We start from the raw sequence: 144,179 nt of genomic DNA on the forward strand, positions 1-144,179 counted from the left end.
AGCATCCTTAGAAGTCCTGCAGGAGCGAATATGTGGGATAATGGTACGTTTGACAGACAGCGCAATCAAGGCATGAGCCTGCGCATCTCTACCATCCCAACGAATCTGCTCTGCTGAAAGTGGTGGTTCTCGAACAGCTGCTACAGCACTTGTGCCTGCACCATCATCAACAGTACCTGTTTCTGATGTGTTTGCAGCATTCCCAGCCACAATAGGACGTGCATCAATACCCTGCACAATGTTCCATAACCCCTTTGCTACCAATACATGTCGCATCATATATGCCCACAATGGATAGTTGGTGCCATCCAACTTATCCTCAGCAGCCAACATGCGGAATACATCATTGTTGTCAGCCATGGCCAATGACTGTACTAATAGATGTAAATGCTGTCTGTAAGAGGTAAACCTGTATAAAATCGACCTGTGCTATGTAGCACAGCCCAAAACAGACGAATGGGCACCTGTCCTGCAGATTTTAATCTTGACAGAAAATCTGCACAGTAGGACGATTTTGCCTGCGCAGTACTTGGAATGCAAAAACGGAGGGCGAAATGACTTCAGATCAAAATTCTGAAACGAACAAGCCCTATGGGCTCTCCCACGGCATATACTAACCTGCAGACGCTCGTGAAACCTCGTTGCAATCGGAGGAGATGAAGCGGCAGGTGCCGGTGATGCTGCCCGGGAGGAGGAAGCCTGCTCTGATACCAATTGTTGGAATTAGGGTTGCAGGAATGCACACACAACTTCAAGAAGATGAGGAAGCTTGAGCACAACACAGTAGTGTATTATGAGTGCCAAAAATGAAAGATAACAAGCCCTAGAAGATAATGGGCGTATATACAATGCACGGGGGAAAAACCTCCTAGTGAGGGAAAAAGTGCCCCGGCGGTCCTAAGTGTGTTCACACACATCACTACTATAATATGGTAACAACCACATGGAGGAGAGGTTTGGGGAGTTGTCTTCAAGGACACTTTTAGTACAAGTCCTACTACATAGAGGAGAGTTTTGGGGGAGTTGTCTTTAAGGACGCTTCTAATATACGTCCTACCACATGGAATAGAGGTTTGGGGAGCTGTCTTCAAGAGCACTTCTAATACAACTCCTACCACATGGAGTAGAGGTTTGGGGAGGAGGTGTCTCCAAGGAAACTTTGAGTAATATTAAGAAAACTCAATAGACTATGATAGTTAACACCACCAATCCATACCAGCGCTTCACAATCAAGGCCATTTGCTCCTCATATACACTCCCAAACAATCACGACATTGAGCTAACCATTTTGTTTGTTTAAGTGCCTATGCTTACTGTGGGCACACACATAGACATAGGTGTGCACTTACACACATGGCTTGTTTACATGCCATGTGTAATATACTTTTCTTGAGTTGTACTAGTTGACCATATCCCATCTAATTCCATGAGAGGACATAAAATAATCTATCTCTCACGCATGCACGTGTGCACGCATATACACACACACAAAAGACCTACCGATTCTATTCACTACTGAGGTTGAGAGCACTATCTTTTCAGATGCCCAATGTACTACAAGATACGAGGGAGGTTTTATTGGAGGGGTTTGAGGTAGTGTCTTAGGTCATTAATTTTCGAGACGAGCGATGTGGCTGGGACCCTATTTGATTGAGCTGCATCGCTAGAGAGATCCCCTATTTGATTGAGCTGCATCGCTAGAGAGATCCCCTATGCAGAGAGGTAGACTCCAAATACCTCGCAGCCCACCATCATGAGTTTCTTTCATCTAAATAAGGATGGAGGCCCTTGTCGATGATCACAAGATAGCCTTGACCCGAATTCCCCCACTCAATTGACCAAGCAATGCACTAGTAACACACGTGCCACCCCACCTCCAAGGCATGTCCCTAGATAGAGCGGTCCAGGAGTAGCAAGTGACACGCCCCAAGATCAACTAGGGTGGTCCAAGGAGACGCTCCACCTAATAGCTTTAGATCTAAGAGATCCTCTAGAGATACTTTTTTACAGGAGTGCCCCCCCCCACATGCAGTGGATGTGGGACTCCTATATCTCTGGAGGATCTCTACACATCCACATGCAGTGGATGTGGAGAGCCTCTATATACAGTCATAGATGTTGAGGACCCACTTTGTTCAAGGATCCTATCATATTGTATCATTGTAGTGTTGTACCATTGGCACTTACATGGATGTTGTTTCTTTCTCTTAGCTCTAGCTGGGTTAAAAAATAAAAAATAAAAATATAATGTTTTTTTCACTTCGTCGACACATTGCAACACTTTTGGTCACATAGACCCTTTGGTCTTTTGTAGACGTTAATAGAAATCTCGCTCTCTCTCCCTGTGTAATTGTAGGTGATTCTGTATCAAGCTTAATGTAAATTTGTGATGTTTCATGAAAAATTCGAGGTGTCCCTCTCAAACTCAACATGTGTGCCTTTTAAAACACCATAAGTCTTTCAAGCACGTCAATTGGGTGCGATTGGTGGGTATTGAACCTGGTCTGTTTCCTATTGATGCAAAATTGTCTACCACCAGGCTACAATGCCTAAATGGGGGGCGTACAAAATTGTGAGGATAGGAAAAATCTCTCAAAAAAAGCACATGGCAGGTCCTTTTTTCTCTCGTCATACAAAAATTACAATGCCATGGCCATATCCACGATGGGCATGGGTTGAAAATTAGAACCCAACGTCTCCGGGGAGGGCACTACAACTAACTTACACTTTGCTCTTGCCGTATGTAATGGTTGGGTTCCAGACAACTTGATAATTATTTCTCATGGTCCTACGTATGAAGTTACACCTCTTGTGCAACTGGTTTCTTTCATCTCTGAGTCAGGTCCACCCACATTTTGGTTCTGGCTCACCCAATAACTTCCCCCCTTCTTTCGCATCGGGTGTTGCCCAGTACACAGTAGTTCTCCGTCTCCCAGCCCTATTCGCCTCTCCATTGCTCTCAGCTTCTTCTCAACTCCAACTCGCACAGATCCGTGTTTTCTCGCTTCTTCGACTAATCTGGTAAGAGCCTTTGGCTATATCCCATATATGGGTCTCTCTGGCTTCTTCGACCAATCTCGTAAGAGCTTTTGGCTATATCCCATATAATATGAGTCTGGTCTGAGGGTGTTGCACTGGCAATTATATCAGTAATGTGACTGTTCGAATTTTGTCATTTAGAAACCCATTTGAGCACACGGCATGACCAGATCTTAACCCAGGTTTTATAACCTATTCAAGCACATTCAGATCTCTGTTGCTAGCAGGTTATGAATTCTTAGCTGCCTTCGATCCAATGCGCCTCATTCTGGGGGGATCCTCAAAACGGATTAATTATGACATAGGCTTAATGTGTTTTATGCAATGCTAAGATTTAGTGGGGGCTAGAAGTAGAACATTGGAGGTCCACTCAACTGAGTGACTAGCCAGCAGTGTGTGGGTATGTAACCAGTCTTACTTGTAGCCCGTGGGGACTCGTGTGATGTGCTTCGGTCGTGCGAGGTGGTTGATGGTATGGAGGTTTTGTGTTCAAGTGTAATATCCAACTTCACTTTCCTATGTTTGGGATGGTCTTGGGTGTTCCGAAGCTGTTGGGCCTATGGTTGGGTTTTTGAGTTTGTCAACCACAAGCTCTCTGTTTCTTCCAGCTTTTTCACATTCCCACATCTTTTAACCCACATCGCACATCGGAGAGGCTCCAGGATTTTGACCTAACATACAGCATTGTGCTGTACCTGATGCCAGGTCGAAGGAATGCTGACATATCTGACTTGCAGTTGCAGCTATTCTACATGTATGGGTCACCAACATCAGGCAGTTTTGTACTGAGCAATAACTGAGATGGGTAGATTAGGATTTGTCTCACAGGAGTCGGGAGGGGATTTGTCTCCTCTCATTTCAGTTTGTCACATCTCTCACTCATTCTTTACTAATCTCATCACCATGTATCCATTTAGGTCTCCATAGCAACCTCCTTGCTAACCCTAACTAAGGTCAGAGCTGCCACCAACCCTACTTCACTACTACTCTGCACCTACTAAGTCCTTTTGCTCTCCACCTTTGCCTTGCAAAAGCTTGCACCACCATGGCACTACCAACATCTGCAGAACCTTCACTTGTCGAGAGATTCTCAGGAAGTGGATTTTCCACATGGCAAACAAAGATGCGATTGTTCCTTATGCGAGGAGCGCCCAAGAGCGGGTCGTTTGCAGGGACCGACGAGTGCAGATCATTTGGAGTAACCCGCTCCAGTCTTCAGCAATTAGCGCTACTTATCGCCGTCTTTCAGTACTCCGTCCGGATCGAGCAACTACCTGCAAGCCACTAGAAGAGATCATGTACCGCAGACACGGGCGAGTGATAAGCTTGCCTTCATGTTGCAGATGTAAGCAACACAACCAGAGAGCCATTGCGATTACAAGCCTCAGGCCTATAGACTCGTTGATATATCATGTTGATTTCAAGTCCCCAACAAAGGAGTTTTGGGAATAGTCGGAAGGTATTTTTGGCAATAAAATTACAAACTCAACAATATTTCTTAAGCTTGAATTTTATGATCTCAAGACGAATGATAATGAAGAATTTAGTGACTACCTTGCCAAGTTTTACTCACTAGTCTGACGACTCACTAGTCTAAAGTGTGAGCTGGATGATGAAGACAAAATGGCATTATTCACAAAGAGCATGTAGGATGTTACTCGGTTTCAACATTCACTTGAAGTCTTGTGTTTAGCTTCAACAACATTTGAAGACATGGTGGCTTTGGTGATCGAAAAAGATTGGAGGATTAAAGAAAGAGAGCCGGCCCACATGTATTGTGGGGAGATTTGAGCATAGGTCTTGACATTGACTCCTCCATCCTTCTGGAGTGGTTGGCCCCGATCGTGGACCCTCCTCCCCCGCAGTGGCGGGGAGTGTTCACCGAGCATGATATACCCTTGGTAGTTCATGGTGCGGATACGAGCTCCGCCTTACTCACCTTCTCCATTGGACCTCATGACAGAGCCCCCCTGAGGATTTCAAGGGATACACCTTGCAGAGGGTGAGGTTGATTGGTTTCCATGCACATGAGTGGCACATCGATCCTCCACCAGCCCAGGTGCCCAGAGAGAGGCTCTGGTGACATTGACCCTTCCATCCCTTTGGAGTGGTTGGCCCCGATCTCGGACCCTCCTCCCCCATAGTGGCGGTGAGTGTTCACCAAGCATGATATACCCTTGGTAGTTCATGGCATGGATACGAGCTCGACCTTACTCACCTTCTCTATTGGGCCTCATGGCAGAGCTCTCCTTGGAGGATTTCAAGGGATACACCTTGCAGAGGGTGAGGGTGATTGGTTTTTCCAAAGGTGGTTCCTTGCACGTTTCTCGATGATGTGTGTACTAGCTGGCTAGTGTGATAGTGTGCCTGTGAAAGCCCCGTGTGCTCCTTGGTGTCCTTGGGCCTTGTGGAGGTCTATTTGAGGGGTAATTTTTTTGTACTTTGTAGAGCTCACAGAGAAGCATGCTTTTAAGTTTTTACACCGTGCTCAATATTTCTTGCATATCTCTCTCCCCTTGCTCTATTGAGGCCTAAGGCTACCTGCCTTGAGCAATACAAAGTGAATTTGGAGCGTTTTTACAAGGGTAGCTTGACTGGGTGAGCCATGTATTTTCAGTTGCATCTAGCATGGTGAACTTTGTGTGGTCTCTTATAAGTTATGTCATAGGGCCAAATACATATTTTTTTGCATATTCCAAGTTAAAAATATGCATATGTTTTTTATTTTGTTTGAAATCTTTTTGGACCCATTTCTTACCTTTTAGGAAACGTTTCAAAATGTACAAAATTCGTTTCATGCATGCCGTTTTAGAACCGCCTGGCAACATTGAGGCTGTCATGGCATATGAGGAGTGTGGGGGACTAGTTCTTTAGGTCTCTCACCTTCGTATTTCTGTAGTGCCAATCCTGTTCTTGCCAGAGATGGGAGATTTGTAGCAGTATTGCCGCATGGCGCATTTGGAGAGCTTGATGTAGTGAATCCATCAAAGGCACCCTCACTCTGCCCGTGGAGTCCATCAGGAGCATCTAGCTCAATATCATTCATAGCCTCGGTGATTGCATGTGGAAGTGCTAGAAGGCCTCTTCCTGAGGATCTGGCGTCAGGGTCCTTTCTCACTGACAGTGGTGTTGATCCCACTGGCACTGTAGACCGACCTTTTTCCCCCTCCCCCCATTGTATGAGATAGTCTTCTCTTCCTAGAGCGGCCAGGTGGAGGAGAAGAGCATCCTCCCTCCTTTTTTTCGAGGTAATTAATAGAAGGATCTTTTCCTAGGAAAAAAAATGCTCCATGTTATCTTTCATCCCTGATAGGAGCCAGGGGGTGACAAAGTGCTGGCCTTCCTACACTTGGGTCTTATCCTGATAAGAGAGACTTTGTGACCATGGCACGGGAGGAGCAGATGGCAAGTCTAGCTCTTAGGCAATGTGGATGGGTTTGGTAGTAGTGTCTTTTTCATGTGTAAAGGTCTCATTACCTTCGCTCTGAAGGGGGGATTGTTGGGTATTTGGAGCCTCTATTTGTGTACATGCCTATGTCCATGTGTGAACAATTCTATATGTGTGTGTGCAAACACTCACTTATGTGAGTATGTTTGTAAGTGCATGTGAACCATCTCTTGTAGCCACTTATGTGTGTATGTGGTAAGCAGTGATGTCATGGGCACGTGCCATGTGTCATCTTGGGACTAAGGCCACACGGAAAAAACAGAGTTACTGTATCATGTAAGCATGGTTTCTATGTTGCTGATGCTCCTAGAGGCCTTGTATATGCACCTTCACACAATGGCTTGTTTCTTGTCGATTGTCAACATTGACATGTATGATGAAGCTTTCAATTATTGTTTTGATTCAGGGTACACTTCTAGTTTCTTCCTTTTCAAATGTTGTCATGCTAGTTTCTGTCTCCACCTGCAGAAGCTTTTGATAATGGGGCATTGTTTTGAATCCCTTTCAGTGACGAGGTAGGCTGTGTGGATCGTAATTGATGGGTGGAGATGTCTTATTCCAATCACAGGCAGTATCGGGAGGAGCTGGAGAGTTGTTCTTCTTTATCAAGCTCTGCTGCTTAAAAGGAAACCGTCTTTAAACTCGTCCCTAGGATCTTGCAAAAAAGGCAGCTTTTGAGCAGGCTCAGTTAAAGGGCTCTTCTGTTTCTGTACCTCAAAAACAACAGAAGAAATGGGGGATGGGAGTTTGGCTGCCCAGGAGGTTGGGTCTATGCCGGAGGATTTTCACAAGCAAGGCAATAGGTTAGCTCTTCTTGCTGATGAAGAGACAGATGTAGTGGCTATGGTATCTCTTGATGATGAAGGAAACTTTGGAGAAGGTCTGACAGAAGGTGAAGAACTTGCTGATCCAGAGGAACCCCATCCAGACGATTCACAAGAATCATCATTTCAGCCTTTTTGTAATCAAGAAGACATCTGCACAAACTCTTTGAAGCTTGAAGGGAAGGTTACGTCAAATGAAGACCAAGAAGCAGATTCTGAAGGAGAGGATTCGTTAGTGAGCAATCAATCAAACCAGAAGAACCATCGAAAGACAGATGCGAAGGTAAAGTTAGATGCAATCGTAGTGATTTCTTTAAACTATGTCACAAGCTTGATTCAGGTGGTTGGCCTCCTAAAGGTTAGCTGTGCGAAATTTCTGCTCGACACAGGCTTTACTGGCACCTGTGCAAAGGAAGGTTGGTGGGCGTAGCTTGGTTAACTCCGGGGTTGTTCCTGTTCGGAAATCTTCAGAGCTAGCCTCTGGTTTTTCCAAAGTCCGAATTTCCAATGGAATCACGAAGACTACCTTAGGAACTCTAGGAAAGGGTGTTTCAAAAGAAAACAAAGGGGTGGACAGTACGGTGGAGGCCAAAGCACCAAATTCTGGCTCATCAGTCAGCAGGCAGCCACGGAGTGTGCGAAGCTCTCACTCAAATTTCACAGTTCCACAGCCTTTTGCACTTGCAACGGACAAAAGGGCCTCTTTGGGAGGGCAAGTGATGGCAGTCCAGCCTCTTGGGAGATCAAAGAGCTTTCAGGTTGGTTTTTCTCTTACACGGGTCTGTTTTCTATCTTTTGGTCTTGCCGAGTGCCAGGATAGAGGCAACAGCAGGCAGCACATGCATGAGAGGGTGCTTATCAAGTAACAATTTCACCATGTCTGCAGGGTTCAAGGAAAGACGAGAAGAGAACTCTAGGGGAGAAAGGGGAGAGTCTGAAGTAAGTCATGATAACTGTCTTGTTTTTTTAAATCCTGCTTTTGATGAAGGTGTTTTAAACCTATCTAGATGTTGATATTGCACTTCTTTTGTGCTAGCCCTGGTAAAACATGCATTTTTTTGACCCCTTTATCGCATGAAATGTTCTTGAAAAATAAAAAATGTATGAAACGTTTCTGAAACCTGTTTTGTAGGGGGCGTTTCTGAAATGCCTTGCAAACACTGAGAGCAGTGTAGATTATGAATCCAAATTGAGACTTTTTGCTCTTTTCAAGAGAACCTTTTTGAACTTTTTGGGAGAACTTTTGAAAGCCTTTTTGTAGTTTGATTCTGCCATTCAATGAATTCTAAAGAAATGTCACATGCAGAAGTATGTGTCTCATGCTACTCGGGACCCTTAAGCCTATGGTTTAGCAGAGTGCTGGCTGTTTGTGAATCATATTCTAGAAAGAGACAGAGGTCCTGAGGCAATTGTCCTAAGGGATTCACAGGGTGGGAACACAAGGACCAACCATTGGACAGAGAAAAGGAGACTCAGCATGGACACCATGAACAGGAAAGTGAGCAGTTTGGACTGTTTTTGGGCAGACTTTTGCCACCCAAGCAGCTCCGGTCAGGCAGCCAAGGCCTGGGGCTGGTAATTTGAACAGCCCCTAAAGAGGGGGCAAATATGTGAAGAAGTTGCAGCAGCAAATTGGCCTCACCATTATGCTTGCAGAATTCAACAAACAAGCACAAGTAAATAGGTCATGGGGTTGGCAAGGTTGTGGAGCATTCAGTCATCCTCTTTAAAACAGGTGCTGCAAAAAGAACACAAAAGGCAAGAACAGAGACAAGATCATCCCAGGCAAGGAGAAGTATTAGCTTTCTATCCAAGGCATAGTTGCATTCTGTAATCGTACTCAGCCTTGTGATCTGCACAGTACTTTGTGTACTGCACAGCACATGTTTACCGAACGCTGTACAAAATGTACAAGCTTCTCTATCAATTTTGAAGTTCTTGTTTGTCCTAGATGTTATTAGGCGGCCCCTATTCCTCATCCATGCATCCCATATGCTTTTTACATGGCAGGTGCACATTATTTTATAATTCAATGCTCTTTTTTGTAAAAGTGGCTTGTTCTAGCTTAGAGTAGGGTTTGTTGTTTTAACTTAGAGTAGGCCTTGTTTAGTCTTTTTGTAATTCTTTCTCGCTCTTGCTTAATATAGACTTAGTTTGGTTCTTTCCTATGTTTTGTGATTCTTTGTTGTTATACCTTAAAGCAGACTTTGAGTGCTAGTCGGCCCATCACCTCCGGAGAGTGATAGAAACTCAGTTCGCTAGTTTTATAAAGCATGTTCTTTTGGACTAACCTTATACAAACTTGCACCTACTCTTGGGCTCTGATGACGTGAGTAAGGATGTCATAGCTTATTGTCCACGCTATGCATGATAGAGTTGATGAACCTACACTTCATGCTCGGACAGACATTGGAGTTAATGGTTGCACGTTTGAGTCAAAGTCTTTTTTAAAGTTTAGTGTAATGTTTGGTTCTGGCTCTTAAGTGCTTTAGGTCTAGAGTTTACAGTTCTCTGTTTCGCTATTTTGTGTTGTTGTTTAGTATCTTAGCTCAAAAGGTTTAAGTTCTTATTAAAATGAAGTGTGTGTATGCTTTTGTATGTGTGTTTCTTATTTTTAATTTTTTAAAGTTTCTTTCATTCATGTAATTGTTTTGTTTTGTTTTCTTGTTTCTTGTTTTTTTTGTTTGTTTGTTTGTTTTGTTTTGTTTTGTTTGTTTTCTTGTTTCTTGTTTTTTTTGTTTGTTTGTTTGTTTTGTTTTGTTTTGTTTGTTTGTTTTTTGTTTTTTTGTTAATGTCTTAATTAAAAGTCTTCGTTCCGAGATTATCTTTTGATTTCGTCTCCTTAGTAGCTAGGTTTGTTAGTTTATTTATTTTTGATCTTTCAAATGCTTTGTTTTTGTCTTTGTCCTTCTTCACTATAATTTCTTTCTCAAATCTCTCAATTAGTAAGACCTTATGAAGGTATATATATATATTATTTTATATTTGATACTATTCAAATTAGAAAAAAAATTGGCGTACTTATTGTACCTTATTTTACAAGTATACGTATCGAACTGTATGTATCGTACCTAAGGTTTCTAACCACCTCGATCCAAGGAAGCGATGGATCGCCACTTCTAGGAATATTGATATCAAGTGCCATGTGGTGGGCCACTCCAGCAAGAAATGCCATCAGTTTGAAAAAGGGTAAGCTGACTGAGCAGAGACTCTTCTAGTACTTGGGTAGCACCAGTTTGTTCTTGAGAGTTGGAGACAAGCGTGAGGCAAGGAAAGGATACCTAAGAAGCCAAAAGGAGTTTTTTTTGTGAAGTTGATGGTCATGTGCTATGGGATGGTAACTACGAAGGGCGGTGGTACTCTTTGATCTAAGCATCATAGAGGATCCCATCCTGGTAAACATTGTTGAAAAGGACAAGGTTGAAGCTCTCTCCATTTTAGGCTTATAGTTTAGTAGGTACTTTCCAAGGAAGTGGTCATAAATCTAGGTAGCCTTTCAAAGGAGGTATTGTCATAAATCTAGGTAGCCTAAGGGGGCTCATGTTAGAAGTCATCTCCTGTCTATTTTTATACACCAGGGCCTCTGTTGTGGGTATGTCCGCCCTGTATAGGTGTTTTATCATTTTTCCACACTCCCCGTATTTTTTCCCTATTTTTCTCCATTTTTCGGTGGTGTGGATGGATGCCAGATGTTGGCAGGAGCCTCTGGTGGCTGGCCGACTGTCCATTTAGCAGTCGTGTGGCTGGCCGACTGCCTATTCAGCAAGCGTGGAGTTTTTCTACTGGCCGACTTGCTTTATGCAGTCGTGGAGGCCCATCATGCGCTGGCCGACTGCTTTATGCAGTCGTGGAGAGCCTCTAGCGCAGGCCGACCCCATCCATGGGGCATATAAATATGCCCCATGCTCCCCACCACTTTCTCATTCAGTTTTCTGCGGGATCTTGTGTATAGAGAAGAGTTTACACGCCTATTTCTCTGTGTCTCTTGTGCTGTCTATTTTCTGCACTCTACTTGCTCTTGTCAACCCAAGTTTGGTTATCATTTTCGCTGCATATTCTGACATGGTATCAGAGCCCTAGGCTCGTGATAGATCTTGGGAGTTTTCTGAGCAAGAGGGGGATAGTTAGGTTGCTGATTGGTGGACTGTTTTGGAGTGTTTGGGACGAGAAGGTGCAAGAGGAAGGCGGGCTAAGGTGCTGGACAGCCACTTGCAGGTTTTAGAGATTTTTTTTTTCCTACCCACCCACCCTTTTCAGTTTAATCCTCGCGATGGCAGATTTACTAGAGATGGCTGAGAAGCACGTGAAGATCCCGACTCTCCCCACGTTCCCAGTGGACCGTTCGTTGGACGGGAACAATTACGGCATCTGGAAGGTCATGATGGAGTCTGTGTTGGAGTCATATGACCTTGTTGATTTCATCATCATCGGGGTTCCACAGCCGGAAGCAGAGGAAGGAGAGTTACTGTCGATGAAGAAGGACCGAGAGGCACAGGCACACGTGGGATCGTGTCAACGCCAGGGTTCGATCATTTATTTTCCTCAACTGCACACCACAAGTGATCAATCATGTAAAGCACATTGTTGGGTTAAAGGCTAAATGCCTCCCTTGTATTTGTATATAGCCTTTTATAAGGCTCAATGTATACTTTTAAAGTCTTGGCCAAGTTCACATTGAACTTGGCCTAGGACTATTTTTAAAGGCCCAAAGGCCACAACAATAAAAAAGGGTAAGTGGGCTTCTAAAGCACACAAGCATTACCCCAACTCCAAGAATCGTACGTTTTCTCTCTCTCTCTGATTTTCGAATCTCCACGCTCACCCTCATAGAGGCTCACGCTCCATTTCTCTTGCTCAAGGCTTCAAGCCATTGCATCCGGCCTTCATCTCGTGCACTCTTTCACCCCTACAACTGGTATCAGAGCCTCTAGGGTTTCCCAAATTTCTAAACAGGTGGCTGGACAGCAAGTAAAAAGGGTTTCTATCGCGACAAAATTGCTTTCCATCGCGAAGCCCCTTGTTTTCCGGGTCCCTACGGGTGCCGGCATTGACAAAACAGCCCAAAACAGGCTGTTTTTAGGTCAAAAACAGGTTATTACAGCGAAGTGCAGGTTTTATCTTGATGTATTAAGTTGTGGGAACACTTGTACATGGTCCCTGCTACCCTACATCGGCCAAATTTGCTGAAAAACAGGTCAAAAACAGGGTTTTTACAGCAAATTACAGATTTGCGCAGGTTTATGCAAATGTACATGTGATGTATTTCGATTGGGGAATGTATTAATTGATGTAATTTGCGAGCATTAAGCAAGTTTTGGATGCGAAATGCCTATTTCGAGTCAATTTGCTGCACATTTATGCTAAAAATTGGGGCTTTTGCCTACATATGCTCCCAAAGGCTGTGCTTTTGCATTATGTACGCTTTGTGAGGTAGAAAACAACAATTTTTGTTGTTTTTGGACAAAAATCAGCTTGCTGAATTTTCTGCGCAGAAAATTCAGAATTGATTATTCTTGCCTAAACTTGCATATTTTGGCTCGATTTGCTCCTGTGACCCTTTGGAGTTGCTGCGCACATTGCGGTGAGGCTACAGTTTGGTTTTGGTGCAGTTTGCCCAAAAATTTCAGCACTTAAGCCCTCTCGTTTGTGCAACTATGGCATCGACTTCCTCTGACGTCAAGAATCTCTTTGAGATCAAGCAGTTTGAGGGAACAGGTTTTGATCTTTGGAAGGATAGGATTCAAGGAATCCTCTTCCTTAAAGATTGTGACAGGGCACTTGAAGCAGAGAAGCAAGAAGATATGTCAGATGCAGCATGGCTTACATTGAACAAGAAAGCCATTACCTACATTAAAATGGCCGTCTCTGACGAGATCTTGGTAGACCTCAAGGGTCTTGTCAATGCGTTTGAGTTGTGGGAGAAATTGAAGGCAACGTATGAGAATACGACCCCAGTTAATCAGGTGCATTTGATGCAGAAACTTGTTGGCATGCAGTTAGATGAATCCAAGAGCGCTGCAGAGCACTTGTCGTTGTTTACAAGTACTTTATCTCAATTACAGGACTCAGGTTTGCCCCCTTTTGAAGATAAGCTCAAGGCTATCTTCTTGCTGATGACTCTACCTGATTCTTGGGAGACTTTGGTGGTCTCATTGTCAAACAATCCCAATTTGACCTTTGATGGTGTTAGGGGTTCTATATTGAACGAAGAAATCAGGAGGAAAGCAAGTGGAGAGGGTGGCAGTTCAGCCAACATGGTTAGAGGCAGGACAGAAAAGAAGACTGATTATGCACAAAGGAGTAAGAGTAAGAGTAGAGAAAGGGGAAATGCCAGCAAAGGCAAGAGTGATGTGACATGCTATCAATGTGGCAGGAAAGGTCACAAGAAACCTGACTGCAGGTACTATAAGGCAGAGTTGGAAAGGAAGAAGAGTGGTGGAGACAAAAAGAAAGAGAAGAAGGAGATCAAGACAGATGCACAGGACAGCCCAAAGAACAAGGAGAAGGCCAATGTGGCCTCTAGTGTTGTTATTGAGGAGCTGTCAGATGTAGAAGACATCTTATGTGCCACTTTGTCAGCCGATGATGCTCATGAGCTTGATGCCTCTCTCAATGTTCATACACAGGATATGCAGATCACCAAGTGTGATCTAATTGATGCTTTATTGACTGTTAATGATGCATTATCCCAGACTTGGATAGTCGATTCCGGTGCTTCATTTCATGTGACTCCTATCAAGGAGTGTTTTTCTACTTTTGTTGCAGGCAGCCATGGCCATGTATACCTGGGAAACAATCATGCATGTTCCATTGAGGGTATTGGCACTGTGCATCTTTCCACAGATGGCACAAATGAGCTTGTCTTACATGATGTTAGATATGTGCCAGGAATCAAGAAGAGTCTGCTTTCTGTTGGACAGATGGATATGCATGGTTACAGCATTTTGTTTGAGAGAGGATCATGGAAAATGACTAAAGGCTCAAGGCTGATTGTGAAAGGTACAAAGAAAGGGACACTTTACTGCTTGCATGGAAAGGCCTTGTCGGGCAAATTTATTGCTTTGGCTGAAATTAACTCACATATGGAGTTGTGGCATAAGAGGCTTGGCCATATGAGCCACAAAGGCCTTACTAAGCTTTGTAATTTGAATAAGCTTGATGCTAAAGGCACAAAGCTTGACTTTTGTAATGAATGTCAATATGGCAAGCAAGTGAAGAGTTCTTATTACTCCGGTGTCTCTTGCAAATCTAATGTGCTTGATCTTGTACATTCTGATGTTTGTAGCATGCCTGCCAAATCTATGGGGGGTGCACACTACTTTGTTTCCTTTGTTGATGATCATTCTAGAAAAATTTGGGTTCATTTGCTCAGATCTAAGGATGAAGCCTTTGCTGCGTTTAAGAAGTTTCATGCATTTGTGACCACCCAAACAGGTAGAAAGCTGAAATGCTTGCGTACGGATAATGGGGGTGAGTTCACAAGTGGTGAATTTAATAAATTTTGTGAAAATTTGGGCATTAAGAGGGAGCTTACTGTTCCATACAGCCCCTCTTCTAATGGTGTGGCTGAAAGATATAATAGGACTCTATGTGAGAGGGTGAGATGCATGCTGTCCACAGCTAATCTCCCTCATGGATTTTGGGGAGAAGCTCTAAAAACTGCAGTGCATATATGTAATCGATCCCCTCACATGTCTTTGAAAGGTGACATCCCTGAGGAGGTTTGGTCTGGCAAACCTGCTTCATATGATCACTTACGCGTCTTTGGTTGCGAAGCGTTTGTGCATATAAGACCTGAGTTGAGGAGTAAGTTGGATACAAAGTCCATTAAAGGCCTCTTCATGGGATATGGTGAAGAAGGTGAAATGGGCTACAGGATTTGGTTACCTCAACTCAAAAAGGTTGTGCGCAGCCGGGATGTTGTTTTTAATGAGGCAAAGCTGCTTAAAAACAATTGTGCCTCTAAGGATGACCATAAAAAGGTCAAATTTCAGCATGTACAGCCACCTATTAGGCCTGATTTTGACCCTCAGGATGCACCACATATGACTGAAAATGTTGATGAACCAGTGGTGTTTGAGCCAGATGATGTTGGACAGCAAAATGAGGCTCCTGAAGGGCATGTGCAGCCACATAACAATGCTGAAAATGGGGCTGAAAATGATGTACAACAGCCCTTTGCTGATGATATTGTTGTGCCACCTGATGTAGACCCATTACCAGATAATGTGGATCATTGGGTGAGACGATCTACTCGTCCTAGGCGGAATGTGAGTAGATACGATCCCTCTTTGCATTACATTATGTTGACAGATGAGGGGGAGCCTCTTACTTACAAGGAGGCAAAGACATGTGAGCACAGCAACAAGTGGGAGCTTGCTATGCAGGAAGAGGTTAAAGCTTTGCATGCTAATGATACTTGGGACTTGGTTGAATTGCCCAAAGGTAGGAAGGCCATTCCTAACAAATGGGTGTATAAAATCAAGACAGTTGATGCAAAACCCAAGTATAAAGCAAGGCTGGTTGCAAAGGGATATGCGCAAACAAAAGGCATAGACTTTCAGGAAGTGTTCTCTCCTGTTGTGAAGATGACCACTTTGCGTGTCTTGTTTGCCATAGCGGCTGTTCTTGATTTGGAATTAGACCAAATGGATGTACATACAGCTTTTTTGCATGGTGATGTTGAGGAAGAGCTTTATATGAAACAGCCCGAGGGTTTTGTGATTCCCGGAAAGGAACACATGGTATGTAAGCTCAATAGAAGCTTATACGGGCTGAAGCAAGCTTCTAGACAGTGGTACAAAAAGTTTGATGCGTTTATGCTCAAACATGGTTACAAAAGAAGCCATGCAGATCACTGTTTGTATACAAAACTTGATGAGGATGGCAGCCCTATCATTCTTGTGCTCTATGTCGATGATATGCTGATTGCTGGTAAGAAAAGAGGCACTGTTGATGCTCTTAAGCAACAGCTGAAATCTGCGTTTTCTATGAAAGACCTTGGGGCAGCAGAGCATGTTCTTGGAGTGAGAATTAGAAGGCAAAGAGACCAGCGCATATTGTATTTGTCGCAAGAAAAATACATTGAAAAGGTGCTGGACAGGTTTAACATGGCTGATGCAAAGCCACTTAGTGTGCCATTACAACCACATGTGAAATTCTCCAAGGAAGATTGTCCCAAGTCTGACACGGCAACCAATGAGATGCAAAGTGTTCCTTATGCATCAGCTTGTGGTTCACTTATGTATGCTATGGTTGCTACTAGGCCTGACATAGCCCATGCAGTGGGAGTTGTGAGCCGTTTTATGGCTAATCCAGGCAAATTGCATTGGGATGCAATAAAGTCCATTATGAGGTACTTGAAAGGGACTAAAAACAAATGCCTCTGTTATGGTAATGGTCCTTTGGAGTTGAAGGGATTTTGTGACTCTGACATGGCAGGTGATGTGGATACACGCAAATCCACAAGTGGTTATGTGTTTACTCTTGCAGGAGGTGCCGTCTCATGGTGCTCTAGACTACAAAAAATAGTTGCACTGTCTACTACAGAGGCTGAATATATTTCAGCCACTGAGGCTTCCAAGGAAGCCATATGGTTGGCACGTTTATGCAGGGAGTTTGGTTTGCCTGACAAGGCACCTATGCTTGGTTGTGATAGCCAGAGTGCCATATGTCTGGCAAAGAATGCCATGTTTCATGCGCGCACAAAGCATATTGATGTGCGTTATCACTTCATTCGAGAGGTGCTTGAGGATGGACTTCTCACTATGGTTAAAGTCCATACGTCACAAAACCCTGCAGATGCTCTCACTAAGTGCTTACCCAAAGCACAACATCAGCTATGCATACAGATGGTGGGAGTTACATAGCTGAAAGGCGCCATTTATGCCTTTAAGTGGGAGGTTGTTGGGTTAAAGGCTAAATGCCTCCCTTGTATTTGTATATAGCCTTTTATAAGGCTCAATGTATACTTTTAAAGTCTTGGCCAAGTTCACATTGAACTTGGCCTAGGACTATTTTTAAAGACCCAAAGGCCACAACAATAAAAAAGGGTAAGTGGGCTTCTAAAGCACACAAGCATTACCCCAACTCCAAGAATCGTACGTTTTCTCTCTCTCTCTGATTTTCGAATCTCCACGCTCACCCTCATAGAGGCTCACGCTCCATTTCTCTTGCTCAAGGCTTCAAGCCATTGCATCCGGCCTTCATCTCGTGCACTCTTTCACCCCTACACACATGACGCTGGCGAGAGGCATATGGGAGCACTTGGCTTCTCTTTATAACAGGGTATCACCCATGAAAAGGATCTCCTTGGAAGTGCAGATGCGGGTTATGAACCCTACAAAGTTCTCGAGGATGCGGGAACACATTAACAAGCTGCAGGCCCTTCAGCAGGAAGTCCTCCAAGCTGGGAAGGAGATATCATTTGAAGACATGGCCATCACTTTTCTGTCCCACTTGCCTGCTCAGTATTTTGCTTTCTACTCCTCGTTGATTACGAGTAGCAGGCTCAGCACCATTCTTGGGAGGAGCTTGTGCCAATGGTCTTGGACCAGGAGGAACGTTTCACGAACCCTCCTCACAGCGGCGGTTCGGAGGCCTTAACTGGCCAACGGTCGAAAGGCCGGAATAACAACAAGGGCAAAGGGAAGGCTTCACCGGAGAAGTCTTTTGAGAAGAAGCTTGACCTAGAACGAGAGAAGCCGAAGGCCGAAAGATACGTGGGTCTACTTTCTTTCCCAGAAGGACCAAGCTTTTGCACGGTTCAAGGATTGGCACGTGATGGTGGAGAAAGAGTCTGGATTTTAGGTAAAGACTCTCAGGGCTGATAAAGGAGGTGAATTCTCCTCGATTGTATTTCTCAGATTTTGTGCAGATCATGGCATCAAAAGGGAATTGGCCAATACAGGATCGCCTTCGGAGAATGGAGTTGTAGAACGCAAGAACAGGACTGTGGTGGAGATGGCGAGGACCATGTTGGAGCATCGTGATCTTCCTCGTCCACTTTGGGGAGAGGCTGTGGCAACGACTGTCCATACCCTCAACTGATCTCCGACGACTTCAATTCCCCATATGACTCCATTTGAGGCATACTTTGGTAGGAAACTTGATGTCTTGCACTTCCGTGTTTTTGGGAGTGACGCGTATGTACATATTTCGAAGAAGCAGAGGGGGAAGCTTGACTCCAAGTCCCGCAAGCTTGTATTTGTGGGGTATAATTCTCTTTCCAAGGGATATAGATTGTATGATCCAGACAGGAACGAGATTGTTGTCAGCCGGGATGTGGTCTTTGACGAGCATGTTCGAGTATCTCCACTGTCGAGGAGCCGCCACTTCTTTGAGATATAGAGGAGTCTGATGATGATTCCCAAACCATTATTCCAGTTGATCAACCTCAGTCAGTACAGGAGGTTGAGCCCGCAGTTAGAGTAGAGCCCCCGCGATCTCAGGAGGCTCCCCGATCTGTTCGAGTACCTAGGTGGTTGTTAGACACCCTTCGGGAGTCAAGTGTCACGGAGTTACCCTCCGAGTGGACCACAGAGGACGACCCTCGAAGATCACACAGAGTCCGAGATAAAAGCAATACAGCGGAGCTTCTTCAGGTGAACTATGCTTTGATGTCTCGTGTTATGCGGGACAAAGAGCCCACTTTCGTAAAGGAAGCCTCTTCACAGGGTACTTGGAGGAAAGCCATGCATGTGGAACTTGATGCCATCGAGAAGAACAACACTTGGGAGTTGGTTCCAAGGCCGTCGAAGCGGTCAATCATTGGTGTCAAATGGGTCTTTAAGACCAAATATGCGTTTGATGGGTTGGTGGACAAACACAAAGCCAGACTTGTGGCTAAAGGTTATGCTCAGCGGCCAGGCATCGACTACGAGGATACCTTTGCACCAACCGCACGGATGTCCACGATTCGGACCGTTCTTGCCCTTGCTTCTTCTCAGAGGTGGCCTGTGTATCAAATGGATGTAAAATCTGCGTTCCTTAATGGTGACATGCAGGAGGAGGTGTATGTCGAGCAGCCTCCAGGCTTTATTGTTCCAGGATCAAAAGGGATGGTTTACATGTTACGTAAGGCCTTGTATGGTCTTAAGTAGGCTCCTAGGGCTAGGAATCAGAAGATTGATTCCTTCTTTGTTCGGACTGGATTTCAGAGATCGGTTGCAGATCCAAACCTGTATCTCTTTCGGGAACGCGGCATGGTCACGATTATCATCTTTTATGTGGATGATCTCATTCTCACTGGCAATCATGTGGAGCACATTGGAGTGACGAAGGCTGCCTTGTCAAAGGAGTTTGAGATGACCGACTTAGGCTTACTCCACTTCTTTTTGGGATTGGAGATCTGGCAGACCCAGAGGGGGTTTTTCGTCTCTCAGCAGCGGTATGTTCATGAGTTGCTTTAGGCCTTTGGGATGGAGAACTGCAAGCCTATCACTTCGCCGATGGACCCGAACACAAAGTTAACCGTTACTGATCCTTGTGAGCCCGTTGATGCCTCGCAGTACCGGAAGTTGGTTGGTTCATTGATCTGGTTATTGAACACCAGATTGGACTTGAGCTTCTCCGTGGGGCTGTTGAGCTGTGTATTCAAAGAAAGGGATGTCGGGGGCATCCTCAAGGGTGAAGAGATAGGGCCACTGCCATTCACCAAGGTCCCACTGTAGACACATCAGTGGCTGACCCTCCCATAACCATAATCTCCAAGATCTCTCTCTAGCCACTTTGGCGAAAGGTGGGTCGACATGCCATCTATAGTCATGAAACCCAATCACTCTCACCCTCTGTAAAGTGCAACTGTTGAGGTTCTGTGGCCCTATAGAGAAAGTCACTAGGGTTCCTCCATCTACACCATGGACTGCCATTGGGATATCATGTCTAGTAAAAATCCCTACTTACACAGGGGAAGGCGGATCTTGGATCGGTATGGGGTGCCACTGCCGAATCTCCAAACAATCACCACCCTCGAGATCACCCACCCACCTTCCCTCAAGTCGGGTTTGGTGAAAGTCGCACTTTGGGTTCTTTCTGGTGTATTGGCGCACCTATTATCCCACCCGCCCTCCCTCGGGTCGGGTTTGAAAAAAGTCACTATTTGGATTCTTTCTAGTGTATTAGTGGCCCCCTTATCCCACCCACCCTTCCTCAGGTCAGGCTTGGGAAAATTGTCTGCCCCTTGGAAGGATATACCAATGGGTGTCTTCACGGTGCACAGATTTTTTGCAGATTGAACACCTACAACAACCAATGTCTTTGCTTTAGTGTATCAGCGGATGTATTACTTGGAGCATGTTCCCCAAGATGGTGGTCTAGACATATAGGAGCCGAGCTATCACGTGCACAAGATAGTGCCATGGCTAATCCCTGATCATACCCCTCATTAGGCAACATTAGTAGGTGCATTTAGGGCATCTTCATCAGCATGCATCAGGTTGGCAGCACATATATCAGGTCGACAACAGTAGAATATAAGTCGACAGCATTGTGTGAGAGTCGATGGTGAAAAAAATAGCATTTTATGCTACATATTTTATGTCAGAGGACATCATCTAGCCAACAGCATTTGAAGCTGGCCGCCCAACATATCAGCATCATAAATAAGAACATAGCATGTTAGCTCATTTCTCATCTTTCTCCCTTTTGGAGATTGGTCATTAGTAGTCAGTAGCTCTTTTGGGAAGACCAATGGCCAAGCATACATGTAACCTCTTTCCTATGTACATAATACATATACTGGAAAACATGTCTATCTCTCTCCCCTCTCATGCGTTTTGCGTTAATGTTCCTTTAGGGTAATTAATGGCTGTGATTAACCGCATCAAGGCTTCTGCTATGTCACCTTGGTATCAGAGCATCAAGTGCAGCCACATCACCAAGTGCTGCAGGTCCCATAACTTCATATCAGAATATGTAAAGTTCCCATACCAAGACTAGTAGTCCTGCAAGGACTAGTAAGCCACACCCACCCAACCTTCATCGCACGAGGACCTACCTCCACCCCAAGGGTGTCATACTTGCACCATAAGGGCATTGTCGCAGTTCTCAAGGGCATTGTCTTAAGGGGTGTACAAGTCCAAGCAAGGTAAATGCATGCAGTTAAGAAGCATCAGGAAGGTCAAGCATGCATTAGGTGATTTACCCCATGGAAGTTAGGTCCTCAAAGGAGTACCCCTGTGGCTTCCCAGGAACAAGAGGAGCAACCTTAGTTAAGTGCCTTGATCAACCTCAATCATCAATCATAAGTCAGTGCGTGGTATGCATGCAAAGGGACAGCACTGGAACACATGTACAGTCATGGAGTGGAATTTAAGGCTAAACAAGAGGTTCAGTTAAGTTACCAAGAAAGAAGTATGACAAAGTTGGAATCCCGGAGCAGTCAAGGGATGATAGCAATCATCCAAAGTCAAAGACAAAAAAAGTTGGATTCCCGTCATCAAGCTCAGCAAGAGGGGATGTCACATATACAAGACAGTGCCATGGATAATCCCTTGTCATATCCCTCATTAGGCAACATTATTAGGTGCATTTAGGGCATCTTCATCAGCATGCATCACATCGGCAGCAGTTCAGCACACATATATCACGTAGGCAGCAGTAGAATATCAATCGGCAACATTGTGTGAGAGTCGACAGCATTTCTCAATATTTATGATGAAAAAGTTAGCATTTTATGCTACATATTTTATGCCAGAGGACAAATCATCTAGCCAACAGCGCTTACCAACATATCGGCATCATATATATGAACATAGCATGTTAGCTCATTTCTCATCTTTCTCCCTTTGGAGATTGGTCATAATTAGTTAGTAGCCCTTTTGGGAAGGCCTATGGCCAAGCATACATGTCACCTTTTTCCTATGTACATAATACATGTACAAGAAAACATGTTTATCTCTCTCTCTTCTCTCATCATATGTTTTGTGTTAATGTTCCTACACGCGGCTCTGCTGAACTGCATCAAGGCTTTCGCTATGTCACACGAGCAATAGGGATGGATACAAATTTAGTGCGGCTCTTCTAGGGAGTTTTACTCTTGGTTTTGCTTTCTTCCTTTTGGTTTCATTGGAGTTGATGCAAGCAGATTTTGTGATCCATCTAAGTCGATGCTTTAGTGGCTAGAGTGTGGATAGCAAAGCTTTGTCATGCCCTTTTCTGGAGTCTTCTTTCGATGCGTTGCCTGTGAGGGCCAAAGGACGAAAGGACCAAATGTGCAAGAGATCAGAGCAAATCAACATAGCATAAAATGGATGAATGAGTGTATGTATAATGATGAATGTATCCAATACAAGAGGCCCTCTGATGTGAGGTGACTCTAAGTAGTAGAGCGGCGAAGAAGCAAAGACGAGGTCGAAGCTAAAGCACGGTCGGTGACGAAGGCTCACGTCGAGGACAACGGTGGCACTCCGTGCAGATGTTGATGTCGATGTCGAAGAAGATACAGGGTGCTGCTAAATGCAGGACTGCACAAGATCAGTGTGCAGAGCAGGGCGGGAGACTGAATGGTGTGGATGATGAAGCAGCATTGCGCAGAGCAGGTACGGCAGATGTAATGCTGAAGATAGAAGATGAACTGCAGGAGGTTGCCGGGCTGCTGCTGCATGCACGGTGTAGAGCCGATAGCAGAATGGTGTGAGCAGAAACGCAGATGCTGCTGGAAGCGTTGATGAAGGTGTAGCTGTATGTAGCCAAGCTGCTGCTGTGTGCAGGGGGTGGAGCCGATGGCTGCTGCTGATGATAAAGGATGTGTTGATGATTCAGGCAGCTGCTGTAGAGGTAGCGCCGGCTGCAGAAGTTGGTGGTTGTTGATTTATTTTGTTGTGTTTTTCCTGAATTATGGAGCGATGTTTATATATGTGGTTGGGCTGCTGGTCGGCCCAGAGAAGGGCTGTCGGCCAGCAGCACAAGACAAAAATGTCAAATAAAATGCCCTTTTTGGGCTGGTTAAATGCCTTTTTGGGCAGGTTTTCACACCCCCTCTCAGGCCAATAGGGGACCATGAAAGAAGATGAGGAAGATGGTGAGTGGGTGAAGAGGAACATGAAGAAGTATGTGGGGTTTGGTTGTTGCGGGTGTAGATCATGTGCTCTTCATTTTTTGTAGAGTCTTTTGAATTTGAGATGTACTGGATCAATGCCACAATGCAAGAGGTTTTCACATGCATGGATGCCCTTTTGGGTTTTCATTCATACGTGTGCCCAAACACAAAAAACAGAATGCTATGCAGTGGGTATGCAAGATGGTAAATGCTATGCAATGGGTTTTCACATGAGAAGTGTCCTCGTGGGGTTTTCACTGACTCATGCACCCTTTACAACAATGATAAATAATTTGAATGGTGAGGATAGTCCCCCTCTCAAGACACTGACGGTGATGGTGGAGAACCGATGTCGATCTGCTTGCGAAGATGCTAGAGGACGGGCCGGTTGACGGACTTTGTAAGAATGTTGACATGGTTGTCCGTCGTGGGAATGTACTGGAGGCTGATGGTACCAAGCTCAACATGTTCCCTAGTAAAGTGAAAATGAACACCAAAATGCTTGGTACAATTAGAACAAATAGGATTGCCAGCGAGGGAAATTGCACTTTGACTGTCGACGAAGATGGTAGAAGCGGTGTCCATGGGAATGCGCATCTCCTCAAGAAGCTAACAAAGATAAATAGCCTCGATGGTGGCATCATAAAGGGCCCGGTACTCAGCCCCAATTGAAGAACCTGCAATGGTATATTGCTTCTTGCTAGACCAAGAGAAAGGGCCAGATCCAAGTGAGTACAAATAACCACCATGAGAATGTCGGGAATCAATATCATCGGCCCAATTGGAGTCCGTATAACCACGCAAGGTGATCCCACGACTGTAGTAAAGTCAAAACATATAGGTACTCGCTAGAGAGCGAACACCCTCATCGCGCTGAACTCCAATTTGGCTTCTTTGGAGCATTGAAATACTAACTTAAGATGGATGTGCAATAGAAAATGTCACAATTAAAATGGGTGAGCCATATGAGTTTCCCAACCACTTGGCGGTAGGCTCGCTCTTCATGTGGTGGTGAGTCCTCTTTCTTTGAAAGTTTGATGGTTGGATCCAATGGGGTAGCCACAAGGATAGCACCATCAAGAAAATAGGAAGTAATGAGTTGAAGACAGGTAGGCTCGCTCTTCATGTGGTGGTGAGTCATCTTTCTTTGAAAGTTTGATGGTTGGATCCAATGGGGTAGCCACAGGGATAGCACCATCAAGAAAATAGGAAGTAATGAGTTGAAGATAGGTACTGTTGTTGTGAGTCGTGACACAAAGATACCATTAGGATGTTGGAGCACCTCCATGCCAAGGAAATATGAGAGAAGATCGAGATCAGTCATCTCAAACGTTTGTCTCAACTGTGCCATGATATGAGCCACTTTGACTTGATTTGAACCAGAGAGGATTAGATCATCGACATACAACACTAGGTAGCAAACCATCCCCTAATCTGTGTGGATGTAGATATTGGGATCACAGTGAGATGGTTGAAAATCTTGACTACGTAAAAATCTATCGATGAGATGGCACCATGCTCGGGAGGCTTGCTTAAGCCCGTAGAGAGCTTTATGCAAGCAGAAGACTTTGTCCTCATGCCTGGGGAGCGGGAAGCCCGGAGGTAGGTCAACATAGACTTCCTCCTCAAGAATGCCATTTAGGAAGGCACTCTTGGCCCATCTAGTAGGCTGGCCATATGTGGTGTGCGGCCAGATTGAGTAAGAGACGGATTGTCATCATTCGAACTGTAGGTGTGAAGGTCTCATCAAAGTCAATGCCTTCTTTCTGGCAAAAGCCTTGCACTACAAATCGGGCTTTGTACTTGTCCAAGGTACCATCGGCTTTAGATTTGGTGCAAAAGATCCATTTGGTTCCAATGACCTTCTTATGACAAGGGCGATCGACAAGGGACCACGTGCCATTACGGTTAGTGCTTTCAGTTCTTGTTCCATAGCGTGTTTCGAGACTAGCTGTTTGATTGCCTCTTTCCATGATGTTCGCTCATCATGTACCACAAAGTCTGCTGAAAACACAAAGGCAAACGAGGCACGAGTGAGCTTGGTGGACCGACGAGGACCATCCAAGGGGGTATCGATGGAAAGCATGCCTGAATCCCGCATGGTTTGTTGGTACCAGTGGGGTAAAGGGTCCCTGGGTGGTTGTTAGCCTGAGGAAGACTCCTCAGGGGCTGGAGTAATAGTCGATTGATTGGGTTCATGTGACACAATCGGAGAATCTTGATTGGGTGATATGGGTAGCAGAAGGCGAAGTAAGTCCCGCTCATCAAAGACAATGTCTTGACGAACGAAGACTTTGTTCGATCTTGGATCAAAGACTTTGTAAGCCTTTGATTCAGAAGAGTAGCCCCCTTGGCTCAAGCTTGCCCCTTGTGGCATTCGGAGTGTGTGTGTAAGCACGACACCCAAAGACATGGAGATGGAAAACAATCAGTTTTTCGCCATAAAATTCCTCAAACGGGGTCCTGTGAAGGACAGCACCCGTGGGGTAACGGTTCAGAAGGTAGACCGCAGTGTTGACCAATTCTGACTAAAGGCATTCAGGTAGCTCTGCTACAAAGAGCATGGAGCATGCCATATCCATAGTAGGTTCGGTTCTTGCGCTCGACCACTCCATTTTGTGAGGGGGAGTTGGTGGAGGTGAGCTAGTGTTGAATGCCCTGCTCTTGCAAGAACTCGGCAAATTGATGGGAGATAAACTCACCACCATTGTCATTGCGAGCAATCCCAATCGAGACGCCCATTCGGTTAGTCACTAACTGAACCCACATGCTAAAGTATTAGAAGACATTTGATTTATGCTTCAGGAAAAGCACCCACATGTACCTCAAATAGTAATCTACAATAAGCATGTAGTAGAAGTGAATCAACTTAAGGATACCCTAAGCACGATGAGTAGCATGATGTGGGAACGGTGTACGATGCTGCTTACCCATTTGACATGGCTAGCAAACATCCTTGGTCAATTTGAGGCGGGGTATACTTGCAACCAACTAGTCCCTAGACAACTCATAGAGCATGTCATAAGGCAAGTGACCATAGCGATAGTGCCATAGTCGTTCAATGTCAGAAGGAGCTCTTGTCACATAGGCACGAACCCAATGAAACTCAAAACCCTCAAAAGATGGCCCAAATCAAAAAGTAGACATCCGGTGTAAGCCATCCTTGTGTGCTTGACCTTGAGCAACAACGAGACTGGTACTCTCATCAATCACCTTGTTGAAGTAAACTCCATGATCGAGTTGGGTTAGCTAGGATACAGAAAGTAAGTTGAGGCCCAAGTTAGGAACAAGATAGACATTGTCCAAGGTTGCCTGGTTGGAGCCTGTGTGTGTGTCAAATAAGACGATGCCAAGAGATTTGATGGGCATCAATGTGTTGTTGCCACATCGAACTTCACCCTTAGCAGGACGCTCTGAGATGAAAATGTCGGCATTGCGTGCCATATGGTGTGTAGCTCCACTATCAACTACCCAAGTGACTAGATGGCCATAGGGAAGAGTTGGATGGGCTTCAATGATGGACATAGGTGGATCATCAGGTAACTGTCAGATCTGAACGAGAGTAGAAGCTTCCACACGCTGACTGCCTCGTCTAGCCCATTGTTTCTTCTTCCTTTCAGAAGAGTGGACAAAGTCTAACTCAGTTGGTGCTTGAGCGATATTGGCCGTGGGGCCGAGATGTGGTGTAAGTGATGACCAATCAGACATTCCTTCTGGTGTTGTGGAGGATATTGATAGGGGGGGGGGGGGGGGACCTTGAGCAACCTGACCAATGGTGAACCACTAAGAAGATCTAGGCCAATTCGTACCAATGCCTTGCTGGTGGTTCCTTGGTGGGGGACCCTGCAGAGTAGGTGCTAGAACTCATCATCAACATGTCTTGATATTTGGCAAGGAAATATTCTGCTAGTAGGAAGGGGGTATCGAGGCAGGGTTTTTGGGAATATTCTGCTTGTAGGAAGGGGGTATCGAGGGAGGGTTTTGGGATCATTGTTGTTGCCTTGGGGTTTGCCTTGATTACCTGGGTTGTTGTTCCCCTTCCCTTGCTGCCCTTTGTGGATAGAGGTGGTATTGGAATTTCGAAACAAGGACCCTCTCTTGGGTAGAGGAGGAAGAAGATAGTTTCTTGGGGTGAAATTGGTCATGCAACCAAGAGAAGCGCAAGAGTTGGCACTCACACTCATACAGGTTAGGCATAACAGCCACCTGGAGGCAATCGGTCATATCAACATGGACAAGCGAGGAACTCTAGAAGACAGTATGAAACTGGAACTAGGATGCTTGATGCTCTGTGTGGAGGTAGCAGCTTATGAAATGGAAATTCTGGAGTGATTTGCAAGACAAGATTAGAGAACCAAAGGAAAGAACAGATAAATACAAGAAGAGACTAGAAAAGCAAAAGAAGACCAAAAGACCAAAGTTTGCGTCAAGCACTCATTGGAAACGAAGAAAATGCAAGTGTCCCATCCATTAGGAAAATGCCTCACATTTGCAAGGACTTTTGAAGGCGTGGAGGAAACCTGGAATGCTGTGGAACAACCCCTTGCTCGAGTGGCCACTTTAAAAAGGGAAATTGGGGCGGGGGGTGCATCCTGGCCATTACCCAATGTAGTATCTTCTGTGCACTTGAATGTTTTGTGTTCATTCTGCTGTTTAATTGATTCATTATTTTATTTGCTTATGAGTAAACCACTTCCACAAAGCCTACTTGATAGGATTATGCAAGCTTACGCCGTCAGGGGGCTCCCAAATCTGAGTGTGAACCTTTTTGACTCCTGATAGAAATCAAGATAAAGTAAGGCTGGATAATCTTTGGCATGAGTGACACACATTATCAAAGGTTTTGTTAAGCATCTGTATCAGTAAGTAGTGATATGCTTGGTTAAAAAATAATGTGCTACTTTGCATTTAATGGTTCTAAATGAATGCACGTGGCTTGGAAGGCATCTTGAAGCTATCAATACTGAGAAGGCTAAAGCGATCCAGCTAAGGGCAAGTGCCAATATGTTCAACTTCAACAGTGATGTGCGGGCCGAAAGGAGAAAAGAGGTATGCTGGTTGTGAACTGCAATCACAGTCTTTATGCGAAAAAATTCTCTCTAGTTTCTTTGTTCATGATGCTTGGTATTCTTCCTAGTCCACATTGACTGTTATGTCTTGGTGATTTACTTTGTAGGAAATGCTTGTTTGGATTTGTAGGAAGTGCTTGTTTGTAATTCGAGGAAATGCTTATTGAAAGATTTAGAAAGGAGGTAAAGTGTTTGAATATATGATTCAGACTTTTGGCCCTTTGTTTCTTGGTTTTCAGTTCAACTCAAAGATGGAAGAGAGACTAACTGCAAAGGAGGTAGCAAGTAAGCAAGCACAAGCAAAGACAAAGGTACACTTCATTAGCATGATTGTTCAACCTTAAGTTCTATTTGGTCTAGACTTCATAACTTAGAGAATTATCCAAGCAAGCCCGCAGTTCCAAAATCTCTTTAGAGCTCCCTGGAGGATGACATGTGGATTATGATCCTGACTGCATACTTAATTTAGAAAAGAAGAAGAGTGTGATTAGGATTAGAGAGTGTAGATTTTGATATGGTTAGGGTAGAGACCTTCAAGGTTAAGGGTAGTGATCTTCTTAAGATGTTGAAGCTTCTCAAGCTCATGAAAAAAAAAACAAAGGGCACCTGAGGTAGAAGAGGCTGAGAATCTTGGGCTCCTTGCAAGGCTGAGGTGGGAGAGTTTGTGGATACTTTTTTACCAAGTATCAACCTTGGTAATTTAAATTGAGACCAAGGTAAATTAAATTGAACCCCTGGACTACTGGTTCACACGCTCCATCCGGCAACGATTTTTGAATGATGTGCTTCTCATAATTGAGGTGATCAGAATTGGAAGGGTGGCCAAAGCAATACATTCAAGAATGGGCTTTTCCCACGATTGTGACACAGGTTCGAGATGAGAGAAAAGCACCACTTGCAAAGGGGGAGACTGTGTATACATCAAACTTCGGTAGTCATTCAGTTTTGGACTAGAAGTCGAGCTGGAGCTCCCCGTGCACATCTCTCCATGCTACATTTTTCTCACCAGCCTTTCCACCCCCCTCTGCTTCCCCGTGCCTCCCCCAGCCCATCACACTTGACCCCCTGCCTTACTTCTGCTTGCACTGCCCAACTGCTCTTCCCTTTCTGCCCGCGCAGGCCTGCCTCTTGTTTGCCCCAAGCCTGGCATGAGCCGTGCGCCCCTGCCTCTTGTTTGCAGCCTGTCTCTGCCTGCCCTTTCCAGCCATCTAGCCTTGCCCCTTTCCCTCTATTCCATTCTTGGCTTGAGCCTGTTACATGCGGAAGCTTGTGGAACCTTTTATTTGACATGCAGAGATCATTCACAAAACTGAAATCATACTGGAGAGAGAAGGGGTGGAGAGCAAGTGAGAGTAGTATACAGGATTGGGTCCCAAAAGGGCCCCCTGTCCATAAGTGTATTTTCATGTATTGCGGTATGAAGTAATGAACTGACCTGCAGGGCTGTAAATCCCTGTCTGTACTGACCAAATCGACGTGCAGATGCTGGAATTCTGGGGCTGATTGCTGGCCGTCTTGTGTAGCATCTGCTAGACAGTAGAATGATGTGTGTTTTGCTGTCTTCAGGTTGAGACATCTGTGTTCAGCTTTCACGCTGGCCTGGGACTGCCACTCACCTCTTCTCCTTGCGTTAATGGTTGAGGGTTGCCTCTGGCGGTGATGTCTACCATGTATGTGCGCAAGACTGTGAGATTGTCATATGCACTCTGCACTGTAGTGCATGGTGACAAGATGGCTCATCATCAGGGCATCATTGTATAGCAGTAGGACCCTTTAGAATATAATTTTGTCATATGCCGTGGCCCCATTGTAAACCGTAGTCCAGGATATGTTAGGCACGAGCTACGTAGGTCTTTGCTCAGCCATAGAGTGTCAGTCACTCAGTCAAGTAGTCCCTTAACCCACTTGAAGAGAATCATTCATGCATATAGAAGCCTTAGGGTTTGCATTAGAAAGCATTCATGGCCTTGCATATGCACAATAGACAACCATAGCCATTCCAAGCATTTATTTCATTGCATAAAGCCTAAGCTAGCAACCATATGACGAGTTGGCAGCATTATTACCTAGTCAGCCAGCATTAACATATTATATTCAGCATAGATATTATATGTAGGTCGTGTAGCTTTATGAAGACAACGGACCTGTATAGCAGCGAGCCGATCAGACCTGCTTATGCATATAAATAGCAAGCGATTTCATCGTTCATTCATGCAGTCATCAAGTATTCAGCAATCATCATCAAGTGATCGTCTATAGGCTGAAGCGCATGCTTATCTGCTCCTTTCTTGTAGAAACGCAGCTTCCCTTCGATGCATCATATTCAGCCATCATCGTTTGCATATTCAGCCTGTAAACAGTCTCCAATCAGCCCCTTCTCTCAGCCTCAGTTTGCAGCCTTCCTACAGCCCCTTGGAATAGTTTATTGGCGTCGAGACTGGTCAACATTGGTGCTTTGTGTCCCATTGTTTGGTCCTTAGAAGGTTTTGTGTTTGGCTTATCTACAGTCCCACGTTCATTCTCTTTAAAGAAATAAAGCAAATACTCTTGGGCCCTTCAGTGGGTAATTTTGGACCCAATAAGGTGTATCTTTCTCTCTCTCTCTCTCTCTCTCTACCTTTGTGGGTCATTATGGCCTTTTGAAGACGTTAATATAACATTTCATTTCTCTCTCTCTCTCTCTCTCTCTCTCTCTCTCTCTCTCTCTCTCTCTACCTTTGTTGCTGGAGTTTTCCTTCCTAGATGTTATCCATTAGGAGCGCCTAGTACCTTACTTTTCCTCATAGTTGTTGTTTCAGTTTCAGTTAGTTGTTTAGTTGTTTTAGCTTTTCTTACACAGACATTGTATCAGATCCACCAATTGTTGTAACCTTTTTGGTCTCATAGGTCATTTTGGCCTTTTGAGGACTTTAATATATCATTTCATTTCATTTCTCTCTTTCATCTCTTAAAGTTTGAAGTGATAAAGTGGATTGCTAAAGGCTTACGAAACTCAAGATACAAAAGGTGGTGTGAGACTTTGTGTGACAGGATCCTTCATCTACGCATAATTCCACTGCATGTTACAAAGATGGTGGCCAAATTGAGCAAAACAGGTTGACTGTCCTTTTTTTGGTCGTGGAGAGATTATCCCCTTTTCTCGATTTCACGAGGAGGTCTATCTCTTTGGGCCATGGACACCCTAGCAGATAGACCGAATCGCCCTTGGAAAACTCAACGTCTCTCTTGTTTTTGTTTGCCTGGCGAGGCTAGGTTTCGTGTGCTTTGGCCAAATGGGCTTTGATTGACTCATGGTCACCATGAAACTCGTTTCAGTGGCTTTGAAACTCGTTTCACATTTCAGTGTTGAAACGATTCATGTGCACATTGAAACCATATTGTTTCATGTGGAGAAAAAGGTTGTGATTTTGTGCGCTTTTTAGCTTTTATAATTCTCTCTTTCCTTCTTTCATCCTATTTGTTCTTTTCTCTTCTCTTTTGTATGTCTTCTTTGTTTACCAATAATAAGTATGCTAATATCATCTTATAATTATTGGCCAATACCTTCACATTTTATGTATATGATCGTTTCGGTCCAACGTTTCATTGTCCACCCACCTGGTGTTGAAACGTTTTGTTCCAAAATAAATCGTTTCAGCATCGTTTCGTTTCGATAGTGAAACGTTTCGCGGTGACCTTGGATTGACTCTAAAACCTCTCCGCAAGACGCAGTGACCTTGTTTGCCTTGAGTACTTAGGATTTCGACCATTCTTATCAAGGATGGAAAAGATCGCTCAAATGCTGCTTCATTTGGAGTCATGTAGTGGAAGAAGAAACGAATCATTTAAAATTGCTTGAACCCAAGGCAAAAATACTTTCCACTCAACTTGTTGATCATGGACATAACACTTTAGCACATCAAAGACCAAGTGATTGTATCACTTTTCGGCCATCTGTGTGTGTGGGTGGAATGCACTTGAAAAGTTCAACTTAGTAACAAAATTGTCTAATAAAGCACACCAAAAATGATTGCATTCCTGTTGACACGGTACGGTAGTATGCGGTAGACCAAAAACTGGGCACCAATATCGACTAAACAAGCAAGCAACCTCCTCGATAGTTGTGTTAGACCGTTAGCATCATGAATTTGTTGATTCTGTCCACAATGGTTAAACATTGTGTATTTTCCTTTTTCTAGTTGAGGGACACAACTTTGTCACAAAATCCATAGATATATCTTGACAGGGTTCCTCGAGAATGGCAAGGGCTTTAAAAGTATGGCAAAGGTTGTAAAAGTCTTTCTTTCTTCACATGAGACATGCTCACCTTCTAACAAACTAGGCAATGCTTCACATAAGTGAAGACATCACGTCTTATGTGTTGCTGATAGAAGTGTGGTTCTTCCAGCTTTGTCAATGTAGAGTTCATACCCAATGACCACTAGTAATGGCGTCATGGAGAAGCTGTACTAGAGATGTTTTTTGCACACAGAGACGGTCTTTATAGACGAGCCAACCATCCCGCATGATGAAGTGAGATGGTCCTGTGGCTTCCAATGCTTTTGCTCACCATGTGCCAAACCCCTTGGAGTTGGTGTACTTGTGCTTCATGTCCTCTAGTCCACGTCCCTCAAGCTAGATAAGTATAGTGTGGACAATTGCAACTTGCCCTTTTCTAGTGAGAGCATCAGCCATTGGGTTGACTTTGCCTAGAAGATACACAATCATGCCACCAAGCTAGCTCGAGTGGTGTTGGCGTTCACTCCACTGTGCACTCTACTGTTAGAAGAGGGTGATGAAACATCGTTTTTGGTAATCACTCTTACCTTAGTCATAATTATCAAGAACAAAGTATTTGTCTAAGGTGAGTCCTTGGAGGATGCCACATCAACCCATTGAGGTGGCAAGGCCATATGGGGGTGACTCCCAAGTTGGGATAGGCTACGTGGAGGTGTGGAGGTGCATTGAATGAGGAAAGGCTTGGTGTCCAAGGCAAACCTAGGTGCCTTCCTTCATGGGGACTCTATAAATGGAGGCCCGAATCATCGTATTAGTGTGCTTGAAACTAAAAGTAGAGAATGTGTCTCTTTCTCCTCTCAGAGCAGTAGTAGATCTGAAACAAGATTCAGATCTACTACTTCTCTAAGAGGAGAAAGAGCGACGTTCTCTACTTTCAAAAACCATCTCTTGTGTAGAGGTTGATTATGGTCTAATAAAAGGCCTAGTGCTAATCCTTAGTGGAAACCATTCAGCCACTCCAAGATGTAGTCGATACGGGACATAGGGAAATGTCAGCTTGTTGAGTGCACAAAAGTCCCCACACAATTGTGATAACCCATCTTTATTTGTATTTTGCTGAACAGGATAGGTGTCGTGCCGCAAATGGTGACACACTGAGGTGTACAAATCCATAACACAGATACTTCCTCCAAGTGGCAATCCAGTTTTGACTCCATATTATTGAGTCTGCGAGGGAATTCGTTGGGCAGCTCTACGCTTGGTATGATGCCAATCTTGTGATCCTCAAGTTTGGAAGGAGGAAGCACGTGTGGAAGGTTATCTCGAAGGACTGGGTGTATAGGGCCTTATACTTCTTTGAAGTATTGGATGTTGTCTCTTTGATCTGAATGTATATGGCTGCACATTGGGCACCTTCCCACTTCTCTTGATGATGAGATATCATTGGAAAATTAGGGATTCTGGGCTCACACTTGATTGTGACAAGGGTCTTTGTTACATTCTTCGTGATGAAGTATAAAATAATGCACAAACTTAGTGCTTTTTGTATGACCAAGTGTTAGCACATTCATCCCCATTTTCTGCTCATGTTTGGAGTCCCCTTTTGGTCCCTTTTATGTTCTTGTCAATTCTTCCCTTAATCTCGAGCATAGTAGCAACAAAACCCGTTTCAAATCATATGAAACTGACCAAAACTTTTATGAAACGTTTCAGAATATGAAACGCGTTTTTTATTCACCTAAAAATTTGAAGGCCCAAAAACCTTACATGCCAGTTTCATACATACGCATTTCCAAAGCGCATTTTTTCTTGTTGACTCTACTTGCACGTGCACGTCCTTTCCTGGTCGACCATCTTGAGAAGGACGCTTCAGCCTTGGCCATGGCCTAAATACATATTTTCATGTATATTCTAAACTTATATTTTTTGTATAAAGCTTTTTTTTTTACATTCCTTTTTTGCTTGATAGTGACTAGTTGACCATCTCAACCAAGACGCTTGAGCCTTGGTCATGGCCTAAATACATATTTTCATGTATATTCTATACCGAAAAATATATATATTTATATATTTTTTGTATGATGGACGTTTCAAAAAAATATAAAACTTAAAACCTTTTTGAAACCCGTTTCAAATGAGGCGTTTCTGAAACTCCTGGTAATTATGATCTCGAGTAGCCAAAGCTTCATCAAAACCATCAGAGATGCCAATCCGAGGAGAGAAGAACTTCCTCCCAAGTAACTGGAACAGGACAAGGAGAAGAAACAATAGACTAAAAGTAAGCATCAAGCCTCTATGGAAGCTTGGAGAGAAGCCGAATGTGTGGGAGAGAGAAGAATTAGGGTTAGGTTAATTCATGTGGGAGACATACACAGAGAAACAACAAGGGAGAGAGAGAGAGAGAGTTGTGGTGGGGATAAGTCAACTCATGATGATATGAGTGTGACTCCCCTATCACACATGTATATTGCACTAGTACACATAGTGCACTTAGTACATTAAAAGTACTAAGTGTACTATGTACTATAACTTATGGGCTTGTACACACTATAAGGGTGGGCATAACGCCTTTACCCCAACAACCTCCCACTTAAAGGCAAAGTGCCCTTAAATGAAGGAAAAGAAAAATCAGCATGTACATGATAATATACAAGGCCATATGAAGGCTGAAACTGGCCTCATCCAATGCCCATCAAGTGTCTGCGATGAGCAAACCGCTCCGGAGGCAAACTCTTTGTCAACAGATCAGCCGGGTTGTCATCCGTATGAATCTTAACAAGCTGAATTTGCTTGTTCTCTATCACCTCTCTGATGAAGTGATACTTCACATCCACATGCTTCGTCTTTGCATGAAAGACAGGGTTCTTTGCCAACTGGATGGCACTCTGACTGTCACAATGCAACAATGGAATATCCCCTGTATAACCCGAATCAACCACTAACCGAGATAGCCATAATGCCTCCTTGCAAGCCTCAGTGGCTGCAATATACTCGGCCTCTGTAGTAGATAAAGCAGTGCACTTCTGCATCCTGGATATCCATGACACAGCACCTCCTGTGAATGTAAACACATAACCGGTAGTAGACTTCCGGTTATCTGGATGACCGGCATAATCCGAATCCGTGTAACCATGCACTAATGCATCCTGTTTGCCAAAACAAATGCACATATCCTGTGTGCCCTTCAGGTATCTCATGACACCTTTCACTGCTTCCCAATGCTTCTTGCCAGGGTTGGCCATGTATCTAGAAACCACTCCCACTGCAAATGCAATGTCCGGCCTAGTAGCAACCATGGCATACATGAGACTGCCACAAGCTGAAGCATACGGAATCTTGGCCATATCAGCCCTGCCACTATCTGACTGTGGGCTGTCCATAGCACTGAGTTTCACATATGGAGGCAAAGGAGTACTAGTTTTCTTCCCCCCGTCCATATTGAACCTCTGCAAAACTTTGCCAATGTATTCCTTCTGAGACAAATACAACACATGCTGATTTCTGTCCCGAAGTATCCGCATACCCAAAATGTGATTTGCATCACCCAAATCCTTCATATCAAAGGTTTCATGCAGCCTCTTCTTCAAGGCATCCATCTCTTTACGAGATTTCCCGGCAATCAACATATCATCAACATACAAGATGAGGATCAATAGACTGCCATCCAAAGCTTTTTTGGTGTACAAGCAGTGATCTATGTCACTTCTCCTGAATTTCTGGGATTTCATGAATGTATCAAATTTATGATACCATTCCCTTGGTGCCTGTTTGAGCCCATAAAGACTCTTTTTCAGCTTACATACAAGCTTCTCCTTTCCACTCACTGCATAACCCTCTGGCTGCTGCATATATATCTCCTCATGGAGATCACCGTGAAGAAAAGCAGTCTTCACATCCATCTGAATCAAGTCCAGATCATCATGCGCAACCAAAGCTAACACAGCTCTAAGTGTGGTCATTTTGACCACTGGAGAGAAGATCTCATCAAAGTCCACACCATATTCCTGCTTGAAGCCCTTAGCCACTAACCTGGCTTTGTATCTTGGCTTTGCATCTGGTGCAACTTTGAGCCTGTATACCCACTTGCATGGCAAAACCTTCTTGCCTGCAGGCAAATGCACCAACTTCCATGTTCCATTTTTGTGCAGAGAATCCATCTCTGACTTCATGGCACGCTCCCAAAGAGCTTTGTCTGCCCTCTGTAAAGCCTCCTTGTAACATGAGGGCTCCCCATAGTCAGTAAGCATCAAGTAGTCAACCCCTGGAACAAACCTGTCAGGGGCTCTGGAGGGTCTTGTGGACCTCCGTACCCAATGACCATCATTTGCAGGTTGCTGTCCAGCCTGCATATCACCCATTGGTGGCTCCTGTTCCATGCCATAAGGCTGAAAAATCATGCCTGGTATTTCCTCTAACTGTGGTATATCCATAGGGATATCTTCTGCCATCTCTGGCTGTCCATTTGGACCATTTTCAGCACCATTTAAGGGCTAGTTTTCCTGCTGTAATGACTGATTTACAGCCCTTGGTTGTTGTCCATGATGTCCATCATCATCAAAGATGACTCTGCTAGGCTCCTGTTGCCTTGCAGGCTCCTTATACATGCATGTTTCATCAAAAATGACATCATTGCTACGTATAATCTTTTTATTTACGGGATCCCAAAGTCTATACCCCATTTCACCTTTGTCACTATATCCTAGGAATATGCATTTGTGAGACTTACGATCAAGTTTGGTGCGCATTTCCCTGCGTATGTGCACGTACGCAACGCAACCAAACACTCTCAAGTGCTTGTATGACGGAGGCTTCCCTGTCCATACTTCCTCTGGCACTTTCCCACCAAGCCTCGTGTTAGGTGACCTGTTTATAAGGTGAACGGCTGTCATAACAGCTTCAGCCCAAAAACCATGAGGTAACGCAGCATGTGACAACATAGAACGGACCTTCTCCTGAATGGTCCTGTTTATCCTCTCTGCTGTCCCGTTTTGTGGAGGATCATAAGGAGTAGAGAGCTCCCTCTTGATGCCTTTAGCATCACAAAAGTCCTGAAACTGTTTGGACATATACTCTCCACCATTGTCGGAACGCAAAGCTTTCAGTGTTTTGCCAGTTTGATTCTCAACAAGAGCAACAAACTTCTGAAACACTGAGAATGTATCACTCTTCAAACGAAGAGGATAGACCCACACCTTGCGTGTGGCATCATCAATAAAAGACACAAAATATTTTGCCCCTCCCAAAGAAAGCTGAGGCATCTCACATACATCTGTATGCACAAGCTCTAACTCAGCATCTTTCTGTCCAAGAGCTTTCTTGTGGGGGCACTGTAGTTGCCTACCATATATACAATGCTCACAAAACTGAAAACTTGAAAACTTTAGAGAAGGCAAGTAACCCAAACGAGACAATTGCTCCATTCCTTTGACACTCATGTGTCCCAACCGGCTATGCCACATAGAGATTTCCGGCAGCTCGGTTGCATTTACATTAGCATGGTGACAAACACCTGCATGCGTGAAATAAAGAGTGTCCACCTTAGAGTTTCTGCCATCTGGCAACAACCAGTGAGCCCTTACTAATCTTCCACTTTCCACGACCAAATGTGGTAACATAATCAGCATCATCAAGCTGTCCAGTAGAAAGCAGGTTCTTTTTGATCTCAGGCACATGCCTGACATCATGGAGCATAAGCCGTGAGCCATCTGAAAACACAAGCCTCACATCACCTCTGCCAAGAATCTTGCATGCATGGTTATCACCCAAATAAACCACTCCTTCATTGCCAGCAGTATACCTGACAAACAAGTCTCTGCAACCTGTGACATGAAAGGAGGCACCTGAATCAATGATCCATGAGTGCATACCATGACCACCTGTAAGAAGTGAATGGGCATCAAGTGAAGACGTAAATAGGACCTCATCCTCACTGCCACCTGCATGTGACACATTGATTTCTTCAATCTTGACTCCACTTTTGCCCTTTGGCTTCATCTTTCTCTTTGTCTTTGCCTTTTCCCTTTTCCTTTTGATCATTTTTCCATTTGTAGCATTGCTTTTTAATGTGTCCCTTCTTGCCACAATAATGGCATTCCAAATCCTTTTTGGAGCGAGACTTGCTCCTTCCCCTTTCTTGGCTTTTTCCCCTTTGTTGGGATCTCCCACGTGCATTCATTGCATTGGACTTTCCAACAGAGTTGTTTTTCCTGTTCATCTCTTCTTGAAGAAGAGCACCCTCAACATCTGCATATGACAGCATAGCATGCGAATTGCTAGTGGCTGTCCTGAATGTGTCCCAACTCTCTGGCAAAGTGCATAGCAGAAAAGTGGCTTTGAACTCATCGTCCATTGCCTACTTTTGATTAATGACCTGGCTGACAATACCATTAAACTCATTTAGGTGGGCTGTCATAGACGCCCCTTCCTTCATCTGAAGACTTATGAGTTTCTTCAACCAATACACTTTGCTTGAGGCACTTTGTTGGGCATACAAGTCCTGCAATCTCTGCCACATTCCCCAAGCTGTCTTCTCTTCACGAATGCTGAAAAGTAATGAGTCTGACACAGACAACATGATAGTAGATCTTGCCAGCTCATCCATATCTTCCCACTCTTCAGCAGTAAGAGAAGCGGGCATTACACCCCTTTCTTTGATAGGCTTGTGCTGCTTTTTCTGGAGCAACACATTGTAGCACTGGGTTTGCCAAATATCATAATTATGCGAGCCTTCAAGCTTCTTGATGTGAAGCAATGAAGAGCTCTCACCTGTGGTTGCCATAGCAATATGCAACCTGTCAATGCCTGACTCCCTGCAAAATGTGCAAACACTGCACCAAAAGCACACAAAGTGCTCACAGTTGTTCTCCCAAGGTCTATCTCCCACTGCGGAAGCACAAATGCAACTTTTCTCCCACTTTATGTGATGAAATCACCAAAATCTGGTTGCTGCAGATTTAGGACAGCACCTTAAATGTGATCTGTTGCCCTTCCAAAGTACTGTACAGCAGTACTAAGTGCTCACTTGTGATGTACCAAACCTATACCGGCAAGTACAACAGCTGAAATTGAACCTTTTCCTCATTCAAAACAGTGTACAGCCATGCCAAAACTTGCACAAAGCTGTGCCAAATCTGTACCAGCAGGTACAGTAGCAATAAATGCTCTCGTGGCTGTCCAAATGAGTAAAAATCAGACTTTTACAGTCCCGAACACTGCATAAAATAGTCCCGAACAGAAATTGGGCCAAAGCCCCTTGACTGCAAGCTGATTTTTGAGGATTCAAGGCATAAATGTCTTGCCTGCTGCTTTGCCAAGCTTAACAAGCATAAAATCTTGAAAAGCCCCTTGATTTGAGATCAATTTCTGATCATACATGGTACATTGACGCACAGGAAGGCATCGAGAGTGTTCACGATGCTTCCCCCTGGCCACATATACATCCAAATAATGAAAGCCCCTTGATTTACAGGCACATTGAGTGCTTGTAAGGCATCAACACATTATCCACAGCATCAACTGCGAGTGCCTGCATGCAAATCAACCCAATCGGCACAAAAGCCCCTTGATTTGCACTGCAATTTGCTGCAATTTTGCCCAAATGTGCGATTTCTCACATCATACAGCATGTATGAGTGCTTAATTGCACAATTACATCAAAAGCCCCAAATTTCAACATTCAATTTCCTGCAAATTGATCCTGATTGTGACCAATTTTTTGCAAATTGATCCTGATTGTGACCAATGTCACCCAATTCTGCCAATTTTGCTCAAAAATTGAGCAATTTGGCACCTGTACCTGCTCAATTGATGATTGACCTGCTCAATTGCAAATCCCAAAAAAAAATTGAAGCAAGATACCTTGTAATTTCTGAATTTTGTTGCAGGAAAGGGGTTGTGCTGAATTTGGTTTCAGAAATCTGATGCTGTTGGAGGGCTCTTCAGAAGATCAAGACAGCAACCTATGCTCTCAGCTCCACACTGTGGTATGCTTGCTGCTGAGACTGGATCGCCCAAATGCACTTCAAGCGTCCCCAACTCCTGTGCTTAATCGATTGTTGGAGACGAAGGGAGTACGAGACTGCAACAGAGAGTGTGCAGTGCTCAACTGCACGATGGAGATGGGCCGGAGCAGTTGAATTTGCTGGTGATTCCGCCCAACGCGTTGTGAGCCGACTCCGCCTGTAAGCCAGTCGACGACTAACGCCCAGCACTGACACGTGGTTGTGAGTGCGTAAAGGTGTTGAATGCGCTGGCCTCCTCGCTCGACGCCTGGCTGCTGCCCAACGCGTTGTGAGCCGACTCTGCCTGTAAGCCAGTCGACGACTAACGCCCAGCGCTTGTCTCGCCTATTGGAGCTGTCGCTATGAGATGTTGCTGCTCAGCTGTTGGTCTGCGTTGTAGAAGCACAAGAGAGAAATCAGCGCCTGCACCTTCGACACCACCAGCAAATTCGACACCACTAGTCTCTACAGCAAATTCGACACCACCAGTTGGAAGTTCAAGCTCTGATACCAGTTGTGTGGGAGAGAGAAGAATTAGGGTTAGGTTAATTCATGTGGGAGACATACACTGAGAAACAACAAGGGAGAGAGAGAGAGAGAGTTGTGGGGATAAGTCAACTCATGATGATATGAGTGTGACTCCCCTATCACACATGTATATTGCACTAGTATACATAGTGCACTTAGTACATTAAAAGTACCAAGTGTACTATGTACTATAACTTATGGGCTTGTACACACTATAAGGGTGGGCATAACGCCTTTACCCCAACAACCGAATAGCCACATCCTCTGTAGAGATATCCTTGCCACAAACAGCAAGCTCGTCTCGGAGATCTTTCATCTTCAAGATGAAAGTAAATAAAGATGGAAAGGCAGAAACTGACAAAATCATAAGCTGCTTTTCCAAAGCCAAAATCCGACCCGCAGACTTAATCTCATAAAGATCTACAAATGCCTTTCAAACTTCATGTGTGGCATCTGCTGCACACACATGAGAGAGAACATAATCTTGACAATTCAACATCAAAAAAGAGAAAACACGACGATCATTTGCCCGCCAAATATCAATCTGTGCTTGAGTCACACCAGCGGTAGCAAGGGTGGGAGGGGTGGCATTGGTAGCTGTAACAAGTCAATCCCAAAGATCCACTCCACACAAGGCTCCACACAAGGCTGATTTCACCTTCACCTTCCACAAAGTGTAGTTGGAGCCATCCAACTTTGCAAACTCGAAGAACATATGAAGAGTAGTTGGGACAGCCATCACAAAAGCTCGGGCTCAGTCTCAGAAAAAAAAAACACAATCTCGGAAGAAGTGTCCACCATAGGTACCGGATGCCACCAATCCTCAAATCAAAACACCAACAATTGCAAGAAACACCTGTAGAGGAAAAAACGCAGCACAACATGCTGCTGCCCTGAAACAGTGCAGCCGACAAGTGTACAAGGGGTCTCAAGGGTCAAAACTGGTGATGGATGACCTGTAGCTACAGTGGAGAAGTGCTGGGAAGAGGCCAGCGGACCAGCAGCAGAGCTGAGAACAAAACGCAGAGATGAAGGTGCTGAAAACTGAGGAGAAGCTGGGGCAGGGTACTCGTCGTGTACTTGCTCTTGTGACTTCTCAGTCGCGGTCGTGGATTGTGGATAGCGGTGCTACTGCTCACATGACACGTCATCGGCATTGGTTCGAGGACTTTACTGCCATGACAGGTGATATCACTTTGGGTGATTCTTTTTCCGTGCCAGTTCATGGACATGGCACTATCCCCATCTTCCGCTCCTCCAAGGACAAGAGGTTCTTCTTTGATGTTCTATACATTCTAGACTTGGCATTTAACCTATTGTCAGTGAGTGCTCTTACAGCTCATGGTGCGGAGGTTATCTTCCCTCGTTGTGAGATTACTATTTGTGATAAGGAGACTGGGAGCATCTTGGCTCAGGGAGTCTAGGATAGTGGCTTGTACAAGTTGACCGCTTTGCTTTCTATTGATTCTTCTTCAGCTCTTTGGCATGCTCGGTTTGGCCATTTGAGCTATCAGCTTCTACAGCGAGCTTCAAAGGATAGGGTTTACCGACCATCAAGGCTCCATCTTTTGTTTGTTTCTCTTGTTTACGAGGGAAGCAACATCGAGCCGCCTTTCCGAAGGAGGCGACACACAGATCTTCGACATCACTTGCTCTTGTTGATGCAGACTTATGTGGTCCTATGAGTACTGCGTCTTTGAGTAAGGCGTTGTACATGCTCATGATGGTGGATGACTTCTCCAGATATACTTGGGTCTTCTTTTTAAAGTCCAAGGATGAGGCTTTTCAACACTTTTGTGATTGGAGAGTTGAGGTGAAAAAAGAGACCAATTATTCGGTCAAGGTTCTCAGGACCGCCAGAGGGGGTGAGTTTACATCCTAGGAGCTTCAGCAATATTGCAGGGATCATGGCATTCGGAGATAGCTTACTACAGCATATACTCCATCATAGAATGGAGTTGCAGAAAGGAAGAATAGGACCATCGTGGAGATGGCACATGCTATGCTTGAGCATTCTTCATTACCTCAACGTTCTGGGGGTTGAGTCGGCTTCTACTGTTGTCTACATTCAGAACAGGTCTCCTACTGCTACTCTTTTAGAGAAAACTCCATATGAGGCTTTCCATGGTGAGAAGCCCTCTCTTGTTCATTTGCGGGTATTTGGTTGTTCTATATGATCAGTAGATCGACAAAGTTGTTGTGAGCTGTGATGTGGTGTTCGACGAGACTCTTGCATCTTCTGAGGGGGGTGGTGAGCTTCTTCTTCCTCCGCCTCCTCCTCCTCCTCTCCCTGCTTCTGTTACACCTCTAGTTGTGGATTCTCAATCAGATGATGATGATGACTCTGCTCCTCCTCCAGTGAGTTCGAGCAAATCTGTGCATGGATGATATTTTTAGACACTTCATGATTCTGGGTTACATGAGCTTCCTTCTTCTCCTCCGCCTGGTTCTCACAGGCGATCTTCCAGAGTTTCAAGGAAACAAATTCATGAGGACAACATGTTTGTTAACTATGCTCTTATGTCCTCTATTATTCACGGTCCTTTTGATCCCACTTCTGTGGACCAGGCTCTTTCACATGAGCCTTGGCGTCGTGCTATGCAGGCAGAGCTGGATGTTATTGAACGGAATGACACTTGGATTTTGGTGCCTAGGCCACTGCAGCGTAAGGTGATTGGTGTGCACTGGATCTTCAAAACGAAGTACCAAGGTGATGGTAGCTTGGACAAGCACAAGGCGAGGTTGGTTGCCAAGGGTTATTCTCAGCACCTTGGAGTCGACTTCGATGAGACCTTCGCTCTGACGGCCCGGATGACTACCATTCGCACCGTTATTACTCTCGCAGGACATCATAGATGGCCTGTATTCTAGATGGAGATCAAGTCGGCTTTTTTGAATGGAGAGCTTACACAGGAAGTGTATGTTGATCAGCCGTCGGGATTTGAGGTTCTAGGCAAACAAGATCACGTTTACTGTGACTGAAGAAAGCTTTGTATGGTTTGCAGTAGGCTCTGCGGGCTTGGTACTAGTGGATTGATGAGTTCTTTCAGAAGCTTGGCCTGTGCCGTTCTCATACAGATTTGAACCTTTATATCCTCCTTGAGAGGGTTGGTTGTTATCATTGTGGTCTACGTTGATGACCTCATCTTTACATTTTCTTGTTCTGCGAGGATCCGTTCAGTCATGGATGCTTTGGAGACAGAGTTTGAGATGAGATAGATCTTGGCCTTTTGCATTATTTTCTTGGCTTTGAGATTTGGCAAACCCCTAAGGGTATTTTCTTCTCTGAACAGAAGTACACACGAGAGATACTTGACAGGTTTCAGATGAGAATGGATGGAGATCAGCATCTTCTCTTATGGATACTAGTGAGAAGCTTTCTCTTCTTGATGCTTCTCTAGGATTGATCAGGGACAATATCGGGTTCACGTCGATTGTTTGATTTGGTTGACCTACTCCCGATTGGACATTTGTTTCGCAGTCGGCTTATTGCGTTCTTTCGCATCCAAAACCCGTCAGCAGCATTGGCAGTGTGCTCTCAGGGTTCTTCGGTACTTGCGTGGTACTTTGCACTTTGGCATCTTCTATGGCCAATGGTGCACTCTTCTTTGATTCAGATTGGATTGGAGATCCAGATACTCGGCGTTCGATTGGGTTAAGCTCCATTTCATGGAGCTGTAAAAAGTAGCCTGTTGTGGCACTTTCCTCTACAGAGGCGGATTATCGTGCATGTGAGGCGATTTGGTTGCGGAGATTATTGGGAGAACTTGGCTTTTCTCCTACCGGATCTACTCTTCTTTGGTGTGACAATCAGAGTTGCATCGCCATCACCAAGAACCGTGTGTTTCATGCTCGTACGAAACACATTGAGATTCAGTATCACTATGTTCGTGAACGAGTTCTTGTTGGAGATATGCGTTTGGAGTATTGTCCTTCAACAGAGAATGCAACAGATTTGTTCACCAAGCTGGTTTCTCAGGCTTCCTTGGCTCCTCATCTTCGGCTTCTCGGAGTTTGTTTAGCATCTGGTGTTGAGAGGGGGTGTTAGCACATTCATCCCCAGTTTCTGCTCATGTTTGGAGTCCCTTTTGGTCCCTTTATATGGCCCTTGATTGTCGGATGGCCACCCCTATTTTCTGCTATTTTTCCATATTTTTCTTGGTATTTTTCCAAGTCGGGTGTTGTCTTTTTCAGTCAGCCAGCTCCATGTCCTCAGCCTACCAGGTCTAGTTGTCTAGGCGGCCAGCCCTACTTTACCTATTTATAGGTGGGCTTTTCCTCCCTCACTTTTCATTGTGTAGTCTTGATTTGTATCTCTCACTTATGAGACCTTTTATAGGATTGCTTCATTGCAGTATATTCAGCATAGTTGCTTCATATTTCTCTCTCTCTCTCTCTCTCTCTCTCTCTCTCTCTCTCTCTCGCACTCTCTCTCAGCACACTCTAGTGCTTGTATGCTTCCGCTTTGTGCACTCTTTCACCAAGTTGGCGCCATGGGCCTCGTACACTTAATGCTAATACTAATGCGAGTGCCAATTCCATCTATGGTCCTATGTTTTGACATGTGTGTGAAACGGGTACAGTGAGCTGCGTGTTTTGTGATCACTTGCTCTGTGTAGCCGCTGCCAAACAGCAGCACAACATACTGACGTATACCCATAGCATTTGGAAACTTATCTCGCTCATACACTTGACTATCATCCCCCTTTTGTGTATCTTCAAGCTTCTGCTAAGAATAACACCTGTGGAAGGCCGTGGAACCGCTATAGATGGTGGGTCTGGGGATGGGTGTAGTTGGGCAGCTGACTCACCACCATTGCCTCTTGGCATCAGGCTTGTAGTGTTGACATTTTTGGGCAATTTCTAATGGCAGGCCCTGCTGTATGGCACCAGAAACATCGATTTTCTCTTTAATATTACGCCTTCTCAGTCCGGTTCAGGTGGCCACCAAGTTTTCCTTCCTTTCTGGTCTAGACTAAGCTGGGATTTGGTTGTGGTACGCTTGGAGCTAGAAGCTCCGGAGGACTGCCTAGTCTGCCCCTTGTTCCCCTGGAAGCGTGAGGCTTGGGAGTCGGGGGTTGGGTAGCTTTGGGTTTTCCCATTGTACTTAAATTCAATGTTCTGCGCAAGCGAGACCGCGTGGTCAAATGAAGTGGTGGTAAAAACCGCTTTGAACTGGGCCCACTCGTATTTGGCCACACCATGCTCGCCCACGCGGAAGCTTGTGGAACCTTTTACTTGACATGCAGAGATCATTCACAAAACTGAAATTATGCAAGAGAGAGTATTACACAAGTGTGGGTTCCAATAACCCTCACAAGGCCCCCCATGCTGACTTGGGACCGAATCTGAACCTCTTCTCCTTGCGTTAATGGTTTAGGGCTGCCTCTAGCAGTGGTATCTATGTGTGCAAGACACTGAGAGTTGGAGATCCAGGACTGAACACATGCTTATATAGGGGTTTTTGGTCTGGCCAACTTGAGCAAAACAGGCCAACCTTGTCCTTTTGCTGGTCGTTAAGAAAATATCCCCCCTTTTTGCAATTTCACAAGGGCGCCTACCTCTTTGGCCTTTGGGCACCCTAGAAGACCATGGCCCCTAAATAGGGTGGCCATGAGGCTGCCAAAGGCTCCCATACATGGAATAGTCCACGCCCCCAAAAAGTCTGGAGGTGCTAGTACTCAAAATGAGTTTTGCACACACCAGGGTGATGCATTTGACCCTTGACCTGACGATTGGCACCTGACCAATAGCCTAATAAGTGACCGAGACGACATGACAATGTTAAACATACAAGGAAGTCCCACTAGTGTGGGATGGACAGGATGCTGACATGTGTGGGACATGCATGACATTGACCTTGACTACCCCTTGTTGGTACTTTGGTGACTCGTCCTTGGACAAGGGCTCACAAATGCTTGGTGTCTGGCATTAGGGCCTTGCACTTGTGCTGGTGTAGTATGCCCACATCATCCAAGTGGGGGATGCACCTAATAGAACAACACCCCCCCCCCCCCCCAGCATGTGGCGGATCAGGGGGTTCCAGATCAGGGGCTGCCGAAGGCGCTCCTCGGAGGCTACCGGAACCGACTGTTGCAGGGCCGGCCTAAGGTGATCCCAAGCTCGTAGTAGGTTGGCAGAAAATCTGTCCTCAAAAGCTGGGCTAAAGCCACGGGCCTGCATCTCCAAGATCCATCTAGTGCTCTGCGGCCAAGGGCCCCCTAGGCTTGGAGTACGGGCTGAAATCCTGGCCAAGAGGAAATCCTTCTAAGGCTAGCCGCTTGGGAGAAGTCCTCTAACAATCAATTTGTTTTTTGTCTATCCTAGCATTTTCTCCAACTCCCCGTATCTTCTCCCTCAACCCAGACTGCCTTTCTCCCTGTACTCCCTAGCTGCATGCTTGTTTGAACACTCTCAGGTCTTTCCCCTTTCAAAGGATTCCATGGCAGCCACTGCTGCTTCCCTGACAGAGGCAGCCCTCTACTGCGAATTTTCAGAACTGGACTTCCGACTCCTTTCCACCTCTGTGGTCTTCTCGGAGGCAGTCTGCAAGCTTGTCAGCAGCAGAACTGCGTGTGGCTATTTCCTATAAAGTAAGGGTATATTTCATTCATAAAGTGAGAGGCAGACTCACGACGAGTGGGTTTTGTTTAACCCCCGAGGCTGAAGATCTGTGACCTCCTGCAAGTTGCCCGTATCGGATACATGTGCAATGAGTTTGATGTGGCCTCCCTCGTGGAGAAGATCATGTCCAAAGACTTGTAGCAGTATGAGGCACGCATGTTTACTTCGCTAGGTGGAGACATGTCGCAAAGCCTTATGGCAGTACGAGGCACCCAGGTTTACTTTGCTAGGTAGAGACATGAATCCTTTCTGGACTTTGATGCATTTGTTAGGGGTGACTGGTTTCATGGTCACGTTGTGTTTCCCGTGTACTGCCGGAGGAATATTTTGACATTCTCGTGGCGTTTGAGTGCTCCATTGGCTAGGTATTGAGGCCCTTTAGACGGTGTCCGTGTGAGTTCTCATTGCCCCTCTGGAGAACCTCCCTTGCACCTTGTGATCCAATGACTAGACAACTCCCATTTCCTGCGGGGGATTGAGTTTTCTGGTTACCCGAGCAGCATATTGTCTGCCAATTGGTAGACATTGCATGCTCATGTGCTTGCCATTGCTCCGGCGGAGGCAAAATGGCGCGTATGCCCTCTAGAGTGATGCCCTTGGCGGAGGCCTCGTGGATGGTGATGGCCAGGGGTAGACACCCCCCCCGCAAGGAGCCCTCCACCCCTACTTTGCCCACCTGAGACCTGACTTCCAAGATTGGAGGTGCTGCAAAGCCTTGTGGCAGTATGAGGCACCCAAGTTTACTTCACTAGGTAGAGAAATGAATCCTCACTGGACTTTGATGCATTTGGTAGGGGTCACTGGTTTCATGGTCACGATGTGTTTCTCGTGTACCTGCCCAAGGAATATTTTGAGCTTTTCATGGCGTTTGGGTGCTCCATTGGCCAGGTATTGAGGCCCCTTAGATGGTGTCCATGTGAGTTCTCATTGCCCCTCTCGAGAACCTCCCTTGCACCTTGTGATCCAATGACTAGACAGCGCCCATTTCCTGTGGGGGATTGAGTCTTCTGGTTACCCGAGTACTGCCAATTGGTAGACGTCGCATGCTCATGTGCTTGCCATTGCTCCGGCGGAGACAAAATGGCGCGCACGCCCTTGGTGGAGGCTTCGTGGATGGTGATGGCTAGGGGTAGACACCCCCCTGCAAGGATCCCTCCACCCCTACTTTGCCCACCTGACTTCCAAGATTGGAGGTGCTGCAAAGTGTTATGGCAGTACGAGGCACCCAAGTTTACTTCTCTAGGTAGAGACATGAATCCTTACTGGACTTTGATGCATTTGGTAGGGGTGACTGGTTTCATGGTCACATTGTGTTTCTCGTGTATCTTGTGTACCTGACCAAGGAATATTTTTAGGTTCTCGTGGCGTTTGGGTGCTCCATTGGCCAGGTATTGAGGCCCCTTAGACGGTGTCTGTGTGAGTTGTCATTGCCCCTCTGGAGAACCTCCCTTGCACCTTGTGATCCAATGACTAGATAGCTCCCATTTCCTTCGGGGGATTGAGTTTTCTGGTTACCCGAGCAGCATATTGTCTGCCAATTGGTAGACATCGCATGCTCATGTGCTTGCCATTGCTCCGGCGGAGGCAAAATGGCGCGCATGCCCTCTAGTGACACCCTTGGCGGATGCTTCATGGATGGTGATGACCAGGGGTAGACATCCCCCCGCAAGGAGCCCTCCACCCCTACTTTATCCACCTGACTTCCAAGATTGGAGGTCCCCTCCCCACCCCACCCCACCCCACCCCACCAGTCGCCCTGGAGCAGGAGTAGGCTGCCACCCTTGTCGGCAATGCTCTGGGTAGGGGGCATCACACTGCAGTTATGAGTCCCGAGTTAATGGTTTCCATCTAGAACCATTTATCACATTGATCACTAGATATTCTTGCAGAGCTGCACATGGATTTAATGAACTAGTCACCCAAGCTGGACCCCATAGCACTGACTTCCCCTCTCCTTTTGGGGATTCCAGACTTCACAGCCATCCAAGCTTGTCTTTCAGCCTTCCCCTTGCGCTTTCCCTCATTGCCCTAGACTTGTTCGGTACGGCCCACGGTTATCCCAAAGATTCTCTGACCCAGTCCAGACGATTATCACCTCTTCCCTGTTCTCCGATCCAACGTCCGAGTCCCCTAGGATCAGGGCCATTTGGTGGATATGCATTTTTTAAGTGCCTTCCACTAGACATGAGTGCCTAGAAGGTAGTGGCGGCTCTTCATATCTGTGTCATTCTACACCATTCCTGGCCATCCTGTGATGTTGGTGTGGGCAGTCTTCTCCACGAATGGAGATGGGCTCCTATGATGAGGAGGTGAGGGAGGTCCACCTCTTCGTCTTCTTCCATATCAACTTTGCCAACAACAGGTGGACTTACAGGTATCTGCACCGTGAGGATGACCACCCCAGTACCTCAAGGGATCAGGCTAGGTGAGTGGTCCTGCTTGGTGGTGTGCATCCGTGCCTACCTAGTTACTCCTCGTCCAAACCTGCATCAAAGACTTAACAAGCTGAGGGGGAGCCTAACAGAGCCCGCAATCTCTTTCCCTTGTCATGTGGACCATCTCAAACATCCGTAGCATAAGGGGCCTGTGTAGCCATGTGTGCAGGATGATCATCCGAGAGGAGCTCCAGTGTGCACTCATGGTAGGTGATGTAGATGTGTGCATGATCATACCTTTTGGTTGCTGTTGTTCGCACACCACCACGCCCCCCCCCCTCCCCCGGCAACCAGGGTGGGCTGTGCATCTCCATCAGCAGCTAACTCCTGCCACAGGTATGAGACTCTAGTACCATTGTCCTGTGCAAGGCACAATGGGTGATTCTTACTGTGCCACAGGTATGAGACTCTAGTACCATTGTCCTGTGCAAGGCACAATGGGTACAAACTTGACCCGGGTGGATTGTTTCTATCTTGACAAGATGGTTTGTGACAGGGGTGACTCCGTGGTATCCTGGCTGAAGAGATCTGTCTTCGCATTGTGGAGATTTTTACCCTCTGTCCGGGGAGTACTGCCACAGCCCTGGACAATGCACCCCAAGAGATCAGTTTCTTCCTTCAAAGAACTGCCCAGGATAGGTTGCAGGAGATCCCGTTGAGATTGTTGCATCCCGTGTACCTGGGTGTTACTAGTCGATTTTCACCATGTGCCCAATGGCCCAAGCTAGATTGACAAGGCAATATGCCACTCTTCCAGAAACCCAGCAGTAAGTGATAACTTTTTGATACCTTGGTGACTCGTGTGGTGTTGAATGTGGCTCCATTCTGGGGGCCTCTCTCGTTCGGTTTTTTTCTATCAACTCTTTTTTGGGTAGCTTGTGTTTATTTCATGGCTTAAGTCTGTGGTACGATGTAATATTTTTTTTTTGGAAAATTCTGCAGGAGGAAATTGAAGCAGAAATAAAACAGTTTCGCAAGAGTCTTTCTTTTAAAGCTATTCCAATGCCTTCATTCTATCAAGACTCGACACCACCAAAGCTGGAGATCAAGAAAGTAAGAGGTAGAATTGAGCTAGGGTTTTGGTTACAATGCCTTACTGTTTTGATGTAGAACTGAGTTAGGGTTTTGATACAATGTAGAACAGCCATAGAAGGGCGGGATCTTATTCTCCCTTTGTGGTTTTGATCTTGCTTTTGTAGCTTGTAGTATGACTAGTGGGTGCTCGTAAAGCTAGGTTCGAGGGTAAATTTGCCTCTCTTGTCTATTTACAGATACCTCCAACACGTGCAAAATCACCAAAATTAGGCAGAAAGAGCAATACATGTGATTCCAAGTCAGAAGGCACATCGTGTCCTCCCCAGTTTGATCAGAATATGCAGAACATTGATACACACGTCGAGCCTTCACTGCCCATGTCACAAGAGCTCAAAACAAAGAAATCCAAGGATATAACACCCACTTCAAAAGCAGCACTTGTGAAGGGATCTGGTCCAAACTTGCCAAGCCAAGTGCCCAAGCACACAGTGCCAGAGAAGGAGACTCTGATCAAAGCTGCAATTGACTCTTTGACGTGTGACGAGGACTGTGGTACTGGAAAGCAGCAGAAAGCAACAGACGATTTACTTTCTGATCAGTGCACGTGTGAAAGTCATGTAGACCATTCTGAGAGTCCAAGAAGAGAAATCAAGGCTTCAGCTGACATCCAGTCCAATGGCAATGCAATAAAACCGAAACAGAACAAAAGCAATCAGCATAGTTCAGCAAGTGAGATGACCCAGGAGGTCAAAGAACATGGGATGAAAACGATAAAGAAGAAGCAAGTACATGTTGTTGCTCCCAATGTTGGTACTTCAAAGACAGAGCAAACTGGAAAGGCATCAATGAAACTCATTGCAAGTGGCAGTCAAGAGTTGTCACCAGTCTCTCCCCTCGTTGCAGATGTGGCTGTGGCTTCTTGAAAGCTCTAAGGTTTCATGTGTGCTGGAATCATCTCTGTTATAAAGTCTTAGCATGGCAACATATGGTTCTATTTGTATTGCAATGTTGAAGAGTGGTGACAAAGTGACCAGGTGATTCCAAATTGATTGACATGCTCTCATATACCACACTTTTTAGTAGCTCACTCACAGAGGAGAGGGCAGCACTCACTGTAAGATTGCATTATATTATATCAGCACGCAGAGTGCTGCATGGATAGAGCACTCGAAAGTCTGGTTTTTTTGTTGGGTTCCCAGAGGAGGCGCACTTTCAACCAAGAAATATGAAGATAAGGTTTGTGAATAGGAGTTTGTATTCATTTTTGTACTGGTGCCATTGATTTTGTGGAATAAATTGCTATATGGCATATGGCGGTTTGTAATTTGTGACAGATTTCTATAAAAAGGTTCTTTTTGTATGCAGCTGTTGGTGAATAAGCAGAGCAGCTTTGCATGGTTCATAGCCTTCTTTGAGGTTTTTAGATTTTTTTATTTGTGTTTGTTGCTCTACAGTTTTATTTAAAAAAGAAAAAAAGAAAAATCTTTAAGAATGTTTGCCTTAAATGTGACGAGAAAGAAAAAGAGAATGTACATAAAAGACAAACTAGCTTAAGAGAGGGAGATGCTATTGATGTCTGTGAAACCAAAAAGATATTACATGTGATCCCCATGAGTAAACTTGGATGTCAAGAAAAGCGATGTACCAAAGAGTGTCGAAAACAAAAATGAAAAATGGAAAAACTATGTACCAACAAGACAAATGGTGTTGAGTGGTGTGAGCTCAAATTTTATAAGTTGTGAGCATTGTTTCGTTTCAGCAGATTAATTTCAGAGCTTTTATAACATGCAGATGTCATTACAGGGTAATACAAGTACATACTTTATTGTAAACATGCAATTAATGTATGTGCGTATGTGCATGATGTTAAATGAATAACTGTGTGTGTGTGTGTGTATATATATATATATATATATATATATATGATATGATATAGCTACATTTTCATATGGGTGGACATTGCAATAGGGAAATCTAATTCCAAATAAGTGGAAGTTTCGATTTTGTCCCATCTACAAAACTCATGATTTAATTTAGATAAATATTCATCTAGGGAGTATTGGGTTCGTCCTGTGGTCCTATATTCTTTAAACTAAACCGGGTTTCTTAGTGATTATGGCTAAATTCAGGTTGGAAGTATAAAACGGGAAAAAATCTACGCTAATCTTGATGATGAACTTTTTCTCTGCATCAACCCGATGATGAGGTCGTCCAAAGTAAATATCTCTAAACTCGAGATAATATACAAGCATCCTTACTTTATTGTTTCTTCACATGTACTGGAAAGCTATACTAGCAACTTGATACTCTCGATCAAGATGACACTAAGCCATTATTGTGTCACACAGCTATACGTTTAATACTATGAATTTAAAGAGAATGCTCAATAAAAGAAATAGCTTTATTTTATATATCAGTCTTATTTTTGTACAACATTGAACTCTTTTGTTTGCTCAAATATATCTTGGATTTAGTATTCCATTTTTATGTCGATTACGTGAAAATAAAAGATATTCAAACACAAATGCCATCATATCATCTTCTTGCGACAATCTCAGTATACTAGACAGGTAGGGTCGGGTCATTTGTTACGCCATTCTACAATTATTATTTACTTAATTTATCTTAACAAAACAATTTAAAAACAAGATAGAAGATAAAATGAAGATAAACTTTTACAATTAAAAAAACACTTTATATATATCGAGATTATTTATGTTGGCTATAGACTCAATCCGCTTGCACAAAGTCTGTATCCTCCCCCATGAATAACTATCCTATCCGAGGGTATAAAATATCTAAGCAGTGTATACAATCTATGCTAAAGCAAGCGATTTGGAGTAAGGGTAGAGCATAACACTAGCTCACGTATAACCCCAAGTCCCATGAGTACCATCATCAATGTAACATTCTCCTAGAATTTGGAAGTTAAGCTACAATATTTGTGGACTCGCCCTCGCTCACCATAGTACCATAAGTAGTGTCGGACCTCCTAAGTCGAACTCATCAATATAAAGGCCGATCAAAATAGGTCGCGACTCTGGATCTCAAAGAGTTAGTAATATGATCCAACTCCTCGATGATCTGGGGTACTCTAGTAATCCAAACAGTGGGGATCTGCTGAACCATCTAAAAAAAGAAGAAGCTATATAAGTTTCCATTCCGTTTTCTAATCGTTCACTATATCTATGCTCTACTCCGCACTCCGATATCTTGAAAAACAACCTACGTTCTGGGGACTCCCACCCCCTATATATGATCAAATACGTCTTCCCAGAGTATGGTAATGACATACACGTGTTAAGTAGAGAGTCCCACCTAGGGGCATCATACACAATGGCTAGTGTCTCACTAATTAACAGATTGCATCTTGCATGTGCCAAAAAATCATTACACGATGAAATGTATATGAATCCTCTTACACATGTCCCTTCATGATTCTCACAAGTAAGAGGAGGTGATTAGCGACTATGTACATCACGTACAACATACACCACCGTCTTACTCCTCCATCATGAAGTAAAGAGTCTCTACACCTTGGGACTGACTCCATGTCTCCTAGAGTCTAACCCAATGGTTCACCCATTTTTCTAAACTTTTCAAACATATTTTTGGTTTCATAAGCACCCATTTATTTGGGTGCACCCTACCACCTGCCTTCTAGTGATGTATCCAATTTCTACTTCGACCAAATCCATAGGCACAACCTAGACCCCATTCAATTCCTTGGGTCCAGCCTGCAGCCCTACCATATGGGCCTATATGGAGCCAGTGTGTGAACTGACACACGCATAATTTGTAATTTGTGATAGATTTCTATAAAAAGGTTCTTTTTAAGAAGCACCCTCGCATGGTTCATAGCCTTCTTTGAGGTTTGTGGATTTTTTTTTGTGTTTGTTAATGTTGCATTTTTGTTTCTAGCTGTGAGTAGTCTTGATAATTCTCGGAGATATTCTACAGTTTTATTTACAAAAGAAAAAAAGAATCTTTAAGAATGTTTGTTTGCCTTTAATGTGATGAGAAAGAAAAAGAGAATGTACCTAAAAGACAAGGTAGCTAAAGAGAGGGAGATGCTACTGATGTCTGTGAAACCAAAAAGATATTACGTGTGCTCCATGAGTAAACTTGATGTTAAGAAAAGCGATGTACCAAAACAAAATGAAAAATGGAAAAAATATGTACGAAAAAGACAAATGGTGTTGAGTGGAGTGTGAGCTCAAATTTTATAGCTTGTGAGCATTGTTTCATTTTAGCAGATTAATTTCAGAGCTTTGTATCATGCAGATGTCATTACAGGGTAATACAAGTACATACTTTATTGTTAACATGCAAGTAATGTATGTACATGTTGTTAAATGAATAACTGTGTGTGTGTGTGTGTGTGTGTGTGTGTGTGTGTGTGTGTGTGTGATATAGCTACATTTTCATATGGGTGGACACATTTCTCTTAAAAGTTTACAAGACCTAAGGAATGGCCTTTCTTCGGGAGGATACAATTGTTCTTGTAAACATAGTGCCATAGATTTGTGTAGTTAGATTCTCAATAGTATGTTGTATTTTGATGCAAAGTTTGATTTGTGAACATTTAACAAATTGATTTCAGAGCTTGTTAAGATGTGGATTTCATTGATGGGTTACAAAAGTGTATCTCACTTTTTTTTGTAAACACACGTGTATAGATATATGTAAATTTATATATATAATATGACCATATTTTCATGTTCACACACTTCTCGGGCTTCTCTTAGAAGTATACTTTTGTTCTTGTAAACATAGTACCATATAGATTTGTGAGTATGATTTGTGTAATTGGATTCTCATAGTATGTTGTATTTATTGATTTTTATACTTGGATTCTCCTTAGCAGATCTACTATGAGAAGAATTAGATCTTAAAAGGAGTTGCATGAGGCGTAGCCAAGCACACAGGAGCTATGTGGAAAAACAATGGGGCTCAACCAGGAGCTTCTTCCAGGACCTCGTGGGCGACTGCTGCTACACACTTTGTGTTTGCGTTTTTGTGGACAATCAACTCCTCCATACTCCTTCTACCTAAGGCTACATTCTCAGCCCTCTTTTGGTGGTTTCTATGGAGTCTATTTGTTCATATATCGGCTGCGTTTTGTCGCTGCGTTTTTGCACTATCTTTGTGCATATTTTGGAGATACTTCCTTGGTGGTGGACAACCCATCTACTGGCTGTGTTTTTTGGAGGTACGACACTTCTTCCCTTGTGTTTTCCCACCCTCCTCTCCCTATGGGATCTCGGAAGTTCTCTACTCCAAAAGACAAAGGCAAACTTGAAGATACTATGGATCCTACATCTCCTACGACGGTTGGACTGGCAACTACTACAACGGAAGTTGGTGCAATTCCTTCTTCGATAGGTGCTTCTACTTTCTCTTTTCCGTCATATCCATTACCTTCTACGGATCCTTTCTCTCTTTCTTCTTTGTCCTTTATGCCTTCCTATCCACATACTTCTATGCCCTCTATGGTATATCCCCCTACATCATCTATGCCTTTTATGGCAACTTCATGTACTATGATTCCTTCTTCTACTACTTCCACTACTACTCCTCTCCCCACTCAATCATATCAGCCCTTTAACCCATTCACTCAATCTTTGAGCCTTCCAAGTCTTTCGGATTCACAAAAGCTTACCCCAAACAACTACCACACTTGGTCCTTGTTTATACAGCGCCGGGGTGTGGTCTATAATCACTTCTCCTCATATGGTGCCTTCTCAATATCAAACCTATATGGATGCACAGGCCAAAGCTTTACTTGTGCATGGCATGTCTACATTGGCGGTTGTGTCTCAATTTCTCTCTACAAGGAGTACGGCTCAACAATTATGGCACGCTATACAAATGCAATATGGAAGACTTTCAACGGTTAAGATGGCTAAGTTGGAAGAAGATTTGGATAAGCTTTCTATCTCCGAATCCGACAACATAGTGGAGAAGCTTGGAAAATTCAATCGAATCAAGTGGTAACTTGAAGAGTTTGGTTCATTGGTAAGCAATCCGGTCCACAAGCTACTTGGTAAATTGCCTTCTTCTTTTGAATCGTTCAAAGATAACATCTTTGAATGATAACATCTTTCTTTGAGTTCCTTTCCCTTCCTTTGAAGAGACTATGGGTCTTCTTCATGATAAGTGCCTTACTCGCAAGCAAAACAAAAAGGACTCGGCTTTTGTAAGCCAAGGCAAGTGCAAAGGCAAAGGCAAGGGGAACGATCAACGCAAAGGCTCTAATTCCAATGCTAAAGATTCTTCAACCAAAGGCGACAAGGACAAATCAAAGGATTCTTCCAAGGAGTGCACTTTCTGTGGTCGTAGTGGCCATGCACGGAGGATAGTTGTTTTGCTAAGAAGGCGGCATCCAAGAAGGTAAAAGCTGAACTTGAATCCAAATCTAAGGGTTCTTCTACATCATCTTCTCACAACAAAAACAAAGACAAGACGGAAGATGGTAACACCAAGATTGCATATGTTGCTATGTCTTCTACTTCTTCATGTGACACATCACTTGTGGTAATCAAAGATCTTGATACGCATACTGTGGATGAGTGGATTGCCAACAGTGGTGCTACCTCTCACATGACGAATAGTTCTTCCTTATTGGAAAACTATAAGTCTATCTCTTCATCAGTACACATTGGTGATGCTGCGTCTCTCCCTGTGATTGGTATTGGTGATGTTTCTTTTGGAGATGCTATCTTACATGATGTTTTGCATGTGCCTAAGATGTCTGCCAACTTATTTTCTATCTCTAAGGCTTTTTCTAAAGGTCTTGGGGTTTACTTTGATGATGAAGTGATTGAAATCATTGATAGACAGTCACTTTCTTGTGTGGCACATGGTTATCAAAATGCTGGGCTTTATCATATAAGCTCTTTTACAACACAGTTGCCACCACATGAGTCTCATCTTCATCAATTATTTGCTTCTCCTAAAACACTTGTTTCTAATGAAGATAGTGATCTATGGTATTTCCGCTTTGACCATGTTCCTCTTGCTACTTTGCAACATCTTGTCTCACATGACATGGTTACAAGTCTACCAAAGCTTCAGAAACCTCGCCATCATATTTGTTCTTCTTGTGCTCAAGGAAAGCAACATCGGGCTTCTTTTCCAGAGGAGGCTACTCATAGGGCCACACGCATACTTGAGCTTATTCATGCTGATCTTGCAGGACCTATGGAAGTACAATTGTTTGGTGGATCCAAGTATTATATGCTTCTTGTGGATGACTTCTCTCGCAAATCATGGGTTTATTTCTTACCTAAGAAGTCTGATGCTCTTTCTCAAGTTCTGAATCACCTTGGATGTTCATCTACTCCAACACTCATCTACTCAGATTCACAGAGTGCTATTGCTTTAGCCAAAAATCCAGTTATTCGAGGACAATCCAAACACATTGATGTTCATTTTCATTTTGTTCATGATTGGATTTCTGAAGGTCGCATTCAGCTTGAGTATTGTCCTACCAAAGATAATGTTGCTGATTTGTTTACTAAGCCTTTTCCTCGACCTACCTTGGATTATCTTCTTCAGCGCGTTGGCGTTGGTCCTCCCATCTGGACCTGAAGAGGAAGTGTTGGATAGGTGTCATCTCCAGATGGTGTCACGCTAGTGGCACACTCTTTAGCCTTTAGGCATTTTGGGGATTTATAGCATTCATTTCCATTTTTTTCTATTTACACACATTTTTGGGTGGAGGAACTTTCCTATATATATGAGGCATTGTAGTTCATTTCTAATCAAGTTGGCTAGTGGTTCATTGATGAGTTCTTGAGTACATTGTCTCTTCTCTCATCTCTTCTTTCTCACACCACTCAGCCCGAGCACTCCAACTTGTGTTATTGTCCGATGAGGAGTCCACAAGTCTCATATCCCAGATCGACAGGAGCCGATTTTGATGGCTATACCATTCCCAAGGCACGAACACTCGAGGTTACATTTTCATTAGAGTCTTGTGATTGTCGACACATCTAGTCGATTATACTTTGGAGCTACCTTTGTCCTCACACCAGGCGTGCTAGGAGCACAACCATGTTTGTTGAGATGGGTCAAGATCTTGGATGACCGTCTTTCACAATAGGACTCACCACTCAGACGATATCTGCCCATTGCTAGCATCACATTACCTTGTGTGATATCTTCACAAGCTCCACAACAAATAGTACTTCAACAAACAATATCTAATCAAATATCAAACATGATCAAGTATCACGCATGCATTGCAAAACAAGGTAAACCATTACACTTTGGAGCTACCTTTGTCCTCACACCAGGTGTGTTAGGAGCACACCTAGATGGGTCAAGGTCTTGGACGACTGCGTTTCATGATAGGACTCTACCACTTGGATGATATATGCTTGCCCGCTGGCATCACATTACATGAGATGGAGTTGAGCTCGAGGGGGAGTGTTGAGATATCGAGCTCGTCTAGTGAGGCGGTGGACACTGATGACCCGCCTGGGGGATAGGCCCCACACTTACACCACTGGCATGGTTGGTGAGATCATGGGAGATATGCGGCCAGTGGGATGACAGGCTGTGTGACAGCCATTCTAGAGACCGGCATAGTTATAGCGCCAGCTCATTTAGTCGGGTTCACACTATAGAGAACCCGTGTATGTATTGGTTGAGTACCTTTCATATTATGTGTACTCTTATCTTGTATATGGTGTGTTGAGTGTTGAGTAGAGAAGAAGAATATTTTAGCCTCTCACCTTGTGTGTTCTCTATTAGGGTTTTGTGAGTGTGTGTGTGTGCTTGCAAGAGCTCAAGCTCTCTTCCCCCCTGCATCTTTTCAAAAACCACATCACACAAAACCACCTTATTCCTGTTAAAATAGTGATGCTAGCTATGTGCTTATGAGCACACAATCTCACATTACATAAAGCCAATGGCACCTTTAGAAAGAAAAGGGAATGGTAGAAAGGGTGGTCCAATAGCATTAGAGCAAAGTCAAGGTGGTCCAATTAGAAAAGGGTGCAATAGCACAAGCCAATGAACAAAAGGTCATTTCCAAATGGCTCCAATCATTGTAAAATTGTAGCCATGTATCTTGCCTATTTAAGAGGCCATATGAATGAGAAAAAGTTTGTGGGTTTGCTATTCCACCTCTATCTTGCCCATCTATAATCACTATCTCAGTCATGCTACACTAGCACTATGAATGCCACTCACATACACCCACCATAGCTCTCTGATGCAAGCTCCCATGGAATTTCTTCATGGTATCAGAGCATGGTTGTATGATAGGAGCTTGCATAATTCATCTCTCTACTCCTTTTCATCAATTATCCACTCTAATTAACTCACTAAGTGTGATTAAGCTTCAACCCTCTTGTTGCCATATCCACTACCACTCACACCTTATCCATTAATTACTCCTTATGCACTCAACCATTGGAAAAATCCTCTTAGGGACACTTAGAGCACACTAGGATACTCTTCTCTACTATATTAATTATTCAATTTCATGATTATTAGGCCCATTATTGTGTGATTAGCTTGGTTGGGAAAATAGCTCATTCTCGCAAACTGTGCGGACTAAACTAAAACGGCTTGAGTTGGAGGTCCACCTAATATCCTTATAAGAGCCTCTAGAGTCTTGTGGCAATCTAAGCACCCATGTGGCCGTATGGCACATTTTTCTGATCAATTGTCTACATCTTCAAGCTTCCATTGAAGCTGGTAATCAACTTAAACTCCTTTTTCAAAAGTCTTCAGTAATCACTCATTGGGAGTTTAATTTGGGTTATTTTAGGCTCATTTTTATCACATTATTCCTCCTCTCTTGTGCTTTCCTCAAACATTATTCTCCTTGCACACAACCTGCATAAGTTCCCACACACATGCAAGGTGTTTAGCTCAAGCAATTAATTTTGGCCAAATCAAATCTTTGCACTCATTTTAGTAAGCCCAAGTGAACATTTTTTATTGTAAGGCATAGACACTGCCCTTGAGAGTCCCAAGAGGTAAGACCTTGCCATTTACAGTTCCTTATATCTTCTCATTGCATGCAATGGCACCCACAAGTGAAATAGAAAAATTTAATGGGTTCGGGTTCACACCTAGCAATCTAAAGTCATGTATTTATTAATGCAGAAGAATTTATGCGGTCTAATAAAGGGGAGAGACACTGAGAATACCTTAGGAGATGCATGGGAAGAGATAAATGAGAAAGCCCTAGGGCAAATTGCTTCTGCAATAGGGGATGAAGCAATCCACAACATTAGTGGCATCAGTAAGGGCAAACAGGCCTGGGATGAGATAAATGAGAAAGCCCTAAGGCAAATTGCTTCTGCAATAGGGGATGAAACAATCCACAACATTAGTGGCATCAATAAGGGCAAAGAGGCTTGGGATGAAATGGAAAAAATATTTGGGACCAAGGATAAACACTCCAAAAAGTAAAATTACTCATGCAAATCTATGGCCTTAAACTAAAACCCAATGAAGATGTAATGAGTCATATCAATAGATATAAGAGCTTGTCTCCATTGACAAGAAGTTGGAAGATGATGAGGCTAAGGCCATTTTATTGGCAAGTTGTGACATTCAAGGTTATAGTGATTTGGTTGAGTATCTATCAAATATGGACAATTTATCATTGCATGATATTGAGGCCTCTCTATTGGACAGGGAGATGAAGGTGAAGAAGGAAGCAGGGACATCTGTGGTCAAGCATTCATGGCTCCAAGGAGGAATCCAAAACCTCAAATGGCTACACAAGGACTCAAGTGCACCTATTGCGGCTACAACAACCATGAGGAGAAAGATTGCAGGAACAAAGGTAAAACAAAATGCTCCATTTGATGTCAAAGATTTGGGCATGAAGCAAACAAGTGCTTTCAAAAGCAATTATCTAATTTTGTATCAAATGCACCATGTGATTCATATGACCTCAATGAGGAAAAGCTTTTTTAGTAGCCATTATGATTTGTAAGCTCAATGAGCCAATTTATGTATAACTTCTACACCTCTTGTGACTCCATGTGCTATGAGCAAATGTGGGTACTCAAGCGGGGAGTATCCCACACCCTTTTGTCATAATAAATACACCATTGGTTGAGCCTAGCTTAAGGGGGGGGGACACCTACACTTTTTGGTGACATAGGCTAATGGTGGTCATGACTAGCCTAGCATCAAGGGGGGTGTTAAAATAGTGATGCTAGCTATGTGCTTATGAGCACACAATCTCACATTACATAAAGCCAATGGCACCTTTAGAAAGAAAAGGGAATGGTAGAAAGGGTGGTCCAATAGCATTAGAGCAAATTCAAGGTGGTCCAATTAGAAAAGGGTACAATAGCACAAGCCAATGAACAAAAGGTCATTTCCAAATGGCACAAATCATTGTAAAATTGTAGCCATGTATCTTGCCTATTTAAGAGGCCATATGAATGAGAAAAAAATCGTGGGTTTGCTATTCTACCTCTATCTTGCCCATCTATAATCACTATCACACTCATGCTACACTAGCACTATAAATGCCACTCACATACACCCCCCATAGCTCTCCTTGCTCACCCAATGCAAGCTCCCATGGAATTTCTGCAATTCCAACACCAACTTGCAACCTGGCAAAGCACCAAGGCCACACCACCATGGGCATGAAGCTATTGGAACACAAACACTCTCATTCGGCCCGCCTACTACTGACGTTTTGCCAAGTAACCACCAACGCCTTCGCCAACAAACCGGTGAGTGCAGGTAAGCACTTCACCCTCATTTTACTAGCTCTGCTTATATTGGCTCCCCACTGATGAGTGGGTAGAGCGCTCCCCACAAATGGTAGAGTTGGTGTGGCTAGTTGTTTGTAGACACTTTCCTAGAAAGTCCAAATGCATCTTCCCAAACAATCCTAAACACCTCCCAAACATGCACTCACCATATAACAACCATGCACTTACCCAAAACCTAAGAACTTAATCCATTGAGCATAAGGAAATTTTGTGTACATATCATGGCAGACGATGCCACATCCACCTCATCACCCCTCCATCAAGATCCCCAAAATCGAGCTTTGGATCTTCTGTATCCATTCACTGAAATGTGCCTCACCATTCAAGAGGACTTTTGCTCCTTAGAATTGTGAATGCTTTGCTCCATCCAAGGTTGCCGCCTCCATGGCCAGGTCAAAAACCCCTCGATAACCATGCCATACTCCAATTCCCTAAAGTAGCCCCATTCCTAGACAAGGTCAACCTCATGCCATTCCAAAACCTATCCCTATGGGACTTGGATGTCCCTCTTTCCCTCCATTACGTTGAGTCCTACCATAGTATGTACAATTCTAGGGAGGTTGAGATGTTAGATGGGTCACTCTGCGTAATCCCACTCATTGAGGATCTCGTGCATTGAGTCCTACATTTTCTAGTCCATGAATCCAAGTTCCATAGTGGGAAGGGAGCCACGATTGTGGTTTGGCACCTAATCAACGACAGCCTCAATTCCAATGGGGCTAAATTTAATGACATAGTCATCCTTGAATGGGTGCCCTCAGCCCATGTGCTCACCTTCCTCACTTATCAAATGGCCCGAAACTACCAGAATAGGGTGTCCCTCATCATCCTCACCAAGCTACTTTCTGGCCAACTGACAAACCAGCCGGGCCAAAGCCTTCACTAGTAAGCTCCAAATCTCTTGCACGAACTTGGCACGGTAGACAAGATATGTTATTGCATACACATGCTCACCATTTGTCATGCCCTTGACAAAGACCTTCCTAACCCTTTGCCTTGCCCAACCCGCTCGCACCTTGTAGTGCCTTGTTCTACCAATACCCCCAGGCTTATTCCCTTCCAAAGAAACCCAAACAGGAAACCCAAAACATGCGCACCATCCCATAATCCATATGTTTTTTCCCCAAGTGAACGAAAGAACCTTAAACTCGCCACTTATCGTTGGCTCCGGCCCCAACCGCAACCTTAACCTCGTGTTGCCACCTTCTAGTTTTCCAAATCCACCCAAGAATAAGAATCTCATCTTGGCTCAGTGATATGTTTGTGCCTCAAGACTTCTTCCCCCCCTAATAGGGGAGACATGTGAAGCCCAAGCTACCGACGCCTATTGACCCCAGTGATTACCTAGTCTCGCATGTCACATATAGGAATGCACACCAAGTGGCATACACCCTATCTCCTTGGTGATCACTCAATGTGGCAGGAATACATAGTTGCACCTAGTCTCGCTGGTCACATAGGAATACACCCCGAGTGACATACACCGTATCTCCTTGTCACAGTGATCACTAAATGTGGTGGGAATACATGGCTGCACCTAGAGAAATCTGCACTAATCCCAAGTTCTTGCCAATCAAAAGGAGGTGTCTTGGTGCAAGTTCCTACACATGGAAGGCAAAGGGCCTACTTACAACTTTCGCTACATTGAAGGCCCCACCCCCTCACCACCACGGAGATGCAGCTCCGAATAAAGAACTTGAATTACCTCTACTATGCCAAGGTTCCTAACCTTGCTATATAAAAAACTGTTTACTGCTTGAAAGCATTGTGAATTGCTTGAAGGCAGTGATGAAAATAGAGATTAACTTGATTGAATAACAAGATCAAATACACAAATAGAGAGACTTTGCAGCATAATATAACTTTTAGATTGGACTAAAAAATGCTTGTATTATGAAAGATTAATGCATGTGCACTATAACTTAGAATGAATTAGATGAACTCAATACATGGGAGAATTAACTCAATCCCCCAAAATCTAATTAGCTTATTGATCAGTCCTTAATACACCTTTCTATCCTTGTATTACTCACTATATTCACAACGAATTACATTGGGTATATATAGATCTATGAGCTTGGTTGGTCGTAGGTGAGATCTTGAAATTATTTCATAACTATGATTGTTTGTAGCTATAATATCTCCATGCTTGCCTATGATGCTAGTGCTGATGAGGTTTTGTAGGATGATAGCCCATATGATTGGCTACAACTTTGACCTTCATCTATGTCTTCATGGTATGTGCTTGGCGCTGCTTTAAACCATATGCCATGCTCAAACATATATATTTGACCTCAAGGTTTTGATGTAGCTTCCACATTCTTTCTCTATCATTACATTGAACTACTGAAATAGAGAATAGCATTAACCTTAAATTTCTTTTGGAAATAGACCCATACCTTTCTAGACATATCATCCACCACAAATGTCAAAGTAGTGTCCTCCTCCAATAGATGTTGTTTATCTTGGACCTTACAGATCTTTACGTATAATCTCCAATGTTTGCCTTGGTCTGTAAGTGTTTTTGCTCAACTTAGTTCTTTGTTGCTTTCCAAACATGCAAGATGGACATGTGCTTTCCTACTCATTGAACCATAGCATGGGTAGCCCTTCCATAAGACGATCTCCTTTTCAAGTGCATGATGCTTTTATGGTTTACATCACCTAATCTCTTATGCCAAAGAGTAAGTGAGCTTGATGGGATTTGAGATGAGATGTGACACTCCCACTCAATAATCACAATACAATTCAAGAAAATAGAATTTTTGCACAAACGTATTTGAGGTAGAAAGAGGACAATTCTGTATATAATCAAGAAATCTTACAATAATATGGTATGAAGCACTCTTGAAGGAAAGAGTTCGAACCACTTGACCACCCCCTAGATATCTCACTCGCACTCTCACTCTCACTCTCATGAAAATCTCACACTCACACTCACACTCGCACGCACTCGCACTCGCACTCTCACTCTCACTCTCACTCTCACTCTCACTCTCACTCTCACTCTCAATCTCCTCTTTGATTTTCTGTGTATTCCTCTTATTCACATCCCAAAAGCCAAAAGTAGCCCTTTTGGAGATTTCTCAATCCACGTGCCATATTTTTGGCGATGTTACCCTTTTTGGAAAAAGCGTGTTTGAGAAGCTTTATTCATACGCGGTCATCATTCCCATGAGATTACGTTTTTTTAAAACACTAAAAAAATAGCAATTTTCTATGGTGCACCATTTGCGCCTTGGTGATCCGATGAGGATGCTCAATAGCTCATCTCGAAGATTCCATCCTCCTCTTCGACTTTGTATCTCTTCGTCTGAGGCTCAATCTTCATTCTTGACCTCCGTTTAGGACTTGCAATGGGCACATTTTTAGCATAAAACCACTCAAATCCCACTTTGGAGTCACCAAGTAGATACAAAATAATGTGAATCACAAAGGTTTCATGTGAGCAAAATTGTTCCATGTACAAAACATAAAAACTCTCTCATACAAAACTTATCCTAATTCCAACTCTAACCTAATCAAAAATCACTTACAAAAATGACTACCTGAAAATGACCAAAAAAACCAAAAATTTCCTGCATTACAAATTTTTGTTAAAACATGTTAGATGTGCTAACAAAACATTCTACACACTTTCTACAACAAAAATTTACGAAAAATATTTATACGAAATTATGAAGCGTCACAATCGCCCCTTCTTTGAGAACTTTGTCCTCAGAGTTTAAATGAAGGAAACTCTGCATGCAATGAATCTAAGTCTACCCACCACGAAGCATCTTCTAAGGGATATACATCCCACTTAACCAAAACGTCTCCTATATTCCTATTTCTAAGTTGTCTCGTTCTTCTATCCAAAATGTATCGTTCTAAGTTGTCTCGTTCTTCTATCCAAAATGTATTGAGGTTCGATCCTCAAACTCCCATCTTCCTGAATCCTAAATTTGTCCTGCAAAACATGAGAAGGATTAGCAATATAACTTTTCAATAAACTCACATGGAAAACAGGATGCACTTTTATATTGCTAGGCAATTCTAGTTCATTAACCAATGTTCCCACCCTCTTTAAGATTTTAAAAGGACCAGCGAAACGGGGTGATAGTCTCCTGTCCTTCCCAAGAATCAAGTTACTCTTCTTAGGAATGACTTTTAAAAATATCATATCACCAACTTTGAACTCACTAAGTGCATGCTTCTTGTCATAATAGAGTTTATGTCTATGTTGAGCCTTCTTGATACACTCCCTACTAATAGTCTTGACTTCCTCATCCATCCTCTTAAGCATCTCTTTGGGAATTTCAACTCGGTTCTCTGGGTCTGAAAAGTTTACGGGTATATAATAGTTTTGTCCATAAACGGCCTCGAAAGGTGTCATTTGAATGGAACTATGCCATGAAATATTGTAAGAAAATTTGGCTAAAGGTAAGAATTTAATCCAATTGGTTTGCTTTTCATTGACATACATTCTAAGAATATTCTCTAACACTTGGTTTACTCTCTCAGTTTCCCCATCTGTTTGAGGATGAAATGAGGTGCTCATCCTAAGCTTAGTACCAATGGCTTTGAATGTGGCTTGCCAAAAATTATATGTGAACTTTGAATCCCTATCAGACACTATACTTTGAGGCATACCATGTAAATAAAAAATTTATTTCACAAAACTTGGCTACCTCAAGAGCACCATCTGTCTTCTTCATAGGAAAGAAGTGAGCCATCTTCGTAAAAAACGATCGACAACTACAAAGATAGTGTCATATCCTCCTCTAGCAGTGGGCAATTTAGTGATGAAATCCATTGAAATTGATTCCCACTTCCTAGAAGGAATGTCTAAAGGTTGCATTTGACTTGGCATTCTATGTTGTTCAATCTTCACTTGTTGACAATGCAAACATTCTCTAATATAGCGTTAGACATCACTCTTCAAACTCGGCCAAAAGTAAGCTTTTCGGACCTTATTGTATGTTTTGTTATATCCAACATGTTTAGAAAATGGTGCATCATGACAATCATGAAGAATTTTGGCCTTAAAAGATGATTCACTAGGCACACAAAGTCTCTCATTATAATACAAATTCCCCTTCACCAAATGATATTTTCCCTCAACCCTCTTAGATGGATTCTTGGCAATTCTCTCTAGGATGCTCACTTAAAAGGGATCTCTCTCAATTTCAGCTCTAATGTTTTCCATTATGTCCGCCGACCAAATGACAGTCAAGGAATTAATCAAGGGTCTCCTACTCAAAGCATTAGCCACCTAGTTCTCCTTACCCTCAATGTATTTGATCTCAAAATCATACTTGCATAGGAGGTCCATCCACCTCCTTTGCCTATTGTTTAACAAAGGTTGAGTGAATATATATTTTAAACTTTGATGATCAGTCCAAAGTTCAAACTTAACACCAAGTAACAAATGTCTCCAATGCTTAAGGGCATGCACAATTGCGGCCAACTTGCGGTTATGGGTAGGATACTTCTCTTCATGGCTCCTACGTTTCCTTGACTCATATTCTACTACTCGTCCATCTTGAGAGAACACATCCAATTTGTGTGCCACACTAGCATCGCAAGTTACTACAAAAGGTTTCCTCATTTTTGGTATTTTCAAAATATAATTCTTAGTAACCTTAGCTTTTAAAGCGTCAAAAGCTACTTGACACCTTTCATCCCACTTGAACTTTTTTTCTTGTTTGGTGAGATCGGTCAATAGAGAAGCTATATTAGAAAAGTCTCTAATGTGTTTTCTCTCGAATTGTGCCAATCCTATGAAGCTCCTTACATTTGTCACACACTTGGGTCTAGGCCATTCCATAATCACTTTAATCTTCTGGGGATCTATGTGGATACCCTCCTTAGAAATGACATGGCCTAAGTACAAAATATTATCTTTAGCAAAGAAACACTTGCTCATCTTTGCATACAACTTGTGATCTCGCAACTTTTGAAGTGCTTTCCTAAGATGAATTTTGTGATCTTTTTCATGCTTTGAATACACAAAAATATCATCTATTAATACAAGAATGAAATCATGCAAATATTCACGAAACAGATTATTCATTCAACACATGAAAGTAGCAGGTGCATTAGTTAATTCAAAAGGAAGAAGTGAACTCATAATGGCCATATCGAGTCCTAAATGCAGTCTGAGTCAACAACTCATTTATGTGAGGTAAAGGGTTCTTATTCTTAATGGTTTGCCTATTCAACCCTCTATAGTCAATGCAAAGTCTATAAGTCCCATCCTTTTTCTTTTGAAGCAAAACCAGACTACCCCAAGGAGAAACACAAGGTCTAATGAAACCCTTTTGTGTTAAGTCATCCAATTGAAGCTTCAGCTCTCTCAACTCATCCACATTAAATCTATAGGATGCCTTAGAGTAAGGTTGGGTTCCCGGTTCTACTTCTATGGCATGATCTAAGTCTCTAGGAGGAGGCATCCCAGGTAGGTCATCCGAAAAAACATCACGATATTCATCGAGGAGTTTCTTCACATACTCAGGATGGTCTTCCTTCTTTGTCTCTTCCTTAAGCTCATTGGCAAAGATTAAGAATATCTCACACCCTTGCCTAATCCCTCTCAAAAGTTTCATGGTCAAAATTAGAAAGGCCTCACTATTCATCTCTTCCCCTTGAATAACTTGGGTTTCTCCCTCCTCACTAGCAAAACTCATAATCATATCCACATAGTTAATGAGGGCTTTGTTGGAGACTAATCAATCCATCCCAATTATTGCATCACACTTACCCATCTTGATGGCATAGAAGTCTCCCTTACACTTCCTTCCCGCTAAGGTGAAAGATAAGTTTTCCAAGAACCCTTCGGTGTAGTGAGTTTTTCCATTGGCAAGTTGGATGGGCCTCTTTACTTAATTTCCTAATCTTAAGTGTTGTGATTTCACAAGGGGTAAATCTCCCCCTGCCTCGAGAGCCTCTAGATGAGTAAAATGCCTGATTCCTTGCATGCTCATCATTACTGGACGAGGATGCACCACCTGTAAGACTCATACCACCAAGTCCAAGCTTCAATTCTTCCACTATGAGCAATGACACAAGCTCATTAAAGTCTGGCATTCCTCCCAATCTTACTGAGATGGAAGTGTCAAAAGATTTGTACTCTTTGCCTAAACCACGCAATGTGAGTGCAACCAAATCATCATCATCCATTGGGGCATGGATTGATGACAAGGAATCAGCATAACCCTTGATTTCCTGAACATACTCATGTATACTCCTATTCCTTCGTGTGACACTGTGAATCTGTTGCTTTAGTTGTATCTTCCTTGCACCAGTGTCTGTCTCATACATTCGGCACAATATACCCCATGCTTCTTTCGGTGTATCTGCATCTTGGATGTGAATAAGCAAGGCATCTGTTACACATATTGAAAAATAATGCAGCACCTTCGAAGACCGCTCTACCCATTGCTTGTGAGCCAGTAACTGAGCATTATTTGGTTGAGGAGGTAAGTATGGCTCCGGGTCTTCCTCCGAGACAAGACTCCATAAACCTTTGCCTTTCAAAAAACTCTTCATTCGAAACTTCCACACTTGAAAGTTAGTGCGATCAAGCTTCTCTCCAACAATCTGTATCGGACCATCTCCCATTGTTGCAAAATGGAGTAGATGTACCCTTTCGATCACAATGTATGAAGTACCTGTAGTGCTCCAAATCTCTCCAAATCACATCAAATGCTTGCAAACTGTGTGCATTAACATCCCACAATGGTTCACCAACAATGTACACTCGATCAAAGTTGAAATCAAATGAAACTCCTTCACAAAAAATTTTCTGGTTTTTTTCTCGCCAGTAAATTCTCGCCAGTAACCAGTCAAGATTATGCTCTAAATCCTTCAAATCTTGTCCAAATGCAATGATTCAACTTGTATTAGCTTCCCAACACATTGCTCCAACATATCCTAGAAGGGTTTGATCCAATTCTTCAAGGGGAATGAGAACCACCAATTTTTGTAACCTCTGGTTTGAATTTTTCTGCAACTGTCAGGTACCACCTCTCACTAAAATTGCTCTATCTCCTTCAAATCTTCTCCAAATCCAAAACTTTTTGATTCAAAAGTTTAGCAACTCATAGGACTCTACTTGTACCAGAGGAATTTTGCCAATTTGATATAGACAAAGATTAATGCCTTGATTAAAAATGCTCTGTTTTTGGACAGACTTTCTGTAAACCTGCACACCTCTGCTAAATCACTTCAATGAGCTCCAAATCCATGAAATGAGCTGCAACCAAGCATCACAAGTCCTTAGCAATGTATTTGCTAAACTCTCCAAGCTTTAAAGCATTCAATTTGGTGTCCAAATGAGTGAATTAGAGCAAATTCATTGCAAACTGTCCAAGAAACTCATCCAGAAAACGCCGCCTGCTCCTGGAGCTCTAGGAGAGAGGGGAAATCACAATTGACTTGATAGGTCTCTTAGCAATGACCTAATCTATCATGGGTATGAAGGGCTAGCTCCAATTTTGAGTAGAATTGCCACAATTGATCCTCCACGGGGCATATATTCTCTGGTTTTGTAGAGTCCAAAAAACCAGAATTTTTTTCTTCACAAATTGCCTGTAATGCATCAATTTTCATGCAATGGTTTGCTCCAGTGTTGCTAATACATGTGCCCTTTCACAATACATGAGAACCTCTGTGTTTCCTTTGTATTTGTCCCAATACATTTGACAAAATACATTCCTTCACAAGCTTTCCATGAAAGCTTCAAAACCAGAAATTTTCTGCTTGCTTTATGCACTTTAATCTTCACTGAACTTGCTCTTTGATACCTGCAATCCGCAGAGGGGGTCTTGCTACACTCACCAATGGTCCTTAGCTCTCAGATCTGATGCCGGTGTGTGCTCCACAGCTTTCTTTTGCTCCACAGCTTCAATGGCTTCCTTCACAGCTTTTTCTTCTTCTTCCCTCTTCTCTCACTCACTCACACAACACAGCTAATGAGCTCTTGGCTCTGATACCATGATAAAAAACAGGAGCAGGATGTAACACACACAAGAGAAGCAAACCCTAATCCATAACCATCAACCATAAAGAAAGAGAGAAGCCATAGTCACCATCTCTCTCACACACACAAAGGAGAACACAACATAGTGTTATGTCCACACTACAAGTAAACCTAATGTAATGTCCACACCACACATGACCAGCTGGACGCGGTCATAAACACACCACACGATATCTATCTACCATACTGTCACTCTGTCAGCACCCATGTGCTATCCTCCAGCTGTATACGAGCTTGATATTTCAACAACCGGAAGCTCACCATTTAAATCGAACCGAGGCTGGTCAAGACCTTGGTCGACCTTGCTACTATTCGAGACGTCCTTCGTTGACTCTCCGTCAGTTATTGCGACTTTATCACTTAGGTCTCCACGATCATTCATCACAAGATGGTCAAAATGCTTCCCTAGCATTCTTAACATAAAACAGTCATTTAAAAACAGGTCATAAATACAGTTTCTAACGAACTCTCGTCTTTCCACATCATTTCTCGTTATTCCACATTCTTCTACATCAATTCACATTACTTATTCCACATCCAGTCATATGTATTCCCATTGTCTTCATCCATTCTTATCCAATCATATCATATTATCCAATCATTCTTATCCATTCTTATCCAATCATATGTATTCCCATTGTCTTCATCCATTCTTATCCAATCATATCATATTACATCTCATCACATCTATCCACATCACATCACATTCATCCATATCACATCTCATCACATCCAATTATATCTATTCTCAGATCCTCATCACATCACATCACATCACATCCATCCTCATCACATCTCATCCATTCATATCTACCCATATCCACATCATTTGACATCACATTCATTCACATCACATTTCATCCATTCACATCTACCCCAATCCACATCACATCACATCACATCACATCACATCTCATCCATTCACATCTATCCACATCACATCTCATCCATTCACATCTACCTAGACCCACATTTATCCACCTTACATCTCATCCATCCATTCACATTACATCACACCCATTTAGATATCATCATATCACATTCACATCCATTCACAGCTCATCGCATCCATTGACATCTCATCACACCCATTCACATCCATCACATTCATTGCATCCTCATCATATCACATACATTCCATTCACATCTATCCTTATCACATCACATTCCTTCCATCCATATCACATCACATTCATTCCATCCACATTACATCACGTCCACATCTATTCATATCACATCTCATTCATTCCGTCTACATTACATCACATCCACATCTATCCATATCTCATCACATTCATCCATTCATTCACATGCACATCTATCCACATCCATCCATTCATTCAAATGCATATCTATCACATCACATCTCATTCTCATCCATTTACATCACATCACATCTCATTCTCATCCATTTACATCACATCACATCCTTTCACATATCATCACATCTCATTCTCATCCATTTACATCACATCACATCCCATCCACATCTCATCACATCCACATCCACATCCATTTACATCACATCACATCTCATCACATCCACTCACATCTTATCACATCGCATCTCATCACATCCACTCACATCTTATCACATCGCATTCACAGCTTATCACATTCGCTCACATCTATTCACATCGCATTCACATCTAGTACCATTTTCTACTTTCGATACCGATGGGACTTTTCTAAGTTTCTACCAATTGCTTGGCCTAGTTAAAGGTACTTTTTCTCGATAGATATTTTCATATACTTTCTCAAATTCCTCAAGTGAAATATATTCAATATTCTTCTTTTTGAGTAAAAGATTCATGGGATTTACAAAAATCAATTCTACCTATATTTTCCAATCAATAATGCTCAAAATTTTACTTTTGATAAATTCTCATAATTTGAATTATGCCAAAAATTTCTCTTTTACCATTTAATTTCTTGGTTCTTAAATATAATGGGAATTCTCCTTTTTGCATAAAAATAAATTTATAAAAAATTACTCTTTTACCATTTAATTACTTGATTCTCAAATATCATAGAAATTTCTCTTTTTGCATAAAAATAAATTTACCAAAAATTTCTCTTTTCTTTAATTAATTATTTATGCATAAACACTAAAATTTTGTTTCCCATGGATTTGATGAAAATCATTCTTTTAGCCTAGGATGTCCAATCCTAGAATATGGTAGGAAGTCCTCTTTTAGCATTATGCATAAAAATAAGATATATATTAAAATTTTATCATAGCTTCGCTCTATTACTGATAATTTTTAAATTTTCTAAAAAGAATAAGACTTTGTAATACAATTATGATAGAAGAACTATCCTTAAACTTAAATCTAAATTATGAAATTAAATCATAAATTTACCATAATTTTATTAACATAAAAGCATAAAAATAATATTTTCTTAACCTCTAGCTTAACAAGCTTAGAGTTTGGTTTTGAATTAAGAATTTATCAATGAGAAGCATTCTTTTTCTAAAGAATTAGCCATAGGAATGACTATTCTTTTGGGAGAGAGAGATATACATAAAAAGCATTCTAAATAAGCATAAAGATTAACTTTCTGTGATTAATCATTAAAGTTCTTAGAGAAAGCTTGATTTGCATTAAAAATAACTAATTAAAAACTTCTCAAGCTTGAGAGGGATTGAGAAGTGAAATCATTTGAGAATACTAACAAAAACCATGAAATTCCTTCTTACCTCTAGGTTTGGCTTGCTTCTTTATCTAGAAGTGAAGCCTCCAACCAATCAATTGGTTTAGTGAGTTGAGAAGAAAGCTCCAAGAGTTGTTGAAGAGAGAGAGAAGCTCCAAGCTCCCCAAAAGTAGAGGTTTTTAAGGGATAATAGAAAATATGATTATTTTAATGTAATACTGGCATGGTATAGCTCATAGATTTTTTTCCAAAAGACTAAGGGTCTATTTATAGGTGAGGGAGGCCAAGTCCAACTGGGTTCTAGAAATTTTCAGGTTCAGTTTGACTCAATTTGGACAAGATTTGGACTAGTTTGGCTCCCTTTTTTTAATCTAGTTTGATCCAGGAGAGAGGAGAGAGAAAAATATCATAATTTTTTTGAATTAAAAAAGCTTCCCACACATGTGAAGAAGGCGCCTACCTCAAGAGTCACCATCTCCTTACCAAGGTGTCAAATATTCATCATTTCTCCAAAATATCTCATTTCTTAAGTAATATCTCTTAATTTTTAACTAATAAACCTTATACTCAAGTCAACTCTTCATCTTATGTGGACATTTACTCATTTTTGGATATTTTCTTTTATTCTTTAGATTTATCTCATCCCAACACTTAGATTAATCCTATTGGCCCATAGGAACCTTAATTGGACCATAATCTAGAAAATTTTGAAAATCTAGACCCTTAGGCTAAGGTCCCTTATATCATTTTTAATTGATTCCTAATGCACATTGGAAAGTTCATTTTGAACTTCTGTTTTAGGGGAAACCATTTTATACACTAGGAGGATTTTTATATCCAAAGATATCTCAATTTTAGATTATCTCTCTAGATATTTTCTCTCTCTAGGCCAAAACAGGGTAAAACAAGATCTTTCTCCTATTTTAGAGAGGGAAATAATTATAAGAATAGAAGGGGAGGTTCTTACACCTTTACACCTCAAAAGATGGAGGGAGGAATCTTACATATGTGGATGGTGACTCTAGTGGCTCTGAGCAGAGCCTTGATGAGGAGCTTGGCATTCCGTATGTGTTACTCCTGGTGTAAGAGAATCAGGGTTGTTTTGAGGACACCTGGCAATGATCCAGGTGTACATAAGTCTACGAGAGTTAGATACCCTGTTGATAGGCTGAGATATGATGGATATATAGCGCATCATTATGCTTACATGGCAAAAGCAATACAGGAGGTTAAGCCCACTTGCTTTGAGCAGGCAATTGGAAATAAGAAATGGAAAGATGCCATGGATGAGAAGATGGCAGCATTGGATGCAAATGCAACATGGAAGTAAGTGCCTTTGCCTAAGGAAAAGAAGGCAATTGGATGTAAGTGGGTGTATAAAGTCAAGCACAATATGCTGATGGTTCAGTGAGCAGGTACAAGGCAAGATTGGTTGCCAAGGGCTATGCGTAGACTTATGGCATAGACTATGAGGAGACATTCAGGCCGGTTGCAAGAATGGCAACCGTGAGAGCTGTCATTGCTATGGCTGCACAACGAGGGGTTGGTCTTTACATCAAATGGATGTAAAGAATGCTTTCTTGCATGGTGATTTGCAAGAAGTGTACATGATGCAGCCACCAGGTTATGAGAGTGATGCACATCCAAATTTTGTGTATAGGTTACGCAAAGCCTTGTATGGCTTCTTGAAGCAGGCACCCAGAGCATGGTCAAACAAGATCAGGGAGGAGTATCTTGTTACCATTGGATTTTAGATATCCAATGTAATTTTTTCACTATATGTGAAAAAGACAGATAGAGTGATCATGCTATTGGTCATCGATGTGGATGACTTGATTATCATCGGTGATAGTGATGTAGATATACATGATGTCAGGATGCTTTTGAAGTAGAAGTTTGAGATGAAGGATTCGGGTGAGCTACGATATTTCTTGGGCATAGAGGTGGTGAGAGCACCTCATGGCATTTTGCTATTGCAGAGGCAGTATGGCTTAGACATGTTGTCCAAGTATGGTACGATAGGCTGTAAGCCTATTTCAGTGCCATTGGAGCGCAGAGAACACAAAGCTTTCCGCCGCAGATATAGGTAAGCTTTTGGAGGACCCCACTACGTACAGGCGCATAGTGGGTAGTTTGATCTACATGACCATTACAAGGCCAGACTTGAGCTATGTTGTTGGACTTGTGAGTCAGTTTATGTAGGCTCCTAGGAAGCCACACTTGGATGCGGCTAGATAGATCCTCAAGTACATAAAGTCCATAATTGATTATGGACTTTTCTATGAGGCTGGTATAGAGATACAGTTGCATGGGTACATAGATGCTGATTGGGCTAGTAGTATTGCAGTAGAGGCAGGAGATCTACAAGTGGTTTCATGTTCTCATTTGGGAGTGCTGCTATGAGTTGGAGCAGTAAGAAGTAGCCAACAGTTGCCTTGTCGAGTACAGAGGCAGAGTACAGGGGTGCTGCTATGGCAGCTTGTAAGAGGTAGCTTGGTTTCAGAAGCTACTTGGTGACATGGGAGAGTCCGTGGATAGGGCAGTTGTCATATATTGTGACAAGATGAGCACCATACAGTTGGCCAGTAACCCAGTATATCATGCTAGAACGAAGCACATTGAGGTGCATTATCACTTTCTGAGGGAGAAGGTTTTAGCAGGAGATGTAGATCTGGTATATACCAGCACACAGGATCACGTGGTTGACATCTTCACGAAGGCATTGGGCACAAAGAAGCTCCACAAGTTTAGGAGCTTACTTTGAGTGCAGTGTGTGGAGTTGAGCTCGAGGGGGAGTGTCGAGATATCGAGCTCAACTAGTGCTACGGTGAACATTGATGACCCGATTGGGTGATAGCTTCCGCATCTACACCACTGGCATGGTTGGTGAGATTATGGGTGATATGTGGCCAGTGGGATGACAGGCTATGTGACAGTCATTTTGGATTACTAGAGACTGGCATAGTTATAGCGCCAGTTCATTTAGTTGAGTTCACATTATGGACCGACCCTTGTATGTTGTAGTAGTTAAGTACTAACCCATATAGTGTGTACTCTTATCTTTATGCTATGTTGGTTGAGTAGAGAAGAAGAAGATAGAAGAAAATTTAGCTATCCATCTCTCTCTCTCTCGTGTCTTGCTCTCTCTTGTGTGTGTGTGTGTGTTTGCTTGCTAGGGTTTGAAGCTCTCTCTCTCCCCCACATTCTCTTTAATTAGGTGTGATATTGATAATGTGTTTCTCAGTCTCATTTTCAAAAGAGCTAATTGTTGCAAAACATTTTGTTTTCTAGCTATAGGTGGTAGTGGCCTCGCTGCACCTTTGGAGGTCCATGCCCCATGGTGGCAACTCTATGATGGGCAACATTTCAATCTTGTCCAAATCTTGCTTTGTTTGCTGGTTCTCTATTGCCACAACACCTCAGAGGTCCATGCCCCATGGTGGCAGGGTAGCATTCCAATCTTGTCTAAAGCCTCCTTTGTCTATTCTCGAGTGCTATTTTCCTGCACTCTATTGTAGGCATGTAGAATACATAATTGAGTTGGTGGGTGAGGGGATCCGAGAAGTGGAATCTAAGGATGCTGACCCTAACCGCTTGTAAGCTCTCTTTGTCTATATAGCTCTTCTTGGTCTCACTGAGGTCCATGATGGTGCAGGTTTCTAATTTGGGTTCCTGGCCTTCTTTTTCCCTTTGGGGTGTGGGCTGACCCCAGGCCACAATGTATTTCAACAAGCAATGTTGTTTCCAAGAGAATTTACAACCCGTGATCAGTGAGATCAACACAATGCAATCTTGCTTGATGCACCTGTAAAGCAATGGCAACACTTCTGCACAATCTACTAAGGCATGCAACTGCCAATCACCTTGTTGGCCCAATGCAACCACACCTTTTCCAACCTTGAGCAACTCTGCTACTGTTCCGTAGACAAGAAGTTTACTTGTGATCCTCAATCATTGCCAGGCATACAATCGAGGCAACACAATACACTGTGATTGCAAATGTAGTGTTACGACAGTAGCAATGCAATGCAATATTTCCTTTTCACTCGGATGCATATGCATCTTTGCTCTTTTTACACCCGATCAAGGATTTTGCAATCCTTTAACTGCACCTTACGCGATAGCCAATACGGCAAACAAAAAAAATTAGACCACTTGGCATAAATTGATTGTACACTCCTACGTTAGAGGGCAACATAGATTGACTAAAGAGTCCTACATCATAGGGCTAGCTAACTCTTTGCACATTCACTACCTGCAAAAGAAGCCCCACGAGCGACACCACTTCTGGCAAGTAGACAAGTGCAAGTATTGCTTGATTAAGAACTATGAAATCTGTGAGTTGGGCGAGGTTGAAGGCTTGGGAGGTCGGTGAGAAGGCGCTTGATCAGTCGACAAGAAGGCAACGATGGCACTACTTTGTGTACTTGAATTGCTCTGGGCTTGTCTGTAAATTAAGTGGTTGCCAAACAACTAACGCAAGATGCCCTTTGTGTGATAACAATTCAGTTGAGTGATGTGGGTTTGTAATATGGTTGTTATAATCGAGCTTGTTGCACTTTAAGACTGGATGTCCTATTGGGATTCAACTCTTGGATAAGAGTTGGATTGATACGCAATTGAATCTTTGTAGCAAGGTCTTTAAGAGGAGTCTTACACTAGCCTAGGTAAGAGACAATAGATCCAATGTCATGTACTAGAAGTACATGATGGCACTAGGACTTGTTTCTGCATTAAGTGTTTGCCGAAAAGTAATGCAAGATGCCATTTCTATGACAATTGAGTTGTGTGCTATGGGTCTGTGCTAGGCTTATTACAATAGAGCTTGTTGATTGGATGTCCAATTGGGATTTGACCCTTCGATGAGAGTTGGATTGATAGTAAGCAATTGGATCATTGTAATAGGGCCTATAAGAGGAATCTTACATTGGCTTAGGTAAGAAGTGGACTCGTGCTATGAACGGATGTCCGAATCATGAGATTCACTTACAAAGGCTTGTCTCCTTATGCATTCACGAAGATTAAACATAAGGAGGGCAATATGTTATGTCTTGATAAGCTTAGGATTAGGGTTAGGGATAAGCATTACCCTAGATTACGATTAGGGCTTAGTTGGGGTATGGGGACTTCATGGGTTCACACATGGACTAAGGGCGTTAGTAAGATGAGGTCTAGATTAGCTAAGCTTATAATTAATAGCCTAAGGTGTGCAACAATTGGCAATTATAGCCAAATTATTACTATAAAAGTGACCATGACCTTGGGAGCAAGGGAGTGCAAACCTCATGGATGTAATGGCAATCAAACTCCCATTTTAAAGAATTTACAAGGAAGGTCAATGCTTATAAGACGCGATGTCGCAACTACCAATCTCACATAGCTCACACAAAGAGTAGATATTGACATCTCATCCAACAGCATGTGCAAGCCCATTCCAAAGAGCTTAAAGTTTATAAAGATGTGGTTGGCAGAGGAGTACAATAAGATTGAAGGACTCCAGTTTCTTATGGACAGTATTGCACCCATGTTTGCATTATGGGATATGCACAGAAACATGCAAGATTCAAGGACTTCAGTTCCTATGGACGGTATTGAATCTATGTTGGCATTGCAGGATAAGCACAAGAGCATGCAAGATAGGCATCACATCAGATAAACTTGCTGCATCTGGATCTTTGCAAGGAGCTCAGAGGACTTAATGATTGGCTGTATGATAAGCTTGGAACTGCATACAGATATCTTCTGTCTCTACATGCAGGTGAAGCAAATTCACTGCAACTGCAAGTGCTTCCTCTTGAGACAATGGTAGCAAGGTCTCATAAAGACTCCATTTAGTGGGATTTCAACTAGGTGGAGAGCAAGTATCTTACAGAGTAAAAAACCCAAGATGCCATGGTTCTCTCTGTGTGAGTTCAACATCGACCACATCTATGAAACCGAATAGTAGAGGCATCTACTCTCCTTCGCAACATCCAAAAAGGGAGTTTAAGCTCCTCATATTTTATAATGTGTTTTACTAGATCTTGACTCACATCTTTTACTAGACCTTTGGTTAAGACTGCATGAATAGCTCTTGCATAACCTTAAACAAGTACTTTCAGCTGACTTTATATTGCAAAACACATATGCATTTACTACTTGTAGGAATGATGAAAAGTAACTTAGCAAACTGCAAAAGGGTGTGTGCATCAGCTAACAGCCTCGTACACCCACTAAATTCCAACCAAAATGCACAAAATGCAGGAAATAAGACCAAAAGTCCACAACACAACCCTGCCATTCCATCTTGCAATTCTTCTAATAGCATGGGCCTGGTGATTGCCCCACCATAGTGCAATGCAGAAGAAAGCAAGAGAAATCTGAGACATTGGGCATAAGTGAACAAAAGTGCATTCTATGAAGACGAGGAGTGTACAGAATGCACATACAGTTCACTTGTAATCAATAGTCGTCTTCCTTTCCTTTGGGCTAGCCCTTACTTCTAGTGCTTCACGGTCTAGGGTCACAAATAGGAGGCTATTGCAATTGTTTTTACATTCATTACTCTACTTGTTTCTTGCCAACACCATAAAGAACGATGTTATAATAGCTCAACTTAATCATTTCAGCAGTTAAACTGGCAGTGACGAGTCAAAAACACATTCATATGACACAGCTTTGAAATACTACACAGAAGCCACACATAAAATGTCATCACCACATACAAATGTCCTCGTAAAGCCAACACAAGTCCTTGAGGTTGAAAACTTTATTGAAATAATGAAGATAACATGGGCAATCTTGATTTGGAGAATTTACTATAAATAACCAAACAACTATGTATGAGATAAAACCCATGTGATGCAACAACACTTTCCCAATCACAAAAAGCAAGGCTCCCAAGCGCCCAAACAAAAAAACAGCACCATTGCAGTGTTGAAGACACAAAAACAAAAAACCCCACCTCACTTTGCACTTGGACTTGATGATTTCAACACCTTGTCAGCAGCAAATGTGGGAGGATCAAAATTGGCATGCCAACCATATGTTCTAGTTCCCTAATCACCATACTGACCTAAGAGAAACCTCTTGGTCACCAAGCACAAGTAGGCCTCGCACCTGTTACATCCATGTTATATCGGCAAATACCTTTTGAAAGCATGCTTCCCCGCTACGGCGGCACCAGCTGCGATCCCACCAATGGCACCAGCAAATGCAGCAGCTCGAGGTCCTGCCGCTACCCTGAACAGAGCTCCAGTGCCAAGCCCTGCGGCTATACTGTTGAGAATGTCATCGGTGCCACGGTAATGGACGATGCTGCTCTCCAGGCCAGCGTAGAGGAGGCCGACAATGCCCATCTTGTTGCCATATGTACGTCCGCGGTGGCCGGAGGCATTCAGGACTCTGTTCACTCGAAGCTTGAGGGTATCATCCTTTTCTGCAGCATGAATGCCCTCAACAATGCCAAGGCTGCCTCCAGCCAAGGCACCGGCAAGGTACCCACAGCCTGTGTAGTAGGTCAAGTTCTCACTCCAGTTCCGGCGCTGCACGGCGGCCTCCTCTGGAAACAGAAACTCTGGCGAGGACGGCAGGCGGTAGAGCGTGTTGACCGACTTTGGATCAAAGGAGGTCCCGTGGTATTCTGCGTATGGGTTGTAAAAGCGCCCTTCTTCGCGTGTGTTGCCGGAAGCCATGGCAAGCAGACGTTAACAAGTTAAGGTTGGAACTAGAGTTTCTGATACAAAACGATTAGGGTTTGAGACAGAAGCAATCCCACTCTCTCTCGCGCTCTCTCTCCCTCTCTCTCTCTCTCTCTTCCGGCCTGAGAAGGGGCAAGACGTGGATACACAGGGGCTTCTCAAAATAAGGAGTAGGGCTTCTGTGCTGTCTAAGATGGAAAGCGATCGGAGAGGGTTGCCGCCATGGCAACCAGCTTGCAACGGAAGGCTGCTCTTAACCGCCTTCTGTGCTATGAAGGGTTCTTGCGTGGTGAAAGATTCCTTTTAGTAGTAGGGCAGGCGGGCTTTCATACAGCGCACTGGACAATAAGCCCGCCCACTCATCTTCGTCGGCACGCGGAAAAGCCTTCAGTCAAAGTCAAGGGCGTCAAGCATCTTTCAGTGTGCTAATGGGGTTTTGGTCAATGATCTTGTGATCCAACGGTGGGGGAATTTTGTGTTATTTAGCAATATCTTCTTGTTTTATCTTGAGAAGCTAAAAGTGTTCTTAAAAGGTTGAATGTTGATGATTTAATGAACTTGATTGCATATTTTACAAATCTTACAAGACATTTCCTGAATGGTATGCCACAGCTGGTCCACCTGCTTGGCTTTGACTTTTCTGAGAAGTTTCTCTAACTGATTCAATTTGGAGGGTTCACTCTTTTCCTCTCTTGCATTTTTAAAGGCTGAGATTATATTCTATAGAAATTGAATCTCATGAATTGAACACACTTTAATGGTGTTTAGATGTAGTAGCCTAGTAGGCAATTGTTGTGAAAGCTCGTGGGTTGAAAGGTCTCCATAGACCATGCCCAAGGATCATGTGACCTAGAAACAAAACCCTACCAAGGTTTCATAGACCCAAACATCGTGCGTATTGCATGTGTGATAGATTGTGGCTCTAGTGACTCACCATCCAACCATATAATGCAAGTGTTGTCTTTGCATCTCGTAATGAATTCGATATGTGAAGGGAGGTATCGCTTCATTAGTGGAAGAGTTGAGATGGATGACTTAGAGAAGTTTTGTTAGCCAGGCTCCTGTTGAATTATGCCAGTGGTTGGAGGACTCTTCCATCAAAAGCCACATTGTCAATAGGATGTGCACTAGTAACTTGTGTCAATAGGATATGCACTGGTAACTCTACCATTAAAAGCTGTAGTGTCAATAGGATGTGCCCACTCAACTTTGTCCAAATTGGATCCATCGATGATACTCTCGTTAGATCATCGAGAGCCTTAATTGTTAGCTTAGTTCGCATCATGTCCTTTATCAAGTTTTGCTTTGAAAATCCCCTCTCACATGCCACCGTGCTTGTTGGGATGAGGATAATTGCTTGCCATGGCTTCAACATGCTGAGAAATCTACATTGCCAATCTTTTATATTCCAAAAAGTTTCCCATGCACCTTGAATAGTAAAGCCTTCACAATTTAAATACAAAGTATCAACAAATGGATACAATTTCTTCCTTTTCATCAATCAATAAGAATGGACTCTCCTTGCTAAATTGAAGATGCTGCAAGATGTTAACCCTTACCAGAGACCTCATTGTGTCGACATCGGCCACCATATTTTTTTCACTTCTTTTAGGCCACAAGTGTTGGAATGGCTGGAATTCATAGGAAAACCATGTATTATACATTTTACGTGTGTACTCGCCGCTTGCTATTAAAGACACACCACGAGATCCTAGGTGAGAGTGCTAGCTTTAGAATAGGTGTTTACACTAGCTAGAGTGGCCAAATGAGCCCCGAGGACCAGACTTTTAACTTTGGTTGCCCACTCTAGAGGTCATCTACAAAACCTAAAATGTAACTCTCATGACTCATTCTTTTATGCTAACTCGATAGAGATTCGATAGAGTGCTCTTCTTATCTATCGATTATCTTATGCTATTGCTTGCTTGTGTGAACTCTTATGTGTACTTGCTTGCTTGTTTGTGTGAACTCTTATGTGTACTTGCTTGCTTGTATGTGAGAGAGTGAGTGTGAGAGAGTAAGTGTGAGAGAGTAAGCTGTGACTCATTCTTTTATGCTAACTCGATAGAGATTCGATAGAGCGCTCTTCTTATCTATCGATTATCTTATGCTATTGCTTGCTTGTGTGAACTCTTATGTGTACTTGCTTGCTTGTTTGTGTGAACTCTTATGTGTACTTGCTTGCTTGTATGTGAGAGAGTGAGTGTGAGAGAGTAAGCTGTGAGGAGGGTTGAGCTTCCTATGGAGTGCGACCGGCGGTGGCAACTTTGGAGTGGAGCTTTGGAGTGTGGCTGCATAGCAACATTGTCTCTCGCCGCGAGAATCCGAGCATAAGTATTCATGAGGTGAGTAACACACCTTGCCCATGGAATTGTGAGCTAGGTCATGGGACATTGGCTTCTCGGTTAAGTTGTTTTATACTCCCGAGTGTGGTTGGGCAAAGCCCCACGACATTGGTTTGTTCTTGCACTCTTTCTAAGGGCCTTCTATAAGTGGCACCAGTACCGGGGAATAGCCCCACCGTGTAGCCACAATGCATTTTGAATGCGTGTGTGCGTATGGTTGATTTCTGTTTCTGTTTTTTTTTTCAAGAATGATAGAAACAAAATTCTGAAAATCTATCCATTTTGTTGCATTGTTGTTGAAATCTTAAGAAATTTATGTTCGATTTCTACAATTTCTACATGTTTTGCAATTTTTGCATGTATTTCAAATTCTACATGTTCTTGAATTTCTGTACGTTTTTCAATTTCAGTGAGTTCTATAATTTGTGCATTTAGGTTAACTGTTAACCCTCATTGGATACCTCTCTAGCATCGACGCCATCCAGACAATCGTCACTTCATATGGCCATTGATATTGAAAATGCTAACATTGTATATTTTACGTGTACAATTGCCGCTTATCTATGAAAAGCATGCCATGGGATTAATTATGGAGATTGTATTCTTAGATTAAGTGTTTGCACAAGCCTAGGCGTCCATGGATAGCCATGGACCTATTTTTTAAGTATGGCAGCCCAAGGTGTGAAGGTTGGGGGGCCAAGGTAAGGGTCATTTTGTAGTCTTACCATTCATTCTCTTATGCAACTAATAGAGTGCTCTTGTTCTTTACTGTGTTGCTCTCTTGTGTGTTTTACTTGCTTACTTACTTCAATTAGAGCTACTATATGCTCATTGTGTATGTGTGAGTGCATGAGACATGCCCACAAAAAGGAACAAAAAGCACTCCTAGCCAACAAACATTGATGGAGCAAAGTTGGAAGGGATGGTTACAAAAAACCTACAATACCTTCTGTGAGATCAAGGTATGATAGAAAGCAGGAAGGGGAGACTTATGCCAATATCATTCCTTTTAGCCTCCACGTTTTTCCCCCTGTGATAAAGTTCATATCCATATCAAGAGGGAGCCTATTAGAAAAAGTAACCCATGACAATATAGCTTGAACCAATAGTGTACAGCAATATAGCAACTATACACATATTAAAAATCCCACTAACCATACAAATAAAAAAGTATTTAAAAAAAGATAATGAGAAGGAGAACATATCAAATAAAAGAATGAAGTATGACTTTGCTGTGAATACAGGTCGTGAGCATGGACTTTTCATAGACCAACATGAGTGACCCTATCCTAGACCCAAATTGCCAGGAGCAGGAATGGTACTATCGAGGGAAGCTGAGTATTCCTCCTTTCTAGACCCACTCACGCTATTTTTATGCACCAATAGGGGAGAGATGTTGTGGAGCCACATTTGTGGACTTGTTCTACCTATGGTTACTTCCCCTTGCACCATGCCTTACCTGTAGGCATTGCATGTTGTACGCAGCGTCCTACTTATGTTGGCAGTGTAGAACTTATTTTAGGTGCTATGGGACAGGACTATCATAGTCCATGGTGGGAGAGACACCACAATGGCACAATTACATGAGTGTACATCACCCAGTGGGAGGACTCTATTAAAATAGAACTACATAGGAACAGCTTGTAGATCAGTGGAGGAGGGCAAGAACTTATGGTCTTACACCATCTTTTTTTGGAGTAATATGGCCGACTCATTGTCCCTTCTAGAGCATGGTGGGTGATTTTCGCGATAGCTTAGATCACGCCGCTAGCTACTTAGCTCACTTACCTATAGTACCCTTGCCATTTCACAGTGAGGATGCACTCAGACTGTTACCTAGTATACCGGAGGACACATATATGTATATGAAGCACACCCAAGTGAGGGGAAAATCAACCTAGTGACAGAGAATCGGAGCACGCTTTACGAACTATGGTTATTTGATGATGAGCTTGCTAGGTGAGTGTGATTTACATGTTATTGAGGTGTAATCATGTAGACCAAATCCAGATTTACAACTTACAGTGGCTGTGCAACCTCAATATGATTCAATAGAATTTTTCTCATTGCACAAGTGTATTCTATTCCATTCTATTGTTTCAATATTTTTTATGATTCTCCATTTAGTGTTTGTTTGAGTGCTTGCTTAGATCATTATGTAATCGGTCTATCAAATTTCTAGTTATTACTTGGATAACCATTTAGGTTTTGGTCCTAGTTTAATCCTCCCTAAGATTGACCTTAGAGTATGCCAAGTACTCTACCTTCCTTAGTGTGCCGTTTTTAGTTAGAATAGAGCCTTCTAGGTGAATTGCAAAAGTGAAACTAGTTTATTAAAAAAGATACAAAACAAAAATACACAAGAAAATAACCATTGCCATGTACGATCTAGGTAGGACTTTTGTCTCACAAGAAGATAATCATCGCCATGTATGATCTAGGTAGGACTTTTGGCTCTTAGTGATGGAGCCTTGGGACCATAGCCTTGATCACCATGGGATAGGACCTTGTGACTAAAAACCTATTAATAAAGGGCTTTAAAAAAACCATCGCTGTGAAGGTACTTAACGGCTCTTAGATACTCTTGTATGAGGTCTCTGGACCATTGCTTGGGTCTCTGCAGAGTGGTGCCCTACTTTTATATTTTTAGAATCAAAACAGATGCTTATAATCACTTATAAGCAAAATGGATGCTTATAATAATCACTTAACAGTTTCATTTATGAGGCTAGATAATAGCTAATTTAGATGGTTTCACCAAAGTGATAATGTAGAGACTAAGGTCATAACCCGAGGAATGATTTTTGCTCCATCTTAGATCGAATTTGGACCAACCTTAATATTGTCCTTGTCTTAACTAGAAAATTTGACTAGTTGTAAATATCTTTCCTCACTGTTTGATTAGTGTTTGCATTATGCTTAAATTTAATTATTTTCCACAAGAGCACCTTACTCTCGGTACCATGTTGCCTTGAAGACCTTCAAGGACCTCCGACATTTCATGCATCTAGCAAAAGCCTCAACCAATCTTCATTGACATATTTCGTGAATAGAATCTGCATCAAGAAGGGGGGCAAGTTAACCCTCATTCGACACCTCTCTAGCGTCGACAACATCTATTGACAATCATCACTTTATTTGGCTGTTGACATTAAAAATGCTAACATTGTATATTTTACGTGTGCAATCGTTGTTTATCTATGAAAGGCATGCCATGGGATTAATTATGGAGATTGTATTCTTAGATTAAGTGTTTGCACAAGCCTAGGCGGCCGTGGATAAAATGGACCTATTTTTTAAGTATGGCCCCCCAAGGTGTAAAGGCAGGGGGCCAAGATAAGGGTCATTTTGTAATCTCACCATTATGCAACTAATAGAGTGCTCTTCTCTACTCTCTTGCAATGGGATTAATTATGGAGATTGTATTTTTAGATTAAGTGTTTGCACAAGCCTAGGTGGCCGTGGATAGACATGGACCTATTTTTTAAGTATGGCCGCCCAAGGAGTGAAGGCTGGGGGCCAAGATAAGGGTCATTTTGTAGTCTCACCATTATGCAACTAATAGAGTGCTCTTCTTTACTCTCTTGCTCTCTTGTGTGTTTTGCTTGCTTGCTTACTTGCTTACTTCAATTAGAGCTACTTCAATTAGAGTGCTCTTCTCTACTTGCTCTCATATGTTTTTTTTGCTTGCTTAAGTCAATTAGAGCTACTATATGCTCATTGTGTATGTATGAGTCATGAGAGAGAGAGAGAGAGATTGAGTGAGAGGAGAGTCGAGCTTTCATTGGAGTGCGGTGGTGATGTTGGAGTGGAGCTTGGAGTGTGGCTGTGCAGCAACATTGTCTCCTATGAGAATCCGAGCACAAACATTCACGAGGTGAGTGACACATCTTGCTTATGCAATTGTGGGCTAGGTTATGGTAGATTAAATTCTTGGTTTGAGTTGTTTTATGCTCCCGAGTGTGGCTAGGTAAAGCCCTACGACCTTGGTCCTACACTCTTTCTATGGTGCAAGGGCTTCCCATTAAATGTACTTCAACTTTTCATTTACAAGTTTAATTTTTGGTTTTTTAGATTTTCTAATTTTCTATATTTTTCAATTCTAAAAAGAAAAAAAAGTCAATTGAACATAAAATTGAAAGAATCGGGTTAAATAGACCATAAAATTAGTTTCCTAGCATATTATTTCTCCCAATTTCGACTCCGTATGTGAAAAAATTGAATAAAAATAAAAATTAGGGGAGGATTTGCAACACCCATAATTTTTTGTGTTTTTTGCACATTCTACATTTTTGCATTTGTGTAATCAACGTGAGTTGATTAGGCTTAACCCTCTCTCAAATATGGTGCATCTTGACTAGCTGTCTGCATTTAATGTGTGCACAAGCTTTTAGACCACTAGGCAAAAGTCCAAAAGCCTATCAATACCCATTTTCGCGTAAGTTTTTAGTGGCTGGACACATTTAATACATGTAGGCCCAAGCCAAAGATTCTAGAAAACCCCCTTTTTGATAAAATCAAAAATTGAAACCATAAACCATAAACCAAAAACGTAAAAAGTAAAAAGTAAAAAAAATAAAAAATAAAAAAGAAGGAAAAAAGGAAAAAGAAATATAGATTTTTTTAAAAAAGTGCTCGCACAAATTTACATAATTTATGTTTTAGGTTGTTGTGATCATGTTTACACAACTTGTGTGATACCCCCAAAAATTTACATTTTTACTTAGTTAAGGAGCTTCCTCAATTATGGGAGCCAATGTTTGTAGGCACTTAATTGACCAAAAAAAGTACACTATTTTTTGTGCCAGATGGGTTAAGAAACACTAGAAACGTGTTTTGAAAAAACTTGGGATGGTCTATTTTAAAAAAAATATTAATATTAAAAAAATTTAAAAATTCAAAAATTTACAATCTTGTTCTTGGCCTCTATAAGACCTTCCAACACTACATATTCATCTGCACCTACGATCTGGGCATGTTGATGGCATGGTGGTAGACCAAGAGGACACTATGTTCTCTAGAGGGTTGGAAGCTGGATCTAGATAATCCCTCTGATATCACTTGTGACATGCTACAAGATGCAAATATGGAACCATTGAAAAAGATAGTGGCAAAGCCCCCTGTAAATGTGTTTGGTGCTGCATTAAGGTCAAAGAAGGAAGGATCATCTCCATAAGGAGAGGTCAATATTTTTATGTGGATGAAGAAGAGGATGCTACATCGAAAGTTGGAGGTTCTCAACAGGTGCCTTCCTCAAACTTAAATATTATGAACCCCAAAGCTTTAGCAAAGAAGGCTAGAAATGTGAAGGATTGACCTCTGGCAAGTATGGATAAGTATGAAAATAACTTTCCTCTTGGTTTGTACACTAAGTTTGAAATCCCAGTGTTGACGTGTCTACGAGCACCCAAACAATATATATGTTGGCCACTAGACGAGAAGGATGTGACAAAAATGGTGAATTGGTATATTGATTGTGCAAATAATCCTTTGTGTTGTGTATACTTGATGCCAACAATCAAGAGGATCGGCAAAAAGGAGAAAAGCCATTGACCGAAATAGAGGTGGTAAAGGAAAAGGTCAAGGATTATGATTATTGGATCATAGATGGCCAACATTCCATTTATGCTACCAAGGTCTTGTTAAGGAATCAATTGCCCATTGATATGCTTCACTTGAGTAATATTTATGCAAATCGGAAGGCTTGTATTACGGTTAATGCACCCCTAGACGCCTGTGTGGCTATCTCAAAGATGGTGAATCAAGAGGCCCAAGCAGTGGTTAAGCAATAATTCTATAGTGATATACTCAAGCATTTGATGGTCCAATGGGAGTTCTACCACAAACCCTCAAGGCGAGCACTTGCAGTTGTAAAGGGACATGCAACTAGCTCAAATTGGGATGCAAGTCATTATTTCTAATGTTTCCTTGATTATTTGAATAATTTTAGATACATTAGGCTTTGAACTTTCTCATTGTTTACTTTGTGTTTATTCATATTTGTAGAAATTTATTATGAGTGCAGATACATTTATGGGTGCCTACTTTGTATAGAAACTGTCACATACGGCTGCATGTCGAGATGAGGTCTTCAATGCTTGGGTAAACATTATAGATGGTATTGAAAAAGGCGCAATGAAAGGAAGAAAACCCAACCCTTCTCTTTTATGTAGGCACAAAACAGAGAGAGAGAAGTAGAGAGTGTGTATGTGTGTGTTCACGTGCATGCACACAGAGAGAGAGAGAGAGAGAGAGAGAGAGAGAGAGAGAGAGAGAGCATTGGATAGAGAGAGAGAGGGCAAGAGAGAAGGGCGGAGGGTGAGAGAGGGAGAGGGCAGAGAGGGTGGAGAGAGCGAGGGGGGCGAGAGAGGGACCGTAAGAGAGGGCGAGGGTGGAGAGGGCAAGGGCAAGAGAGGGAGAGGGTGGAGGGTGAGGGAAAGTAGGCAAGAGAGGGCGAGGGAGAGGGAGAGGGAGAGGGAGAGAAGGTGAGGCAAGAGGGCTCGAGAGGGCGAGGGAGAGAGGGGGCGAGAGAGAGGGCGACACATAGAGAGAGAGAGAAAGGAAGGGAGAGAGAGAGAGAGAGAGAGAGAGAGAGAGAGAGAGAGAGAGAGAGAGATTGTCTGCTTCAAATACAAAATTGAGAGACACCCATTTTTTGGGCGCTCTCAGCAGGAACCCCCAATCGATAATACCTATGCGTGGCTTCAACTCTTTTGTAAAATCCAACACTACATTGAATGGATGTAGGTCGGTATGTACAGTTCCTGCTAGATGTGCTGCCGCTAGGCCTTCCACCAGGGCATGCATAATATGTGGCATGGTTATTACTATTTGTTTTATTTTAGAAAGTTCTAGATGACTTAAAGGAATATTATCGGGCGGGGGTTGTCTCCATCCTCGATCCAAACGGAAAATTGCTCTGGTGAACTCACTGAATCTGAAGGGAACCTTCACAAGAGTATCACCAAGCGAGCCGCCATTATAGTACGAGAAAATTGTGATCCAAGGAGATTCTTTTGTGAATGCAATACACCTGACAATCGATGGGTGTAGAACCTGCATGCCCTGCTCTGCCTGGAAGCTCTCGAACTTGGCGCTGCCTTCTCCTTTGTAGTGCTTTCCGCAAAAAGTAATGTGCTCCGGCAAAAATGATATACCTTTAACTGTATACTCCTTTACTGTGCCAAAAACACTAGAGCCTATTGTTCACCCTTCGAACAAAGCCTCGTGCGGGATGCCAATGAGGTGTGTGCACATAGAATTGTAGATGGTACGATTAATGACACCTGTACCACTTGCATCTGCCTGGCTGGACGTTGCAGCGACGTCCTGGGCAATGCGCACTCTTTTGGGGAGGGACTCTGCATCCAGCGCCTTCTGTCTTTCTCCTGTCCCAACCATTGTCCAAAAAGTCCAGTGCCTTATTTGACTTGCAAATAAACATTGTTGAAGTATTTCTTATTTCTTCATCAAAGAAGAAGTCAACAAACACTTCGATAGGCATAAAAATTGTAAGCTTGAGATTCTTTGTAAACAGATGCCTTAAGAGACTGCTGTATGTCGTGATACAACCTGATCCTATAAATTTCACTAGTTTGTGAAGTTGGCACAATGGCCAATCGTTGCTTCCAAATAATGGGAGGGGTAATGGAGTCAAACGACCCCATCGAGAAGACGTGTTTGTTTCTAAGTACTGCATATCATAGAAAAATATGCCGTGGTTTGCAAGATCTCTATGAGTTCTTCCTTTGTAAATTTGTTCTCCTACATATGCATGGAAAGCGTCAAAAATCCCACTTGTACTCTCCATTGGTTGCCAGTCTATCCTATTGGATGGATAAATATCTGCATAAAATCAAATGATTAGACATTTTTAAAACAACAATTAGACACTTTTAAAACAATAATAAGGAGACATGATTGAATGGATAAAAAACTGCATAATAACAACAATTAAACACTTTTAAAACAAAATAAGCTTTGACTAAGATACTACTCACAGTTGGGACGATATCGTGGAAGACCAGGAGGAAATGTTTTCACCCTCAATTCTACATGATGGAAAACATGTTGTATTAGTACCTTTGTCACACGCTTGCTCGACTCACATACCTTGAACTCTTTAACTTGTCCCTTGAATGGCTCCACAAATTCATTAGCATTTCTCCTCTTCCTCTTTCTTCTTTGTAAAAGTACCTAGCTCCTGATTGTAAAAGTACCTAGCTCCTGATTGTAATTGTAGATGGTATCCATGTCTCATCGTCCGTATTATAACTATTGAATATAGTAATAGCTGAAATGCTAGTACGAGGCTTTCTACAGGTTGCCATTTTGTGTAGCAAAAGACACACGGAAGAAGAAGATGAGAGCTTAATTTGGAGAAGACTTAGAAAAAGAAAGAATGACTATGTTGGAGACGAAGAAGATCAGAGCTAGTTTTGGGGGGAAACTTAGAGATTCTCTATCATTAACTACCATTCTCTATTATTAACTACCACTATCTTTTAGCATACGTGCAAAGATTCGGTAGTATTATTTTATTATTATTTTAAGTTGAGTAAATGTTATTTTAAGATGCATTTTGAGCATAATTTTACTCTATTTACTTGAATTCTTGCTTTAAAATGCCGAATTTCTCCGTTATACGGAAGCCTCCTCCTCATTGGTTGAGCGCCACTCTCTCTCTAGAACTAAAAGGCCCAAAATTGAGTCCACATTTCTCCTAATATGATAGACCACTAATGAGTTTCCAATGGTGTTAAAATGATGACCCAACTTCAAAAAAAGGGAGCTACACTTTCATAAATGGAATTCCAAAGGAGAGAGAACCACCAACTTCCAGATTTTATGTGTCAATAATTGAATCAATGCAAAGGGTTTCCACTATTGATTGTTGTCAGAATAAATGTTGTTATCATGTGGATCGTGACATGGTAATGAGCATACGCCAAGAGTTTTGGGGACAATCTTAAGAAACCCGTAGAGACTATGTATATGATGCACTCTCCGTATATTGGCTTCAAGAATAAAAAACTTAGAAGATTAAATATGAATTTAAGCTAAATGGAATGATTGTTTGTTGCCGATAATGGTATGAAGTGCATGGAATCCCAATGATATCCTTTTATTGCTATAGGGAAAAGTTTGAGGCTGGTGTGCATCAACATGTGCATGGATACATGGGGATAATGAGAAGAATCCTAGAGTATATTGGTATGGCTAGAGTACTACTTCAGGATTTTGTGGACATTAACTCAGAGAAGATTTCAAGGGAGACTCAGTTAAAGATATCAGAAACATATAAGCAAGTGGACATATTAGATGAGATCAACACAACACTTAATCAATTGGGATATGAGAAAAAGCTATCCAAGTCTTCTTTTGAGAGAATTTGGAACCCACACATGGCCTTGACAAAGACAAGTGAGTTCTTCAAGTGTACCTTGTGTAGTTCATTTAAGGCTAGAATGGGAGGCAAGCCAAGTCTACATGAAAGAGTAAAGATTAGGGAGGAAAGGAACATTCACATGAGTCAGTAAACAAAGTTGTAGAAACTTGTACTATGCATGATGCACATTTTTAGAATTAAAACCACAAAAATATGTGTGCTCATCTATGACAAGATGGATCAAACGAAAACCATTCCTAGACTACAGACAATACCAAAGGATTTGGATTTGGCATGGAAACTATAGGTGGCATTGATTGGTATGATCACTCTAGGACATGGGGAGGGTCTTTACGGCTTTGTGCTAAATGGTTTATGCCATCTAGCCCCAATCTCATAGTTGGCTCCATTGCATTCTATTTACATAACTTAGAGAGGATGGAGAAGCACCCACAACAAGGAGAAATGTTTCACTTGTTGGTGATTTGAACTTAACATAAGCGTTAGACCACCACAATATCAGGGATGGTAAAGAGCCTATTGTAAAACAAGTGTGCCTTAGGGACAGTCTACAATGAATTAGGGGGTATAGAACAGCCCTAGGGCCATTCCACATGCATATTCTTGATATATTATGCATATAGGGGTAGATAATGGCCTTGGGACCATTCTACCATGCACTAATAGTTGGTACAAGGGGGTATAGAATGGCTCTAAGGCCATTCTATTAGGTAAATTGATGTTTTGATGTATCACAAGTGTGAATAAAATGGCCCTAAGGCCATTCTACCAAGAACATTGTGCATGGAAGAATGTCACCTAGGGACCATTCTACCATGCATCAATAGTTGGCACAAAAAGGGTATAGAATGGACATAGGGCCATTCTACTAGGCACATTTATATTATGCATGTAGGCCCTGGGACCATTCTACCATATACCAATAGTTGGCACAAGGGGATATAGAATGGCCCTAGGGCCATTCTACTAGGTAGATTGATGTTTTGATGTAGCACAAGTGGGAATAAAATGGCTTGAGGGCCATTTTACCAAGCACATTGTGCATGGTAGAATGGCCTTAGGGCCATTCTAAAGCACATTGTGCATAGAAGAATGGCCTTAGGGACCATTCTACCATGTACAAATAGTTGGCAAAAGAGGGTATAGAATGGCCCTAAGGCCATTATACCAGGCACATTCTTGATATATTATGCATGCAGGGTGTAGGGAATGGCTATGGGATCATTTTACCATGCACCAATAGTTGGCACAAGGGGATACAAAATGGCCTTAGGGCCATTCTACCAAGCAGATTGATGTTTTGATGTACAACAAGCGGGAATAAAATGGCCCTAGGACCTATTGGCTTTCATGGTGTATCAAACATGATGATGAAGGTCATGATGAAGGTAACATTAAGCTAAGAAAACTTTCCACAAGCTAGGTAATGAGCAAAGAGAGAGAGATCTATGGAGAGCTCAACCCCTTCTCCATGCCTTCATGTGTACAAGAGTGAAAATGAGGGAGAAGATACGAAGAGGCAGAAGAAGAAGCAAGCCATGAAGCCATCGCTTGCATTGACACACCAACAATCCAGTAAGCAAATTGATATTTTAATTTAGCTCAAGTCGGCATGGAATAGCCCTAGGGACATTCTAAAGCACACTATGCATGGTAAAATGGCCATTCTACCACATATAATCTTGATATTTTATGCATGCAGGGGTTAGAGAATGGCCATGGGACCATTCTACCATGCACAGATAGTTGGCGCACAAGGGGGTATAGAATGGCCCAAGGGCCATTCTACCAGAGAGATTATTGTTTTAATGTAGCACAAGTAGGCATGGTAGAATGGCCTTAGGGCCATTCTATCAATTACATTGTGCATGGTGGACTACCATGCAAATTGATGTTTTAATTTAGAACAAATGGGCATGGAATGTCACTAGGGCCATTGTATCATGAACAAAAGGGTATAATATAGCCTTATGGTCATTCTACCATGCACAATCTTGATATTTTATGCATGGAGTGGGTCGAGAATGGCTCTAGGCCATTCTACCATAACCAAAGCGGTATATAATGGCCCTAGGGCTATGCTACATGCACAATCTTAATATTTTATGCATGCAAGGAGTAGAGAATGGCCTTGGGACCATTCTACCATGTACCAATAGTTGGCACGAATGCGCATGGCATTTTGTTTTTTCACACTTCATTGATGTTTTAATATAGCATAATGGGCATAGTATTGCATTCCACCAATCACATTGTGCATGGTAGAATGGCTTGAGGGATTTTATCAAGCACATTGTGCATGGTAGAATGACCCTAGTGCAATTCTGGATCACATTATGCCATTCTACCATGAACATGGGGGTATAGAAGATCCCTTAGGCCATTCTACCATGCACATTCTTGATTTTCCATGCATGCAGGGGGTAGAGAATGGACCCGAGACCATTCCATGCCCATTTTGGATAATGGCCTTTGGGCCAGTTTATCATGCCTACTAATGTGCTCGTTAGAATGGACCTCGGGTTGCACAATGTGCTTGATAAAATCCCTAGGGCCATTCTACGATGCACAATGTGCTTGGTAGAATGGCCATAGGGAAATAGCATGCCCGTTTGTGCTTCAATCAATCAAGCACAAATGGGCATGGTATTACCCTATGACCATTCTACCAAGCACATTGTGCATCGTAGAATAGCCCTAGGGATTTTATCAAGAACATTGTGCATGGTAGAATGACCGAGGAATGACCCTAGGTCCATTCTAATGAGCACATTAGGCATGATAAACTAGCACAAATGACATTGTTCAAATGGGCATGGAATGGTCTCGGGTCCATTCTCTATCTCATGCATGCATGGAAAAGTCAAGAATGGTACTAGGGCCATTCTATACCCCCTTGTTCATGGTAGAATGACCCTAGGGAAATTATAAAGCACATTGCGTCATTCTACCATGAACATGGGGGTATAGAAGGTCCCTTAGGCCATTCTACCATGCACATTCTTGATTTTCCATGCATGCAGGGGGTAGAGAAAGGCCATGCGACCATTCTCCCATGCACCAATAGTTGGCACAAGGGAGTATAGAGAATGACCCTAGGTTTATTCTACCATGTGAGACCCCTGCGCTCTCTGCACATTGAACTCTAGAGTGCTAGCAGTGGAAGTAGCAACCTTACGCGTAGGGCAGAACTTCCCACTCGGGCCTTGCCCATGAACGTCCGGGCAAGTTACTTGTCTGGCGGCTCTTCCAAAACTGAACCTGGAAAAAACTTTCCTCGCCCAGAAAGCATAGGCGATTCCTCTAGAAAAATCTTCGACTAAGGACCAAAGTAAATACTCACATAAGATGAAGAGTGGACTAAGGACCAAAGGAAATACTAAAAAAATGAATTTTTGACACCTCAGAGTGGGGATTCCCCCTCATGAAGGAGGTGCCTATTTCACATGTGTGGTGGAGTTTTAAATTCCCAAAAATTGAGATATTTCATCTCTCCTCTCTCCTCTCTCCTAATTCAAGTCTAGTTCCAAAAAGTAAGCTAAACTGACCCAAAAATGGTCAAAAATTGACCAAACTGATCTGGAAAATTCTAGAATCAGTTTGCTTGGTTAGAAGCTCACTTTTTCCTATAAATAGAAGCCTCCCCCTTTGTTGAAGCTTAATAGTGTTTTATGCACTGTTACTCTACTCCTCCTCAGAGCCAAAAACTGTGAATTTCTTAATAATTCATTAGTTTTTGACCATTTCCTCTCCTAAAGAATTGGTGGCCACTCTTGTTGCAAATAAGAGTAGATCCCTCAAACCATCAAGCCAAAGGAAAACTCCCAGAAATTCATGTAAGTTAGAAATCTTACTCTTTCTTTATTCTTTTTTAATGGTTTTCTAATTTTTGTTTTCTTTGAAATGTAAAATGATGCTATGCCTTGTTGGAAAGGCTTTCCCCCTCTCTCATTCTTAAATTCAGCCTTTCTTTATCCTAGTTAAGTAATCTAATTGTTGGAATTAAACTTTTCATATTGTTTCTCTTTTAAAAGTGGAATTTGATTAGTTTAGAATGCTTTAAACCATTTGGGGATAATTTTTAAGTAATTTAAGGTTAGGAAAAATTAAAAAATGGGCAGCCATACAAAGGAGGTTATGGCAAAATTTTCTTAAATTTTATGAAATAATTTTTATCTTTTATTATTCAAAAAGAGTAATCCCCACCGTTTTTGTGTATTCTAAAAGTGTTATTTTCATTCTAGGCATAGAAAAATGCATAGTAGAAATATTTTTATTATAAAAGTATTATTTTTATTAAAATTAAATTTTATGCATAGAAAGATACATATTGATTATTATTTTTAATTATAAAAGAGTGATTTTCATTAGATTTAAATTCTATGCATAGAAAGATGCATATTGATTATTATTATTTATTATAAAAGAGTGATTTTCATTAGATTTAAATTCTATGCATAGAAAGATGCATATTGATTATTTTTTTAATTATAAAAGTGTTACTTTCATCAATATTTATTTTTATGCATAAATAGATGCATAAAAGAATTTTTTTAATTATAAAAGTGTTACTTTCATTAATATTGATTTTTATGCATAGATAGATGCATAAAAGAATTTTTATTATTATAAAAGTGTTACTTTCATCAATATTGATTTTTATGCATAAATAGATGCATAAAAGAATTTTTATTATTATAAAAGTGTTACTTTCATCAATATTGATTTTTATGCATAAATAGATGCATAAATTTTTTTTTATTAAAAGTGTTACTTTCATCAATATTGATTTTTATGCATAAATAGATGCATAAAAGAATTTTTTTATTATAAAAGTGTTACTTTCATCAATATTAATTTTTATGCATAAATAGATGCATAAAAGAATTTTTATTATTATAAAAGTGTTACTTTTATCAATATTGATTTTTATGCATATGCATAAAAGAAATTTTTTACTTTTATCAAAATGGATTTTTATGCATAAATAGATGCATAAAAGAAAATTTTTATTATAAAAGTGTTACTTTCATCAAAATGGATTTTAACGCATAAATAGATGCATAAAAGAATTTTTTTATTGCAAAAGTGTTACTTTCACCAAAATTGGTTTTTATGCATAAAATGATGCATAAAAGAATTTTTTTATTGTAAAAGTGTTACTTTCACCAATATTGATTTTTATGCATAAAATGATGCATAAAAGAAATTTTTTTATTATAAAAGTGTTACTTTCATCAAAATTGATTTTTATGCATAAATAGATGCATAAAAGGATTTTCTTTTATATAAAAGTGTTATTCCCATAGAAGTTGGATTTTATGCATAAATAGATGCATACATAATTTTTATATCAAAATAAGAGTTCTCTTTAATCATTGTTTAAATCCCATGAATATTGAAAATGAATAAGTAAATACTCTGTGAGAGAAAATTCTACCATTTCATATTCTCTAGGATGGTAATGAGAAATTTAGAAAAACTATCGAAGTCGGAATTTTAGATAAATGATTAATTTACTCCTCATAGGAGTTCATGATTAGTTTTGATTCAGTTAAGCAAAATACTCAATGAATGAAATTCAATAAATTAGTAATTGAAATACTACCCTTCGTCGATAAAGATAGTTTAGTGAGAACCTTTCCAGACTTAAACCCTGAATCTGTGGGATCCCTGTCCCCACCATGCGACGGATTCGGGGTACTAGCAGCGGAAGTAGCACTTCATGCGCGGGGCAGGGACCCACACTCGGGGCCTCGTCCCCACGGATATTCGGACAAGAGACTAATCCGTCGGTTTTTCCAAAACCGAACTCGGAAAAACTTCCCTTACCCGGAAAGCACGGGCGATTCCACCAGGATAACTTTTTACTCTAACGTAGTCAAGATCATTACTGATCACGCTGATCCGACTGCACCTATAAAGATACTCGGTCGGATCAAGGAAGAAACTTGCACTTGGATCATTGGGATCAACACTTTTTTCCCCATCAAGAGGCACAGCCGTTGATTCCTATCCATAGAACAATTACTATTTGGGATTTACTTTATCTATCGTAATAACAGAAATTGAGTCTCGATTTACGGATCCATCAGTCCAGCCTAACCCCATCCAGTCCCATGGGTTAGCCAACCGCCCAACCACTGTAGTGATGGGTTCCAATTAAGAATTTGGTTAGGTTTTGTCCTGGGTACCAAGGAAAAGGGTTCCAAGGCCCCCTAGCCGGAAGTTCATGCAAACATAAAACTAGTCACACCACTTACACACCCAATATGAAATTGCCTTTTTCTTAGCATCAGCTAACTTTAAAACAATCCTTTAATGAAACCATTATGTCACTGATGACAATCCTCAGTCTCTGGTTGAATCCTTATTTCATCGGTATACTTATGGCATCATTGGTAACCAGAACGCTCATCACCTGTTCACTCAGGGGCCTTTTCCATAGTTCCTAGCTCATAGTAACCGGCAATATATTCATATAATAGAATGGAATCTGCGTGGAAGATCAGCAAGATCAACCCACAGATCCATATAAAAGAGCCATGCACCGTTGAGGACCAGCAAGGTCAATCAACCAGATCCATGCCCGGTTTCAGAAAACAACTCTTACTCCTTGTTCCAATATCTTCCACGATGCACGTGTGGGTATCTTCGGCGACCCAGAGCCCGAGCACCATATGGTCAGCACCCTCTAGGATCCTTCGCAGGTGACCTAGCGCTTCACTCATAGGCCGCTTCCTTGGTCCCTAATCCACCGTAGCGGAAGCTCACCATTTAAATCGAACCGAGGCTGGTCAAGACCTCGGTTGACCTTGCTATGCGAGACATCCTCCATTGACTCTCCGTCAGCAGCAGCAGTTGCAACTTTATCAGTTAGGTCTCCTTGACCTTAATCTACAAGATGGTCAAAATGCTTCCCCAGCATTCTTGACATAAAACATTCATTTACAAACAGTTCACAAAATACAGTTTCTATATCGAACTCTCGTCTTTCCATTTTATCCTCCTTAGTCCACATTACTTATTCCACATCCCATTCATATGTATTCATCATCATCCATTCACTCATATCGACGACACATTATTTTCCATACACATTCACATTCATTATTCTACATACACATCCATGCATACATCCATTTTCACATCCTCATTCATACATCCACTTCCACATACATACATCCACATCCGTATCTACATCCATACATCCACATCCACATCCACATCCACATTCATATCCATACATCCACATCCACATCCACATTCACATTCATACATACACATCCACATCCACATTCACATTCATACATACATATCCGTATCTACATCCATACATCCATATTACCTCCATTCTCCCCCTACCAGGGATTTCATTAACGTCTTCACAATTTCGTGATCACATTAACAAAACCTAGTGTTAACATATTAAAACTTGTGATCACATTGTATATTCACATGACCTGCCGGAACCCACTAGGTCCAGTAACACCTCCGGGCTTCTATCTTTCCCGGCGGGCCTGCCGGGATACAGAGTTTTCCCGGTGGGCCCACCGGGAAAGACAAAAGCCCGGCGGGCCCGCCGGGAAAAACAAGGAACACCGGCGGGGTATTATTCTGTATATAAACACTGCCCGACACCCATCGTACAACTTTTGGGAAGATAGTCCTTGTTTTGGGGGCGTGATATCTCTCCTCAAAGTACTTGTAGAGCTCTCGAGTTGCTAGAAGTGTCCTCTTGGGAAGAACGTCCTTATTTTAGGGGCTGTCGTCTTTCCTTGTAGGCACTCCTAAGGCTATTGGGCCACTCGTCCTTAGTTCTTTGAACTGGGGGCAGGGTGTGGTTCGTAGCTAATACTTGCGGAGATTTAGGGACAAATTTGGAGTCATTCAGCTTTGCATTTGAGCCACGTACGTAATCTACCTACCTCATTCTGCTTTATGAATGGTTTGATGGAGCCAAGAGTCCTGCTTAGGGGCTTGTATTGGTTCTTGATACTTGATATAGTTTAGAGTAGACAAGGGTCTATTGTCCTATACTAGAGTATTGGGCAAGCATAGATCTTTGATTTTTTTTGTGAATGTTAGAGAAGGTCTATTGTCCTATACTAGAGTATTGGGCAAGCATAGATCTTTGATTGTATAAAGTATCCTTAATTGGGTACAAAAGGCATCCTTCATTGGGGGTGCAATGTGCATGATAGTCTCGAAGTAGTTTTGTAGTAAGACCTTGCAAGATAGTTTGAAGTAGTTTTATGTTATGTGATGATCTTTTGTATTTGTCAAGATAGTTTCGAAGTACTTTGTCTGCAGATGTATGTTTTGTCATACGTGAGTGATTTGTTGTTTTTTCATTTGTGTATTCATTGTTATATGCTTGGTTGAATAGGTTATTTGTTGAGATGGAGGACAATGTTGGATCCAGTGATACCTCCAATAGAGTCCAAATTTCAAATAGTAGAAAAAAAAAGGTACCTGGGATAGAGTGACAATATGCAATTAACGTTGGTGATCGATTCATAGATTGGGAGTGTAAGCTATGCCATGCAGTAAAATCAGGTGGGGCGTCTCGACTAAGAGAACACTTTTTAGGCGGACCGAAGAAAAAGTCATGTACCCACCCCTCTGCACCTATAGTGGCCAAACGCATAAGAGAAGAAATTCAAAAGAAAGATTCAAGAAAACATGACACTCCTACCGTTAATGTATCAAGGCAGCAAGAACACTATTGTTCTAATCATCAAACTCCCGCTACATCGCCTACTTGTATCCCGAACGGCAATGTGCAACCAGAAAGTAATCTACCCAGTGCATCTTCTTGCAAGCGAAACTTTGACGTAGGAAATATACCCATGCGTCAAACTTCATTGCAAGAAAGCCTACGTCAAGGTCGACTCGATGATGCACAACTCGTCCTTACTGAAGAGATTTACTTTTCTGGGAGTGCTATGATGATGGTGGACAGTGAGCATTGGAAGAGAGCATGGAAGAAAATTGGTGAGTTTGGACCAGGGTTTTCACCGCCTACGTACCATGCTATGCGAAATGATCTATTAGAGAAATGTTATGCGCAGGTAAAAGAACGTGTACAAAGAATAATTCTTAGCAATATAGAGCTTTCTGGATGTAGTATAGTAAGTGATGGATGGTCTAATGTGCAAAGAAAACCATTAATTAATGTAATGGTTATTTCACCTAGAGGTGAGACTTTTATCCGTGCCGTGGATTCAGCTGGTTCAATCAAAACTGGGGCTTACATTGCTCAAGTCATTAGCTCTGTGATAGAGGAAGTGGGTGCCAAAAATGTAGTCCAAGTCGTCATGGACAATGCAAAAAATTGTAAAAATGCATCCAGAATCCTACAACGACAATATCCACATATTTTTCTGGTAGGCTGTAATACTCATAGTTTGAATCTTGTATTAAAAGATTGGTATAAATCTGATGATACCAAATGGTTTGCCTCAATCGTCGACACTGCTCGCCAGCTTGTGAAATTCATGCTCAAGAGACAGAGAGTTTTAGATATGTTTCGACCTCGCATGTCAGTTATGTTAAAGCTTCCAGCGGAGACTAGGTTTTGCACTCACTTTTACACTTTTGAGTCTCTTCTTAGAAATAAAGATGCAGTTTGTGAAACATTTACATGCATGGCATTTCATGACTGGGAGAACACTCAACTTGAAAAAGTGAAAGAGAAAATCAAAGTCTTGAAGGGAGAACTTACGAGAAGAAGTTGGTGGAACAGTGTGATGGATGCATACCATGTAATGATGCCTGTTATGTATGCTGTACGAAGTCTTGATCAAAGAGCGCCTAATCTCGGAAAAGCATGGATGCAATGGTGGACTGTCCAGCAGAGTTTGGAGTGTCCTGAGAAATTAGAGCATTCAGTGGTGGAAAAGCAATGGCGTGTACCATTCTCCAGTAGACAAAGAAAAGTTCTGTTGAAGTACTTTCATGCTAGATGGATTGGAGCGCATTAACCACTGCACAGTGCTGCTTACATGTTAGATCCTGAATATTGGAATATGGATTTGATGTCCAACGTTGAGGTGGTGCAAGATTTTTATAAAGTGGTAAACACTTTCTATAATAATGATGATGATCGTGTACAGTGCATAAAGGAGATGACCTCATTTCGGTTGAAAGAGGGTTTATTTTCCAACTCCCTTGTTCAACAAATGGCTAAAGAGCAACCTGCATGGAAGTGGTGGATGATGAATGGTGGTGAGCATTATGCTTTATTGCGCAACCTTGCGATGAAGGTTCTAAGTCAGTGCTCTTCAAAGAAGATATGCCCAGATGGATGTACAATTGTGAAGATGTAGTAGACAAGAACTTTGATGTTGGATGTACGTTGTGCACCACCCTTGAGATAGAAGACAATTTAGACATTGACTTAGATGAGCTTAATTTAGCAGACGAGAGAGTAAACGGTGAAAGAATTTTGGAGCAAGATACTGACATAGAGGAAGAAGTCACTTCATTAATTTAATAAAAAGTACTTGTACAAATGATCATATTTGGAGAAATTATCAATACAAAAGTAGAATTTGTTTTTCTTAGCTCTCATCTTGAAATAAATTGCGAATTGCACTAGGAGTTGCATCTAAAGGTCCTGGTGGTTTATATTCGCTAGCCATGCCGAACACTGTATAAATACCTTGATTTATTGGGACATTGCACAATGCACATGTGGAAGTATTTTGCATTTGTCTCACTAAACATATTAAGTGGTAATAGTGTCCACATGGTAGTATATACTGGCCGCTCCACCCATCGAATACTTTGTAACATACAGGACATTGGGGGGTGGAGGAACTTGTAGCCTCAACAGAAACTCCCACAAGATCAGGATGTATCAAAAAATGAGAGATGTGGTTTCCTTGGCGCACAGGAGCAATACGTGAGGAGATGCTCTGCACATCTTGGCTGATCTTTGTTAGCTGCTCTTGAATCCCTCTATTGGCCGGGGGAGGAGTTGACGCTTGAGTTAATCGGTCAGCTTCTTTCTCCTTTTCTGCTAGCTGTGCCCCTAAGCTTTCTTTGACCTGGTTTAACTCCAGTCCAGCGCCCTCCACCATGAGAGCAAGTTCTTCTCTTGTGAATGTCACTGTCTCTTCACGTATGTCGTGGGTGTTGACAGTGGCCTCTCTGGAGGCGAAGTCCACTGGAGTTTCTAGGATAAAGTGAGCATATAGCATTTTAGCAAAATAGAGTGGAGCGTCGGCGTTATGGAGAGGACGACCGTACACCTCCAAGAAAATGCGCTCGGCATTAGTTTTGATATCATTGTGAGTGCAACGAGAAATCTTCCATCTTCCCTTCTTAATCTCGCCATCTGGACATTGCCATATTTCCTTTATCATCTCTGTGGTTACGCGTTTGTTTATGTCTTTCCATTGGGCATAAGTTGGATTTGTCCATTTCGATAACCTGCATGCTGTTCTTGTAGCTTCGCGGGCTGTCAGGCCATGTGCAAGGGCCTTCATTCGCTCGTATGCCTTCTTGGCTAACTCCTGATGCTCGTTCGCTTGCGCCTGCTCCATATCTGCATGAACGTAAATGACTTTAGGATTTTAATGAACTGTAAAGATCAACGTAAGATAAATTGACCATTACTCTCAAAATCTTGAAGTCAAACACCACGAGAGGAGATATGTATTGCAAAGACTCGATGAGAAATATCCACTTGACTCCAAAAACACTTCAAACAATGCTCGCACATCAAATTTTGAAGAGAAAACATAAACTTAAACACCACAAGAGGAGAGAGATGTTGCAAAGACTCAATGAAGAGAGAAACAAAATTTTGAAACATTGGACACATCAAATTTTGAAGAGAGAAACAAAATGCCATTCCTGAAACTTAATCTCTTGATACTGTATCATTACAAAGTTGGGGTGAATGCCACCGATAGCTCTACAAGAGGACGTTGTGCCCTCGTAGGGTCAGTCTTTAGTGATCTAAAAAATTCAACTACTTGCAAAATTGATTTTCGCTCATCGCGATTAGGCAGAAACATCCAATTTTTGACTCTATGAATAATAGTATCCATGGTAACTTTGTCATGGGAACTATTATCCATCCACAACTCTTGCACTTTCTGCCAAAAGTCATATAAAGTTTGTAATAAATATCCCAAGGCAAAAACATCAGATGCAGGAGTGTATGCATCTGCCAAAAATGGATCATAAAGCTCTGGGGCTATCCACGGCCGTTTATTTCGCTCTCTGTCTGCGTGGGAGACTGCCTGTGCCACCTTCTTGGGGTTCTTGTCTGCTTCAAAAACAAAATTGAGAGACACCCGTTTTTTGGGCGCTCTCAGCAGCAACCCCCAATCGATAATACCTATGCGTGGCTTTAGCTCTTTTGTATAATCCAACACTACATTGAAAGGATGTAGGTCGGTATGTACAATACCTGCCATATGTGCTGCCGCTAGACCTTCCACCAGGGCATGCATAATATGTGGCATGTTTATTACTACCGCTTTTATTTTTGAAAGTTCTAGATGACTTAAAGGGATATTATCAGGCGGGGGTTGTCTCCATCCTCGATCCAAACGAAAAATGGCTCTGGTGAACTCACTGAATCTGAAGGGAACCTTCAGAAGAGTATCACCAAGAGCGCCGCCATTATAGTACGGGAAAATTGTGATCCAAGGAGCCTCTTTTGTAAAGGAAATGCATCGGACAATCGATGGATGTAGCACTTGCATACCCTACTCTGCTTGGAAGCTCTCGAACTTCGCGCTGCCTTCTCCTTTGTAGTGCTTTCCGCAAAAAGTGATGTGCTCCGGTAAAAATGATATACCTTTAATTGCATACTCTTTTACTGTTCCAAACACGCCGGAGCCTATTGTTCGTCCTTCGTGAAGTGCTTCGTGCGGGATGCCAATAAGATGTGTGCACATAGAATTGTAGATGGTACGATTAATGACACCTGTACCACTTGCATCTGCCTGACTGGACATTGCAGCGACGTCCTGGGCAATGCGCACTCTTTTGGGGAGGGACTCTGCATCCAACGCCTTCATGCGCTTGCTCTTGGCTCTTTGCTCGCTCCATACAACGTCCCATAACTGTAGACGTTGCATATTGGCTTCAGGCGGGGCAGCATCTCTAAGATCACTGCATGCTACACGCATGCTCCCCAAAATGGTTCGTGTTATGTGCTGATGGTTGAAATCTGCTATCTTCTGTCTATCTAGCAGCTCAGCGTTGCCTCCGCTTCAAAGCCGACGTTGTGCATTTTCCCATATTTGGTCTATGAGATCTCGCATGAGTATCTCAGACTCATTGATCTTTTTGACGACATCATCAGTACATTGTGATACTGTGATGACCGCTTCAACGCGAATTGCTCGCAGAACAATTTTGCGCTCTTCGGGAGAAAGCATGTTGATCGTCTTCGTAAATCTAGCAAATAACACTAAACACAAAAAAACAGAATATCAAACATTACTGAAATAAACATCAAGCAGACGTGAGAAAACAGCAACAAGTATATCAATATCGTCAATGTTCATACAAAAACGGAATATCAAATAATTTTAATGAACTCAACATCATCCAATACATCATCAAACGTGAGAAAACAGCAATAAGTGTATCATTACTTATCAATGATCAAACAAAAACAGAATATATCAAACAACATTACTGAACTCAACATCATGCAATACATTATCGAACGTGAGACAACCGCAACAAGCGCATTATTACTTATGAAGTGTATACATTATCGAATGAGAGAGAGAGAGAGAGAGGGGGAGGAAGAGAGAGAGGTGTGACAGATAGAGAGAGGAAAAATTAAATGACATTTTTTATAGTTTTGTGAGTTCCTAAAGAGAGAAAAATAATGTTTTGTAATTCTAAAGCACTCCTCATCTACATACCTATCGTGATAGAGAGAGATGTGAAGTGTATCATGAGAGAGAGAGAGAAAGAGTTGTGAAGTGTATCATTGCGAGAGAGAGAGAGAGAGAATTGTGAATTGTATCATGAGAGAGAGAGAGAGAGAGAGAGGAGAGGAAGAGAGAGTTGTGACAGATAGAGAGAAGAAACATTAAATGACATTTTTAATGTTTTTGTGAGTTCCTAAAGAGAAAAATAATGTATTGTTTTAATTTTTAAGTAAATAGAGGGAGAAAAAAGAAATTATTAAGAATTATGTATATTTTAAGAGAAATAAAAAAAATCATTATCTACACATCTATCGTGTTGTGAAGTGAATCATGAGAGAGATAGAGAAAGAGTTGTGAAGTGTATCATGAGAGAGAGAGGGGGGTAAGAAGAGAGAGATTCATATTTTTCGAGTTACGAATCACGATATTATAAAATAAAACGTTTAGACAATATGATGTAAACTTTGATCCATGAAATACTAATGCCGCGTTAGCAACCAAGTATCGCATGGATCAAACACAATATGATGTAAACTTTGATCCATGAAATACTAATGCCGCGTTAGCAACCAAGTATCGCATGGATCAAACACAATAAAAACAATACAAGTCAAATCAAACAAATTTACGACATTTATTCGACCGCGTTAACGATCATATGCCGAAATATGCAAGCAAATTTACGACACTTTTTCGACCGCGTTAACGATCAAATGCTGCAATATGCAAAAAACATTTTATGCACTAGCGGACGACACCAACTTGCCGTGTTAACGACAAAATGCCGCCCGATTCTATGGGAATACCAATAGGATACGAACATACACTGGCCGCGTTACCGACCATATGTCCGCATTTGACAAAGGGAAGGGAAGGGAAGGTGACATTGCCATAATGATACTATGCTTGCCGCGTTACCGACTAGTACCGCTACGGCGTGTCATACTTACCATAGGACACAGACTAGCCGCGTTACCGACTAAGTGCCCCAGGGTAAGCACCATTCCGAAGAATGGCCTTACACACACACACCAGTCGTGTGGTGGGCCACCCAAATCCTGCCGCGCATTGCGACAATGGGCGGTTGCCCGCACGAACTCACCCACACACACATCCCTCGTGTGGCGGACCACCCACATCCTACCGCGCATTGCGACAGTGGGCGGCTGCCTGCACGAACACACCCACATACACACACACACACACAAGTTTTCATTACCTGTGTATGCTGTCAGCAATGAAATCCCAAAGGGCCCCCCGAGCCCATATATATACAAAATTGTACCCCGCCGGGCTATATGACGACCCCGCAGGGACCCGCCGGGCTTTGATTTATCCCGGCGGGCCCGCCGGGTATAGCAAAAGCCCGGCGGGATTTTTCCCGGTTACCAGGTCACTTGCCATCGGCTTTTTTGAGAACATGTTAATAACATGTTCACACATGTTATTAACAAAAAAAATTTTGTGATCACGTGAATATAAAATCAGAGCGCCCTACACATTCCATATACATCTTATCATATCCTATCACATCTCATACACATCTTATCACATCTCATACACCTCTTATCACATCTCATACACCTCTTATCACATCTTATCACTTCCCATACGCATCTTATCACATATTATCACATCTCATACACCTCTTATCACGTCTTATCACATTTTATATCTTTTTATAGAATACAAGAGAATTCTTATATTTGATATAAGATTTCTCTACATTTTTATTTATGCATAAATTCCATTTAAGGAGACTAACACTTTCGAATTAAAAATCAATCTTTTATGCATCTTCTTATGCATAATTTTATTTTAAATGAAAATGACACTTCTAAATTAAAATTCAATCTTTTATGCATCTTCCTATGCATAAATTCAATTTGGATGAGAATTGACATTTTTGAATTAAAAATCCATCTTTTATGCATCTTCCTATGCATAAATTCAATTTGGATGAGAATAACGCTTTTGAATTGAAATCTTATTCTTTTATGCATCTTCCTATGCATAAATTCAATTTAGATGAGAATGACACTTAGAATTAAAAATCAAACTTTTATGCCTCTTCTTATGCATAAATTCAATTTGGTAGGAATTACACTTTTAGAATAAAAGAATTTCTCTTATGCATCTAAGTTATGCATAAAATCCATTTATGATGAAAATCACACTTTTAGTATAAAAAGAATATCTATTATGAATACCTCTATGCATGAAATCCAATATGATAAAAGTAACACTCTTACAATAAAATAATCAACTTTTATGCATACCTCTATGCATGAAATTCAATTATGATAAAAGTCACACTTTTATAATAAAATAATCAACTTTTATGCATGAAATTCAATTATGATAAAAGTCACACTTTTATAATAAAATAATCAACTTTTATGCATACCTTTATGCATGAAATTCAAATATGATAAAAGTAACACTTTTGATATAAAAATTTATCCATTATGCATACTTCTATGCATGAAATAAAAATGATAAAAGTAACACTTTTGATATAAAAATTTATCCTTTATGCATACTCCTATGCATGAAAATAAAAATGATAAAAATAACACTTTTGATATAAAAACTTATCCTTTATGCATACTTCTATGTATGAAAATAAAAATTGATAAAAGTAACACTTTTGATATAAAAATTTATCCTTTATGCATACTTCTATGCATGAAAATAAAATTTGATAAACGTAACACTTTTGATATAAAAATTTATCCTTTATGCATACTTCTATGCATGAAAATAAAATTTGATAAAAGTAACACTTTTGATATAAAAATTTATCCTTTATGCATACTTCTATGCATGAAAATAAAAATGATAAAAATAACACTTTTGATATAAAAATATATCCTTTATGCATACTTCTATGCATGAAAATAAAAATTGATAAAAGTAACACTTTTGATATAAAAGTTTATCCTTTATGCATAATATAAAAATTTAATTTCTCCATGATTACAATGAAATTCTTTTAATTAATCTAGGATGATAATTCCTAGAATATGGTAGGAAGTCCTCTTTTCATGCTTTGAATGAAATTATTTTATGTGTAAATTTTTATAAAATTTTGCCATAGCTCCGCTGTTATGACTGATAAATCTCAATTATTTTAAAAGATAAAGCTTATCTTTAAGGAAATGATTAGAATGATCCCTAATTGGATCATTAACCCATAATGGATTGAATAAAAAATAATCATGAAATACATAAACTAAAAGCATGGAAAAAAAACCATTAATTTGGTCTCAAGCATAGATTAATCTTGGATTAAGGAAAAGCTTTATGAAAAGCTTCATTTGGATTGAGAATGGGTCATGAGTATAACCATTTCTTAAGTGAGAGAGAGAAATTACATAAAAACCATTAGAATTTAAACATAAATGAAAATTTATGTAATTCTTTACTATCATTAATCAATTAACTTCAATAGCATTCATCAAATTATGTAACTCTTCACTACTATTCATCAATTAACTTCAATAGCATTTAAAAACCATACCAATTAAGCTTCTCAAGCTTGAGAGGGGTTGAGAAGAGAGAAACATTGAGAAATTATAGAAAAGATCAATATTCACTAATTACCTTACAAATTGCTTGATTCTTTGTTCACGGTAGAGGCCCCCAACCAATCAATTGGTTTAGTATGTTGATGGAGCCACCAATGGGGATTGAAGAAAGAAGGAAGTGTCAAAAACTAGTGAATTATTAATGAATTCACAGTTCTTGGCTTAGGTGAAGTAGAGTAACAATGCATTAAACATTGTTGAGTTTCAACAAAGGGGAAGGCCTCTATTTATGGGAAAAAGTGAGTTCCTAACCAAACAAACTGATTCTAGAATTTTCCAACTTAGTTTGGTCAATTTTTGACCATTTTTAGGTCAGTTGAGCTAACTTTTTGTAACTAGACTTGAATTAGGAGAGAGGAGAGATGAAATATCTTAATTTTTATGAGTTTAAAACTCATTCAAGCATGTGAAATATGCACCTCCTTTAAAGAACTCCCCTTCCTTACATATGTGTCAAAACGGAATCATTATACTCAAAATATCTCATATTTTTAATATTGCTCATAGTTTTTTACTAATAAACCTTGTACATTTTCAACTCTTCATCTTATGTGAAATATGCACCTCCTTTAAAGAACTCCCCTTCCTTACATATGTGTCAAAATGGAATCATTATACCCAAAATATCTCATATTTTTAATATTGCTCATAGTTTTTTTACTAATAAACCTTGTACATTTTCAACTCTTCATCTTATGTGAGCATTTACTCATTTTTGGGTATCTTCTTTTACAAATTGGATTTATCTCCTCCCTACACATGGATTGATGCTATTAGCCCATAGGAACCTTAATTGGACCATAATCCATATTTTTTTGAAAATCTAGACCCTTAGGCTAAGGTTCTTTATACCCATTTCCAATTAATTTCAATTACACATTGGAAAGTTCTTTTTTGAATTTCTGTTTTAGGGGAACTTATTTTAATAAGATGAGATAATTTTCTATCCAAAAATATTAAAAATCTGAATATTCTCTCTCTAGAATATTTTCTCTCTTTAGATTAAAACAGTTAGAAACAAGTCTTTTATATTTCTGAAGAGGGATTGATTACAGGGGAAGATGCTGGACATTTTGAGAGGCTGGGGAGGAATCTTACATTCTCCCCTACTTGAAAAACGTGAGATGCCCTCATCTCACAAACAGGGGGTAATTTCGCAAGATGCACAAGTATGAGACTGAGAGAAAATTTTTAATTAAGATTAACCACCAAGAAAAGTCTCAAAGAGAGTAAGGGTCAAGACAAGAACAAGATTTAAACTTTATTCATTCTTGGAACATATACAGTAAAGATAGAAGAACTCTTTACACTTCCATAAGCCCGTCTATCATATGATCACAAAGGCAGCACTCACAAGCTGCGCATGTATAAGGTAACTCATCTATTGGAATAATTCTGTTGGTTATTGCCGCACTTATCTGTCGATCCTCGGCAGCGTTTATATCTTTATGAATTGCTTGCATCTGTTGCTCTAAGTCGCCAAGCATTTGACTGGTCATCTCGACCCTAATCAATGGGTTGGACGTAGTTTAAGCAATCTTGTCCGAGCGGACCCTGATTAGATTGGTATGAAGGAATTGGTCTCTGAATTTGGGTTCTAGACTTCCCTGTGCCCTTTTCATGGTAGGAGTCGGGCAGTCTTTTAACTGATGACCAAAACCTTGGCATCCAAAACACCGGTTCTCACTTCTGAACTCATTGTTCTGAATCCTTAAAACAGTGGGCTCCTGATAAGGTATTCTGGGGAAAGTGTCTTCCCTTTTTAAACAGAATCTTTTTTTTATTTTAGAGAGGGAATAATTTTAAGATCAGAAAGGAAAATTCTTACTCCTGTATACCTCGAAGGTTGGGGGGAGGAATCTTACAAACTTCTACCCCACTTAAAAAGGTGCGAGATGTCCTCATCTCGCAAAGTAGAGGACAACTCTTTTTCTTAAGATCCAATTTATTCTGGGTTCCAATTTATTCTGGGTTCCTTATATTCTGGTCAACCCAACAGAATACTGGGATAAATATTCCTTATATAGAACTCATCATTAAATAATAATTCATTTAGATCATATCATTCATACGATAATGGTCCATTAGACCGAAAAATTTCCTTCTGAACATTCCTCCACGGAAATTTCAGTTAAGTAAGTTCTCAATTTATCATCCCTTAACTTGATCTACCGTGTCAAGTGTTAACAGTAGCAATTTGACAGCACAATCCACTAATCTCATAGTGATTTGCTGAAATCATTATCATCATTCTAGTTATGAGTATCATCACAGAGACTCGTCCCATTCATCCTCATTGTGGTTTCGCTCAGGTTATAATATTTCAACTAAATTTCAGAAATCATCATTTTTCAATCAGAATCCAAATCAATTCATCAATTCTCAAACAGAATTAAAAATCATATCAACCACATTCCAAATCATCATCTGGATAGCATTAACGCTTATAATTTCAAGTCTTAGATTTACTCGTATATACTGTCAGTAAAGAGCTGCAGTTATACTCTCGGTATATACGGGTAGTCATGATACTTGGAACTATAAGATAGATACCATCATGTCTAGGCCTCAAGCAAGTCAGGGTTCCATACAATTGCGGTACTTCCATCTGAAAACCCAATTACTAAATTACAAATTTTTCAGTTTGAATATCAAATTGTATGAATTATATCACACAATTACAACCTTTTTGTGTTTCTTGATAAATTTTTGACATATTTGGCTTCTCAGTTGATCTTCATTAGCCAATTGCTCTGATGATTGTATCCTGTGACGTCAAAATACTCTTCCAAGGCTTCCACACCCATTTCTCCACAGCCTCGCCCAGGTTCTCCCCTTCTCCTTTGAAGGGTCCTGGTTGAGACCCTTCTCCTTTGAAGGGTCCTGGCTGAGACCTATGAAGAGCCTTGCGAACATCAAGGTCAAGCTCGTCATCTTCAGAGACAGGGTCTGCTGGCTGACGACTCAAGACCTCGACCGACCTTGCTACGCGAGACATCCTCCATTGACTCTCTGTCAGCAGTTGCAACTTTATCAGTTAGGTCTCCTTGACCTTAATCTACAAGACGGTCAAAATGCTTCCCCAGCATTCTTGACATAAAACATTCATTTACAAACAGTTCACAAAATACAGTTTCTATATCGAACTCTCGTCTTTCCATTTTATCCTCCTTAGTCCACATTACTTATTCCACATCCCATTCATATGTATTCATCATCATCCATTCACTCATATTGACGACACATTATTTCCCATACACATTCACATTCATTATTCTACATACACATCCATGCATACATCCATTTTCACATCCTCATTCATACATCCACTTCCACATACATACATCCACATCCGTATCTACATCCATACATCCACATCCACATCCACATCCACATCCACATTCATATCCATATATCCACATCCACATCCACATTCACATTCATACATACACATCCATATCCACATTCACATTCATACATACATCCACTTCCACATACATACATCCACATCCGTATCTACATCTATACATCCACATCCACATTCATATCCATACATCCACATTCACATTCATACATACACATCCATATCCACATTCACATTCATACATACATATCCGTATCTACATCCATACATCCATACATCCATATTACCTCCATTCTCGCCCTACACATTCCATATACATCTTATCATATCCTATCACATCTCATACACATCTTATCACATCTCATACACCTCTTATCACATCTTATCACTTCCCATACGCATCTTATCACATATTATCACATCTCATACACCTCTTATCACGTCTTATCACATTTTATATCTTTTTATAGAATACAAGAGAATTCTTATATTTGATATAAGATTTCTCTACATTTTTATTTATGCATAAATTCCATTTAAGGAGACTAACACTTTCGAACTAAAAATCAATCTTTTATGCATGTTCCTATGCATAATTTCATTTTAAATGAAAATGACACTTTTGAATTAAAATTCAATCTTTTATGCATCTTCCTATGCATAAATTCAATCTTTTATGCATCTTCCTATGCATAAATTCAATCTTTTATGCATCTTCCTATGCATAAATTCAATTTGGATGAGAATTGACATTTTTGAATTAAAAATCCATCTTTTATGCATCTTCCTATGCATAAATTCAATTTGGATGAGAATAACGCTTTTGAATTGAAATCTTATTCTTTTATGCATCTTCCTATGCATAAATTCAATTTAGATGAGAATGACACTTAGAATTAAAAATCAAACTTTTATGAATCTTCTTATGCATAAATTCAATTTGGTAGGAATTACACTTTTAGAATAAAAGAATTTCTCTTATGCATCTAAGTTATGCATAAAATCCATTTATGATGAAAATCACACTTTTAGTATAAAAAGAATATCTTTTATGCATACCTCTATGCATGAAATCCAATATGATAAAAGTAACACTCTTACAATAAAATAATCAACTTTTATGCATACCTCTATGCATGAAATTCAATTATGATAAAAGTCACACTTTTATAATAAAATAATCAACTTTTATGCATACCTTTATGCATGAAATTCAAATATGATAAAAGTCACACTTTTATAATAAAATAATCAACTTTTATGCATACCTTTATGCATGAAATTCAATTATGATAAAAGTAACACTTTTGATATAAAAATTTATCCATTATGCATACTTCTATGCATGAAATAAAAATGATAAAAGTAACACTTTTGATATAAAAATTTATCCTTTATGCATACTCCTATGCATGAAAATAAAAATGATAAAAATAACACTTTTGATATAAAAACTTATCCTTTATGCATACTTCTATGTATGAAAATAAAAATTGATAAAAGTAACACTTTTGATATAAAAATTTATCCTTTATGCATACTTCTATGCATGAAAATAAAATTTGATAAAAGTAACACTTTTGATATAAAAATTTATCCTTTATGCATACTTCTATACATGAAAATAAAAATGATAAAAATAACACTTTTGATATAAAAATTTATCCTTTATGCATACTTCTATGCATGAAAATAAAAATGATAAAAATAACACTTTTGATATAAAAATATATCCTTTATGCATACTTCTATGCATGAAAATAAAAATTGATAAAAGTAACACTTTTGATATAAAAGTTTATCCTTTATGCATAATATAAAAATTTAATTTCTCCATGATTACAATGAAATTCTTTTAATTAATCTAGGATGATAATTCCTAGAATATGGTAGGAAGTCCTCTTTTCATGCTTTGAATGAAATTATTTTATGTGTAAATTTTTACAAAATTTTACCATAGCTCCGCTGTTATGACTGATAAATCTCAATTATTTTAAAAGATAAAGCTTATCTTTAAGGGAATGATTAGAATGATCCCTAATTGGATCATTAATCCATAATGGATTGAATAAAAAATAATCATGAAATACATAAACTAAAAGCATGGAAAAAAACCATTAATTTGGTCTCAAGCATAGATTAATCTTGGATTAAGGAAAAGCTTTATGAAAAGCTTCATTTGGATTGAGAATGGGTCATGAGTATGACCATTTCTTGAGTGAGAGAGAGAAATTACATAAAAACCATTAGAATTTAAACATAAATTGAAATTTATGTAATTCTTTACTATCATTAATCAATTAACTTCAATAACATTCATCAAATTATGTAACTCTTCACTACTATTCATCAATTAACTTCAATAGCATTTAAAAACCATACTAATTAAGCTTCTCAAGCTTGAGAGGGGTTGAGAAGAGAGAAACATTGAGAAATTATAGAAAAGATCAATATTCACTAATTACCTTACAAATTGCTTGATTCTTTATTCACGGTAGAGGCCCCCAACCAATCAATTGGTTTAGTATGTTGATGGAGCCACCAATGGGGATTGAAGAAAGAAGGAAGTGTCAAAAACTAGTGTTAATGAATTCACAGTTCTTGGCTTAGGTGAAGTAGAGTAACAATGTATTAAACATTGTTGAGTTTCAACAAAGGGGAAGGCCTCTATTTATGGGAAAAAGTGAGTTCCTAACCAAACAAACTGATTCTAGAATTTTCCAACTCAGTTTGGTCAATTTTTGACCATTTTTAGGTCAGTTGCGCTAACTTTTTGTAACTAGACTTGAATTAGGAGAGAGGAGAGATGAAATATCTCAATTTTTATGAGTTTAAAACTCATTCAAGCATGTGAAATATGCACCTCCTTTAAAGAACTCCCCTTCCTTACATATGTGTCAAAATGGAATCATTATACTCAAAATATTTCATATTTTTAATATTGCTCATAGTTTTTTACTAATAAACCTTGTACATTTTCAACTCTTCATCTTATGTGAAATATGCACCTCCTTTAAAGAACTCCCCTTCCTTACATATGTGTCAAAATGGAATCATTATACCCAAAATATCTCATATTTTTAATATTGCTCATAGTTTTTTACTAATAAATCTTGTACATTTTCAACTCTTCATCTTATGTGAAATATGCACCTCCTTTAAAGAACTCCCCTGTAAGAAAGCATTATGGGCCCAAGGCCATGGACAACTAGTAAGTAGGTGTGAACTCTTGGGTGGAGTATAAATACCAATGTAAATGGGATTATGGCTGATTCATGATAATGTTATTTGTTCCAAGAATCAATGGTGAGCTTCTCCCGTGAGATGCTAAGTGGTGACTCCTTCATGAGCCACTCCCTTGGTGAGGGACTAACCTACCCCTGTTACTTTCTTTCATTGGTATCAGAGCATGGCTTTTGATCCATGATTTTTAATTTTTCTTTTCTTCTTCTCATTTCGTGAAATTTCTGCTTCATTTGATTCATGGGGGAAGGGGATATGGCTAAGGTAGAGTTTGTGGTTCAAATCTGAGCACATGGACCTATTTTTTTTTGGAATGAGTGGACCAAATTGGGGAAAATTTCTAATCTTGATTAGCAGTTGTTAATCAAAAACGTTTTTTGTTTGGGAGCTTTCTTGCAAACCCTAGCCATGGAATCTCAACATGAGCAAAGGGAATTGAGTCTCTCATGTATCTAGCAATGTTTTATGAAGTATTTCACCTATTTTCCATGAGCAATGGGGCTCCCAATGTGGCTGAAAATCACTACCAAAGCTGCCCACGTTTTTCACCAAAGTGACCCTAATCTTCATCTCCTTCAACAAATTCAAGCATTAAGGCTTCCCGGGTGACATTGGTGAGTTGCTCCATCACTTCCTTACAATTTTGAAGCATTCTTTCAAGCTATGGAGTGAATTAGGGTTTTATTACACATAAAACCCCCATTTTCAGAAATTGGACTTTAATCATGGCCATTCATGCTGCTCTTTATGCATTATGAATGCTTGAATGCTACACATAGCCATTCAATGCTATGCCTTGCATATTGGCATAAGTGAGCATAGCTTTGGGCACATTTGGGGGATTGAATAAAATGTTTTGGGTTGGAAGCCTGCTTTTTGGTGACACCCTTTTCCATTGCCGGTTGCACGTTTTTGGTCATAACTCTCTCATACGAACTCCGTTTTTAGAGTTCTAGTACTCAAAACGACCGGCTCGTCGTCCTCTTCGAGACGAGCTATAGGTCTTGAGGTGCAGGATTCAGCAAGTGCTCTCTGTTTTCACTTTTGTACTGGATTTTCTAGTCCCGAGCGGGAACTCGCGCCCAGAACGCGACCCGAGTACACCGCTTCATAACACTTGGATGTTCTTGATGTATGTGGAAATGTATTGACATTGCCATGAGTGGATGTGATGAAGGAAGCACTATGAACCATGTATTATGATATGAATGAGCATGAGTCATGCTATAAATCAATTGTAAGTCAACTCTACTCATTCATTTGAGCTTGTAACCACATTCCACTCACGATTGTACCCCACTTTATTCCTAGAATCTAGAATGAAGTAAGGGTACCTTGGCATTTGGAGGAGAGGCCAAGGGGAGAATGTCTTGAATCTTCCTTGCCGTTAGTGCCGGGTAACGCGGTAAGGAAGAGGATTAGGTACTTGGTGGTAAAGAAATGGCCTCAACCTTCACCTTGGATGTAAACTTGGTGAAGGGGTGAGAAGTGCTTGGCCGGGAGATCGGCAAGCATCGACGCGCTTCATCGACCACTTCATTCGACTTGAGCAAACAAGCAAATCCTCTACATCGACTTCTTATGCAAAAGGATAAAATTGATGCCATAAGGTCACATGCTCAGATGGAAAAATGATTGAGGATTGATTTGCTTACAGTGGTCAAATGCATAAGGATTTTAATACTTGATTGAGATGCTTTGATTTGATTGAGATTTGGTGCAAAAAGAGGGGAGACTATGGTAAAATTTTTGCAAAATTTGCCTACTTGCAGCCAGGACAAATCCTTGAATTTCTAGGGTTTTTCAAAAGCTTTTCAAATCTGTCCTGAAAGCCCTTCAATCTACCCGAAAACCTCTTTCAAACAAGCTAAAGATCACTCAAATCGGAGTAGTATTGAGCGATCAAAGTCAAGAGTTGACTTTCAGCTAGAATAGTTGACTGGTCAAAGGCTGTTGACTTTTTTAAATCTATTTTTGGGGATCCTTACTCATCTCGTCAAGAGCTTCGCATCGATATAAAGATCACCCAAATCGGATAAGAATTGAGCGGTTAACATCAAGAGTTGACTTTCAGTCGGTATAGTTGACTGGTCAAAGGCTGTTGACTTTTTCAGATCTGTTTTTGGGGATTCTTATTCGTCTCGTCGAGAGCTTCGCGTTGATATAAAGATCACCCAAATCAGATACCGTTTGAATAGAGAAAAAAAAAATCAAGTAAGTGGTCTTTGCAAAGGGGGATCAATTAAGCGCATGGAAATGACTAGAGGAGGTCATAACAAGGGAGCCCGGAATGAAAATGATCAAAGACAACCGGAAGCAATGATGGCAACGAGTTCATCAACGAGGAATGAAGAAAGTTCAACCATAAAAGCACCATCTCCAGATGAATCTCAGCCAATGGAAATGCCTCAATCTTTGGGAACTACTCCACTAACAGTGGACATGATGTTAATGGCTATGGAGAGCATGTTTCAAAGGATTGAAAATAACCAAACAAATCGGCAACAACAATTTGGTGAACACCTCATGGAACGGTTCGACAAGCGACACCACTACCTGGATGACGTGATGCAAAGAGGGTTAAAAGACTTGGAGAAAGCCATTAGTGCATTGGCTCCTCTCAAGCTCAACCAAGAAGCCGATATGAATGCAATGGATGGTGTACATTATGATGCCAAACATGATGGAAAGCCTTCTATGCCAGAAGAGAACAAAGTAAGACAAATGATGCCACCTCAAATGATGCCACATTCTTCTTACATGGACAAGGGCAAGAGACCTATGGGTGATGCTTCTTATGAGAGATCCAATGCCAGTATTCCAAGAACTTCATCCTTTATGCAAGATGCAAGAAGAGGGTATGAACAGAAGGGATTTAAAGATGCAGGTGATTGGCAATTGGAAGATGAGCAAATGCATAGACACTTGGGTGAAGGAAGAGGATTTGATGATCCAAGAGCACGGCAGAGGGGTTCAAGAATGCATGGTGATTTTAACAATGCTGTGAAGGACAAAATCATATTTAATAAGTTCAAAGGAGAATCAAATTCTATCGAAGACTTTGAAGAGTGGGCAAACAAGATGGATCTCTATTTCGAAATCAGCCCAAGGAGCGAGATTGCCAAAGTCTACTTTGCCTCACTTCATCTTGAAGGTTTTGCTCACACTTGGTGGAGGAGGAAGCAATCTCATGGTTATGTCATCACTACTTGGGAAGAATTCAAGAATGACATGGCAGAAGAGTTTACTTCTCGCATGCAAAGGGACAATCACATTGTGGAATGGGACAAGCTAGAGCAAATCACTACCGTAAAGGAATATTCTCATAAGTTTCTAAAGCTTCTATTATACTTGGACGACTTTGATGAGCATTATCTTGTTGTTAAGTATATAAGGGGCTTGAAAGCTCCTATTGGTGGTGATGTCAAGCCTCATGAACCCGCCACTTTGAAGAAGGCAATGATGCTTGCAGAAATTCATGAAGAAAAGTACTTGACAAAGTGGGCTAGCAAAGGGAATATCAAAGGGGAAGTGATCACCAGGACTGAAATGGGTTCTCATGCAAACACAAGACCTAACCTTCCAAGATTTCCTACCGTGTATGGTAGAGGGTCTAATAGACTTCCATTTAAACCACCATTTATGTCCAACAAAGCTACATACAATGAGTCCAAGCCAGCAAATGGGGGTTCAAAAAGCAAGGTTATCAAGGAGGACCGTTTGCATGAAATGAGGCTCAAAGGTCTATGTTTCAAATGTGGAGAAAAATGGAACAAGGATCACTTCAAAGTATGCAAATCCAAGGATATGACCATAAGCTACATTATCACTAAGGACAATGCTAATCATGAGGAGGAGGAATTCCTTGAATGCAATGATGCCTTAGGATGGGGAGATCCTCATGAGGGTGGAGGTTCTCATGATGATGGTTTTGATGAAGAAAATCCCGAGTTTCCTTTTGATCCGGGTGGGAAACTAAAGTTTGCTCATGACAAAATGGATGATGGGATGCCTCTATGCGTGTGGGATGAAGACAATAGTGCACATACTACCTTGTGTACAATCTCTCATGATGCTTATGTGGGAAGTAAGGGTGCCAACACATTGAGATTGAAGATCAAGGTGAATGGGAGAACAGCATATGCACTCATTGATACTGGAAGCACGCATAGTTTTGTCAATAAAAGGTCTTTGAACACTCTCAAAATGCAACCAACTTCTTTACCAAACAAGCACATGGTGCAAGTGGCCAATGGTGATTCAATGAGTTGCAATATGAAGTGTCAAAGTACAGAATTGGAGTTGTCCAAGAACTACTCTTGCAAAGTTGATCTTTTGGTGATTGAGTTGGGACCAATTGACATAGTACTTGGATGTGATTGGCTGTCCACTTTGAACTCTTTTACCATGAACTTACAGAAAAGTTTCATGAGTTTTGTGCATCATGGAAGGGTTATTACATTGAATGGAATGCAAGGGTCCAAGCTCTTCATGATCAATGCTACTCAAATGAAGAAAGAGTTCAAGAAAGAGGGCTATGTTTATGTACTACAGCTTTGCAAAGAGGAAGATAATAGCAAAAAGGATTGCATCGAAAATGTGGACATGGTTAAGCTACTCAAGGATTATGAAGATGTGTTTACCATGCCAAAATCAATGCCGCCAAAGAGGAGTGTTGATCATGCTATTGATTTGGAACCAAATGCCAAACCAATCAACAAGCCTCCCTATCGTTTGTCAAAGGTTGAAAAGGAAGAGGTGGCAAAGCAAGTCAAAGAACTCATTGACATGGGATGGGTTGAACCAAGTCAATCTCCTTTTGCTTCTCCGGTGCTACTTGTGAAGAAAAAGGATGGTACTTTTCGCATGTGCATTGATTACCGTGATTTGAATAAGATCACCATCAAAAATCGATTTCCAATACCAAGGGTGGATGATCTTTTGGATGAGTTGAAGGGTGCCACATGCTTTTCAAAGATTGATTTGCGTTCCGGATACCATCAAATAAGGATGAAAAGTGGTGATGAGTTCAAAACAGCATTTCGTACAGAAAGGGGTCTTTACCAATTCATGGTCATGCCGTTTGGATTATGCAATGCACCGGCAACTTTTCAAGCATTGATGAACAAAGTGCTTCAACCTTTCCTCTACAAGTTTGTATTGGTCTTTTTCGACGACATACTTATCTATAGCAAAGATGAGGAAGTGCATTTGAAGCACGTGAAAGAGGTTTTGGAGGTCTTGAGGCAAAACAAGTTGTATGTTAAGGAGACAAAATGTACCTTCATGGCACATGAGGTGGAATATTTGGGTCACATTGTGAGCAAGGATGGCATTTGTGTGGATCCAAAGAAAGTGGAATGTATTAGGAATTGGCCGGTTCCTTCAAACACTACTCAATTGAGGGGATTTTTGGGGTTATCTTCATTCTATAGGCGCTTTATTGCCCACTATGCAGAAATTGCAACCCCAATGACGGATAAATTGAAGAAGGAAACCTTCTTTTGGGATGCCATTGCCAACAAAAGCTTTGAAGATATGAAGAAGATGCTCACATCAGCACCTATTTTGGTATGTCCAGACTTCACCAAACCTTTCACAATAAGGGCGGATGCAAGTGGAAGAGGGATTGGTGCGATACTTTACCAAGACCATGGAGTCATTGCTTATGAAAGTAGAAAGCTGAATGACAAAGAAAGAGAACTCCATGTGTATGAGCAAGAGATGATTGCTATACTCCATGCTATCAAGAAATGGCACCATTACTTATATGGGAGTCATTTTTATGTGAGAAGTGATCATAGGGTGCTGAAGTATTTCCTCACACAACCCAATTTGTCTCCTAAGCAAAGAAGGTGGGTAGCAACACTACAAAACTATGATTTTGAAATCACATACACAAAGGGCAAAGAAAATGTGGTTGCCGATTCCTTGTCTCGTATGTGGGCCTGCTCATTGTATGCTATTTCTGAGGTGCATAAAGATTGGATCATGGAGATACAAGAAGAGTACTTGTTTGATGAAGAAACCTCACAAATAGTGCAGAAATTACAGCAAGGTGTATGTGAAGAGTTACCCCATTATGAGCTGAAAAATGGTCTCCTCTACTACAAAGGAAAAGTCTACTTGGTTCCTACTTCATCATTTATCAAGAAGATCATGGAAGAGATGCATTGTACTCCTATGGCTGGTCATTTGGGTGCCTACAAAACCTTTGATGCAATAAGGAAAAGTTTCTTTTGGAAGGGGATGTGGAAGAGCATTCATGCTTATGTAAGTGGGTGCCGGTCATGTCAATTGAACAAGGATCCTACACATAAACCGGGAGGTTTGCTTCAGCCATTGCCCATTCCTGAAGGCAAATGGAGTCATATATCAATGGATTTCATTACTAACCTTCCGCGCACAAAGAAAGGGTGGGACAGCTTGTATGTTGTGGTGGATAGATTGACCAAAGTGGCCCATTTCATTCCTTCCAAGGTCACATATTTAGCCCAAAATGTTGCCAAGCAATTTGTTGATGGGGTTTTCAAGTTGCATGGTATGCCGTCACAAATTGTGAGTGATCGCGATGTCAAATTCATGAGCACTTTTTGGAGAACATTGTTTGAATATATGGGAACCAAGCTTACTCCAAGCACCGCCTATCATCCCGAAACCGATGGTCAAACAGAAAGAGTAAACAAATGGGTGGAAACATATCTACGCCATTATTGTCATGATACTCAAAGCACATGGGATGATTGGTTACCTTTGGCTGAGTTTGCTTACAACTCAACATATCATGTGAGCATTGGCATGTCACCCTTTGAGGCTTTATATGGTTACAAGGTCAATTTGCCTATGTTGGTGGGTACATATGAGACTTCTAACCATAATGCCAAGGAGGAAGCTGAAAGGATGCAAGCTTTGTTGCAACAATGCAAAAGTAATTTGAAGGTTGCACAAGAGAAAATGAGACAATATGCCAATGTTCATCGAAGACCATTGGAATTCAAACTGGGAGATTGGGTTCTTTTGAGAATACCAAAGTCAAGATATGCGTCTTTGAAGGGAAGCACAAACACCAAACTAGCTCATCGCTATTATGGTCCTTATCAAGTGATACGAAGAGTTGGGGAGGTTGCATATCAACTCTTACTTCCATCTACAACAAAGATTCATGATGTGTTTCATGTCTCTCACTTGAAAGGAGATGTGGGTATGATCGATCAAATGGTTGATGAGTTACCTCCAATGAATGAAGAGGGAATGATTGAATACATTCCAGAAGCTATCTTGGGTACAAGGAAAAAGGTACTTCGCACTCGTACCTTGGTGGAGTATCTTGTTCAATGGAAGGGTTTACCTAAGGAAGAAGCTTCATGGCAACCTATTTCAGCATTGGAGGGATATGAAGCATTGATAGAGCAATATGGGTTGGTGTAAATTCAGCCACATGGAACATTCTTCTCCGAATTTGGGGTATTCATTTGAGGTTTCGAGGACGAAACCATTGGGGAAGGGATGGTTTGTAAGAAAGCATTATGGGCCCAAGGCCATGGACAACTAGTAAGTAGGTGTGAACTCTTGGGTGGAGTATAAATACCAATGTAAATGGGATTATGGCTGATTCATGATAATGTTATTTGTTCCAAGAATCAATGGTGAGCTTCTCCCGTGAGATGCTAAGTGGTGACTCCTTCATGAGCCACTCCCTTGGTGAGGGACTAACCCACCCCTGTTACTTTCTTTCATCCCCTTTCTTACATATGTGTCAAAATGGAATCATTATACCCAAAATATCTCATATTTTTAATATTGCTCATAGTTTTTTACTAATAAACCTTGTACATTTTCAACTCTTGATCTTATGTGAGCATTTACTCATTTTTGGGTATCTTCTTTTACAAATTGGATTTATCTCCTCCCTACACATGGATTGATGTGATTGGCCCATAGGAACCTTAATTGGACCATAATCCAAAAATTTCTGAAAATCTAGACCCTTAGGCTAAGGTCCTTTATACCCATTTCCAATTAATTTCAATTGCACACTGGAAAGTTCTTTTTGAATTTCTGTTTCAGGGAAACTTATTTTAATAAGATGAGATAATTTTCTATCCAAAAATATTAAAAATCTGAATATTATCTCTCTAGAATATTTTCTCTCTCTAGATTAAAACAGTTAGAAACAAGTCTTTTATATTTCTGAAGAGGGATTGATTACAGGGGAAGATGCTGGACATTTTGAGAGGCTGGGGAGGAATCTTACAGAATCAGACTATGACCAAGACGTAACTCCTTCGTCAGTTTCAAGAAAAGACGATGTGACCAGTTCAGTAATCTACACTCAAATCACCCACCGAATTTGAAACTAAGTTGAGACCTTTGATTTTGATCTGAGGATCAAGAATTCAGAATTTGAGAAATTCTGCTTGGGAATCTAGACCTGTGATCTAGAAGTCTTGGGATACGGAATTAAGATATACTCATTGTATTCAAAAGAAAATCAAAAGTGAAAACTTGCATAGAAACCCTATTTTCTTAAAGGACTGTCTTACGCCAGAATGCTGGAGGGAGCATTTGGTATATGTGTTTTTCTAAGGGAAGTTCGGTTGTAACAGCTGACGGGGAGTGTTCAAAGGACGGCTCACACGGTAAAAACTTGCCCAGGTCTTGACCAACCTAGGTATGGTGTAAAATGGTGTGCTTCTAGTACGATGGGTGAGGGTCGACGAAGCGGTCCCTGAGTGAAGTGCCAGGACACCTAAGGAGGATCCTGGAGGGTTTTGACCAGCAGGCGATGCACGGGCTCGCGGTGTTTAGGACACCCATGCGTATGTCGTGGAAGATATATATATATGTTTGATAACGAGAAAATTATTGTAATATGTTACTGGATCTTGTTGCTGACCTGTTGGTCTCAACGGAGAGTCCAGAGTGATATTGTTTTGCAAGAAACAAGGATTGAATGAAAATTTTGAGTTATGACATCTGTAACCAATAATTGTTTGTCAATGGATTGTTTTATAAATTAAAGTTTAAAGAGGAGTGTGTGCGTATCTGTATTCTAAAGCAAAAGTTAAGAAAGGCATTCATTTATGGGTGGGTGACTACTTGTCTGGGTTCTACCAATTCCAGTGGTTGGGCGGTGGCTAACCCATGGGCCGGATGGGGTTAGAATGGAATCAGTAGAGTTTTAATAATAAAATTGATGAATAGGAATAGGAATACGCTTAGAACTCGAATAGTTAAATAATAACCTGAAGACTTCTCTAATGAATAGATCAACGGCTGTGCCTAATTCAATTAGGAAAAAAGCATTGATTCCTTCAAGTTAAGTTTGTAATAGTTTCCCTTCTATCTAGTTTATTCAGATGAAGGTTAGTTCAGTATCTTGACCTCGTTAGAAAAATTCGTTAAGAAATTGAATCGTCCCCGTTTTTCGGGCATGGGAAATTTTCCCGGTTTTGGTTTTCAGAATGACCACCAGCTTAGTCTTGTGCCCGGACATTTGAGGGCGAGGCCCCGAGTGGGAAACCCTGTCGTGCGCAAGAGGGACCTGCTTTCGCCTGCCCAACAATCGAGAATCCGGTGCGCGGAGGGGGCAGTGGGATCCCACATTTTCTCTACGGCTTCCTAGGGAGTTGTTGTGGTGGATGAGCAGAGGCAGCATGCTTGGGTAGCCAGAGACGAGTTTTGCCTTCATAGTAGCCTTGTGCTTGTAAAACAGGTGGTCGGGGAAGACTAGTCAACATTGAAGCTTTGACTTAGGGTTGGTTTTTGGTTTAGTTGGCTTCTTGCGCTTGGGTGGTGGAGATGGCCATTTGGGAATCCATAGTTCTGTGTCGCCATCATAAAATCCCTAAGTGGCAAGACGATTATTGGGCACCCACCAATGATTATCATGATAAAGGTAAGAGGTTGGGGTGTGCTTGCTGTGTGGGTGGTCAAGGATGTAGAGTTTAGGGGGATTGTCGATGAGACGAAGCTTGATTATCATGTGGGTTTGCCACCATTTTAGACCATTTTCAGTCGGGAGTCCAATCCATATGCTTGGTGGGTTTAGTTCTGGTGGAAGTTAAGGGGAAGTGGAAGACTTACCAGTTATTATTAGGGGTGAGAGAGTACCCTTTGTGTAAGTAATTGGTGGGGGTAGAGGATCGGATTCCATGCATTCCCCATTCCAAAAGATCATTTCTACCTTGCCCTAGGGAAGCTTGAGGGTAGCTATGTTGTTAGCGGAGTTGATTGTACTTGTAGCATTCTGGACCTAGCTTCCTCCAAGGATGACTGCTTTCTTTATCTCACCTATGGGAACCACATATAACTTACAAGCCAATGGGTTAGAAACAATATGTAGAGTTTGTGTAAAAGACCCCTAGGCTTTGTATGTGTTGTCCAATAGGCAATTGAATTTTGGCATGGGGAGTTTTAAGAGATGGATTGGCTAGGGAGACTCATGTTTCCCATGGCAAAAGATTGTGGCTAGCTATGGAAGACAGCAAGGCACACTTTCTTTGCATATATTTCTACCAAAGGGAAAATCTACCCAGACCCTAAGGGTGGTTGTTTCAAGTTGTGGAGCTACACTTACACTTAGGGTGTTAAGTGAGGCAATGGATTTGTAGGGTTCATAATGGAGGGTTTGGCCCTTTGGGAGCAAGAATTGTGTGCCGAGTTTGCGATCTGGGAGGGTGTCAAGTGTAGCAAGGATTTTCAGCTAGTCATGTGGTCAACTTCGTCACTATTGATAGAAGTAACTGTGCATGGAACACATGGGCTTGATGACGAGCATCGCAAACAAAGAGATCATTGCTCCTCGAGGTGGTCACAGAGTCTTTGGTAAAGGGAGATTTGGCCATGGGATGTGAGTGCTATGTATATAAATTGACTTTGAGCATTTGAGACTATTAACCACTCTGGTTAACATTACCTTTAGCATGGCTACACTCTTTGTAATCTATCTTTTGTAACCGCGCAATGCGCTTATTGTATAAGAGACATGGGATGACTGAGCTTACGGCTTGTGTAATTCTGGTCATGAGAGGAATAGTTGTACATAGAGCTAGAAAGACTAGGAAGACTAGTTTTGAACCCCCAATTATAAATGGGCAGCCGGCCATTGTAACCATGAGCTCTTGTATATAAGTCATTTTATGGAATATGAAAAGGGAGAATCCCATCAGTATCATTTGAGCTTGCTTCTTCTCTCTCTCTCTCTCTCATTTGAGCTTGTGGATGTATGTTAGCTTGTGTTTTGCTTGCTTGCATGCTTGATTGTGTTTTGCTTGCTTGCATGCTTGATTGTCAGTGTATGTAAGTAGGGATGGTAATGCTCTCATTTCTCTTCATCTCTCTCTCTTTGTTGCTATCTACGAAGTCCCTTTGCATGCTTGTTGCATGAGGTTAAGGTTGAGCTCTCCATAGCTCCCGCCTTGCTCACTACCTAGCCATTGAATCTCTTCTTGCGTGACACAAGAAGAGGTGGAGTGAGCCCCTAGCGGCTTCACATTGAGGAGTTAACACTCTTAGGGTTCGCTAAGTGCAACTCTCCGGACTCGACCCTTGCATGTGTCTCTCTTCTCTTCTCTATCCTTCTTGTCTGCAAGGTAGTATGTTATCTTTAACATCTTTGGCGATGCTGCCAGGGAATGCATTTAACTTAGGGTCCTCCACTCTATTTATTTGCTAGTGTCTTTGTTTAGCCTGATTGGAATGCAAATCCACCGGTTGGTTGCATGATTTTGTGTTTGTTTTGTTTTTGATGGTGGTGATTACCGAGAGCATTGAAGGTTAATCGAGCATCGGAGCATTAAAATCTTCACCGAGCCGCGGGAGGAGCAAGTAAGTGCTCTCACATTGCCCTTAACATTCATACAAAACTTTGATTTTTTGTTTATTCTTTTAAGCTTGCATCTTAGTTAAGTGTATGGTTGTACCATTTTCCCCAAAAAAGCATATGACCGTACCATTTTCCCAAAAAGGGTCTTTTCACAGGGGGCTTCTCTGCACAACAGTTCCACATTTCCATGCACCTACGATCGGGTAGATTGGTGTGAAATAATCCTCTTCGCGATGAAGTGAACTCTCTTGAAGCTCCTTCGCTTATAAGGTCACATCCATCGTCAATACCGTGTGTGGAGTCAAATAGTGCTTGTCTTTGAAAGCACCAGCGAAAGCGAAGACCACCCCAACACGGGACAAGAAACTCTTGACTTTGAGATAGGAGAGCCCAAACTTCAGTGCATAGACAGACCATCTGTCCAAGAGCAAGCTCCTACCTCTCCCACACATTCGCAAAGAAGCCTTTCCTTCGAGGCTCTGCAATTTTATCCTGGGAAACACATAGTCAGAAGAACCACAACCCAGGGTGGGAGGTATGGACCAACCATAAGAGAGCAAGCCCACTCCATCTTTAGATCCTAGAGCAGAAGTAGGGCAAAGTGAAAGCCAACAAACCCAGACTGAACCACCATTCTAAAGAGTTGTGCCTGTCTAGGTGTCGTTGATCCTTATAGAGCCCAAAGACCTTTACAAAACCTAGGGCCAAGTCCATCATCTCAAGGACCAGAAACGTTGCACCAAAGAGAAATGGTTTACCCAAGTCGTTCACATCAGCCTGGTCTACCTGTATATCATCAATACCCACCACAAGGAGTCTACCCTGGGTACCAAATGGGAACACAAGGGGTACATGCTAACCCACCAATAAGACATGGGCCTTCAATAGTATATTATTCTCCTAGCCCCTATCCTCCACCAACCTTTCCTCAAACTAGTTCCACTCCATGGCAGGGCTAACACTAGAAATGTTGAGATTAGCCATGGAAATAGGGAGGGGGTGGGTGCGGGCATCACACCTCCCCAGCACCAGTACAACCTGCACCTGCACCAAGATTAAAGTAGAATAAACTCGCTAACATCTCGAAACTTATCACTAAGTTGGATGGGATTGGAGATTTGATTGCACATTTGGAGATGTTTAATCAAATCTGTGAAGCCTTTGACCATGTAGAAGATCAAGTCAAGGTGAGTGCCTTTGGCCTCACCCTTGATGGTAAAGCTAGCGAATGGTTTAGGTCCTTGAAAGCTAAGGACAAGGCCCCCCGATTCTCCAACCTCAACCCCCACTTCCAAGGGTTGCGCCAATTTGTCAGCTAACCCTGATAGAACTCTTGGAAGAAGGGAAAGAGGGGGAAATTCCTGCTGCTGCCTATGAAACCCTAGAGCCAACAAGCCCTCCCTCTCAAATCTTAAGTCACTATGTTATGGAGGGAGACCAAATGTGCCCAGTTAAACGACCACCTATACAGTGCTATGATTGCGTGGGACCTCACCAAGTGGCTGAGTTGTCCTAACAAGAAAGGGATGGCGAGTACCTCTGTAGGTGCTCTTGCCTTGACTCCATTATTAGTAGGATGTGGTAATAATGACCACATGTATAAGGATTGTCCACTAAGACATGGAACAACAAAAAAGGCTCGCGAAGCTAATGCGAGCACCAGCCTTAATTTGCTGAGTGTTAGAGACGACTTCATCCGAGCGGTCCCACTTAACGCTATAACTAGGCTACAAAATAGGCAGAGGGCCACAACTCATGCTGTAGAAGAGGCATCAACCTCATGAGACCAGGGCCAAGCAAGTGCCCCTGAACAAGCACGAGTGACTAGATGCTCAAGAAAGAAAATGTAAGATTCCTCCCTAGCCTCTCAAAATGTCCAGCATCTTCCCTTGTAATCAATCCCTCTTCAAAAATATAAAAGACTTGTTTCTAACTGTTTTAACCTAGAGAGAGAAAATATTCTAGAGAGAGAATATTCAAATTTTTAATATTTTTGGATAGAAAATTATCTCATCTTATTAAAATAAGTTCCCCTGAAACAGAAATTCAAAAAGAACTTTCCAATGTGCAATTGGAATTAATTGGAAATGGGTATAAAGGACCTTAGCCTAAGGGTCTAGATTTTCAGAAATTTTTAGATTATAGTCCAATTAAGGTTCCTATGGGCCAATAGCATCAATCCATGTGTAGGGAGGAGATAAATCATATTTGTAAAAGAAGATACCCAAAAATGAGTAAATGCTCACATAAGATGAAGAGTTGAAAATGTACAAGGTTTATTAGTAAAAAACTATGAGCAATATTAAAATAATTCCATTATGACACATATGTAAGGAAGGGGAGTTCTTTAAAGGAGGTGCACATTTCACATAAGATGAAGAGTTGAAAATGTACAAGATTTATTAGTAAAAAACTATGAGCAATATTAAAATGATTCCATTATGACACATATGTAAGGAAGGGGAATTCTTTAAAGGAGGTGCATATTTCACATGCTTGAATGAGTTTTAAACTCATAAAAATTGAGATATTTCATCTCTCCTCTCTCCTCATTCAAGTCTAGTTCCAAAAAGTTAGCTTAACTGACCTAAAAATGGTCAAATATTGACCAAACTGATTTAGAAAATTCTAGAATCAGTTTGTTTGGTTAGGAGCTCAATTTTTCCTATAAATAGAAGCCTCCCCCTTGTTGAAAAATATATAGTGATTATGCATCGTTACTCTACTCCACCTAAGCCAAGAACTATGAATTCATTAATAATTCACTAGTTTTTGGAGCTTCCCTCTTTCTTCAATCCCCATTGGTGGCTCCATCAACATACTTAACCAATTGATTGGTTGGGGGCCTCTACCGTGAACAAAGAATCAAGCAATTTGTAAGGTAATTAGTGAATATTGATCTTTTCTATAATTTCTCAATGTTTCTCTCTTCTCAACCTCTCTCAAGCTTGAGAAGCTTAATTGGTATGGTTTTTTAAATGCTATTGAAGTTAATTGGTGAATAGTAGTGAAGAGTTACATAATTTAATAAATGCTATTGAAGTTAATTTCCGTTTATGTTTAAATTCTAATGGTTTTTATGTAATTTCTCTCTCTCACTCAAGAAATGGTCATACTCATGACCCATTCTCAATCCAAATGAAGCTTTTCAAAAAGCTTTTTCTTAACCCAAGATTAAGCTATGCTTGAGGCTAAATTAATGGCTTTTTTCTATGCTTTTAATTTATGTATATTGATGATTCAATCCATTATGGATTAATAATCCAATTAGAGATCATTTTAATTATTGCCTTAATGATAAGCTTTATCCCTTAGAAAAATTGAGATTTATCAGTCATAGCAGCGGAGCTATGGCAAAATTTTTATAAAAATTATGCATAAAATAATTTCATTCAAAGTATAAAAAGAGGACTTCCTACCATATTCTAGGAATTATCATCCTAGATTAATTGAAAGAATTTCATTATAATCATGGAGAAATTGAATTTTAATATCATGCATAAAGGATAAATTTTTATATCAAAAGTGTTATTTTTACCATTTTTATTTTCATGCATAGAAGTATGCATAATGGATAATTTTTATATCAAAAGTGTTACTTTTATCATTTTTACTTTCATGCATAGAAGTATGCATAATGGACAAATTTTTATATCAAAAGTGTTATTTTTACCATTTTTATTTTCATGCATAGAAGTATGTATAATGGATAAATTTTTATATCAAAAGTGTTATTTTTATCATTTTTATTTTCATGCATAGAAGTATGCATAAAGGATAATTTTTATATCAAAAGTGTTACTTTTATCATTTTTACTTTCATGCATAGAAGTATGCATAATGGATAAATTTTTATATCAAAAGTGTTATTTTTACCATTTTTATTTTCATGCATAGAAGTATGCATAATGGATAAATTTTTATATCAAAAGTGTTACTTTTATCATTTTTATTTCATGCATAGAAGTATGCATAATGGATAAATTTTTATATCAAAAGTGTTACTTATATCATATTTGAATTTCATGCATAAAGGTATGCATAAAAGTTGATTATTTTATTATAAAAGTGTGTCTTTTATTATATTGAAATTCATGCATAGAGGTATGCATAAAAGTTGATTATTTTATTATAAAAGTGTGACTTTTATCATAATTGAATTTCATGCATAGAGGTATGCATAAAAGTTGATTATTTTATTGTAAGAGTGTTACTTTTATCATATTGGATTTCATGCATAGAGGTATGCATAAATGATATTCTTTTTATACTAAAAGTGTGATATTCATCATAAATGGATTTTATGCATAACTTAGATGCATAAGAGAAATTGTTTTATCCTAAAAGTGTAATTCCTACCAAATTGAATCTATGCATAAGAAGATGCATAAAAATTTGATTTTAATTTCGAAAGTGTTAGTCTCCTTAAATGGAATTTATGCAATAAATGTGTAGAGAAATCTTATATCAAATATAAGAATTCTCTTAAAAAAGATATGAAATGTGATAAGATGTGATAAGAGGTGTATGAGATGTGATAAGATTTGATAAGATGCGTATGGAAAGTGATAGGATGTGATAAGAGGTGTATGAGATGTGAAAAGATGTGTATGAGATGTGATAGAATGTGTTAAGATGAGTTAGGATATGTTAAGATGTATATGGGATGTGTTAGGACGAGAATGGATGTAATATGGTTGTATGAATGTGATGTGGATGTATACATGTAGATGTATATGTATGAATGTGAATGTGGATGTGGATGTGGATGTATGGATGTAGATACGGATGTGTATGTATGTATGTGGATGTGTATGTATGAATGAGAATGCGAAAATGGATGTATACATGTAGATGTATATGTATGAATGTGAATGTGGATGTGGATGTGGATGTATGGATGTAGATACGGATGTGGATGTATGTATGTGAATGTGGATGTATGAATGAGGATGTGAAAATGGATGTATGCATGTGAATGTAGATGTATGAATATGAATGTGGATGTGTGGATGTGGAAATGGAGGTATGGATGTATGAATGTGGATGTGGATGTATGCATGTAGATGCGTATGTATGAATGTGAAATTGGATGTATGATATGGACGTACGAACATGGATATGTATGTAGAATAATGAATATGAAGGTGTATGTGAGATAATGTGTAGTCTATATGAGTGAATGGATGAGAACGAGTACACATTGAATGGAATGTGGACTAAGTAATGTGGTCCGAGGATGGATAATATGGAAAGACAAGAGTTCGTTATAGAAACTATATTTTGTGACTGTTTGTAAATGATTGTTTTATGTCAAGAATGCTGGAGAAGCATTTTGACCGTCTTGAGGATTAAGGTCGTGATGAAGACCGAACTGATAAAGTTGCAACTGCTGACGGAGAGTCAATGGAGGACGTCTCGCGTAGCAAGGTCGATCTAGGTCTTGACCAGCCTCGGTTCGATTTAAATGGTGAGCTTCCGGTACGGTGGATGAGGGACCAAGGAAGCGGCCTATGAGTGAAGCGCTAGGTCACCTGCAAAGGATCCTAGAGGGTGCTGACCATACAGTGCTCGGGCTCTCGGTCGCCGAAGATACCCACACGTGCGTCGTGGAAGATATTGGAACAAGGAGTAAGAGTTGTTTTCTGAAACCGGGCATGGATTTGGTTGATTGACCTTGCTGGTCCTCAATGGATGAGTCCATGGCTCTTTTATATGGATCTGTGCGTTGATCTTGCTAATCTTCCACGGAGATTCCATTCTATTATATGAATATATTGCCGGTTACTATGAGCTAGGAACTATGGAAAAGGCCCCTGAGAGAACAGGTGGTGAGCGTTCTGGTTGCCAATGATGTCATAAGTACACCGATGAAAGAATGACTGGAAATAAGGATTCAACTAGAGACTTTGAGGATTGTCATCAGTGACATAATGGTTTTATTAAAGGATTGTTTTAAAGCTAGTTGATGCTAAGAAAAAGGCAATTTCATATTGGGTGTGTAAGTGGTGTGACTAGTTTTATGTTTGTATGAACTTCCGGCTAGGGGGCCTTGGAACTCTTTTCCTTGGTACCCGGGACAAAACCTAACCAAATTCTTAATTGGATCCCATCACTACAGTGGTTGGGCGGTTGGCTAATGGGGTTAGGCTGGACTGATGGATCCATAAGTCGAGATTTAATTTCTATTATTACGATAGATAAAGTAAATCCCGGATAGAAATTATTCTATGGATAGGAATCAACGGTTGTGCCTCTTGATGGGGAAAAAAGCGTTGATCCCAATGATCCAAGTGCAAGTTTCTTCCTTGATTTGACCAAGTACCGTTAAAGGTGCAGTCAGATCAGTTGATCCGTAATGATCTTGACTACGTTAGAGTAAAGAGTTATCTTGGTGGAATCGGCCATGCTTTCCGGGTAAAGGAAGTTTTTTCGGTTTCGGTTTTGGACAAACCGACGGATTAGTCTCTTGTCCGGATATCCGTGGGCGAGGCCCCGAGTGTGAGACCCCTACCCGCGCATGATGTGCTACTTCCGCTGCTAGTACCCCGAATCCGCCGTTGTTGCGTGGTGGGAACAGGGATCTCACAGTTTGGTATCAGAGCAGGTTTTGAAAGCTAATAAGATAATTAAATTCTTATCTGAAATTAGTAATAAGAATTCAGAAACAGCATTTTCATAATGTATTTTCATTCCGTAAGCTTCTTTAATGAAGAAATTTTAATCAAAGAAATTGTTTTTATAGATGGAAGTTTCCCATTTATCTGGTATTCCCGACCTCACCCAGTCTCAAGATATGATTGCATTTGCCTTCGAGCATCTCATCTCTTCCGCTTCAACTCAAACAAGCCGAGCAAGACTCGCACGCCATTTCGCGGATTTATATTTTTCTACCCCAGCGGAGAGAATACGACATAAGTGGTTTGCAGGGCAATATGTCCACACCCCTTGCGACCGCCGTACAATGCTGTGGCAGAATCTCTCATTGACTATGATCCTGTTAAAGCTGAAAATGGTGCGTGGTGTCATTCTATATCATTCGACGCCTCGAAATTTCAGACTTTCATGTCGAATTTATAGACTCCTTAGTCGATTTATCCCTAAGGAGAAAATAATAGCCCCCTTCGCAGTTAGAGAACTTATGTAACAGGGCATGACTATGGTCTAGTACAGTCCTCTTATATGTCTTCCGAGGAGATTTTGAACTCAGAGCCGAGTTGCTCTATGTACTTATTGCAACTTGTATATAAATATACAAATGTTTTTTTTAAGTGATTGTTTACGGATGATCGGATAAAGAAAAATCTGTTTATCAGATTTATGTCATAGATCTCCAATAAGATCAACTGAGGAGCCAATTATGTTAAAAGTTATCAAGACGCACAAAAAGGTTGTAATTGCGTGATATAATACAAATTGTTAATTCAAATTGAAATTCGTAAATTAGTAATTGGGTCTTCAATTGGAAGTACCGCAATTGTATGGAACCCTAACTTGCTTGAGGCCTAGACATGATGGTATTTACCTTATAGTTCCAAGTATTATGACGACCCGTATATACCGAGGGTATAACTGCAGCTCTTTATCGGCAGTATATACGAGTAAATCTAAGACTTGAAATTATAAGCGTTAATGCTATCCAGATGATGATTTCGAATGTGGTTGATATGATTTTTAATTCTGTTTGGGAACTGATGAATTGATTTAGATTCTGATTGAAAAATGATTATCCCTGAAAATGGGTTGAAATGTAATAAGCTGAGCGAAACCACAATGTGGATGATTGGGACGAGTCCCTGTAATGATAAATGATGAAAATGATTCAGCAAATCACTATGAGATTAGTGGATTGTGCTGTCAAATTGCTACTGTTAATACTTGAGACGGTAGATCAAGTTAAGGGATGACAAATTGAGAACTTGCTTAACTTAAATTCCCGTGGAGGAATGTTCAGAAGGAAATTTTTCGGTCTAATGGACCATTATCGTGTTAAAGATATGAATGATATGATCTGAATGAATTGTTATTTAATGATGAGTTCTATATAAGGGATATTTATCCCCGTATTTTGTTGGGTTGACCAGAATATAAGGAACCCAGAATAAATTGGATCTTAAGAAAAAGAGCTGTCCTCTACTTTGCGAGATGAGGACATCTCGCACCTTTTTAAGTGGGGTAGAAGTTTGTAAGATTCCTCCCCCAACCTTCGAGGTATACAGGAGTAAGAATCTCCTTTTCTGATCTTATAATTATTCCCTCTCTAAATAAAAGAAAGATTCTGTTTAAAAAGGGAAGACACTTTACCCAGAATACCTTCTCAGGAGCCCACCTGTTTTAAAGATTCAGAACGATGAGTTCAGAAGTGAGAATCAGTGTTTTGGATGCCAAGGTTTTGACCATCAGTTAAAAGACTGCCCGACTCCTACCATGAAAAGGGCACAGGGAAGTCTAGAACCCAAATTCAGAGACCAATTCCTTCATACCAATCTAATCAGGGTCCGTCTCTCGGACAAGATTGCTTAACTCCATTAACTAGGTCCCGACCCATTGATTAGGGTCGAGATGACCAGTCAAATGCTTGGCGACTTAGAGCATCAGATGCAAGCAATTCATAAAGATATAAACGCTGCCTAGGATTGACAGAGACAATATACGGATAAGAAGAGGACAGTCAGAGAAATCAAAGAAGCAGTTATAGTCTTCAATTGAATACGGACCAAAATTTTTTTTTTCTTTATCTCTAGGGGAGTATAAGTAGTTATCCCCCAGATATTGTGGACCAAAGGAAGTAAGTGACTTAACCTACGAACTTCTTTTATCTCCTCCTCTCAAAGTTCTTAATGCCTTCTATAGAAATATGTGCCAAACCCAAATCATGGAAAGACGGTAAAACTTCAGTGGTAAGATACCGTTGGCTTCTAGGTTACGCTAACTCCTTCCTTTATAGAAGTCGTAACTTTACTTATCACTCACAGAAATCTTACTTCCATCGATCTCCCTTCTTCTTAAACTCCTTCATGGCTTGGCAACAGGAATTAGTTTTATCCATGATGATTTCTCAACTTCAAGACGCAAGCGAGTCTGTGAAGAAGGATTTTATAGAACAGTATGAGCGCTCACTTTTTCCTCACTTGGGAACGTCTGTAGCTCAGACCAAATGGCGGACCTATCAAGACATAACTAGGGTAACACCTTGGGGTCAGTAGCAGCACTTTCGTTACGATGTCCGCTTGGCCATGGTTATCGAAGCCTTGGGTTTGGGTCCCCGATACTACTGCGTCATGAGATCAAGACATCTTGGGTTTTCTCAGAGGTCCTTTTGTTAGAACACCTCATACCACTGAGATAGGCATGGCAATAACCAACAGAATCATTCCCATAGATGAGTTACCTTATACGTGCGCAGCTTGTGAGTGCTGCTTTTGTGATCATATGATGGACGGGCTTATGGAAGTGTAAAGAGTTCTTCTATCTTTACTGTATATGTTCCAAGAATGAATAAAGTTTAAATCTTGTTCTTGTCTTGACTCTTACTCTCTTTGAGACTTTTTTAATTGGTGATTAATCTTAATTAAAAAATTTCTCTCAATCTCATACTTGTGCATCTTGCGAAATTACCCCCAGTTTGCGAGATGAGGACATCTCGCGTTTTTCAAGTGGGAGAGAATATAAGATTCCTCCCTAGCCTCTCAAAATGTTCAGCATCTTCCCCTATAATCAATCCCTCTTAAGAAATATAAAAGACTTGTTTCTAACTGTTTTAACCTAGAGAGAGAAAATATTCTAGAGAGAGAATATTCAAATTTTTAATATTTTTGGATAGAAAATTATCTCATCTTATTAAAATAAGTTCCCCTAAAACAGAAATTCAAAAAGAACTTTCCAATGTGCAATTGGAATTAATTGGAAATGGGTATAAAGGACCTTAGCCTAAGGGTCTAGATTTTCAGAAATTTTTAGATTATGGTCCAATTAAGGTTCCTATGGGCCAATAGCATCAATCCATGTGTAGGGAGGAGATAAATCCAATTTGTAAAAGACGATACCCAAAAATGAGTAAATGCTCACATAAGATGAAGAGTTGAAAATGTACAAGGTTTATTAGTAAAAAACTATGAGCAATATTAAAATGATTCCATTATGACACATATGTAAGGAAGGGGAGTTCTTTAAAGGAGGTGCATATTTCACATAAGATGAAGAGTTGAAAATGTACAAGATTTATTAGTAAAAAACTATGAGCAATATTAAAATGATTCCATTATGACACATATGTAAGGAAGGGGAGTTCTTTAAAGGAGGTGCATATTTCACATGCTTGAATGAGTTTTAAACTCATAAAAATTGAGATATTTCATCTCTCCTCTCTCCTCATTCAAGTCTAGTTCCAAAAAGTTAGCTTAACTGACCTAAAAATGGTCAAATATTGACCAAACTGATTTAGAAAATTCTAGAATCAGTTTGTTTGGTTAGGAGCTCAATTTTTCCTATAAATAGAAGCCTCCCCCTTGTTGAAAAATATATAGTGATTATGCATCGTTACTCTACTCCACCTAAGCCAAGAACTATGAATTCATTAATAATTCACTAGTTTTTGGATCTTCCCTCTTTCTTCAATCCCCATTGGTGGCTCCATCAACATACTTAACCAATTGATTGGTTGGGGGCCTCTACCGTGAACAAAGAATCAAGCAATTTGTAAGGTAATTAGTGAATATTGATCTTTTCTATAATTTCTCAACGTTTCTCTCTTCTCAACCCCTCTCAAGCTTGAGAAGCTTAATTGGTATGGTTTTTTAAATGCTATTGAAGTTAATTGGTGAATAGTAGTGAAGAGTTACATAATTTAATAAATGCTATTGAAGTTAATTTCCGTTTATGTTTAAATTCTAATGGTTTTTATGTAATTTCTCTCTCTCACTCAAGAAATGGTCATACTCATGACCCATTCTCAATCCAAATGAAGCTTTTCAAAAAGCTTTTTCTTAACCCAAGATTAAGCTATGCTTGAGGCTAAATTAATGGCTTTTTTCTATGCTTTTAATTTATGTATATTGATGATTCAATCCATTATGGATTAATAATCCAATTAGAGATCATTTTAATTATTTCCTTAATGATAAGCTTTATCCCTTAGAAAAATTGAGATTTATCAGTCATAGCAGCGGAGCTATGGTAAAATTTTTATAAAAATTATGCATAAAATAATTTCATTCAAAGTATAAAAAGAGGACTTCCTACCATATTCTAGGAATTATCATCCTAGATTAATTGAAAGAATTTCATTATAATCATGGAGAAATTGAATTTTAATATCATGCATAAAGGATAAATTTTTATATCAAAAGTGTTATTTTTATCATTTTTATTTTCATGCATAGAAGTATGCATAATGGATAATTTTTATATCAAAAGTGTTACTTTTATCATTTTTACTTTCATGTATAGAAGTATGCATAATGGATAAATTTTTATATCAAAAGTGTTATTTTTACCATTTTTATTTTCATGCATAGAAGTATGCATAATGGATAAATTTTTATATCAAAAGTGTTATTTTTATCATTTTTATTTTCATGCATAGAAGTATGCATAAAGGATAATTTTTATATCAAAAGTGTTACTTTTATCATTTTTACTTTCATGCATAGAAGTATGCATAATGGATAAATTTTTATATCAAAAGTGTTATTTTTATCATTTTTATTTTTATGCATAGAAGTATGCATAATGGATAAATTTTTATATCAAAAGTGTTACTTTTATCATTTTTATTTCATGCATAGAAGTATGCATAATGGATAAATTTTTATATCAAAAGTGTTACTGATATCATATTTGAATTTCATGCATAAAGGTATGCATAAAAGTTGATTATTTTATTATAAAAGTGTGTCTTTTATTATATTAAAATTCATGCATAGAGGTATGCATAAAAGTTGATTATTTTATTATAAAAGTGTGACTTTTATCATAATTGAATTTCATGCATAGAGGTATGCATAAAAGTTGATTATTTTATTGTAAGAGTGTTACTTTTATCATATTGGATTTCATGCATAGAGGTATGCATAAATGATATTCTTTTTATACTAAAAGTGTGATATTCATCATAAATGGATTTTATGCATAACTTAGATGCATAAGAGAAATTGTTTTATTCTAAAAGTGTAATTCCTACCAAATTGAATCTATGCATAAGAAGATGCATAAAAAATTGATTTTAATTTCGAAAGTGTTAGTCTCCTTAAATGGAATTTATGCATAAATAAATGTGTAGAGAAATCTTATATCAAATATAAGAATTCTCTTAAAAAAGATATGAAATGTGATAAGATGTGATAAGAGGTATATGAGATGTGATAAGATTTGATAAGATGCGTATGGAAAGTGATAGGATGTGATAAGAGGTGTATGAGATGTGAAAAGTGATAAAAAACAGAAGCAGGAAGGAGCACACACAAGAGAAGCAAACCCTAATCCATATCCATCAATCATAAAGAAGGAGAGAAGCCATAGTCACCATCTCTCTCACACACACAAAGGAGGACACAACATAGTGTAATGTCCACACTACAAAGTAAACCTAATGTAATGTCCACACCACACATGACCAGCTGGACGCGGTCATAAACACACCACACGATATCTATCTACCATACTGTCACTCTGTCATGTTGTATATTTTGAATAAGATGGATTTTGTGCAGGGCCCCATACATCACTGTGTACTATCTCAAGTGGCCTGTTACTCATATTTCCTTCTCTAGGAAACCTCAACCTTGCCTGCTTTCCAAACTGACAGGCTTCACAAACATGCATATGTCCATTATATTTGAATCTAGGCAATCCACTGACAATGCCTCTTGTTTGCATGTTCTTTAATCTCTGTATATTGACATGTCCAATCCTCTTGTGCCACATGTCAATGTCCTGCACAATCCCATTGCTCTTTGAAAACATGGCTGAGCTCAATTCTGGTATGCCTGCATCCAATTTGAACAACCTTCCTTCCTTCTTGCCCTTGGCAATCAATCTACAGCCATGCTTAAAGTCTTCCACAAAACAGCCATTCTCATTGAATCTTACTTGTAGTCCCTGCTCAACCATTTGGCCTACTGATGCCAAATTCTTTGTGATGGATGGTACATATAACACTTCTGACATATTTTTCACATTTCCATCATGCATCCTCATCAAAGGCACACTGCCAACATGTGTTATAAGATGCTGAGTATCATCTCCTGTGACCACATAACCATTTGTATCCAATGGTTCCATCTTCTCAAACCACTCACCATGACATGTCATGTGGTTTGAGGCACCTGAATCCATATACCATGACTCATCTCCAGCATTCTGAGAATCCATTGTCCCCATAATGTGCTTCATTGCAAAAAGATGATTTGAACTCCCATCATTGTTACTGGTAGATGCATAATTTCCATGTTGTGGTCTTTCATTCCTCACATCATTCTGCTTCTTGTAACAGTCTTTTGCCATATGTCCAAGTTTGCCACAATAGTGACATTCAATCCCATTCAAATTTTGTTGAGGACCTTGCCATCGTCCTCTACCACGAGCACCTGTTCCAACTCTCCCCCTATGGGATTGAAATCCACGACCTCCATGTGATCCAAATGATGACTGTGAATTCTGAAAATTCTGATTTGATTGCCTGTCATTCCAACCACGTCCCCCACGGCCTCGAGGAGTAAATCTCCCCCTACCTCGAAAGCCTCTAGATGAGTAAAAAGCCTGATTCCTTGCATGCTCATCATTACTGGATAAGGATGCACCACCTGTAATATTCATACCACCAAGTCCAAGCTTCAATTCTTCCACAATGAGCAATGACACAAGCTCATTAAAGTCTGGCATTCCTCCCAACCTTACTGAGATGGAAGTGTCAAAAGATTTGTATTCTTTACCTAAACCACGTAATGTGAGAGCAACCAAATCATCATCATCCATTGGGGCATGGATTGATGACAAGGAATCTGCATAACCCTTGATTTCATGAACATACGCATGGATACTCCTATTCCTTCGTGTGACACTGTGAATTTGTTGCTTTAGTTGTATCTTCCTTGCACCAGTGTCTGTCC

The 144,179-nt window shown here is 41.0% G+C and overlaps 2 protein-coding genes and 1 pseudogene across 5 annotated transcripts; 1 reads left to right on the top strand and 2 right to left on the bottom strand.

Annotated features, from left to right (window-relative positions):
* The first annotated feature begins 2,741 nt into the window (after positions 1-2,741).
* LOC147626070 (uncharacterized) lies at positions 2,742-52,661 on the top strand. Of its 3 annotated transcripts, none has more exons than XM_086817630.1 (8): positions 2,742-3,021; positions 6,996-7,594; positions 7,701-8,069; positions 8,198-8,250; positions 28,294-28,399; positions 28,659-28,730; positions 51,167-51,277; positions 51,496-52,661. In XM_086817630.1, the coding sequence occupies exons 2-8, from the start codon at positions 7,220-7,222 to the stop codon at positions 52,180-52,182; spliced, it is 1,773 nt and encodes a 590-aa protein (XP_086673756.1). In that variant the 5' UTR covers positions 2,742-3,021; positions 6,996-7,219; the 3' UTR covers positions 52,183-52,661. The 3 variants fall into 3 exon arrangements, with proteins under 3 accessions (XP_086673756.1, XP_086673759.1, XP_086673757.1); XM_086817633.1 differs by having other exon boundaries at positions 2,746-3,021; positions 51,167-51,284; XM_086817631.1 differs by having other exon boundaries at positions 2,830-3,021; positions 7,056-7,594.
* A 14,080-nt stretch (positions 52,662-66,741) lies between these two features.
* LOC147626071 (uncharacterized) lies at positions 66,742-67,297 on the bottom strand. Its single transcript, XM_086817895.1, has 2 exons — positions 66,923-67,297; positions 66,742-66,885 (listed from the first exon to the last, which is right to left on the bottom strand). Exons 1-2 carry the CDS (start codon positions 67,295-67,297, stop codon positions 66,742-66,744), a joined length of 519 nt encoding a protein of 172 aa, XP_086674021.1.
* Positions 67,298-81,434: 14,137 nt separating this feature from the next.
* Positions 81,435-82,659, bottom strand: LOC147626072 (mitochondrial import inner membrane translocase subunit TIM23-1 pseudogene; annotated as a pseudogene). Its single transcript, XR_015268769.1, has one exon. The product of XR_015268769.1 is annotated as a mitochondrial import inner membrane translocase subunit TIM23-1 pseudogene (transcript).
* Between the last annotated feature and the right edge of the window lie 61,520 nt (positions 82,660-144,179).

The sequence above is a fragment of the Cibotium barometz genome, chromosome 23 (assembly GCF_041138505.1).
Source record: "Cibotium barometz isolate CiBa-2024 chromosome 23, ASM4113850v1, whole genome shotgun sequence".
Classification (NCBI taxonomy): Eukaryota; Viridiplantae; Streptophyta; class Polypodiopsida; order Cyatheales; family Cibotiaceae; genus Cibotium; species Cibotium barometz.

Excerpts from the sequence above, each read along its gene's own strand:
- LOC147626070 (XM_086817630.1), top strand. The coding sequence starts at position 7,220 with ATGGGGGATGGGAGTTTGGCTGCCCAGGAGGTTGGGTCTATGCCGGAG. Across the intron at positions 8,251-28,293 it reads GAGAAAGGGGAGAGTCTGAA|GCATCTTGAAGCTATCAATA; the intron begins GTAAGTCATGAT and ends GTGGCTTGGAAG. Across the intron at positions 28,731-51,166 it reads AAGCACAAGCAAAGACAAAG|GAGGAAATTGAAGCAGAAAT; the intron begins GTACACTTCATT and ends AAAATTCTGCAG.
- LOC147626071 (XM_086817895.1), bottom strand. The coding sequence starts at position 67,297 with ATGGATGAGGAAGTCAAGACTATTAGTAGGGAGTGTATCAAGAAGGCT. Across the intron at positions 66,886-66,922 it reads TGAGGATCGAACCTCAATAC|ATTTTGGATAGAAGAACGAG; the intron begins ATTTTGGATAGA and ends TTAGAACGATAC.